This window comes from Phragmites australis, chromosome 7, assembly GCF_958298935.1.
Source record: "Phragmites australis chromosome 7, lpPhrAust1.1, whole genome shotgun sequence".
In the NCBI taxonomy this organism is placed as follows: domain Eukaryota; kingdom Viridiplantae; phylum Streptophyta; class Magnoliopsida; order Poales; family Poaceae; genus Phragmites; species Phragmites australis.
Window position 1 is genome coordinate 31629037 of NC_084927.1, and position 142680 is coordinate 31771716.

The 142680-nt window shown below is 43.3% G+C and overlaps 9 protein-coding genes, 1 non-coding gene and 3 pseudogenes across 17 annotated transcripts; 7 read left to right on the plus strand and 6 right to left on the minus strand.

The window, feature by feature from the left end:
* The first annotated feature begins 12115 nt into the window (after nt 1–12115).
* Nucleotides 12116–16500, plus strand: LOC133924759 (protein ROLLING AND ERECT LEAF 2-like). Its single transcript, XM_062370449.1, has 4 exons — nt 12116–13620; nt 13713–13876; nt 14812–15035; nt 15399–16500. Exons 1-4 carry the CDS (start codon nt 12480–12482, stop codon nt 16147–16149), a joined length of 2280 nt encoding a protein of 759 aa, XP_062226433.1. The 5' UTR covers nt 12116–12479; the 3' UTR covers nt 16150–16500.
* Nucleotides 16501–23302: 6802 nt separating this feature from the next.
* Nucleotides 23303–28131, minus strand: LOC133924760 (protein LAZ1-like). 2 transcript variants are annotated; one of them, XM_062370450.1, is made up of 9 exons: nt 27976–28131; nt 27220–27581; nt 27052–27108; nt 26862–26970; nt 26003–26187; nt 25832–25920; nt 24504–24765; nt 24152–24400; nt 23303–23937 (listed from the first exon to the last, which is right to left on the minus strand). In XM_062370450.1, exons 2-9 carry the CDS (start codon nt 27376–27378, stop codon nt 23614–23616), a joined length of 1434 nt encoding a protein of 477 aa, XP_062226434.1. In that variant the 5' UTR covers nt 27379–27581; nt 27976–28131; the 3' UTR covers nt 23303–23613. The 2 variants fall into 2 exon arrangements, with proteins under 2 accessions (XP_062226434.1, XP_062226435.1); XM_062370451.1 differs by lacking the exon at nt 23303–23937 and having other exon boundaries at nt 24191–24405.
* On the plus strand, nt 27934–29251 carry LOC133925584 (F-box protein At1g10110-like; annotated as a pseudogene).
* Nucleotides 29252–33006: 3755 nt separating this feature from the next.
* On the plus strand, nt 33007–35155 carry LOC133924761 (probable F-box protein At4g22165). 3 transcript variants are annotated; one of them, XM_062370455.1, is made up of 2 exons: nt 33007–33124; nt 33838–35155. In XM_062370455.1, exon 2 carries the CDS (start codon nt 34002–34004, stop codon nt 35040–35042), a length of 1041 nt encoding a protein of 346 aa, XP_062226439.1. In that variant the 5' UTR covers nt 33007–33124; nt 33838–34001; the 3' UTR covers nt 35043–35155. The 3 variants fall into 3 exon arrangements, with proteins under 3 accessions (XP_062226439.1, XP_062226437.1, XP_062226438.1); XM_062370453.1 differs by having other exon boundaries at nt 33015–33281; XM_062370454.1 differs by lacking the exon at nt 33007–33124 and adding an exon at nt 33290–33418.
* Nucleotides 35156–39406: 4251 nt separating this feature from the next.
* On the minus strand, nt 39407–43840 carry LOC133924762 (eIF-2-alpha kinase GCN2-like). The gene is made up of 11 exons (XM_062370456.1): nt 43104–43840; nt 42271–42389; nt 42134–42190; nt 41968–42037; nt 41760–41895; nt 41623–41677; nt 41403–41551; nt 40911–41202; nt 40638–40829; nt 40458–40554; nt 39407–40026 (listed from the first exon to the last, which is right to left on the minus strand). Exons 1-11 carry the CDS (start codon nt 43567–43569, stop codon nt 39833–39835), a joined length of 1827 nt encoding a protein of 608 aa, XP_062226440.1. The 5' UTR covers nt 43570–43840; the 3' UTR covers nt 39407–39832.
* A 900-nt stretch (nt 43841–44740) lies between these two features.
* On the minus strand, nt 44741–48341 carry LOC133924763 (cyclin-B2-1-like). The gene is given in 11 exon segments (XM_062370457.1): nt 44741–45202; nt 45294–45472; nt 45585–45683; nt 46030–46251; nt 46355–46444; nt 47197–47328; nt 47426–47585; nt 47668–47724; nt 47811–47901; nt 47990–48075; nt 48161–48341. Coding segments are annotated over 10 exon segments (1266 nt in total). The 5' UTR covers nt 48060–48075; nt 48161–48341; the 3' UTR covers nt 44741–45036.
* Nucleotides 48342–50720: 2379 nt separating this feature from the next.
* On the minus strand, nt 50721–57045 carry LOC133924764 (protein RKD5-like). 5 transcript variants are annotated; one of them, XM_062370462.1, is made up of 8 exons: nt 55878–57045; nt 55231–55420; nt 54818–55119; nt 54594–54677; nt 53485–53770; nt 53152–53339; nt 51299–51522; nt 50721–51179 (listed from the first exon to the last, which is right to left on the minus strand). In XM_062370462.1, the coding sequence occupies exons 4-8, from the start codon at nt 54625–54627 to the stop codon at nt 50958–50960; spliced, it is 954 nt and encodes a 317-aa protein (XP_062226446.1). In that variant the 5' UTR covers nt 54628–54677; nt 54818–55119; nt 55231–55420; nt 55878–57045; the 3' UTR covers nt 50721–50957. The 5 variants fall into 5 exon arrangements, with proteins under 5 accessions (XP_062226446.1, XP_062226444.1, XP_062226443.1 ...); XM_062370460.1 differs by having other exon boundaries at nt 54594–54730; nt 54818–55096; nt 55878–57044; XM_062370459.1 differs by having other exon boundaries at nt 54594–54730; nt 55878–57044.
* Nucleotides 57046–57303: 258 nt separating this feature from the next.
* Nucleotides 57304–63293, plus strand: LOC133924766 (uncharacterized; annotated as a pseudogene).
* A 507-nt stretch (nt 63294–63800) lies between these two features.
* LOC133924768 (HMG1/2-like protein) lies at nt 63801–66158 on the plus strand. Its single transcript, XM_062370464.1, has 7 exons — nt 63801–63961; nt 64083–64163; nt 64267–64324; nt 64423–64467; nt 64663–64731; nt 65665–65775; nt 65866–66158. Exons 1-7 carry the CDS (start codon nt 63933–63935, stop codon nt 65881–65883), a joined length of 411 nt encoding a protein of 136 aa, XP_062226448.1. The 5' UTR covers nt 63801–63932; the 3' UTR covers nt 65884–66158.
* A 164-nt stretch (nt 66159–66322) lies between these two features.
* LOC133924767 (uncharacterized) lies at nt 66323–80144 on the minus strand (annotated as a pseudogene).
* TRNAT-CGU (transfer RNA threonine (anticodon CGU)) lies at nt 77474–77545 on the plus strand. The gene has a single exon. It is a non-coding gene; the product is annotated as a tRNA-Thr (tRNA).
* A 3859-nt stretch (nt 80145–84003) lies between the features above and the next one.
* Nucleotides 84004–85789, minus strand: LOC133924769 (amino acid transporter AVT3C-like). The gene has a single exon (XM_062370465.1). It carries the CDS (start codon nt 85659–85661, stop codon nt 84390–84392), a length of 1272 nt encoding a protein of 423 aa, XP_062226449.1. The 5' UTR covers nt 85662–85789; the 3' UTR covers nt 84004–84389.
* Nucleotides 85790–90948: 5159 nt separating this feature from the next.
* Nucleotides 90949–98517, plus strand: LOC133924770 (protein CHROMATIN REMODELING 19-like). The gene is made up of 12 exons (XM_062370466.1): nt 90949–92369; nt 92451–92568; nt 93177–93217; nt 93546–93796; nt 93895–94075; nt 94908–95093; nt 95171–95344; nt 95419–95577; nt 95873–95950; nt 96150–96286; nt 96361–96579; nt 97958–98517. Exons 1-12 carry the CDS (start codon nt 91155–91157, stop codon nt 98118–98120), a joined length of 2922 nt encoding a protein of 973 aa, XP_062226450.1. The 5' UTR covers nt 90949–91154; the 3' UTR covers nt 98121–98517.
* The last annotated feature ends 44163 nt before the right edge of the window (nt 98518–142680 follow it).

The window sequence follows — 142680 nt, forward strand, 5'->3', positions numbered from 1 at the left end:
CGCTGAAGCCCAATCCGGTGGAGACGCCATCTCCCTAGGCATATCGGCCTGTCGGTGTACCCGCAGCGCAGGTCATGGACTCGTGGAGAGGCACCGAGAGGCAGGTCGATCCTTACGAGATAAGAGTGGTCGAAGATTTTTTTGAAGATTTTTTTTAAGTACAAGCACGCACATCATCACGTCCAAACAATGGCGGAGTTTAATGGAGACCAAGGGGCCTTGCCCCCCTTTGTCATTAAAAACTACTTAGTAAATATGTATTTGTCGAGTAATAAATTAGTTTTTTACATAAGTTGGTTGATGAATCTTTCGAACCGACCTCCTCTTAAATTTTGTTGAAGCTCCGCCACTGTGTCCAAACACCTATGTCCTAATACACTTATAAACAAAATTCTTTAATACGCTGAAGGGTATCTAATGCTCCATGGCTTCAGCAACTCATCTCATTTCTCCACGATCCCAATATTTATCCTGATTCTGCTCTGGACCAGCACCAGTATCATGGTTTTACAGTTCTGCACTTCTGCCTCTTGATGACCGTGAAGGCTAAATGTACACCATGGATTTCGTTTCAGAGAATCTCTGAAAGTCTGGTCAGCCAGCAACCACACCACGCAAGCATGAATGATGGCCGATCAGCACACAGATGAGACGAAACGGCATGTCTCGAATACAGCAAATCTGGGCGGAAAATTGTCAAGTTAGCCACACCTGACGTTTTTAACCAATGAGACCAGAGAAAATTATTAAGTGTATAAATCTGATCTTCCAGGATCTATTCAACGTCTGCTCGTTGATGCGCTTCTTTTACGGGTACGACAGCCGTGCGTACATTTTCAGTACAAGGTTGTAGAGCTTTTCTGTTCCAGCTTTCCAGGTTCTATCGTGTTCTTCTACCCAATGTATCGTAGAACAGGATGGATTGTGTTAGATCTCCTTTAAGCGAGCCTATTTGCAGCAGCACGTAGTGCTGGACTGTGATCGTTTACCAGTGTGTTGGACTGTTGGTTGCCAGTGTCATGTAGTGCTGTCATTTTCGCTTGTTGTGGGGCTATTGTGAGAGCATCAGGTCTGTCAGGATTGCTTGAAGACGAAGCTGATGATGCATCTACTCTTCGTAAAATAACTTATCTATGTTTCTTCCTTTGCGGTATGCATATACGTACAACAAAATGATTTCTTCCGTCAGCAGCGAAAGAAAAAAAATTCTACAAATAAAATATAACGAGAGTCAACTCATAAGAGTAACGCAAGCTTATAAAAGAAGTTGAGAGGAAATAAATAACAAGATATGTTTCTATAAACTGAATTCTCTTTTCACCGCGTGCCCACGGTCTATATTTCTAGAGACTTACAGAGAGTAAGTGTTCATATATACCTTTATAGGGGGTAAAGATATAAATTGTCATTAGATAATCGCAACCTAGGGCTAGTCTGATAATACACGACTTAGGCCTAGGTAAATCTGAATCTATCCTGATGACATCATCTGGGTGTGGCACAACAGTAGTAGCAAGTGGCCTTAGTGGAGTGACCGCAGCTGGTCGTCTATTACGGTGTCACTCTACTCAGGGTGTCAGGTCGGTCGCTGAATAGACCGGTATTAAATAAAGGCCACCTCATGGCAGACAGAGGGTGGCTGGCAGGTCCCCTCTGGTTGATCTTTCTGAAGGACCGATGACTCTCTCCTAAGACTTCGAGGGTTAGTGGCCTCCAGGGATTTCCTGGCTTCGGAGCTGAGGCTCCAAGACAACTCCAGAGTTTGAGGACTTCGAAGGGGTCCTGAGCCTAGGGGCCCATGGACACAAGCTGGTGGAGCTAGGGGCATCGGGGGTCTTTGATGGTGACCCCCCAATAGCAGCCCCTCGTGAGGGCGAGCAGCGGAGTGGCTAGCCTCACGGTCTTTGGAGCAGGACCTCCAGTGATCCTTAGCTCTGGCAGGGGGGCCCTGATCCTCCAAGTTGATACGGATCACGTAAGTGTTGATCCAACATTGGGGGCTGAATGCCTGTGTCGCCTACGAGAGAGAGCATTGAATGCAGTCGGCGGTTAGTGGTAATGTTATGTCTTGCCAGGAGGTAGTGGGACACGTGGTGCCGTGGCATTAGAGGGTCATGGAGACTGGCTCAGTTTCCCCATGATCATGGGGAACAGACAGGGCAGGGCGTGCGCAAGAGCCCCTAAGGGAGGTAGCACGTCTCGCCCTGGGTCTATAAAACAGGAGTCTCAAACGAGCAACGTCTTTATCCAGCACAATTGTTCTTTTTCACCCTCGTTCTTGCACCCGCGCATGCCAATCCCAGCACTCCCAGCCTCCATCGTCGGTGAGTCCATCTTCGTCGTATTCCTAAGGACGCCATGAGTCGCCTGGGCGCCTGCGGCAGAGTGGGTTCCCCGACTGGGGGGGGGGGGCAGAACCAGGGAGCCCTGACGCCACATTAGTGGCCTCAAGCGCCCCCATCAGGCGGAGACAGCGTCTGCCGCAGCTGATGAACCAACAGCGAGCGGAGCCACCGATGCGCTCAGGGCGACATGATCCATGGTGGCCGTGAATCCTCCATCGCTGCCCGGATCAACACGGGGCGTGGAGCTTCGTCGTGCCAACAAGAAGTACACTTTGTAGACACTGTCTCCGCCTGATGGGGATGCGCTCAGGGCGACATGATCCATGGTGGCCGTGAATCCTCTATTGCTGCCCGGATCAACGCGGGGCATGGAGCTTCGTCGTGCCAACAAGAAGTACACTTTGTAGACACGTGCGCTGGGGGAGTCGACCATCACCGAGGCCAAGCTCGACTGAATGGTCAAGGAGGGAAAAATCCCCTCCAGATTTGTTACTCGCATCCCGAGGGGCGAGGCGACCCTGACACCATAGGGCCATGAGACTGTGGTCTTTAAGGCCTTATTTAATGTGGGTCTTAGATTTTCGATCGTGCCTCTCATTGAAGGGGTGCTCCACTATTTTTATGTGGAGCTCCTCCAACTCTCCGCTAATGCCATCGCCCATCTGGCCATCTTTGAATGGGCCATGCGGGCGGAGGGTTGTGAGGGGCGAGCGAAGCTCTTCGCCACTATCCATGAAGCCAGCTGCCAGCCGAAAACTCGGATGAAGGATATGGAGACAAAGGTACTTAGTTTTGGCAGCGTGAACTTCCAGCTTTGATAGGAGTACTAGGATGCATTCCCGGCAAAGGTCATCAATGACCGGTGTATATCGAGTGGTCGAAGGGGTGGTTCTACTATGATATAGGTGTCGGGTACCCCCTCCACTCCACCAACCGGGACATCCTGTATGCCCGGACCCTAGTGGTGGACACCAATGAGGCACAACTTGTTTCGTGGGTGGCGCTCCTCCGGAGGATGAGCATGCGTTATCTCACGGAGGAGTTCACAATGCTATGCATCCGGCCCCTTCGGGCATACTGGGACCACGCCTTTGAGCAAGGTGAGGAGGGTGAGCCAAATGAGTACTCCGGGTCCACCGTCAGTTTGGGTGAGTCTTCTTCGTTGTCTAGAATAAAAACAACAAATGTGAAATACCTTTTTGTTTCAGGGAGTTGCCTTACACTGGACCAAGCAGCTGAGATCATGGAGAAGTTTCTGGGCAAGCCATCTAACGCGGAAGGGGACCAATGGCTAGAGTTGGTTGGAAGTTGGGAGCAGCACAACTGCATCTGCTCCTGCCTGGGTTTCAAGGCTCTGGCATGGCCGGATCCAACAGAGCCTCGGGTTCCCCGGAAGCGAGGGTCCGGGGCGCCTGGAGCCACATACAACGCAATTCACACGCCCCCGCTCTAGACTCAAGCCCCATCTACCCCCACAACCACGTACGCCAGCTCTACGGTCGAGTCTTCGGAGGTAGAGTCAGATGGGAGGAAGTGTCGAAGGCTCGCCAAAAGCATCGAGGATGCAGGAGATGGGGCTAGAGACAAGACCCGGTCCGATAGAGGCTATCGAGGGAAGGGTCCTGTCCCTCCGGACCTGACCAAGCACGACCAATGCGGAGGGGGTCATGAGGCCTCCCTTGACATCTACGTGGCATGGGAGATTGCTGGCCCCTCCGACGACGAGGATGTCAGAAGCCCTTTTGTCGCTGCGCTAGCTAACAAGGGTGAGGCATCGTTTTTCCACCCTTTACTCTGTCGTGCTTATGCCTAGGGATCCTGAATTTGGTGTGCTTCTGGTTTGCAGGGGTCATTGGAGCGAACCTATCCTTAACCTCCGACCCAGAGGTTTTGGCTCCCCCTAAGAGCCTGGCGGCTCCTTCGGAGGTAGCTTGGGGGATGGGGGCTATATTGGAGGTTAGGGGATTGCCATCTCGGGAGGTCCCTTAGGACTCGACTCTAACTCTCGTGGCTGGGGCTAGGGGAGTTGGACCCCCCCTCCCCCATGGCGGCCGCCTCAATGCCCTTGGAGCAGGGCCTAAGTTTCAAGGCCTTGACTCCGGACAGCCTCGCACTTCGCTCGGAGGCGTTGAGCGCCTTTTCCTTCACGTCTCTTTCCTTAGAAGTGGGGATATCGAGCAATCTTTGGCTCGAGAGCCTTCAGAGGATATGGTGGTGTGTCCAGAGGTGGCAGCCTAGCAGGTATACAGTTATCCGGAGCTTCTTGGTCCGGTGTGTGTCTGCTAGTTTATCTTTTCTCCTTTGTCCCTTGCAGCAATTGCTCCTAGCGAAGGTGATAGGTTGCTCGCAGCGCTAAGCCCTCTCGGCAGCCTTGGACACCGCTCGGGAAGAAACGGCAAGGCTCCAGTGTACCCTAGAGGAGGCGTTGAAGCTAGTAGAGTCTGCGGAGGGTCATCTACAAGAAGAGACATCGTCCCAGGAACGTGCGGAGTGCCTTCTGAAGGGAGAGACGGAGCGCCGGGAGCGCACGAAGGTCTTCGCCCAGGGTGCTGCCGAAGCCTGCCCTTAGTGTACGGGTCGTGCCTGTGGGTTGACTCGTAGGGCGTGCTCGGTGATGTGGCGGTTGACTCCAAGGAGGTCTTTGCGGGGACCATGCGAAGACATCAAAGTTGGCCCTCAAGACTACCGTGAGCTGGGCTTCCTGCTCCAGAGTGAGGTCCGTCTTGATTTGAAAGGTCCGGTTGGGGTTCCCCATACCTAACGGGATGTGCTTGATGTCCCCATCCGGCTGTGGCTTTGGAGGGCCATGATGCTCAAGGTGTGCCGGAGGGGGGGGTCTTCGAGGGGTCCTTCAGCCACGTTATGCATGTGGCGGCTATTAAGCGTGGTAGGGTGCCCATACTCAATGCGCCTAACCAGATTTTAACCACCGTGGACAGAGATCAGCCCATGGGGTCTAGGCATCTTCATGTAGAGGTAATTGTGATGAGAGGCTGCCCCAAATTTGTTCAGGGTTCCTCGGCCTAGGATGACGTTGTATGTGTAGGGCACGCCCACAACGTCGAAGATGACCATCTTGGTGTGCATGGTGGAGCCTATGTCGAAGGTGACTGGAAGCTCTATCTGGTCCAGGGCATCGAGGGGGGGCCATTGAACCCCTGAAGGGGTCTCCGAGCTGGAGAGAGCCAGCTCCACGGGATGCACAGCTGGTCGAAGGCATGTGTGAAGCGAATATCTGCAGAACTTCCTCCGTCGACCAGTACCCTCCAGACTTCGACTTCAGCGACGTTGGCTGTGATGACTAGAGTGTCGATGTGAGGGAAGTTCACCACCACATAATCGTCGTAGGTGAAAGCCACGGGGGCTTTGGCCCATCCAAGGACTTGGTGGTGGATGTTTGTTGCGCCGACATGGTGGAACCCCCGCGCGTAGTCTCGTTGCTGCCTCTTCGAGGAGCTATTGGAGGCCCCTCCTCCCGTTATGGCTAGGACCACTTGCCTGGCACGACCCCCATCGTCGATCTGCTACACCATTAGCAGCTGCGGCGGAGGTGGTAGAGCTAGTTGAGGAGGGTTTTGCAGGGCCAGGTGATCCACCTGGCGAGCCGCTGCTAGCCTACGTCCTCTGGGTCGTTCGCTGTCGGTCCGCTCTCCTGCTGCGCGTGCCACCTGCCTCTCGAGATATTTCTCTTGGAATGTTACAAGGGTACGACAATCTTCGGTATTGTGGGCACGTCCAGCCCCGGGCAGAGTGCACTAGTATCCTTCTTCCAGTCATAAACCCAGGGCGTGCTGCCGCTCGGGGAAGGACCCGGAGCGTCCTCGACCATGCCCCCTAGAATGGGGCAGGTTCAGAGCCCCTCGTGCATTGTCGATGTTGTGAATGCCACGCCACTGCCATTGCCAGGGTCGGCGCATTCCAAAGCCCTTGGCATCTTCGGGGGCCCTTTTTGCCGATGCAGGTGGTGGGGCATGTGAGGACATCGCTTGCGAGGATGGCTTCTTGGGATCAATGCAAGGGGCCGTGGTAACATACATGACCTCCCGACAGAGCCGTTCTTCCTCTTCATGTGCGTAATCCTCGAACTTGCACATGAGGGCGCTCACCGGGCGTACCAAGCGTCGATGCAGTCGATCGAAGAGGGGCCCAAAGGCCAGACCCTCGGTAGCCACATCGATGACTGATGACTCCGAGATGCCACTTATCTGGGCCTCGGTTTGAGAAAATCTCCGGAAGTACTCCCGGAGGGTTTCACCCGGTTGCTGCTTGATGGAGAATAGGCTACCAGAAGTTACTGGCTCGATGAAGGTGCACTAGAAGTGTTTGCATTATGCGTCTTGGAGTTGGGTCCAAGCGTAAATGGTCTCGGGCTCCAGCGCCCAGAACCACCGGAGGGATACCTCCTCCAAAGCGAGAGGGATGCACTTGGCCATGGTGGTATATCTGCCTCCGCTGGCCTCGATGGCGAGGGCGTATGCACGAATGAACTCGTACGGGTTTGAATCAACCTTAAATTTAGGCAGCTTTGGGGTCTGGAACACGTCCGAGAAGGGCACGGTCTGTAGGTTCACATGAAGGGGAGAGTTGAGGTCTACGAGCGAAGCCTCTCGCTGACAGGCCGAGACTCTGCTACCTGATTGATTGTGGGCGGTGCTCGGGAACTATGAGCCGCAACGCTGAAGCCCTCGTTGGTCACCAAAGCCTGAGTCAGCATAGCGTTGGTCATCACGGAAGCAGCAATGACCATATCCGCAGGTTGTTGTGCGGCCCGCAAGGGCACCTACAGTCCTCCAGCTAAGCACGTTGGGCCACCAAACGTGACTGTTGCCCAGCCTTGGTGGCGTGCACAACAGCGGTCTTAGTTGAAGCCTCTAGGCACACAACAGGGTCCTCGCTGCGCTACTGCTGAAGGGCCTTCGGGACCGCGGGACCCCTGGCGTCAGCCACAGCCAGGGTCAGGGTCGGATTGGCGGTGGCCATGGGGCCCTCGTTACCCCCAGCTGTGAGGCTAGCGTCGGCGTAGCACACACTTAGTCGTGGTTGCCGTGTGGATTTTCACACAGGCGTGACCGCGGAGCCAGTCGCTTGGGCCGACACCTTGGTGGTTTTCTTCTTTGGTAGCATCCTACCTCTCATAGCGCTTCTATACGAATTCTCTCCCCATAAATGGCGTTAGTTGTTGACGAAAGAAAATGTCTTCTACGAACAAAGTATGACGAGAGCCAACTCACATGAGTGGCTCAAGCTTGGAGGAGAAGTGAAGAGGAAAGGAATACCAAGATGTGTTTCTACGAATTGAACTCTCTTTTCATCGTGTGCCAATGGTCTGTATTTATAGTGTCTTACAGAGAATAAGTATTCATACACACCCCTATAGAGGGTAAAGATATAATTGTCAACAGACAACCAGGACCTAGGACTAGCTAGGTAATACATAGCTCAGGCCCAAAAAAATCTGAATTTACCTTGATGACATCATTTGGGTGTGGCACAATAGTGGTAGCAAGTGGCCCTAGTGGAGTGGTTCCAACTGGTCGTCTATTGCGACGCTACTTTGCCTAGGGTATCAGATCGGTCGCCGAATAAACTGATATTAAATACATATCACCTCATGTCAGCCAGAGGATGGCCAACAAGTTCCCATCTAATTGATCTTTCTAAAGAATCAATAGTTCCCCAAAGGTCCCGAATGTCAGTGACCTCCAAAGATCTGCATGCTTCTGAGTCTGGGGACTCCGAATGGGTCATAAACCAAGGGATCCACGAACATAGGCTATTGAAGGTAAGGATGCCAGGGTACTTGATGGTGACCCCAACAACTTTTGACCATGGCAATGACATACTCACTTCATGCATACAACAAAGCAGAAACGTTCATCTCTAGCACCCTTTTTGCACAATCCGAAAAGAAATACCTAAAAATGGAGGGGGGGGGGGGGGGAGAGCATGGCCAAAAGAACTAATGCGAGGAAATCTGCAGTGAAACTGTGAATGGTATTATAGGATTCAAGAGAGATAATGAGCAAGGCAAAGGCAAAGCGTCGAGCATCTGGCCTGCACGAACAGAGAGGCTTTAATTCCGAGCAGATTTCAGCAACTATTGCTGCTACTCACATGCTCTGATCACTTATTGAGATTGACGTGAACATAAAGTTGTCTTGGGTCCTCAAAGATCATGAAAGCTAGGACCATCAGGGATATGAAATGGAGTATTATGATTTTGCTGGGCATAACAGGAGACATGCATTCTTCCCTGCATGAAAATATTGGTTCAGCAATGATATCGTAGCGAGCAAACGCCATTGTTTCTGTGCCTGCTCTATTTTCAGTTATCGTACACCAAGTACAAGCATGGTTTTGATTTGTGCTGTGTTGACGATCCGTACGTAGCAGGGATTAACACATACTGTATTCCATTTGCCATGCACTAACAGCAAGCAATGCTATTTTTATCGACAATTGACTTTGTTTCAGCGAGGAAGTTACACATTTTGTTCACCAGTCGGCCAATCCGGAGGCGCTCGTGCATCAAACAAGACTTGCTGCAAGGAGGAGAAAACGCAGAGCGTGGTGATTAGTGAAACGATTTGTTTAGTCCCTGCAGTTATTACAGCGTAATTAATAAAGCAGGTCAAACACCAGTAGGAGTGTTTCACGGCGGAGTAGTTTTGCGTACCATGTGGATTTACTACGAGTAAGAAACTTGCTGCGATAGGGGCCATTTGGATTGACAGTTTGCATAGGCCCCATGTGTTTTCGAATTGGTGATCTGAGAGAATTAGCTGCATAATCACGCTGCCATCATGGTAGGGTCTCTTCGACCACATGGTGGAAAACTCACCCTCGATAGAGTAATCATAGCTTGATGTGAATTAGATACTATTAGCTCAGAACCTCATGAGGCCTCTGATTTTGCGAGTGGGCGCGATAATCGAAACGTCACCGCGCAGCTTCAGTTTCAGATCGAACTCGTCAGCATTTTCCAGAACATGGTGAAGTAGGTGCTAACATTTAGGTCAGGGGGCCATTAGGCGATGATGGCTTCAGTAGAAGATACTGTCAAGCAGACAGCCGTGGTTTCTTAAATCCTTAAAAAAATGCAGCACATTGCCGCATCTCGAAGCCTATTCACAATTGAGTACTCGGTTAGGACTTGGGAACGTGATTTTATAATGATGCCTCCCCTCATCAAGAGAAAAATGGCACCATTCAGCACGTACTCACTATAGTACTGCACTGTATCCTCTTGCCACCACGTCAACTGCTCAACTCGCATGACGATATGACATCAGGGCCAAGAACTTCTGACCAACACTCTTGGTCTTAGAAGCAAAAAGCTCAAATAAATAATATATTTTTTATTGTAGTTTTTGACAAAAAAATAATTTTTATTATTATAAAAATCATAGAAGTCGAAAGTAATCTTTTATTAACTTCTACCGGCAACATATTTCTAAAGAAGTTACAACTTATAAAAATCCAAACAAACAATAACCTTTTACAGTCAAAACAAACAGGGTCTTTTACCGTCATACTACTGAATTCTGAGTTTCTGACATTGTTAGTGTCTTCCCACGAGATTCAAAAGGGCTCACAACAATGGACAAAACAAAATTGATCCTACGAGAACACGTCGCCTTTTTGCCTTAGCTTGAGCTCACAAGGCTTTTCTGTCCCAATTGTGAACAATGGATGAAAGACATGCAACCTTTCTGTCACTCCTACTCCACAACTGTAGCCATGCTGAGCTGCATAACATGCTGGATTCTTCAGATGGCCCGCAAGTGAGCAGAATACACATTGATCAGCTCCTTATCTGGTGGTTAACCATACCATTCAGTAGCTACCCAGCTGCTGGTTAAGTGAACTATGTGCTCTTCCTTTTTTCCCCATTCCGGACTGTTGGCGAAAAAATGGAATTTCTGAGCTGAATCTTGCAAAAGCCAGTGCTAATGGAGGAGGGTCAGGGAACAGCCCTGAACGGGTAACTGGAGTGATGTGTGGTCGAATAGTGGCAAGTCGAGCTTCAGCTCCAGCTGAATCCTACTGTGGCAAAAGTGCAGAGACCTGAAATGAACAGTAGAAGGTACGTGGAATTGATGATTGAACCAGAGGGCCAGAAAAAAAAGTCATGGGATGCCTATCCTGTACCCTCTCTAGAGCGCAGTGGTTGCATGGGTTAAAGGCGTGGCAGATATCACTGGCCCCTCTCTCTGAGACATGCCCAGAGATGAAGGATACAACTCGGACGCCCTCGAGTAAATTCCCTTTTCAGAGCGTGATCTCCTCGCAGAGTTACATTGAGGTCCTGTCGCAGTGGTTCTCTGACTCTCTGTGCTCGCCCAGTTTTTTCTCTGTTCTCTGAAACAGTGCGACATGCATGAGATACTGTATGAAAGAAGAGAAACAAAAGGGTCGTGAGAAAACAAGGGGTGCAAGAGAGTCTGTAGTCTGTACCTGCGTCTGATTATTTCTCGAGAATCTGATCTGTTGAGACTTAGAGACCAAAGTTGCATTGCGTCTCCTTGAATCACTTGCTTCTTTATCGAGGTGTAAACTTCGGTGCCGTTCTTGGCAAAGTAGGGTTTCCTCAGAATTTCTCCGTTTCGAATTTTACCATGCATCGAGGTCAAATTTAGTCACGCAGAATAATGTTGCGCTCCACTTACATTTCACGACAGAAACACTGACATGAAGTAAAAGGTAGCTGCCGTGTTACCTAAGGAAGCCCTTTGTACAGTACTAGTAGTACTACAGTACATAGCGATTACTAGTAGCGTGGCAAGCACAGTAGTAGCACGCTGATCATTGACAGCCACATAGGTCTTCCCCCGTGCGTCTGCAGCTCTACTGTCTAGTACTTGTCTAGGAGAAGTAGCAGCAAATGCTTGATGCAAGACATGCAACTAATCATGCAATTACTACTGCGAAAGGCTAACAATTCGGCGACATGACCCGTGTGCCCTTACTTACTTCCCGGCCCAAATTCAATGCCCCTTTGGGAAGGTAACACGCGGAGAGAATTCAGAGCGATTCAACCAGCATCAATTCAATTTTTTTAACCATGCATCAATTCATTTCCCAGTACCATATCAATTCATTTCCCAGTACCAAGACGCAAACAAAACAGCGGACAGTCTTTACTTCCATCCAGCCTCTTTTCTCTCTGTTTCTCGCAGTCGCAGAGCACGGACCAGCAGACAGGCGAGCAGCAGGATGTGCATAGCATGGTACAGCGGCGGTGCAGTGTCTGTGCACCCCAACCAGTAGGCACGCCGCACGCACCAGCCACCCCAGCACCTGGTTGATCCAGCGTTTCAGGCAGGCAGGCCGAGCAGGACAAGCGTCACTGCGCCGCTCGGTTCTGGTCCGCACCAAGAAACGCACCCCAGGTCACTCTCTCTCTCTCTCTCTCGCTTCTGATCCGGAATTCTACGAGATTCAGTGTTACAGAAAAATTTTCTTTTATATATATCATATATATTTTTATTCCTTTCGATTGCACATGATAAATATTAGATTAAAAAAATATAGATCAGAGTCTCGAAAAATCTCAGTAAAATTTACTCCCGAGTATCCAACCATTCCCCATCACCCGCTCCGGTCCCCTCCTCGCCTCATGCAGCCGGCCTGTCTGTCCGGTCCAATAGGGATCGGAACCTCACATTCCCAGCCCTGGTCGTTGGATTTTTCCTGCCGTTGATCCGCCACTTCCCTTCCACGGATGGCACACCCGTGCTACGCAACAAAAAACCGTGCGCGCTGCCACGATAAATCCCGCCAAAGAAAAGCAGAAGCAAATAAAATAGAAGATCCCGACCTCCCCAGTGCCCCCGCCGCCGTCGTCTCTCAACTCAGACTCTGAGGTCTCTCCCTCCCTCCCTCCTCCCAACCCCAACCTTCTCCTCGGCTCCTCCTCATCCCCCTTCCTCACCCACGTTTACCTCTCCGTCCGCGCGCGTGACCGCATCATTGCGCCATCAGTCCCCGCGCCGGACGACCAGACGCCACCGAACGCCATAATGGGAGGCGGGTAAAGAGTACACTGCCTGCTCCACTTCACTTGAGAGCTGCGCGCCACTGTGCGTACCTGTTCCGTTTGCACCAGCACGCCGTGCGCGCGCGCGGGGGGCGATGGGGTGCAAGGGGTCCAAGCTCGACGACCAGGAGGCCGTCGCGCTGTGCCGAGGCCGCGCCGACCTGCTCGCCGCCGCGGTGCGGCACCGCTACGCGCTCGCCGACGCGCACGCGGCGCTCGCAGAGTCCATCGAGTCAGTGGCCGGTCTCCTGGACCACCTCCTCCGCCTGGCTGATTCGCCGGGGCTTACGCTGCCCACCGCGCGCAAGGGCGGCGCGACTGCGAACTGGCTGCCGCGGTCCTTCGACCCGTCGCAGCCGCCTTCGCACGGCCGTTCCTCGCATCTCCAGTACGGCTCGTCCTCCGGATCCGAGTCGGCTTCGCCTGCCGACTCGCCTCCCCGCCGCGTCCCCGAGCAGCCGTCGCACCCGCACTACACGTACGGGTATGGGTACGCGCCCCAGCCCGCGTACGCGTACCCGGCGCCGGGGGGCTCGCTGCAGTTCTACTACGCGCGCAGCCGCCCGCCCCCGGCGTCAGTCGCCGTCGCGCAGCGTGCACCGGGGCCGCCAGAGCGTGTGTATTTCGGCTCGTTCGATGCGGCGGGTGGTTACATGCAGTATCACGCCTACGGCGCCCAGCAGGCCCCGGCCGCACCGCAGCTGACGACGGCCCCGCCTTCGCCGCCGAAGGCGAGCTCGTGGGACTTCCTGAACGTGTTCGAGAACTATGACTCGTACGATAACTACTACTACGACTCCGCGGCGGCTGCAGCCGCGGCGTACACGCCGAGCCGGAGCTCGCGGGAGGTGCGCGAGGAGGAGGGAATCCCGGAGCTGGAGGAGGACGAGGAAGACGGTGTGGTCGTGAAGGAGGTGTCCGGTGAGTACTCAGCACCTGGGAGCGGCGGCGCACGCAGCCGGCGCAGCTCGGTCGGTGGTGTGAGTAGCATCGACGAGCCGGGGAATGTTGTCGCCCACAAGGACGTAATGGGGGAATCACGACGAAGGCCACCAGCAGACCGAAATGTGACCGTGCCCGCGCCAGTACCTCCAACGCAGAGGGTCTTCGGCAATGCGGATGTTGCCGGCGGAATCAAGGCACAGCTTGTCCGCGCGGCGGAGGCGGCAAGGCAGCTCGCGCCCTTGCTCGAAGTCGGGAGGCCCAGCTACCAAGGACGCAGCTCGGTCTACCACTGTGAGCTACATCTTGTTTAATTCTTGTCCAATTTAATTAACTCGGTTTATCCGTAATGCATTATGTCACTGGCTGTTTAATTCTTCGAACAGCTTCATCAAGGATGATGTCGTCTATCACCGTGTCTCATTTGGGGTGCAAAGACGTGGACCTGCTGGACGTCGGATTAGTAGAGAAGGTGGTGGACTCATGGAGCCTATCCTTGGTGCTTGAGAAGCTCTATTTCTGGGAGAGGAAGCTGTATGGTGAGGTCAAGGTATGCCCGTCTTTGTTCGATAAAGAATTCACCTTGTATGAGTTTGTAGAAATGGCTTCTCTTTGGAGCTATGATATTGGTGATTCATAGAAATGGTCAATGGAATTTAAACAATAATCTTGTATGTTATGCTGCAATTATGTCGCTCAAACAGCATAATTTATAAGGGCTGAAGTGAAACAAATTGGCATGTTCATATGGGGCTAAGTGGCACAAAACGCTTTATATGGAGTTTTCTGAAACCATGACACCTTTTTTTGTGGAAAACTGCAATTCATTCTTAAGTTTAAGGTTAATCTTATTGTTAGTCGTAATGTGCATCTAAACAGTGCCCTTCTACCTGAACCAAAAACAGCTACAAGTAATTAATTGATCCGATCCTCTTCTTAATTTCGTACTGCTAAGAAAGACAACAGGCTGCTAAGTCTCAAATTTGCAACTTTGGTGTGTTTCTATTTAAAGTGCCAATTGATTGGTTCTGTTACCGGAGTAGTTAGCAACTTTTTTGTGTGTGTGTAGTTTAGGTTGTCTAGGCATGATAACCAAGGGTCCAGTAGAAAGTGACTTTCGCCTAACAGCCAGACTTGGAAGAACCTGTCTCACTAACGTTTTAAAATATTCTTCTGATCTGTAGTAGTAGAGTTTTATTAGTCCAGCTAGTAGAACATGGGAGGACTGGCTGTGAATATGTTACAGATTCCATTTGCTTTCAGTCATGTGTGTCACAGTAAGTACAGCCATCTTTTTTATTTTAGGACTGCAACCCTCTTCGTTGGATTGGATATGCCGAATTATTGGAACTATTTGTTATCATTCCTTTGGATAATGTTATATATGCTTCTATTTAGTTAAGTAGATTATGTCCATGCATATTTTCACCCTTGGTATCCTGTTAACACAGTATTTTTCTCTCGTCTGTTGTATTTCTCGTGCAGGCCGAGGAGAAAATGCGCTTACTTATTGCCAAGAAATCTAAGCGACTGAAATTATTGGATCAAAGGGGTGCGGAAGCTCAAAAGATTGATGCAACTCGGAATTTGCTGAGGAAGCTTTCAACAAAGATAAGAATTACCCTGCGTGTTATTGCCAAGATTTCGAGAAAGATAAACAAAGTAAGGGATGAGGAATTATGGCCACAACTTAATGCCTTGATCCAAGGGTAGGAGGATTCTTCTTTAACTCGATGATAGCTGCTTAATATTTTTATCAGGCGTATTAGTTTGTTGTTAAATAGATGTTAGCGTAGTGCAGCCATATGAAATGTAATTTGTGACATAATGCATTGTGAGCTGAAGAATGCATACACATAAACTAAATGGATTGGAGGGAAAACCAGAAAGCATAAATATGTAGGATTGTCAGAGAGTTTTTGTATACTTGATTGCATGTTATATATTTAATCATGTGTATAAGTGATCTAGAGTAAAATTGAAAGATTGATTTGCTATTTCTTCCTCCCTTAGATTCCTTCACCTTTTTCATTGCTGGGCTCTTCATGAACAAATTGACAACTTCTTTCCAGGTTTGTGTTAATGTGGCAAGATAAACTGGATTCCTACCATATTCAGTGTCAAGTGATGTCAGAACTCAAGAACCTGACTTCAGTTGAGTTAGGTGCAAGTGGCCGAGATTTGGTAATGGATCTTGAACTAGAGCTGATTAAGTGGATAATCAGTTTTTCCTCTTGGGTGAATTCACAAAGGAACTTTGTAAAGGCACTGGATGGATGGCTAGCACTCTGTCTTAACTATGAGCCTGAGGAGGCGGGTAATGGAGTTCCTTCCTACTCACCCGGAAGAATAGGTGCTCCATTGGTTTTTGTTGTCTGCAACAAATGGTCTCAAGTTATGGATAGGATTTCTGAGAAGGATGTGGTTAATGCCATGCAAGCTCTTGTCTCTAGTGTGCGGCATCTGTGGGAGCAGCAGCATCTTGAACAAAGCGAACAAATCATTGCCATTCGAGAAAGGGAAAAATGGATCAAGACATTGGATAGGAAGACGCAGGAGCTTAATAAGGAAGCGGATGAATTGAACAGGAAGCTGGCGCTAGTACCAAGCCGGCAGAGTCTGCATGTACCAAGGACTGTACAGTTGTATGAGGCCCATTGTGTTGAGGCAAGTAACTTGAACATAAATTTGACCCTGGTTCTTCAAGCTTTAGAGAACTTTGCTGCCAATTCGCTGCAAGCTTTCCAGGAGATATTAAGTTGTGCTGAAAGGGCAAGGTTGCCAAGAGATAATGTGAGAGCGAGAAAACCATCGCATGAATAGAAGTTGAAACTGCAAACCCATCTAGTAAGATTTCATCATATCCTTGCTAGGCGGAAACCGAAGAACATTCCAACAGAAGGACCATTTTGCTCGTGTTGTTCAGGTGTATGGTCTACCTTGGTTCAGGGAAGTGTATATATCCCTTTGTTGAACAGAACCAAGGATACCAAATGCTGAAGGTTGAGCACCAATCTGTGGTACAGGCTCAGCACCAATCCAAGGTAGAGCTGTTACCCTAATGCTGGTACATACAAGGGTCCTCCCCAAAACAAACCAGTTCAATTTTGGTGATGGGTGTCTGTAAAATGACTGAAAAAAGTATGAAATCGTACATATTTTATGGTGTCTTCGTGATCATCTTACTTAGCTTAACGGTTGTAGGCTGGATGCCATCAGTTTCTCAATTGAATAGAGTTACTAGTTATTTCCTGCACATTATATTTTACTAATACAATGCTGAAACAACATATTAACAGCGAAAAGAACCGTAGAGTTGAAAAAGCTGACCTGAACGTGATTAGGATTTTCATTTTAATGAACCGGTGCTGGTCCTAATCGATTAAATGATCATTCATGAGATGGGGCTGTTAATTGAAGACGGTGTATTAGTATAACCCGGTCTTTGAAGGCAATGGCTTCCCCCTCCCATCCACTCAGGCTCGTCCACCCAACGCCGGCGTCTCCCCACGTTTCTGACGGTGAAGCTTCCCTCTCTCCAGTGATCTCCCTTCTCTCTCCGTTCGCTCGTCCGTTCTGCCCCAGCGCCACCTCGACTGGTAGGTCCAAGGTGCAGCGTTGGCTCTAGGACACCCCTTTGTCCGCGTCCTTGGTTGGGTGTTCGTCTTCGTCGCCGGTTGGGCTGGTTGCCGTGGTCAGGTCCCCGACGGGCGAATCAAAAGGCAAGTCCATCCTTCAGGATCTTTTGACTGGCGCTCCCCCTGCTCATGTCCCTTCTAGCTTCATGGCGGCAGTGCGAAGGGCCCTGCCTCCCCTTCAAAGCCACTCTACTCTATGTCTGCAGGTGACGACGTCTGCCTTGCCTCAAGGTGGCATTGGAGGTTGGACCCTGGTCACTGCCCGTTTTCGGCCTCAGGTAGTCAAGGGTGACGTCGACCCCCTCTGTCCCGCGCAATCGAAGCTTGCTGACCGCCCTCGGTGGCCGCTGCCTCAATTGTCTCTCTTGGAAGCATCGTCGTGTCGATTGTCGTCTTCCACCAAGATGCTTCCGTTGACAGGGTTTCCGCCACCATGCAAAAGACTGCAAACGTCCGAGGGGCTCTTCGTCCAGTTCCGAAGGCTGTGGCCATCGACGCCAAATCCGTCGGCTCTTGTTCGCAGACTCCACTCTGGTGGGTTCAGCGGCCGGAAGTGCTACCCCGCCACTCTCCACCGAGGCTACCCTACATGCCTCTCAGGTTGGCTCCACCCCCTAGGCTCTGTGGTGCTTGGCTCTACTCCGCCTGGCTCTCCCCCGGCACCAGAGGTTCTCGCTTCGCCCCAAACCTCCGCCCAAGAGGTTGCCATTCGTCACCCCGCTTCGCCAACTGCTAGATGCGTCGTGCCCTAGTCTGACTCCTTCTTAGTGGAGGAAGGTCACCTCCGTTGGGCGCTGGTTGCCTATGCGGATCGTGCTCATTCAGATTTCCAGGCTTCGCTGCTGTCGAACCTCATCTTCGATGTCCTTGAAGTGTTGACAGAGGATGTCAACGTCAAGGGCTTCTTCCCTGAATGTATTTTGGTCGTCTGTCGCTCATGTTCCGCGCGCGACACCATTCTTGCCTCCAGCGGCAAACGGCTAGTGACCGATGTCCTCTGGTTTTTTTCGACCCTGGACGAGGCTGGCGCACGCGATTGGCGGTGCTTTGCCCTTCTGTGCCATCATCTTCCTACGCGGTGTCCCACCTCACGCCTGGTCCATCTCTATGGTTCAGCACCACCTGGGCTCTCACTACTGGGTCAAAAGGCTTGAGGACGAGTCCGTTCCGACGGACCAGCTGGACCTTGCGGACCTTCGTGTTGTTATTTGGTGCGATCATCCTGAGAGCTTCCCTGACAAGGTGGTCATGGAGCCTGCCCGCACCATCCACTACAAGGACGCCGTCATGAAGCAACTCTTTGGCAGCATTCCGCCTTTCATCATGGAGGTGCGGACTTTGCGGTTTGACATTTCCATCTGGCTTACCTCCCTGGCTGAATTTCAGCTAGCATCTTCCTCCAGCAACGACGACGTTGCTTCCTCCGATGATGGTGCCGGGGGGTTCGATGGCATGGGTCGCGATGGGCTTCCCTGGGGGATGCGGTTGTCCTTTTTGCCATTGCAGGACACGGCCGCCGGGTCTGCGCCATCGCCTCAGACTTCCTTCCACAGTGGTCGAACCTGCTTCACGGCACTCGGTTCTACTCCATCGCCGGCCCTAGGTGTCCATGGTGTTCGTTGGGCAGATGGCGTTCTCCCCCCGTCCTCGGCTTCCGTGAGCATCCAATTCGAATCTTTCCACATTGTGCAAACCGAGGCTTCGCAGGCGTGCTCTGGTAGGTCACTATCGACTTTCGGCGCTCCGCTAATAGGGGTGCATGACCCTATCGTTGTCTATATCCCCTCTCAGGACGTCCACCAGAGGCTCTTCAACTCCATGACGGTGGAGATCAGTGCCCGTGACTTCAACATTGAGCACGCCCATGCCGTGACTGTTGGGTCACAAAGGATCTCCCTTGTGTATTCTAGGCATCGCGCCAAAGTCGTAGATTGCCCTGTGGGCCTATTGGCCACCGCTTCCTACCTCACTGACCTGGGCTTGGAACCTGCCTCGCAGGTCGCTTTGGGCCCTCTCACTCCTTCAGCGGACTGTGAAGGTAGGCGCCTTGCACGCCCCTCCCGCTACTCATCAGTTATGCGGCTGGGCCATTGGTCTCACAACCGACCCTGTTTCAGATAAAAAACAGTATCACCGTGTCGTGCCTGCCTGCTGCCAGCATCTCTCCTGTATGCGATAAGGTTGCTTCGATCAGCCTGGCTGCCCCGGTGGCCTGCTCGCATGGCTCGGCGGTGGGTCCCTCGCCTCTTTCCGGTAGCTCTGCACACCATGTTGCTACTGATACGATGGCTCCTCACGCATTGTTCCTTAATGCGGTGGAGGACAACCTAAAGGCTTTCTCTGACTTCATTCAGGTGAAGGGTTAGACGTCGCTCGCTTCATCTTCGGCTCCTGTTGTGCGCGCCACTTTCGCACTACATGCTCTGCTGCCCAAGCACAGTCGACGGATTGTGAATCAGGTGCTGTCGCAGGTCAAGCTGACAAAGCGTGCTAAGGTTCTACTCATGCATCGCCTGGGCATCCTTTCTAAATATGCTCTGGTTACTACGGAGGCAACAAAGGCCTACAAAGAACTCTTCAATGAGGAGCTGCGTGGCAATCACCTGGTGGCAATCAAAGAGCTTTTCCTATCCCTTGACAAGAACTCGTCCATTGTTGGTTCGCCAGATCTTTGACTGCCATGGCTTCTGTGGCTGGCTGTTGAGGAGCGGTTGTTGTGATTGCTTAGATGGACCAAACGACTATTCTTTCATGGAATGTGCAGGTCCGCAACTCCGTAGCCCATCGTGACATTGTCCGCCTCCTCGTTGAGGACACCGGGGCCACAATTTTGTGTTTCCAGGAGACCCCACTTGACGTCATAACATCTAGCATTGTTCTCTCGATGCTGGGTTCCAACTTTAGTGATTTTGCTTACTTGTCGGCTTGTCAAAATTGGGGTGGCATGTTGATTGCTTGTCACTCGGATGTGGCTTCCATGGCCGATGTGTAGATTGGTTGCTTCTCCATCACAGCCAAGTTTTCCCCTTCTTCCGGTGGAAACTCTTGGTGGTTGACATCTGTGTATGGTCCCCAGGACGATAGTGAAAAGGCATTTTTCTTGGAGGAGTTGCAGGCTACTAGGGATGCTTGCCTCGACCCTTGGCTCATTGTTAGTGATTTCAATTTGATCTTGGACGCGGTGGACAAGAACAACACGTGCATCAATCAGCACAACATGATGCATTTCCGCCACGTTGTTGACGACCTGGAATTACGCGACATGTACCTGCATGGTCGAGCCTACACCTGGAGTAACGAGCGTGCCAATCCGATGCTCATCAAGTTCAACCATACCTTGGTCACACTGGATTGGGAGGAACTCTTCCCTTTCTGCTTCCTCTAGGGGCTGTCGTCGAACATCTCGAACCACTACCCCCTCCTACTCTAATGTAATGCACCCATCAAGTCCAAGCTACGGTTCCATTTTGAAATCTTTTGGCCTAAGTTCAATGACTTCATCGGTGCTGTTGAACGTGGCTGGTGCTGCCTGAACTCCGTTCGCGACCAGTTTCGGCATCTCGATTGTCTCCTCCGTAACATGGCGTCCTGCAAAGCTAGGCGGCCAAGAAAATTGGGAACGTAAAGCTGCAACATCTTCTGGCCAAGGAGGTGATTATGAGGCTAGACTATGCGCAAGATCGCAAGCTATTATCCACTGATGAGTTTGAGCTATGCAAACAACTAAAGTGTCTCCGCCTCGGTTTGTCTTCCCTGGAGCGTTCCATCACCCAACAAAGATCAAGGATCACTCAACTGATACCCATTTCTTCCATCTGCATGCATGTTACCGAAAGCGAAAGAACCATATAGACCACTCGGTCTACTGCCATGAAGAGAAAGCGCATGTTCTCTAGTACTACTTTGAACAACTGTTAGGTGGAGGTCTAGTCAGAACATCTACGATCAACCTGGCCTCGCCAGGGATCGCACCGCGGAACCTTTCCTACCTCGAGGCACCTTTTAACGAAGAGGAGGTGTGGGGTGTCATCCGTGATTTGCCACTGGATAAGGCACCTGGGCCTGACGGTTTCACCACCACATTCTACCAAACGGCTTGGCCGGTGATCAAGGGTTATGTGATTAGAGTTTTTCATGCTTTCTTCGTGCAAGACGGGCGACACTTGCACTGCTTGAATGGATCTCTGATGTCCCTGCTACCCATAATTTGATCTCGAAGATACTGGCCAATCAGCTAGCGTGGTGCCTTGGCGAGATCATCCTATTCAACCAAAGCGCGTTTCTTAAGGGACGTTAGATCCAAGACAATTTATTTTTGTTCATCAATCTGTGAAGCTTATCAGGAAGTGAAGAATCTCAAAGCTACTGCTCAAACGGGATATTTTAAAGGCTTTTGATACGGTTGCATGGCCGTTTGTGTTGGAGGTGCTACAAGTATGGGGTTTTGGACAGTGCTGGATTAATTGGATCACCATCCTATCCATTTATTGCTGCTAAGCTACCAGCGAACAAACTCCCTCTAGAGCATTCAATAACCATCTCAAACCCATCTAGTGTTTGATCTTTGCAAGATTTGAGAGTTAGGGTTGGAGAGTGAGATTTGGAGCAAGAGAGCAACAAGAAAATCTTTGAGCATTTTGAGTTCTTATCAAGCTGCGATTTGCGTTCTTTTCTCTTGAAATTTTGTGCTTCTAGACGGCAAGAAGTCACCCGTAGAGCACCCAATCATTGTGTAGTATCACGGGAAGTTTGTATTGCCTGCGAATTGAGTAAGAACCTTGCCTCGATCTTTGTGGTCGCTTGGGTGAGGATAGGATTGAAAAAGACCTGGCTCTTTGTGAGCCCCTCAACGGCGACGTAGGTACTTCTTTGTGAGGTGGTCGAACTTCGGGAACAAATTTTGTCTCCATTTAATTTCTTGCAATTCACTCGTTCAAATTGTTATTTAGGGATTTGCCTCAATATTGTTGCTTGCGAGTCTTTAAGTGCAGGTTATTGTTGAAAGGAGCTTATACATCTTATAGAGATAATGGTAACTCGTAGACTACATTAGACTTACTTAAATTTACTTTGATTTTGAGTTCCTGTATAGTCCGGATAATCTGGGTGAACTCGGATACTCCGGAAACCGGAGTATCCAGATTGAATCGGAGTCTTCGGACATTATCTGATCCGCTGCAGAGTTTTAAATTTCAGAAACAACTATTTACCCCTCACCCCCCTCTAGTCGGCATCAAGGACTTTCAATAACCCCAATCTTCGGATGCCAGGAGGCTCTGCAAGGTGTTCAGGCCATCTTCCAATGTCAGATCGCTCCTTTTCCAATCAAGTACCTTGGTCTTCCACTGTCCGCCAAGAAACTCCCGAAAGCTCAGCTTCGCCCACTCGTGGAGAGCATCACCGCCAAGTTACCATCCTGGAAGGGACCTCTGCTACAGAAGAGTGGCCGCCTAATCCTTGTGAAATTTGTACTGTCATCAATACCGATCTACACTCTTATGGCTGATAACCTACCTGCTTGGGTGATTAAGGAAATTGATGCAATCCATCGTAAATTCCTTTGGTCGGGGATCGACGCATCAGTGCGGGGAAAATGTGCCATTGCGTGGGGTGCAGTCTGCAGACCATTCAAGTTTGGTAGTCTAGGGATCCTTGATTTCAGGCTCGCTGGCTTCGCCTAGCACATATGCTGGCTTTGGCTCCAGAAAACCAATCGGGATCGAGCTTGGTCTGCACTTCAGCTGCAGGTTGAACCAGAGGTTCAGGCTTTATTTGACGCCTCCATTTTTGTGCTTCTTGGCAACGGCGAGCATGCTCTCTTTTGGTCGGACGCTTAGCTTGACGGGTGCTCAATCAAGTCGATGGTGCCTACTCTTTGGGCGACGATTGGTCGTCATGACATTCGCACTCGAACGGTGGCTCATGCATTACATGGCCAGCGGTGGTTACGCGACATCCATGGGTCACTAACCGTGCAAGCTCTTTTCTGGTTGGCAGGGTTTTTCACCCTCACTTTTCCCAAAGACACAGAGGTGATTTCCACAGGGTGCGATTTGTCCACAAAAAAAAAATCCCTTCCAGCTTTTACCTCCACAGGGGATTATACCCCTAACACCCAAACAAGCCCTTAGTATTTCACTTATATAGGTGCATGATGCCAACAGATATACTAGAATACTAATAGCACATTATTTCTCAGGAGAATGAAAAACACAGTATCAGCATCCTTTACTGTTAGTCTGATATCCATGAGAATATACAACTCGGCACTTATACAGTCATGCAGTGTATCAGTTACGAACTATAATATGTCACGACACTACACAAGTCTGTCAAAATGGACACACGAAGAGGAGATTCCAATTTAAGGAAAGAGTTCCTTCTCAAATTTTGTAACTGTCAAGTCCTTGTACCAAATATCAACGCGACTTGGCAAAAGTATAAAAGAAAAAAATAACAAGCTATGCACAGAGAGTCAGAGACTGCCTATCAGGGGCTTCAGCTATCTACGCAGCACAACCAGAACTTGCGTAGGCTAAAAAAAATGGCCAATATTGCAGGAACCGTTGCCGGCAAGTTTTCCGACAAAAGGTCACTGGTTTTTCACGTGGTATCATTAGAAATTTACCAGTCCTGAAAAGTAGAATCACTAGTTCTTTACCGCCCAGCGGCGACCCCTAATCTCGTATCCATCAGATGCCTGATCACCACCACCCCAGCTGTCCACAGCAGCAGCAGCAGCTGAGCTTACAACTCTGCGATGTTTTTTGCCCTTCGTGACACCACTGTCACTTGCGCTCCCACTTAACAATGGATCATCAATCCCACGAACTGGTCTCTCTGGTGTTGCTGCACTCACCCAGTTGTCATCCTGGCTTTTCTTATGCTTATCATTCTTTTTCATCAATTTATCAAAGCGCTTCTCCACTGGCCTTACTGCTTGGTTAACAGTGAACTTGAAATCCTTGATCACCTATAGTGAAGGGTGGAGACAAACAATACAAAGCATGAAAATTATACTGACAAACACATGCTAACCCATGCAGTACATAGAAAACAGAACATACGTCAGTCAAGGTAAGATTTGTTCCACTAGTTCAAAAAAATTAAAGCCCAACCTAACGTATAAAGAGAGAAATTTTATCGGTAATGCTCAGGAAGAAAGAAGATTTGTTCCTACTACTCACATATTCTCCGCTGCCGACAACAAAGTCCCGAACACTCTCTTTTATGCTTGTTGCGCTTCTCTCATCTGGTTCCAACTGTGGAAGCTTCATTTTGGTAGGCCGGTTGCTTTCCTTAATTTCATAAGGGTCCACAGGGTCAGAAGATACATAATCCCCAAGTACAGAAATGTTTCCAGGTGACTGATTAGCTAAGTGTTCATAGGGCTTGGCTGGGAACACATAGAGGTGAGCAACTGAAGCAATGCCCATCTGTCCTGGAGAAAGGCATGACTATCAGATATCCACGACAGCTAGCCACAGAAAAATAAGGAAATACTAAAACTAAGATGGCTCAGCCTAGAAGGATAAATACCTCTATGCAAATAATGAAATCTTGGATACTAGATTTTAACTCCAAGCTCTGGGCTAAAGGACTTCTAAGCAGGCCCAGCGCATACATTATTGCAATCACCACACCTTGCCACCAAGTCAAGAATACTATAGATTTGAAAGATAGAAACTTAGCCAGAGGCTTTATATGTGCCAATTCGTCCTTGGTAGCAGTGTACCATGCTACTAGGCAGTACAGGGCCCAATATTGACTAAAGTTCAGGACTGCAGCAAAGTAAGGGTACCTGCATCACCAAGTGATGTATCAGAATTTTAGTAAGACAAATGGAGCAAAATATGAACACAGGAGAAGCAACTAATTGAAGCTATCTCAGTTTGGGTTTATTCCTGATGGAAAAAGTGGAAAGTAAGATCTGGAAAAAAATTCCAAGAAATGGAAGGGGAAAATGTATCATGAAGATGACGCTACTATCGGTGTAAAAAATAAGGAGGTCCTCTGTCAGGAAGGCCCACACCAATCAATGCCAACTGGCGGTAGATATCTTTAAGACCAAAGCCCACCACACGACCAGGCGGGACTCACACAACCAGTCCCCTTGTCGAAGAAGGAAACCCCACGACCAGCGAGGGAGGTACTCACCTAACCAGTCTAAATCGCATTTAATGTCATCTACTCAAGTATTTTCCTTCCCCAAGCACCTCCCCTCGGCGTGCAAAGTCGTGGCCGGCGCAGAAGTACAGTGCCTTGTCCCATAGCATTAAATGCTGCGGAAGGCCTTGCAGGCAAGTGGGATGGTCTCATAGGCGCGTGTGCGGCGCGCTGCGATGGGACAGGACAGGCCGGACGACCAGGGTGAGGCCGGCATGAAGGCGTTCAACAGATGGGACGAGCCCTCCGTGCCATCGGAGCAAGTGGGGCACGCACGCCCTCCGTAATGATGGCCTATGGATGGAAAGTTTTAGTCAGGAATGAGTCTACTGTGTGGGCCCACTTGTAAGATCTCCTTCCCCTGGTATATAAAGGGGGAGGACCGGGCTTGTAAGGGACACAAAACTCATTTTGTAGCTAGTTTATCCCAAATCATAAGAAATACACAGGACGTAAGACTATTATCCTACGGGAGGCCTGAGCCTGGATAACCTATTGTGTTCTTGTGCTATGCATACCCACTAGGAACGTCGATCACGCGCCCATCGTCCAGTACACCCGGAAGCATTGTTAGGGATTAATTCTCGACAGCGACAATTCCATTCTACCAATATAGCTACTGCATAAACAAAACTCAATGTATGGAAGATGTATTTTTCAAATGTGAGGATAAACAAGTAGAAAAGAAAGGAATATCTTACCCACATCGTAAATTGAATTCTCCATCACAATACACACCAAAAGGTTCTAGAAGAAGAGATAAGCTAGCTGTGAGGGTCTTTATGATCACCTGCAGGTGCAAAGCACTTAACTAAGTTTTATTTTCGACTTTTCAGATTCAACGGTTTTGCGAGATGGGCTAGTGGCAATACATATTGGAAGATTCCAAATTTGATAATCTGGTAAAACCGTGTCCCAACTCTCCAGGGTTTCAATAGAAAATTTACGGGAAAATGATGGTGTATGATTCCCTTTTCAGAGGCATGATGCAAAAGGGGTTGCCCAGAACCTGAGCCACCTTCCCTCTTCAAAAAAGCTATTGTTTTATCTTCCCCACCTACATTTGATCAGCCATAGTAAGGAAACATAAATGAAGAGAAAGAAATACGGAAGCTGCAATATACATTGCCAAAATGTATCAGGAAAACACCACGTAGAACTACCAAGTGAAATGTTATGAATAGACTGAGTGCCATTGTACAAGTCTACAAGATATCTACCAAGCTGTCAACAAATATGGTTTTACTCTGAGACAGTGGCTCCATCGTGTTAATGCTACTTAAGCCTTATGAGGAACTGGTAACCTAAGCATATGGTGTAATATACAAGACAATACGATTACATCTTCTACATCATTTGTTTTTGGAAGTACTACATATTAATTCGAGTGAGGAAAACACACACTGGTTCTGTGACGCACAATGGCAGAGTCACGGAGGTAGATACAAGAATGAAGTCATATGTAATTCAGTCGAAAAGGTTGCATTGTTCAAGAGCATGTTTCATCCTTGCACTCTGAACTCTGAAAGAAATTTCCATATGTAAATATAGGCATATAGCAATAACTTAGACCGTATCACTTTATTTTGGAGAAGAATAAACCCTTAACCAACTCTACACTAAATGTCGGTCTACAGGTAAAGAAAAGTGCTGCATATAAGAAATAGGGGTCGTCACAATGTCACTAAGACATGTGTTCTCAAGAAAGCAATATCACTAGGCATAACTTACCTAAACATGCAGTAATATATCTTCCAAAGCAGTACATAGCAAATGCTTCATAACCATCGCGCATGATGCCACAGAAAACACTTGTATTTGGATTTATCAAAGAAACATACTATTCCAAAAGGAGAACAAGAAAATTAGACATATTGCTGGAATAATTCAGCACATACATGAAATGTTTTAGAGGCCTTACCGACTCAATTGCATAGCAAGGGACCATCAGGATAACACCCAGTACAAATTTTTGTTCCTGTAAAAGTAGAACAGAATCCAATATAGTAAATGTTATGCTAGCCAAAATACTGATAAACAGAGATATGTTTAAAACTGATGACAGGATGCAAAAGTGAAAATTAGAAACCTCCGCGTTGTTGTATGCCGAGAGATGCTCAAATATCAGGTACATGGAGAGGGAAAGCGAAAGCAGCACGAAGAATCCAGCAACCAATGTAGCCCATGTGGGCGCGGAGTATTGCGCTTGCGCCATCACGGGCATGAGGAGCCCAAAATTGACCCTCATTGCAGTCAGACACTTCTTCGAACCCGTACGTTCTCACAATCCCTAAGCACCATCCAACATCACCTTCCTTGAACTAGCAGGGATCTCCAGATGCACAAGGTGCACATAGCAGCCACAGAACCCAATAGTACCGACTGAATGCGGACACTCCAATGCAAATCAATCAGATCAAACCTCCAAGATCCACACGCCGAGTCTATTATCTGCAATGAACTAAAAGGTGTAAAGTCCCGAACCTGTGAAATTAATACACACGGCTTGATCAATTATCCATAAAGCAGCAAAATTTCGAACATTAACAGTCTAGTCAGTCCTATAGAGTTCGTACCAACTGCAGACGCGTATACCTACAGACGAGACCACCTACGCCACCAACCTTACCAGACCCGACAAAAAACGTAGGCCAACGAGAAGGGCGAAACCGACGCCGTGATTGCAACCAACTCGATCCAGATTGCTCAATCTCCTACTACTAGAAGACAGAAGGAGGTGGAGGGGAGGCCTCTACAAGGAGCTCGAGGAGGGCCAGCCGAACTCGATTCGAGGGAACATCGCATGGTCATGGATTTGCAGGGAGCGGAGGAGAGTGGAGGAAACCTGAGCCGGCAAGTCGCTCGCGCCGGCGCCCGAACGGGGCGCGGCGGCTGCCGCGTGCCTATTTCCCGGTCGGATCGAGGCGAGGGGCGCTCCGCGTGATTTCCCACGGGACGGACGGGGAGGGAGGCGGAGAGGGGGGCGGCATGGGCAAGTCGCGACTCGCGAGTCGCGCCGGCGTCGCGGTGTCTCCCTCTCTCTTCTCTGTCCAGTGGGCCGGCGCCTTCGAAAGGCGCTGACGTGGCGCGAATTGGCTCGCGCTGGCGTGGCGTGGGTTGGCGTAGCTGGGGGCCTGGGAAGTGCGGGCCGGGCTGGTGCTAGACAGGCCGTGAGCCACATTGATTCCGTCATGGGCAGCCTGTCCGAATAAGATTCAGTTTCAAGTTGGTTTTCCGATTTCCAAATTGAGTTCAAATGTTCGATCCTCTTACGGCTGGACTCGTTGCCGTCCCGGCCGTAGCTGCGCAGTTATGTTGCATTGTTTGTGTACCTTTTTTTTTGCATAAATGTTTTCTCGCCAAGAACACGATCTGCGAGTTCATCGATATTTACCATGGCTGGACATTGTGCGGCTCCAAACTGGTCAGACCTCCCAACCGATCTCCTCCTCTGCGTCCTGCAACTCCTCGAGCTTTCGCATCAGTCTGCACTGCGTGGCGCTCCGCCGCGGCGGATGCCGGCGTCCCACGTTCCAGCGCGCCGTGGCTCATGTCTTGGGCCGACCTCCTCGAGGAGAGGGAGGCGTTCGCGGGGCAGAAGCAGCTCAGCCATGACCTGCAACTTCTACCACCTCCTCAACGTCGACAAGGCTTATGGTGTCAGTTCTCCACACGGCTGCTTTGTTGCATGCTGTGGAGCATCTCACGGTTGGCTAGTTGTGGTGAATGAGCTCTCCAATCTTGTGCTTACAATCCCTTCACCTTGGCCATGACCCCTCTCCCGCCGATCACCGATTTCGCGTGCGTGAAGGCGGTCTACGGCAAAGGAGGGAACTTGGAATATTACTTTTTTGAAAGAGATAGAGTCCATGGAACAAATTCTCTCGGAACATGGTTCTACCGGAAGGCGGTGTTATCTTGCAGTCCATCCAAAGGTGGTGACAACGTCGTGATGATAATCCATCGTGATATATAGCGATTGGCTTTCTTTTTATAAGGCAGGACACAACAAGTGGCAAGTGGCTTCAACTTTGCCCGTAAGCGGGAGGGATAGATATGCCGACTGCGCATACAATGACGGGAGGTTCTGCGCAGTGACATCCCATGGATTTTGTTTTTAACCCTTTTTAATTTAACATTTTATTATTATTTCCAAGAAGTAACCCTTCTGGTCACGTCAGGCCGCATAGCGTTACAAAAACATACTGTCACGTCATATGCAATGGCATGACAAGATGTGTCACACTAGAGTGCACCAGAGAGGTCTGTAAGTGGGGATCTTATGTGGCAATCTTGTCATGCTGCTTTAAGTAGCGTCATCGTATAGCTGTGTGATAATAAAATTATAACTTTTTCATTCGAAGTCCGATGAAGATAATTTTTATATAAAAATTATAGATCTTATGAGATCTACAACTTTGTAGTTGTGAGTTTTTTTCATTTAAAGTCCTTGAGGTCCAAATAATTAGTATAAGCTTCAGACAACAATTGGACACCCGTGAGTGGTGGTGTGACAAAAGAATTGTTTATGGTCCTTCTACAAAATATCAAGAGTGAACCGTCCATTGTAAATCAAAAAATGACATCACACCCTCATGATACTCCATGCTGTTTTTCGTAAATTTTGGAATTTTTTGGAAGTGCTATTGACTACTTGAAAAACATGTATCTTTCAAGGTACAAGTTTCTTTCAAGGTACAAGTTTCCTTGAATGCGTGGCATATGATGTAATCACCTCCTTTTATCGTTTGTTACTCATAGTCCTTATCACTGTTGGCCATTAATTATAAATGTTTTTTAAAAACATTTTACATAGCAAGAAAATTATAATACGCTCGATCAATTTCAAGTAGCCACGATTTTATAACTTTAAGACAATATATTGGACACACATAACTCCTCCAAATCGGTCTCGATATACTTCCTTCATCATGTTTCGTCCATAGGAGTTTTGTAGCAAGTTCACTATGCGTAAAAAGTAGATAATAATTAGTATTAATACATATATATAGAATTGGCTACTGCCATCATCGCGGCATCCGCAATGCTTTCGGAGCACCATGTGAACGTTCCATTTAGCATTAATAGATAGCTAAAAACCTGAGATATTTCATCATATATGTGCTCTCCGTCTCCTCCTCTCCATGTCCCTTCTAGTCGTGCCCCTCCTCGGTCTCTGGCATGACAGATCCTGAACCTCCCAGGTGCTTCTCCTTCCCTAGCTCCTCAACATCCTCGCCTATTCCAGCCTCGGCAACTCCGAAAGTGCTATGTTAAATTAAATGTGAGCTAATTAATAGTGATATTTAGTTAAACATAGGGTTTTTAAGAAAATAATGGTTGGCATGGTTTTGCAGGTGTCTCATATAATAAAATGCTCTCCACGGAGAACCAGACATTTCCATAATATCTCCTTATCCCCCTTAGACAATGTACATGTGAAATGCAGATGAAAAGTAGACATGTAAAGCATACACCTGTAATCATTCATGTAAAGCAAGCATCGTACTTATTCATGTAATTAAACTCTATTGGTGCAAATAAAGATAGAAAATTATGTTCTATGTGTATGTGTGTATGAAGTGCCATGAGATGTATGCATGAGATGCAATAGACGGTGGGTCCCACTATATGCTGCAACAAACTCCAGACCACGGCGTAGCGCGAAAAATAGTTTTTTCTTATAGCATAGGCAATCGCCAGCATTGTGGCACATCCAACACATTCACAACACCGCATGGACGTCCCACTATACGATATAAACATTCTAAAAACCTAGGGTATTACATAGTCTAGTCTGAAGGATACCCCTTCAATTGTAAAAATTGTATGCTTTATACTCCATCCGGTCTAAAATATAAGTCCATTTAGACTTGGACATAAGAAGTAAGATGGAGGGGTTGTTATCTCAAGGTCATTGTTAGGCTCTTCTTGTTGTCTCTTAGAGGCTAAAAAGAATTGTCTCTTGTGGGAGTGCCTGATAAGTGTTTTGTGTTGCTGAAACATGCACATAAGGAGAAATAGGCGAGGATACAAAGACCCGATTGCCCATCAATTATTATTGCAGTTAAGGTTGATGACAAGTTTACTATATTGATTAGGGTGTATTTAAGTAGGGGCAGACATGGAAGGATGAAGTAAAATATGTGCATTGGAGTTGCAATGGGCTTATATTTGGTGTATTTGTGAGACGACTATATGGATTTATATTTTGGATCGGAGGGAGAAATACTTTACATTGAAAGAATATATAAATAAATACATAATTGTTTGGACTATCATGATAATATTAATAGTTCGTACTGACATATAGTGAAAATTTTATGGCATTCTGGTGTAAAGTGCCGTCATAGTAATTTATAAAAGAAAAGTGTGGATATTTAAACTTGACTATGTACTAATCCAGTTTTATTACTGATACAAATGTTTAAAAATTATTCACAATTAAAGACCAACAATAGTAAGGACTACAAGTAACAAATAATAAAGGATGGTGATTACATCATGTGCCATGCACTCATAGGAAACTGTGCAGGTACCATAAAAAAGCAAGATTTTGAAATGATTTGACTACTTCTCTATGTTTTCTAGTAGTCAATAGCACATCCAAAAAATTTCTAAAATTTATGAAAAATTGCATGGAGTGCCATGACAATATGGTGCAATTTTTCTGATTTTACAATGGACAGTTCACTCTCCATAATTTGTAGAAGGACCATAAGCAACTCCCTTGTCACACCACTACACACGGGTGTCCAATTATTGTCTGGAACTTATATTAATTATTTGGTATCTCAAAGCTCTGGCTTATTTTTAAGATCATTGTCAACCTGGCCCCCTATGTCTAAATCTTGGCTCCGCCCCTGCCTAAACAGTATTGTTTACACTTCATTCAAATGATCAGATCACTCTTATCGACATGTCCAGAAACGAACACCCTGATGTATCGACGCGCCAAACACTCCATTATACTAAGCTATCAAATCGTCTTTATGCCATTCTACCACAATAAAAGTGTTTTTGGTTGAAAGACAAAATGGGATGGGATAAATCTATTTTTGTTTTTAGCATAGCGTAGTTCTTTTTTTTATTTGGTTGGTTGAATGAGATGAATCTTCTTTTTATGGCTGGAAGGATAAGGACGGATAGGGACAAGAATCGTCAACTAATTATTTTTAAAAAATTTAAATAATAATTATTAATAATACACTAATCAATATGCACTAACGCATATTAATGTTACTCTTACCATAATCATTACTAATTAACAATATAAATTGTTAATTAATCTTAATCATACTCTAATTAGCTCATTAATTATCACTAATTAGCACATTAACCCTTACAAATTCTAATCTTATATAAGTAATATAAACATATTAATATCACTAATTATTTTACTAATGAGCGTGATTAGTAAAGGTAGATGATGCCGTACTACCGATTTAAAAAGATAGCTTCATCCAACATATTAAAAAAATATTCTTACGAGAAATGATCCTATCCCTACTACTTTTAAACTAAACACTAAAAAAATAGAAATCACCTCCTTCCATCTCACCTCGTTCCTTAAACCAAACACATCTAAGCATATCTGCCCTGGGACACGCCAATGGCGCGCCTTCTTCTACTATTCAGCATGCGATTCGGCCCACGTGGGATGTCCCGGTGATCAGGCTGCCCGGGTATGCCAAACATGGTTTCCGAACCCACCAAGCGAAGTATAGCAAGCAGCCCCTGCTTGTTCGCTCTATAGCATGGGGGCGTTCGGCGAAACGAGCATAGAGCGCCGACAAGCCCGAGCCTTCTCCCCTCCCACTTCGGCCCAACTAGAAAAAGGCCCACAGAGCCCAAGTATATCTTCTCCGGCCGAGCTCAGGCTTCAGCCCGTGGTGGCTGAGAGCGCAACCACGGTAACGGCTCTAGCGGGCGCCGCCAATACGAGCAAAGATCCTTTCTCTCCGCATCTCTGTCCACCATCTTCATCCGATTAGGTTTGTCAGATCTCACCCAAGTTCTCCCTCTTCCTCCGTCTTTTCCCTTTCTTTTCTTTATCGAATAAAATGAGCAGTATGGGAGGAAACCCCACAGCTTCTCCTCCTGGATCCGATTCCTTCCTCGATGATGAGTTCCCCAAGGTTGCCGCCATGGGTAAGCCTGCTCAATTTTGCTTTCAAATTACAGAAAGATACAGCGATTATATTGGATTTGTCATTCCTCGGCGAGATGAGCGTTTATCGCCTTTTTTTTTCGCGGTAAAGATGCAATTTTTTGGCATAATCTCACAGGTAATTTCTCAAAGATGCGATTTTTAGGCGTTCTCTGTACTAGAAATTAGGCATTTTAATTGACGCTTACTTCATTCATATCATCAGTTGCTTGACGCAGATCGATTTGTGAAACTTTAAGATATTATATGCCTGTTTTTGCTTTTGAATTTAAGATGCGATGCTTTTCAAAGTTGTGTTCGGTTAGAGCACAGTATTTAACTCTGGCAAAGCCACTACGTCCTCCTGCATTGATTTCTTCGTGGGCAAGGTGCATGTCCGAGTTGGATTCGATATAGTACCAATTAGTTTCCCAATTTCAGGTAGCCCAGAAGGGACTTCTTGTCCGAATTAGAGATGGATTTGTTCGCTCTTTATAAACAAGCATGCTCACATGTATTGTGCCGTAAGAATATAACACGCGATATTTGCTATGGCAGGACCTTGTACAAGCCCCAGCTGGTCCGACCTCCCGATTGATGTCCTCCTTAGCATCCTGCAACGCCTTGAGCTTCCCCAAGCACTTGCCTTTGCATCAGTCTGCACGACGTGGCGGTCCGCCGCCACGGCCAACGGCATCCCACGTTCCAGCACGCCATTGCTCATGTCTTGGGCGGACCTTGTGGAGGAAAGGAAGGAGGCGCACGGTGGACGCACCTCACCCGTGACCTGCAACTTCTACCACCTCCTCGATGTCGACAAGGCTTACAGCGTCAGTTTTCCACAGGGTTGCTTTGTTGCATGCTGCGGAGCCTCTCACGGATGGCTGGTTTTGGTGAACGAACTGTCCAATCTCGTGCTCTACAACCCCTTCACCACGGCTATGATCCCTCTCCCGCCGATAACCGATTTCGCGTGTGTGAAGGCTGTCTACGGCAGCGGAGGTAAATTGGATCATTACCTTTTTGAAAGAGATAGAGTCCATGGAACAAATTCTCTAGGAACATGGTTCTACCAGAAGGCGGTGTTGTCTTGCTGTCCATCCAAAGGTGGTGACTATGTCGTGATGATCATCCATCGTGATAGCGATTGGCTTTCTTTTGTTAAGGCAGGGCAGAACAAGTGGCAAGTGGCTTCAACTTTGCCCGTAAGCGGGAGGGACAGATACGCTGACTGCACATACCATGATGGGAGGTTCTTCGCTGTGACATTCCATGGCATGGTGGAGAAATGGGATCTTGATGAACTGAATGGACCAACAAGAGAGATTGTTGTTGCTGCAAGGCGCCCTGGACGTATCCTTACTAGACATCTGGTGTCGACGGCGTGGGGTGATCTCTTGCATGTTGGTGCAATTTTTGCCCCTGAATACCCGGATGGTGTGAAATTCCAAATTCGCAAAGTTGATTCGGTTGGATGCAAGAAGGTTTTACAGACGGATTTGATGGATCATGCTATGTTCCTTGGACTGAATCACTCGGCATGTTTACCAACCAAGAGTTTCCCCGGGCTACAACCTCACTGTATCTATTTCTCTGCTCCCTGGATGACGGAGACATTTGATTGGCTTTGTCGAGTAAGCCATGGTTGGGGAGGCGTAAGGACGTATGACCTGAAAAGTAGAAAGTTCGAGCGTGCATTTCCCTTTTGTGATCAGAAAGGATTGATCAGCCCTTGCGAGGTCTGGATCACGCCGAATTTGTGACAATCGGGTTCTTAGAAGCTTGTCAGTATGAATTGCAATGTACTCGCCGTATGGATCACGCAGAAGATCCTTTTTAACCTGTACTTATTTGTCATAATCAAATAGTATTCTTATGGCTCGGAGTATCGACTGAGGCTTTAAGAGGCCAGTTTGAGAATTAAACCCTTCCGTTTGCACACATTTCTAGAACTTATGCACAACATTCTTATTTGAGAAATCAAGTAGATAAGTGCATTAGTTTGCATATGATGAGTTATTAATAAACTTAGAGTTAAGTTGAGCTTGGGTTGCATGAGCTTGTATATGTGTGATTTTATTTATGGCTAATCAAAGTTGGAGAAAAGAATGGATTTGGTATGTTTGTCTTTGAGTCTAGGTAAAATTTAAACACCGGATTCGGCGCTATGTAGATTGCACACATCGGAGTAATTTTGCTCAGAAGCAAAAATTAGAGACTCTACCAGATGGTCCGGTGTGCTACTAATGGCAACGTCGAAGCATTTTTTAGGAACTGTGTTTTTTGTTGCCAGGCTAAAGATAGAGCAACGGATGGTCCGACGATAGGCACTGTGAGCGTCGGAGCGGAGCATTTCTTATAGAGAATACAAAATAGGGTTTGGTGTGTTGCGTACATCGGATGGTCTAATGATGAATGGGTCATGGTGCACGTCGGATTATTTCTTGCAGAGAGGAAATATTTTCAGCGCACATTGGAGTTACACAAATCGGATGTTCCGGTGCTCAGAGGTTGTGCATACCGGAACATCAGATGTTTACAAATTCTCTGGGTGATGCTTTGAATTGAGGATTTTGGTGTTTGGACTAACCTGATATGGTTTGGAGAAATATGTTTGCTTATCTGATGATGCGCGAGTGATGGATGCAACTTAGCGGTCGACAGCGGGATGATTGGGGCCAAGCGAGGTGTTTGGTGCTAGACGATCAAAGAGGTCAGGCGGAGTTAATGGTGATCCTAACTGTACATGTGGAGTTCAAGCACAACATGAGAAGATGGATGAAGAGTTGACAAAGTTAAGCGAAAGAGATGCTGGTGCAAGTGACAAGACGGTCCGATGGATCGAGAACGGGAGAGACTTGCCGACGGTCAAGATCACAAGACGGAAGACACGCGTCGATATTGGAACGCTTGCTTAAGGTGTAAGCAAGTGATGGTGAGTCACGTTTTGAGAAGCGTACAAGGGTTTTGCTGTTTGGTCTTAAAACCGTGGGAGGACCAGAGGTCCACGTGGTATCATCGCGAAGCTTGCATCGAGGCGAAGTTAAGGTACGAAGGCACAACGGCCGTTCGATGGACGAAGGAGAAAACAGACCAAAATACCTCAATGGTAGGTAGAAGTGCATTACTGATGAGAGGTATTTTGAGAAGAAGAAAACTTAAGAGCTAAGATACCTCTCTAAGTTTATAAATAGAGGGGTAGAGCTGTGAGAAAGTAAGAAAGTCTCGAGCCAATTATTTGAGAGGCTACTGGTAGGTTTTAAGTAGAAGAAGAGCATAGCTTAGTCTTTGTAATAGGTGAAAGCTTTTTATGGGCAAAATATTCTTGTAATATGTCAAAAGAGGGCGTTCCTCTGGATGAAATGAAGTTTATATTTTCGCATATCTTGTGTTCAGCTTCTTCTAGTCTCTCTCTATTGATTCTCTTGCTTTGGTTGCAAGTCTGCCTCTTTTCCTTGAGATTTTCGTTTTTGTTGGAAAGCTGCAATTCATCACTTTGTTGGAGTAAATTCTCCTTGTTACTAAAGACATAAAATTCACATACAAATATATACAAGAGGGTTTTGAATTTCTTTATCTCCAAATCATCAATTCCTCACCCAATAACTATCTTTCTTTGATTTAAGTGCTTCCCTTTCAAGTTGCAAACTTTGTATGGCGAGTACTTGTCGATCTATGTTACATGAAACCTAGGGTTTATATACATATATGAGAGCTATATTTTCACTGGAAATCTTTATTATCTCTTATTTCTTTTGTTGTGTTTGTTTCTACTCTAGATTTTGAGTTGCGTTGGATGAAAGAATAAGAGAAAACTATAAAAAAAAATTATTAAAGCAACTATTCACCATCCTATAGTAACCATTCTCAGTTACACAATTCTCAAAGCGCACAAAAGCTGCATCTCTCTGGAATCCCCTTTCAGATCAATAAAAAAAGCAAATTAAAACACATAATCTGCTGACAGAAGCACGAACACCAAACTGAAATTCTATCACCTTATACTAAATAAACGCGCCAATGACGTGCAGGATTAATTAAACCAGTAAAGCCATCGTCTAAACTCTAAACAGGGGCTAGCTGGGTGTCATGAAGAGTGTAGCGCTGTCACCCCGTGCTCAAGTGATCAATTCAGCTCTAATTGGTCGCCGTCGGGCTCTTACTCACTTTCCAGCGTTTACAGAGCCTTTTTCTTCGACCAGACGGCGATCCTGGGAGCTAAGCAACTTTGGAGAATCAAGCCCCGGACAAGGGTCGATTTTTTACGTAGCTGGTGCTCCATGGTCGTTGTTGAACTTCCAACCGGTTGCGCCGGCATGGCTTGCACGATAATGATGGGTGTGCCACGAACCGGAAACCCCGAATGGTAGCTGCTAATTGGTTGTGTTCACAGTAGAGAAACGTGGTTCCAGGTTTTTGTCGAGTAGGGCTGCCGAGGACGGCACTAACTGATTGCTCATCTTTCGCAGAATGGTGGCTGGCAAGCCTGAAGGCGGTCGTCAAAGACTTGCGCCAAGGCTGATACGGTGGCGGTTCTCGCTGCCTTGAGACCGACTGTGGAAGGAGCGGAACAACCGTGTGTTCAGTTTCCACGGCACTCAGCCGGTGGCACTGGCCCAGGAAATCATCGACGAGGGAGCTATTGGGCGGTCGCTTTTGTGTTTTTTAGCTTGTTCTACGTTTGTTTCTCCTTCTTGTCTTTCTTTGTTCACCGATTCTTTGTGCTCGGTGTTGTCTGTTGGTTGCTTGTACTCTACCATCCTTCTTCTTAATGAAAGGAGCACGTTCTAAAAAAATAACCAGAGCACACGGCGTGTTAGGGACTGGATGTCCCATTTCTTTACCCTAACTCGTCCAACCACTATATAAGCAAGTAGTCAGTATAAGATATTGTACGGCACGAGCCCTTGCCGAAGTGCGATTGACAGATACCACGCTCCAAAAGGGCATCCCAAGTACCAGCTTGACAACGTGTCTATTGGCTCAGAGGCCCGAATATATTTTCCAACTACATCTGGAGAATTTTGCTAGCTTCACATCACATGTGTATCAATACTATATATTAAAGCTCCGAGAATTGGAGTGATTCTAAGGGCTAAGGCACTTAGTACTGTCCATGGCACTGTAGCTATTGTTCATGTGATCCTCTGTGTGTATACATGTATATATACGGATACGAATACATATATGAATACATATATGTATATATGTACATATACACGTATGTTTGTATATACGTATCCATATATTTACATGTATAATATAATTTTTAGAAATTTCAGAAAAATAGCAAAAGATATAATAGTTATATTGATAAATCAGTTGAAATAATCTAAAATGCACAGAAAAATATCTAAAACTCAAAAAAAAATGAAACAAATTTTGTTAGGTTCGTATTACTGTCATCTACATTTTAAAATTATGTGCATGCATAAAAATAATATTTTTTCCCCATAATTAAATGAATGTGTTAAATATTAATAAATTCATAAATAAATATTGAGATGCCCAAAATTCATGAATATAATTTTTTTAGACTTTTTTTTGTCATGTTTTGTGCCCAAAAAAAATGGGCGTGACGCAGGCGCGCCAAATCCGCCTAGTTTATCTTTGACCAAGCTGCAGAAATAGCCTTCCTGGATCTGTTGGTAATTTGGAATCTGCATGTCGGTTAACAAAGCAGGAATATGTCTTCACAATGAAACTGCAGCTAACCACGCTTAACGTGTCTATTCAACGATTTGATTTTGGAGCAGGTATATATAGCAAGTAATGACTGCAACAACTTGATTTAATTAGTTTGGAGCAACAGACTTCAAATATGCTCATGGACCTGATCGTACAGTATGATGTAAAAAAGAACTAGACCGTATATATACCACTAGATCTTTCCCCTACCTTGGGGTAATACAATTTTCCAGCTGAACAAGGTTTAGATCATTGAAATCACATAGAATCTTAATTGGGATGCAAGAAAAGTTACTACCATATAAGCAAAACATGGAAAGTGTGTTAGTAGATTTTCTGTACTACTTTCGTATCTAAGTAATATGAAATATCATGGAAAAAGTTTTGCTGTCATTTACAGGATTCATATGATCAGTAGCCTACTGTCATAAACCAAAAGGGCAGCATGCCTTTTTCCAGAAGAAAGATAGTAATGATCATAGATGGTTCTTAATTTCCATCCATAGACCCTTAAAACCAAGTGAAGTTGACCAACTTCGGACAATCAACAAGCAAATGTACAGAACAATACCTTTGATATAGAGAAATACCAAGCGTTATTGTGCTAGCTGGTAGAAATCCTAGACCGCCTCCTTCAAGTTACAAGAATGCAAGACAAAATTTTGTTCGGTTTTACAGGTTGGACAAGAAACTAGGAACCAAAGAGAGTTCAGACATAGAAAGACAAAGCAAGAGTGCTACCACAGCTCATAACCTAGATCAAGGACTGAAGACCTGATAGAGTGAGAGACTACCATATAACTATCACAAAGCAGCCAACATAAGCAGCATCAGAATCCTTGAGACCCCCTCTCCTAATCATGCTTCATGTTCGTCTGTCCTGATCATTGGTAGCATTATCACCATCTTCAGCAGATGACGTGATCCCAGGATCAAGTAGAAGAGGAATAGTGCCAGGAATCGTTCCTCGAGTGGGAATAGTATGAGGCACAACATGAGCAGCAGCTTGCATCAGATCAGCCCCTTGTATCATGTTTTCCTTGTCCTCCTCTTGTAGCTCTGCCCAGGATCAGGAGATGATATGATTTTATCAAAACATGCATTGTCTCTTCTTTCCATAACGCCCAGCATATTGCAGCCAACCCACAACACGAAATTGTTCACTTTTGGGTAAAAGGATCTTAACCCATGTGAAATACTTTTTGGGTAAGAGGATCTTAACCCAGCAATCACATATCATATTATCTTTGTTTGAAAGAATACCATGTTCAATAAACCACAAGAATTTTTTTGTTTTGAGCGGGATCCTAGTTTTCCAGATATTACTAAACATGATGTCTCATAAGAGCTTTATCTCTTATGAAAAACTTCCAGATTTAGCAAAGCTCTAGATAATCTGGTCTTCACTATCAGGAAAGATCAAATTATTCACCCTAACAACAGTGCTCTTCCATTGCTGTCTAAAAGAAAGTGGAAAGAGCAGGGCTCACCTGCTGTCAGCGTGGTGCTGCCAGCTGACATGGCGTCGCGACATTGCCCAGGATGTACCAAAATGTTCCCCCTTTTAAGTGTATTGCTAATGTATCCCTTAAAGAAATAGAACAAACTGAAATTAGTTGCTCAATATTGAAGAGAGAATGCTAAAAAAAATTGGTTAAGCAAGTAGTTACCAATACATCATTTGCCGATGGGCGTTCTGATGGGCAAAAGGCAGTAAGTTTCTTCAAAAGTTCAGTATCACCCACCCAATCTGTTGGGTATATACTCTTTTTCAGGTTCCTCAAAGCAGAAAATCTCTCGTGACCACTTTTAAAAGGATGAAATATGTCTACAAATATCACACCAATGCTATAGATATCAACCTAGAATAAGGACGGCAATGAGTTATATGTGAGAAAACATTGGTATAGTTGCAACAGATTATCAGTAAGGCAAAGGCATACCTTTTCAGTAATATGTCCATCTTCAAGTTCGGGTGCTGCATACAGATCAGTTCCACAGTTTGGAGTCCCTACTTGACCAGCGATATAATTCTTTGCCCAACACGCATGACCGAAGTCCCCAATCTTAACTGCCCCAGATGGACCAATAAAAATGTTTCCCGGCTTCAGGTCCCGATGGATAACGCCCTTTAGGTGAATACGTTTAACAGCTTCGACGATTTTCTCAAAAAGTTCCCATGACTGTTCCACAGTTATTTGACGTTCTCCACGAAACAAAATATCCCAAACAGTACTGCACATTAATTTTAAACTTACGATGTCATTCGTTTGATTAAAAAGCATGCATTCTATATCACTATTAATATTTTCAAGAATCTATGGTAGGTAAATCAAAAAGCACAGACGGAATGCTCAACAGATTTTCAGAACTCCAAGAAGCTAACAAATGAGATTTGCATATCAAAATACATGTATCTAAATATGTGGGGGTACCTTGTACAGTACTCCATTTGAATGAAAAGAAGGTCCTTCAATTCATCATCCTTATCCTCATCCTCATCATCATCTGTGCCAATTAATTCATCATTCAAACTCCCTTTGTCCTTTAGATACATCTTGAAATATCCAGCTGAAACCCAAGCCTGGCATAATTTACAGATTAGATCCAGATATGTTTTATCAATGAAGAGAGATTGAGTAGCAGAAAAGTTACCTGGTAAAAAGCTGGAACATGTGGGTCTCTAAAAGAGGACAAGATCGCAACCTCCCTGTTAACATATCGTATGAAAATTGATTACTAAGTTCTGGAAAAAAAAATTAAGCCAATCGATTTTAGGTAGGTTCACAAACCTGGGCTCCTTGTTATCCATCACTGCTGCAGGCTCATATTTTTCTGTTAATTTGATTACTTTTATAGCACATTGAGCATTGTTTCCATAAGCGTCCTGATAAAAGAAGCGTTGCACGCCGCAAGTGGCCCCATCACCTGTCATAAGTTACACTAATAAAAAATGCAGTTGGTTTTAGCTTAACAATCTATTCAGATTAAGATCAGTACCAATAGGCTGTCCATCTCCAAAATCACAAATTCTTGGGTTCATTTCCGAAAATACATAGTCGTCTAGATCCTGTGAATAAACTCACAAACAAGAAGACAAAAGAACAATCAGTAAAAGACAAGCATCCGAATATTAGCATGAAATCAATTATTTGAATTGTTGTACCAATTGGCCCTCAAAGTCAAGTTGACTACTCAAGCTTCTAGAGAAATTGAAGGAAGGCTGCAACAAAGAATTAATAATTAGAAGTGAAAAGAAAAGGGAAAACCAGGGATTGAAAAGACCAATTGCCCAATTATTACCACAACAGTAGATCCAATTTCATTGGCATCCTTCAATATCATTGACAGAAACTCCTTCGTTTCATATTGCCTTAACCACGACAGGTTGTATGCTCTTGTCAATGTCCAAAGACCATCATCTGAAAAGCAAAGAGAATATAATGTAACATTGTAACTATTGTGCAGATATGTTTCTAAACTACTACAGACCCATTTCCCCAATTTATTTCAGTCATGTTGTAGTATAACCTTTTTTGCACTTCAATATTTCACATCAACATATAAATTAATCTAGTATCACCAGCAGTACCATTACCTTCTAAAAGCTATACACCTGAGCTGACTGTATATAAAGCACCATTTCACTATTTTTTTGGCTTGAACTCCCATGTACATCAAGGAAATTTGTACTGATCTGGAATGATTGTATTCGTTAGGAGGATCACAGATGGTACAGACTGAAAAAAATCTGATATTAAGGTATTATTTATCACTAAAGAAGTTTGTGGAAGCAAAGAGATCAGATATATTTATTCTAACATACTAGCACATCACTAGGGTCGAAGGAGAGCACGTGCCATGCAATCGGGTCTATTGTGGCATGCGATTTGAGGGATAAATACAATGTCCAATTGTCCATGCCCTTCAATTTCAACATTATCGCAAACCACTCGAACGTGGTAACTACTTAGGGGTTTATAAGCCTTTCGTAGGGTTTTTTGGGTGCCTTGGCATACCCTGCGGTCCGCCCATGATCTAACTATTATGCAGACTAAATTCCCAATTTATTGAAACCAGGCATCGCAAGGAACAATCATCCCAAACTACTTACTCTACTTACTGATCTTACTTACCGAAGAGTATAAACACCGCATGCGAATCCCCTGGCCATATTCGGACTTGAACAGTGTAGAGATCCTCCTCCACCTCCTCCTCCTCTTCTTCCTCCTCATCTTCCCCTTTCTCCACCTCCTCACTGGACGTCCTTGACTTCCCTTCCAGCACCTCTTCCATCTCGGCCACCGGCTGTCCCTCCAAGGAGGAGAGACGTGCGAGATCCTTGATCTCTCCTCCTTGGAAGAGCGCCACGTACATGCCCATCCCCAGCTGAGAATGGTCCACACCTCCGTCGTCCATGAAGGTGACGTCGGCGTCGGCATCGCCTCGGGGAGGCGGAGGAGGCATGGGGCCATGAAGCTTAAGAGTTCCCATGGTCTTGATGCCCTTGTGGCCGAGATGGTAGAACCGGAGCCCGACGGCCACCGCAGCAGCGGCTCCATCCACCTGCGCCGGCGCCTCCTCAACTCCCACCGCCGCCATGGCTGCATATACGGAAGGGACGCGGCGGAGGGCGGGTTGCGGAGTCGAGGGGCGGCGATCGGGCCGGGGAAGCGAACCGGGAGGCGGCGATCCGGGCTGGAGCGGAATGGGAGCCGGCGACGCGGAGGCGGAGGCGGTGGCCGTGGCGAGGTGGGGAATCCGGGCGGAGGAGGAGAAGCCCTAGCTTGGGAGGATTCCGAACCGGGGAGGTTCCTGGCGGAGAGACGAGAGCGCGGGAGGTGGCGGCGGCGGAGGGATTTGGATTTTGAAGAGAGACTAGTCTTCTGGCTTTCCACTCGGCTCGTGTACGTGAGTCAGACTAGTTTTGGCGGCGCCGGCCGTTAAAGATCAGCCACATTGGATTGGAGCACCAATTAGCCACGCCCAGCGCCCAACTCACTGCCTGATCAGTTCTGAATTCTGATCAACTCTTTTCTATCTATGAGATCTGATTTCAGAGAAAAATCTTTTCTCACGTATGTTATGTGTTTTTTTTTTCTCTTAGTTGTTTGTATTTAGTCGTTACATCAGAAAAAAATAACATAGATCAAAATTTCATAAATTTTTTTTTGATAAAGAATCTCGTACAATTTTCTTCCGTCGGCACGGTATCTGTCATTTGGCATCGACCAACGTGACTACAACCCTCGGTCACAGGAAGACCGTCGTAAGTTCTATCCAAAAATCACATTTATTCATCAAATTCATGCACAGACAGCTCGGATTAAGACAGGAAAAATGCATAATACTCAGCAGCACCAGCAGATCGCGTGGCCGGAACCCAACCCTGCGCGGCTGCAGTCAGTTGCAGCACATCCGCCATCGGTCAGGGGATTCGCTCCGCAGGGCGAAGAGAAATCAGAAAACAATCAAACATGGTGCTCAAAATTATTGATCCATTTGATTCAGAACAGTTTACAAGGTTCCAGCGACACTCCTCAAAAGGCCAATCCGTTATTAACCGCAGTGTAAGGCCATCTCCAGTAGAGGAGGTATTTTTGCAGATTCGGGCGCTACAGTGATTGCGGGTACTGTAGCACCCGTAATACTGTAGCAACACTGCACACAGAGACTGGCAGTGGGCTCGGAGGAAGAAAACAATGTCTGGTACTGTAGCAACACTGTAGCAGTACTGTTCACAGAGGATGCCATCGGGTCCAGAGAGAAAAAGAGGAGTAGAAGGTAGAAAATAGGGTAGCTGCTGGAGATGAAAAAATAAGGGATGCTATAATAATGATAGAGGATGCTGTAATAATGTTTTAGAGGATGAAAATTTAAGGTAGCTGCTGGAGATAACCTAACTGACTGCCCGGGTCACCATCGTCCACAAACATAAATAAACAGACTAACTTTACTTGATCACAAACAAAGCTGTAACGAAATCTGCTGCACTTTTGTGCAACATCAACCAGAGTTTTCTGCATCTTGTTTCCAGAGTAGGTCAAACTTTATCCTCGGGAATAGACTCTACTTGATTGCAGCTGAAGGTGTCCCTCCTGACTCCAGCAGGAACATCGCAGGCTCAACTTTGGCTGCGCACCCAAACTTGGAAGTGCTGTACTTCTTGTGGACGCCTGTAAGCCTCCCAGCTCCGGCCTTCTGGTGGAAGTCTACCATCATCTTGGAGCACTCACTGAGAAGGAGAACAACAGCAAAAGGAACACAATAAGTTAAGATACAGATGCTTGTAAACCCAGTCAGGAGGTAACTGAACACGCACTTACAGGAGTTGGTCACCGGTGTATCTGCTATGTAACTCACAAATCTTTGTCCATTGCTGGCAACGATTAATTGCACATTGCGCAGTATAAACTGCAGCGGCAGCCAGAAGCGAAGGGCGATACTTTAGCATTTGGTATTCAACGAGGCAGAGCTCCAACATGAAAAAGGAAACTAGCTCTAGCTGTGAAATAGACATGTGGGGCATTGTGTCAATCATAAAATCAACATATCATTAGTGGAGGTTTCGTTATTCAAGTCGTGAAAACATTGATCAGAAGGTTGTGATACTTCACCTGTTTATCAGAATCTGCTGCCTTCAGAAATCTCCTCATGAAGACATAAGGTGTTGGAACAGACATGTTGAACTGTAAAGTGTTCAAAATCAACTTTTCCTGCTCAATCAGAAGATTCAACTCTTAGTACGAAAAGAACCAGTAGCCAGTAGGTCAGGGACACTATAATATAAATGACGGTGTGCAACGATATAGCAAAGAGGAAGAAATCATTCAAAAGATTACAATTAGTCAATTTTGTCATGGTGCACTCATGGTGCAACTAAAAAAGATAGAATTGCATTTTTGCAGTAAGAAAAATGTGGATGGTGTTAGTAAATTTAATTTATTTGCTAAGGTAGTATATATGGATCTTAGTCCATGATCAAATTACATTTAGATATGCAGGACTAAAAGAACTGAGCATGAATTCAGTGGAAGTGCACATTGTATTCAAACGGATTACCATTTCTAGAATCTGCCCTTTTGTGTACGCCCGGTCAGAAATGAGCACTAGATCCTCAACGACAGGAACTGAAACCTCCTCATATTTACAAGCAAGAAGCATAGCTGTTACTCCAACCAACTGCAGCTTCTTCCTTGGAATTACTTGCTTCTCCAAGAATCTATCTATTATGTTTACCGTAAGAAAGAGTGTTTCGTCCATGAGCTCAAACTTGTAATGCACCTGGCAGGGGACCAATAAAAATATTAAAGTCCCATGCAGTTTCAAATCAGCACATCACTACAAGTTGTAAGGTCCAGGTACTGTATACGGCACGCTTTTGTACCTCAGTGAGCCAGTCAATCAGAATTGCTCTCATCTTTGCATTTATGTCTTATTGAATGGACATGTAATCATGCCTCACACAACTTTTTGCCTGCATATAGCATCACGTTGGTAATACTGAAAAGATAATAGAAGCTGTCAAGCATATTTTTCCAGGTTTTGAATGTTTGAAGGATTTTGTAGGCAGCAATTTTCGTTTAGGAGATCACAATTTATTTCGAGGATATGAAGAACCAATTTTTAGTAGTACAAGGACAACACGTTTGATCTGAAGCACAATGATGGGAATACCATGACAAAAGTGCTTTCTTAAACATGGGAGACAGATAGTTGAAATGTAGTGTTTTAGCTTTGCAGTTGTATTAGTTACGAGCACGGATGAAGCAATTTCAGTTGTATAAGCGTAATGCATTAATGATTGTAAGAAAGGAACGAAAGCCTCTAAATTAGAATAATATACAAACAGCATACATTCCATTGTGTTGCACGGGGCAGTTAACATACTTTAAGTTCTCATGGCTGTGAAGTGGACAAATGTGTGATATCAGAATCATTCAAATCAAACATGTCGACATTTTGTATTCAAATTAGTTTCTTGAATTGCATAAGAGATGCCAGTCCATGTTAAGGCATTTCCACATTAAATGCGTACTGCAGTTAAGATTACAGGATCTCGGTCTAGTTTGTTCAATTTTGCGAGGACCTTGTTCATTAGAACATCCAAGCACATTGTAGCTAAAACATCTGATCATTCTTATACCATGCAAATTCAGCATTCGGATTGAGATTGTCTACCAAAAATAAACAAGATAAACATGGTCTGACACTAAGAGACGAGATCACCTCGTTTTCTCTGTAGAACCTGTAAAGCTCTTCCACATACTCGGTTGCCGCAAGCGGGTTGTCCGAGTCAGCACTGTCAATGTCCATGATGGAATCATCATCATCCACATTGTCCTTGTGTTCTGAGTCATCCTACGGTATCAAATATAACAGTAAGTTGGAACCATCATAAACATGCCCAAAATACATCCCTTTCGAGAAACAGTGTTAATCACCATAGAGCAAATACCATATCAATGTCGGCGACCAACTTGAACTGTTCCAGGTCGATGTCGACGGTGCCATCATCGATTAGTTCCTTCTTGTGATCAACTTCAATTGCTGCAGCATCAGTCGCGGTCGCCTGATGTTCAGGTTGTTCTTTGCTCGCCAAGGAGGCGGCGAATTTCCTGAACTAGCAGAGCAATACCAGATCAAATCAAAGCCTCCAAGAAAAGTCAGAACGCAAGAACAGCTAGCACGCGTCCTAACCTCGTCATGGGCCGGTGGCCCGCCAACGCCGGCTTCTGCTCATCCCTCCTGCTCTTCCTGAAGAGAAGAAAGGGAGACGAGGATTAAACAAGATTTCGAGCCAAGAACCATAAAAAAGACACGATCTTGGGCGAGGATATTACTGTAGAATGGGCTTCTTGGCGATGGCGCAGGGGTACGGGGCAGCTCCGACGAGGTTCTTGATTTCCCTGAGCGCCCGCCGGTTCCCCATCTCTGCACCGACCCAACGCAAATCACGAGATCAGAACGAGGGAACGCGGCGCCGCAAACATCAAGGCACATCGGGGAACAGTTCACCCACCCCGGACGCTAGGAACGGGCTTTCCCACCACCGGCCTCCGGTTCTCGTCCGCCGCCGCCCTCCCCTCCATCGCCCCCGACGCCGACCTGCACACGCCGGCGATTCGCGTCAGGATTCGATTCAAGAAGCGCCCCCGATCCCCGTGGGGGAAGCGCGATTCATCAGACGCACCCGCAGGAGGAAGAAACGGATCGGCCGGCTTCCTGGCTCCCCTCTACGATCCAGGCGAGGAAGCGGCTATGGACGCAGGACCATACCGTCCATACGGGTCTCCAATCCCTCTCTATCTCTCTCCTCTCTGGCTGCCTTGGGGTTCGAAGGAGGAGAGAGATAGAGAGAGATAGAGAGAAAGAGACAGGGAAAAATTTAGGAGCTGATTTTGTTTTGTTTCTGTTCGTTCTTGGGGGAGAAACTGGGAGAGAGTGTCAGTGTGTCACACTCACACGTACGAGGAAGGAGAGGAGGGCCGGAGGGGGTTTGTCTGGGGCTAGATGCGAGAGGGAAGGGGGGGAATTTGAAAGGGGGGAAGCGACCGTTACGACCACGGGGAGCATGTGCTTTCAAACGGTTCCGTGCCGCCCGACCCGGGGCAGGCTCGGACGTTCGGCTGGGTGAGACTCAGGGGTCGTGACGCTCCGGTATACCACACGCTGACCTATGGGCCCGAGTTACGTGGTGCGACGCGTGGACAAGTGGGTGTTGGCAGGACCCGCTTGTCAGTCAGAACCGATGCCCACACACGCGTAAAAATCCCCACCGGGTCGAGACGCTCCCCTACGCTGACATATGCGAGTTTGGAGGCCCGGCGAGATGCGATCGGACGGACGGGATCGCGTGGGTCCCGGAAGAAGCTGCGAGACGGGAGATATAGGAACTGTTTGGACCAGTAGAATTTATAAAAACCTGATTTACAGCTTATGTATTTTTAAAAGCTAGCTAAGTAAAAAGCTAAGTACCGTTTGTATCTCTAGATTATAAGTTGATTTATTGTTGATTTTAGATGTTAATGATTTATAATATCCTTATTTTTATTGTTGACATGCAAACGCATACGAGGTGAAGGGGTGAATGACAGAACGATCTTTTTAACATGTATTAGCTAAAATAAGATGACTCTCCTCAGCTTATAAGATTATAGAAAAAATGTGTGATTGAGTTATTATAAGTTGAAATCGGATTTTGAAATTGGGTCCGTCTTTTTTCGGTTTTTGAGATTCCGAAATCAGATTTTCAGTATTTGAGCTGCCGAATACAGTGCTAGATTTGTAAATACGTCGATCTATTATCTTTTTTGACAAATACGCTGATATATATTATCTATTTTTATTTTGTCCGTGTCTTACAGCAGCTACTAATACATTGCGATAGGATCATAAAATATTAGATGAAGCGATTTCTATGCGTTCAATGGATTGTATACACGTTAGACCATCTCCAATCATATTCTCTTCATTTCGTTTCCTTTCCGATTCTCATTCACTTTATTTTCTCTCATCTCCAACAGCTTCCATTCGAGGGGAATCACGAAGTGAAAGGAGAAAGAATCTCATTCTGAATGGAATGACTTTGAAAATTCCGTCGTGAAAGGAAACCGTTGAAACGATGAAGATAACGAAAAATAACCCCTAAAGAGAAGTTGTTAGGGCTAATCTTAGACCTGCTACATGTTTCTGTCAAAAATTTAGTTGCACAGCAACCAAACAACTCAACCAGTCGGGCCTCTTCACTTACGTTAACAATTATCCGGTGCAGCTGATTATTGGCGTCGAGCTTCCTGTATCTGCTAATGAAAAAATAATTAGTAATTATACGACAACATTGATCAAATAATTCGTGATGCTATTTTTGCTACATGTAAAGTTCTGGAATACCAGCCACATACTACTGCAATTTTCTCTTGTAGTTAGTTCTGCATGCTTAGTTCTGATCGCACCTAGCTTAAGTGTTTAGGGAACAGTGACAGAAGCTTTGCAATAGGTTCAGGCTTTTGCTTAACTTTCTCTCTTTTTCATAGCCCACTCGCATTAGAACTGAGATGATGGTCCTGATTCCCGAATGATACATCTGAGCTTTAAGTAAAGTTAGATACTCTCTTTGATCGTAAATATAGGTCGTTTTAGCCTCTTCAGTTATTTCTAAATATAAGTCATTCTCGAACTTTTATATTTTTTTTTCTCTTTTGTTTCTTTCTTACCCTTGTTTAATAAATATTACCACCCTCACAAATGAATGAGTTATCTTTTCTAATACAGAATAAATAAAAGACAATAAGATCATTTAATCTATTTTTTTAATCCTTGTGAACAAGTATATGTTTGTCCGTCCAAAAGTGTAAATTAACTTTCGAGCTGCATGTTTCTGACACATGTCGTGTAACGGCGTTGTGTCGCCACGTGAATTTGCAAACAATTTGTCTGCAGCATGGTATCAATGAAGCGATGCCTGCCCAATTTTCGTGGCTTCAGGCCTTCAGATATGGGCGATATTTTGCATGAATGCACTTAATTTGTAAGATTATTTCACAAATCTGATTAAGAATGCCTGAAAGGTACATACACCACATATGTTTTTCTTGTGTAAAATTACTAAAAGGATCACCTCAATTTATAGCTTCTGCTTACACCGGCATCCAACCAAAGTTATGTTCAAAGCAATGAAAAATAGGGCTTCCTTGTCATGTCCACACTCAACAGTAATCATCTTCAGTTAGTGCAGTTTGCCACAGCAGAAATGCCATCAACAGTATCATCATCAGAACACAAAAAAGTTATATAACGAGGAGCTAGCATAGTCTGAAAAAATGGTGGAGAACATGGATCAGCTATCATCTGTTTACACCAGATTTGAGTTACACCGGATAGCACTGACCAGTTTTGACACGCCACTATCCGATCTGTCCAAGCAGTTTTCTACTTGCTACACTGGACTTGGAAGCTCAATGTATAGTCTAAAAAGGAAATGAGAGAAGCTAATCGCTGGATGCATTTTTCGCTCTGTATCTCCTCTTAAAAACATCTTCCCTGAACTGCTTGGTTTCAGCCATCAGGTCCAAGGCCGGCTTCTGCTGTATCGTCTCCTTCTCAGTCTCCAGCATCCTCTTCCGCTTTGTAAGGGCCTTTATTGCAGCAACCTGCTTCTCCTTTTCCTTCTGCTTCTCCACATCATCTCTTGTCTTGTCTTCAAGCACATACTGTGAAGTCACAGCATATGCGTTGTGTTGGCGTCAACAAGTTAGAACTCCATCAAACTGCTAGAGTCATTCCCCGGCAAATTCACAAGCGCGGAGAAATAGAGTTCTATCAGATTTACCTCAAGATCGTGAATGAGGGAGTCAAGCGACTTGATTTTCCGGTGAGGCCAGCGAGGTATCCCATATTGTCGGCATTTCTTCTTTAGTATGCTGACCCCGATCTTCAGAGTCTTTGAAGCTTCTCTTATTGGAAGATGGAAGTACTGAGCTATGTCAACTAATGTAATGCTGGCTATATACTTCCGGCTGGCTCTCGGATGCTTCTGGACTAGTGGTGGAAGCTCTGCATTCATCATTTAGAGAAAATTAAGCATTCAGGTAGCAGAAAAAAGACATGCCATATGAAAGAGCCGAAACACAATGGCACTTTAAACTTCAAAAGTTAGTACACCTCTTGAGATTATGAATTTGTTCTTATAATTTTAGTTGCTAGCGGAGGAAGTAGAAGTTATGGAAAACAAACAGGTAACTGTAAGAGAAAGAAAAACATACACAGAGAGTAGTGACATGAACAGAAGCAATAAACCATTCCCTAGTTCCTTTTCCAATTACTCTTATTCAGATGTCATGAGTCCACTAATAGTACATGAGACCAACAAAAGCAAGTCCCGCAACTAACTAATCTCACCAACAGAAAAAAAAAATCACTCTACTGAATGCAAAGCTTAGCCTCATGTTAACCTTCTGTTCTGTTACAACAAGGATATCTCAAAAGTAAATTGAAAATAAGATACAGTGGTATGGTATTCTAATACATACATAGATACTGAGACCTCTTTGAACTCTTTGTTTCTCTAAATGAAGAAAAAGCTCCAAACAAGATGTGGTTGTGTCCATACTGAACCATTTAACTATCTATTTGGACTAACTTCGTTCATTAATAGAGTAGGGATGGTCACATCGACATGTATATTAACAAAAGGAATATAATGAGTTGAAAAAACAGAGACCATATGAAAAGATCTACATTGTATGCAATGGATTTACTGCACATCACACTGACCTCTTTGCTGATTTAATCTTTCCTTAATTAACTGTAGTGTTGATGGTCTATCAGCATAATAGGAACCAATTATAAATTCTTTGTCATGATATTTCAACCAGGCTTTACAAGTCGTATTTTAGTGCTAGGAGGATAATGATGCTTTACTCAAAACAATATTCTATTACCAACTTTCCTCTACCAGTCTAACTCCTTGTTACTAGATAAAATTTCTTCCGATTTCCCTACCCACACCTAAGCCCCTGGCCCAACACCCACTTCACATGTTAAATCCCTACGAAGGCCCTGCTAACTTGCCAAATCCACCCCCCCCTCCCCCCCAAAAAAATCCGAGGGCAGGAACGCTGCCATTTATTGAGGAAGGAGATCAGTTATACAGTACAAGAACCTGTCCATTAGAGAACCGAGAGGGACACGACAACTAAGCGACAAAAATATTTCCATTAAAAAAAAGTCTGTTCAAAACTAAGCGAAAAAAGAAAACGCATCAGGTTGTAAAAAAAAATCCCTTGATAAATCCGGCTGTTTGGCGCAGCCTGAACTGTTCGACCAATGTCCAAGTCATCCTGCTATTTGGCAACAAAACCGAGAAGGACACGACAACTAAGTGACAAAAATATTTCTGTTAAAAAAATTCCGTTCAAAACTAAGCAACAAAAGAAAAGGCGCCTGGTCGTTAGAATATCCCTTTACAAATACTTATGTTTGGTGCAGCCCGAACTGTTCGACCAATGTTCAAGTCATCTTATTCCAATACTGGGGAAATTCAAAGTAGAAAGAAATGTGGCTCCAAGTAAGGGGAAAGGCATGTGTCAGCTGATTAGTGGCACAGAAAAAAATGAAAGCACTGCCACAAACTGCAGTTACTAGTAGATTTCCAAATTAAGGAATAGATGCAATCGCCTTTACCAGATTGAGAATCCTCATCAGAATCAGACTCCGATGCATGATCAGCATCATCAGAAGTTTTCTCCTGCTCACCGTAATGGATGATTTTTCTCCTCGTTTGAAGCTTTGGGACCTTTTCCACAGTTTGAAACCGAAACACCTTCTCCAGGTCGTTATACAAGTTAGGCAGACACTTCAGTTGCGGATTCCTGAAAGGACAAATTCGAAGCTTTCACGATCAATCAAAACAGAAACAGTTTGGACACCGAAAAACCAAAACTTTTTGGCCATCAAAGCATCGTGCGCCGGCAACTCAGTATATATTTCGTGCTTATGTGATCTGATCATTCATACCCGAATGGGGAGAGCACGGGCGGCGGCGGGGAAGACGGCGCGACGGCGGCGACGGAATCGAACGCCACAATGCAGCGCCAGGCGCCCACCGTCTGCCCCTCGCGGAACACCGGCCGGCCACGACACTCCGCAAGCAGTATCCGCGGCGCGGCAGCAGGCACGCCGACCTCGCGGCACGCGGCGGCAGAGAGGACGAACCCTCGCTCCACCCACCTCTCCCACCGGACCCACCCCACCCCGGTTTTCCTCCCGACCACCTTGTATCCGTGCACGCTCCTCACGGCGCCTGCATGGACAAAGAAGAGAAAAACCACGAGTCAGTCACGCGTCGTGCGCCGGGAGGAAATCGATCAAGAAAGCGTCGAGGAGGCGGGGCGCGACCGTGTTCAACCGTGCTGGCGAAGACGGCGAGCGCGGTGAGGGTGGAGACAGCGGCGTCCATGGAAGGAGGATTTCCCTGGGGGGGGGGGGGGGGGCGCACGGATATTGGCTGGCGAATTGAGGAATCGCCAATTGCTACTGCTGTGAAAATGGAAGGAAGTGGAGGACTCCGGCACTGCGGCGAGCATTGGCTGGCAGCAAATGGAGAAGGCAGGGAGGGACAAAGAGGAAGGTGGGCTTGGCGTGGAGTAGTAATGGTACTGCACTAGTTGGCATTTGGAAGCTTGCAATCTATGCTGCAAATTCTGCAAGTGTCCGATATCTCTTCAAAAATGTGCAGCAATAATGGCATGAAAAATTTGGGCTCTTCCCGAGAGAGAGAGAGAAAATTCAAAGGGTATGTATCTGTATCCTGTACTACTAGTAGTCCATTTTGTTCCTTTTGTGGCTTTGAGGTCACACTGCCGAGCAAACGTCAGCAGGACAGAACAAAACCAGAACCAGAAATGTGCAACACTCACGCTGCGCTCTGGAGCTTTTCCGGGTTTTGTCGCCGTGTTCTCACTTGCTGGGATGGCACGGCAGAACAAACCCAGAACCAGAAGTCACAAAACTGGAGTCATTTTATGTACAGATAAAGAGAGAGCCACCTCGTAATTCAGGGAGAAGAGGCACTAAAGAGTCGTGTTCTTTTCCTATATCGACTGGAGTACTAGTAGTACACTTACTTTGTTCTGGAGTTCTGGTCGACTCCACTTGCATGCCTTCACTCCCAGTCAAGCCCCCCTCAACGGCCTCCTGTTTTCATGTGCCTACTTGGACGAATGCCCGCTCAGTCTCAAGCGAAAATCTGGGGGCTTATCACCTGTACAAGCACAACGATGTGCTCATATCAGTGGATGGGTCAGACAGGCAGGAGAGAACCCAGGGAGAGCTCCCAAATGGCACTCACCAGCAGCGTGGCATCCACAAGCTGGGTGGCCAAATAGCGTGAGCAGCGAGAGAGAGGCGGACAACAGCGTGAAAAAGGAGGAGCCTGGACTGGCTGGAGTTGGTTGGTTTTGGCTTGTCCTCTTGCTTCACAGCTTCTGCATGCCTTTGGTTGCGAGCGATGAGCAGCAGCAAAACTTGCAGCCAGCCAGCTCGGCAGTCTTGCGGCAGTGACGCCGCCACACCCATAGCAAGTGCTCGGCTTTGCACGTCTACAAGCTTCGACAGTGCAGCAAGTGATCTGCACAAGCAATACTACAGCATCTGTAGCGGAACATAGCAAGCGCAAAATTATTGAGTTGTTCTTATTCTTGGCACGGCACCCCACAAGTACCATCACTTCAAATCTGTGCGAATTCAAGCATCCACACATACCTTGAGTTACTCAAAACTGGAGAAAGAACAGAACTGAAAACTTCACACTTGAACAGCAAGTGAGGTTTCTGCTGAACCGATCAGTACACCTGAAGCCGAATTTCAAGGACTAGGGAGTCTGAATTCTGACAGACAAGTAAGGATGGGCGCGTCATGCATTTTACACTGTGCCGTGATAGCCTTTGATAATCTTGGAGAATACATCACGTCCATGTATGCAAGATTAAGAATTGTGTTAACATTGGACTATTTCACTAGCTTCCAAAGAACTTCATATTTCTGACGAATGTTGCATGGGAGAGTAAACTATTTAAGCATGTTAACAAAAGCACTGAACAATGGAAAGCATTGTTGTAGATGCCCTGTTTTAGCTATAATTTGCAATTAATGTCAAAGATTTCTGACAACATATATTGATCCATATGCGACAACCACCACCAACAATGAATAATCCAACATACAACCAAAATCTTAAGTGCAAAATAGGACATTTTTATGAAGGATAGGCACAATGAACAAAATCGTGATACTTATAGTAAAAGTGATCATCATGTGAACTAGCGTAAAGTCAGTTGAGGTAAGTACAGCAGACAACAATGTGGAGGCTGATATAGATTCAGAAAGATGTTTGTACGAGGGGAACTTACCAAAGGTAGCTTTGTTTTCCTTGATAATTTTCAGAGCTGTTTATGTGTGTTGTGATGAGCCAACAATCCATGCCTATTTTGTATCATGTATGTGGCAATTGGCAATTCATTTCACTGGAGACCCTGAAAACATAGAAATTAGTTAACATTAAGAAAGGCAAATTTAGCCTGAGAGAGAGAGAAGCACATTTGCATATTTGCTTATGCACTTCCAGGCTTTTGTGTCTTGTATCATTTACAAATTGCTTGTGTTCCATGGCTCTTGCATAGAGGAGGAATCTGACCAAGCACAACGAAATTGGAGGCTTTCTTCAACTTATTCAGTGCCCTAAATCGTGTGACAACCAGCCTCAACTCTCACCGTCCTGACATCATTGTCTCAGGTTCACCCAGCACCCCAGGGTTCGAACATAACACCCAACTTAATGAAACATGGGTCATCTTTCCCTCCATGTTGTCATTCTTTTACCGTTGTCTCAGGTTCCCAAAGGCCAATGCTGATGGCGCTGTCCTTTCTAACTTGTAACTATAACTTTGCTGTGTGACTCGGTTGCCATTTGCCCATTTGTCCAGTCTATCCACGATTGACGCAGAAATCGCAGAGTACATCTATGTATACAACCCTTGTGTTCACCCCACGACCAGTGCCCTGAAGCTGCGCGCTTTGGGGCACAACACCCGCCCTGGGTCATTCTGTCGAACACCTTGCGCGCGCGCGCGCGCCCGGCCGGCTCCAGACCGACCTTGGGCACCCAGCTCGCCGTCTTGACGCAGAGCGGCAGGCCGTTGCTGCGCTGTCCAGGATCATATCGTCAGCCTCTGAGGAATCACCAGCCCACAGGCCGCGGCGTACACTACTCCTTCAGTCCTTCCTCCGGCCAGAAGGAAAGGCCTCCCTTCCCGACCGAGCCACAACCGGTGCTGCGCCACCCAACCTTCCTCAACTCCACCGGTGCTAGGGGACTCCGAGGGGACGGCCGGAGTGGTGCTCGAGACCGACAAAGCCGCTAGCACCGACGGAGGCTTCGCCCCTGCACTGCATGCTCTTCATCTCGTGTGGCCATGGAGATGGCGGACGTCGGGGTAGGCAGTCACGGGCGGACACGATATGGCACGTTCATTTGGTAGTGAGCGGTTAGGTTTCGCTGTACGAGGAGTATTGATTGCAGGGACCTTCCGAGAAATATTCGTAGGGTATTTAGTTGCATATATCTTGATGCATATAATCTTCTCTCCTACTTAAAAAAATCTTAATTTATAATCGTTAGGTTTTTTGCCCTCGTGTCCGCTCGTCCGCCCGCATGCATCCTCCGTCCGCCCGCCTGCGCGCATCGTCCGTTCGATCACGCATATGCCGCTCGCACGCATCCCAACAAAATTGCATCCTTCGTCCACCAGCTGCACCCCCTTTGATCTTTTGTCCCTCCTCCCATCCTCAGCTCTGCTGCCATCCCATCCACCTGCTGCGATCCACCCTCCTCCTCCAATGTGCAACTCGCCACTGGCCCTGCGCAGGTGCGGTCTACCCGCGCGCCTCCACGTATTCCTCACCGTTGCGGGCCTTCGCGTGGCCGCCAGGGACGTTGCTGCCTTTGTTGTTTGGCGCATCAACCCCAGCCTCCTCATGTTGCCGTGCACCACGAATGAGGCCTCCCAAAAAGTGGTCGGCGGTGATATACATCAATCCATGGAAATCCCTTACATCTTCGCAAGACCCTTCCTTGCCGCTAGATTCGATTTTGCTAGGCCTCGCCAGATTTGGTGTCTCCCATGGTCGGTTCCCACGGCGACGGCGGCAAGGACACCGCGTTCATCGTCCTGACGGCGGCCTAAGGAGACGAACTCGTCGCCGCTACCACTAGCTATCAAGGATTTGAGCTATGCATTTTAGTTTTCACAAATTTGTTGCTTTGGCTTTCACGAGATCACTAAATTTGCATCTTTGCTCTTCTCAGATCAAGTTTTCATATTGTGCCATGTTCATCTAGAGAGATGAAGAGCATACCTTCCGAAAGGGAACATAGCTTGTGAGCAAGTAGATGAATCAAGGTATGTAACGCTGATTGGACAACATGCCAAAAAATTGGGCCGCTGAGCCAACAGATTGGGAGCACCTTGTTGGTATGTGCCTGCATGTTTTAGCTCATCAGAGCAAGTAATTTCTTATTGAGTAGTTTAGATAGTACGAGACCATGTGTGGTAGTGGTTCAAAAATGGTTCAGTCATGTGTATTAGTGGACCACTGTACAATAAACATTTTGTATTACATTGATTTTTAAAATGGGCATGCAATTTTCATATTATAAAGTTGGGATAGAGCTCTAGGCACTTGGAGATTTTTTTTTTCTTCTATGTTTAGACTCTAGAAGTTATCGTTTGGTATTAAGATTACAAGTTAAAGTTAACACAATAGTTATGAATCAAGCTCTTTGTTCAGAAAAATATAAGTGTATGGAAAGATGTCCTCGCATATATTTTGCAGCAAGAAGTGTTCATTGTACATATATGTATTTTGGCAAAGCTCTTGACATCTCTGGTTATGTTGTTCTTGCCATCAGACTCCAAAATTAAGTACATTTGCATTGAATTGGAGGTGAATAGCATAACATATTTTACTTAGTAATATTACATGCTATCATGAATCCGTAGCTTTTGCAAGTTCCCAGGTACATTGTAGTGCTGATCCTGATTACACTGGAGTACTTGATTTCAAAATGCAGGATGTACTTGGAATGGCATGATTTCTGTGAGACTTGAGTGTGATTTTCCCACGTCTTAGTTTCACTTATAGTGTTGTATAAGTTTACAATTTTAGTTATTTATAAATTGAAATATCCGTGTTCAAAGTGTCAGACATAATCAAACTAAGATGAATAAATGGTCTAATTAATCGTGCATCCAGTATGCTGGTTCTACCAGTGATGGCTAGGTGGACCTAATCTGGACAGCGTCAACAGTAACACAATCAGTTCATGAGGTAAGATTTTTCTCCTGTTTATGCATGATTTAGATTTTTTGGCATACTTATCTTATACATTCCGTAATGCATGGATGCCCATTGGAAGTGATCAGTGATCACTCTTGATGAGATGCATATATTGTCTAGAGATAACAGATAGATGTTGTTTCATATATATAGAAGATAATTCCAGTGAGATATTGCATAACATGTGCATCATTAGATTCTTCTTTTTGCTTACCAATTGCCCTGATTAACTTATGACTACCAATTTATCATGATTCTAGGTGGGCTGATTATTCTCTAGAGGCAAATTAGATGTTTATCCATGATAATATATGTCGTTTCAATTGCCTCGGCATATGCAGGATTTAAGAAGAGCATGTAAGAGTAGAACCATCTATTACTTTTTGAGATATTTGCATATTAATTCTTTGAAAAATGTTTTTTTGTAAATTTACAAGTTAGTACTACGTAGCATGTTTATGATTAGATACTTGGATGATGACTTTAGTACATCATATGACTACTAAAATATGTGTCGATTTGAAGATTTCACTACATATTCAATAAATTTCACATCCATTGAATTATTGTAAAATATTTTGATATTTATGCTAATTTCATGGGTTAACCAAGAAACTTACTTTCACACCTGTAGATGGACACCGGCAATTGCACTTTGTTGGCTAGGTATTTAAATTTTATTCTTTTTTGTTATCATGATTGTTGCTTACATTGCTGTTACATGGTGCGGAGGTGTGTTCCAGGCTTGCAACAGTCATATAACCATGTGATTTATGCATCGAGCTAAATTAAATTTCTAAAACAAAAAAATTGAGAGCGGGGCAAAGATATGTGAGATAAAGGAGGATAATTAGCAATAGTCTGTTTGTTTATTGAATCCCTAAATTGCAGAAACAATATATTGTTGCATTACTGATAACCAAGACATAACATAATGCAGTTGAATTTATCTTGGACCATAGTCACCAGCAATTTTCAAATACTGGCCGTAGTCCCAAAGTGCACACCCTGACTTAAAGGTTTGTTGAAAACCAAACTCATAGCATGGTTATATGCAACTTTATATGTCTCCCTTATCACTTCTTTTGTGCATCTTCGGACATTTCTGTGGCTGGTCAGGTGAAAAACAAAACCTAAAAGTTGGAAGTATCTTGCTTTTCTTTGGAGGATTGTTTTCTTCTTCTGTGATTAGTCTAATTTCTCTACCATTAGTCGGTGTCTAAAGAGCTATTAGACCAGCATTATAATTGATCTGATATCTCAATTGTAGAACTGTTAACTGACCTGATAATATGAGGCTCATCTGTTCTGAATTAAGACTTTTGCGAGACAAACTCTCTTTAGACATGTATATGTACCATAAGAAAACTTATGTCTCACTTTAGGGATGCATATGTTTCATGCTTCCCCTGTAAGGAGGGAGTGGGATCCTCTGCAGTGAAGGAATCATTGCAGAGGATCTATAGTGATATGCAGTAGCGACATATCTCGTCCATTCCAGATCAATCGATAAAATAATGCTACGATAAAAACATTACGTGCAGTTCATCAAAACGTTGTAGCAACAGTAATTGGTTATTAATTAATGCAGTTTACTGTAACACTAGACTCGTTTTACTATGCAAACAATGATCCTCTGCACTAATCCATTGTTAATGCAGGGGATCCCAGTCCTGCAAGGAGAGCCCTGCCATTTATTAAAGTTTGCAATTGTCCTACTATTATGCAAATGAATTGCGAACTGATAGTGAGTACGTTTTTCTTGTTTTGGAATGCCTTGATATGTTAGCCGTATAATTTTGCCTCATAAGACAACTCGGTGGTGTTTCTAAAAGTTAACTGAATACTATTCATCTTCAACCTTCATGTATCTGTGCCTTCTTCAGGAATGATGTGAAGCTAGTAAGCAAAGAGTCGCCCTGAAAGTGCACTTAGCACCCACAAAAAGTCTTTCAAGGGTTAACCCCCCAATAAATCTTTTAAGGGCTAACCCCTCAATAAATCTTCCAAGGGCTCTTCCACCGACAGTTAACCTTCCTCATTCTTTCTTGTAATGATGTATTTGTGCATAATATTTTGTGACTGCTAATTGTAAGAGCATCAAAGATAAGAGTTTCTAATTGAAGGGCATTGAAGATAGAGTTTCTAACTGTAACGACATTGAAGATAGAGTTTCTAATTGAAGAAACATTATGCGATTGCTAATTGCTAATTGTAAGAGTTTTGTCGCGGAGAGATATCAAAATCACCGATGTTGATTCGATCCAATGATTGAGAATAGCCTAGCATCTCGTAGTGCTGCTCGTCACAGGATGATAGAGTTTCTAATTGAAGAAACACTATGTGATTGCTAATTGCTAATTGTAAGTGTTTTGTCACGGAGAGAGATCAAAATCAGCGATGTTGAGTCGATCCAATGATTGAGAACAACCTAGCATCTCGTAGTGCTACTTGTCATAGGATGATATGGTAGAGTTACCATCGATTAAATTTGTTTGCATTTACTATCTTAGTTTGACCCGACACATGTAAATATATAATCTCATCCTAACCGGGGAGTGAAGGAATGATTCAAGTTTCACTCCGCGGTTTGGCTCAATGGATGCAAGCTCTGCATCCGTTTATGCAGCAGAGATTTCAAAGGAAGCAGATCAGTACAATGGTTTTAACCTTATATTGGCTGATGTGAACTCAGGAGCCATGGTTTACATCTCTAATAGACCTGGAAGTGATCCTGTGATTCAAACAGTTGCTCCCGGGCTTCATGTGCTTTCAAATGCTGCAATTGACTCCCCGTGGCCAAAGGTAAGAAATTCAATGATTCTCCTAGGACGTAGGACTAAGAATGTGATTATTTTTTAAAGTTGTAGACGTTTGAGATTCAGATACTCCACACAAGTTAATGCCGCAAAACTTGTCTGGGTATGGTAGTAATCGCAACAGCCACTGTCCTACTTGATCCCCCATCGGTCTATTATGCAAAATGCCCATTAATTTTGCAGTTTGCAGTGAAATGCAAAATGCCACTTATGTTGCAATTTGCCATGGCATACTAGCTGGGGCTATTTTGTCATTCTATTGTTTCGTTCCCAATTTACTATGCTGATTGTTAGTTTTTTTTTTAATCTATGAATGCTGATTGTTAGGTTTTTTCTATGCTATTCTCTGATGTTACAACCCCATGATTTATCTGCTTTATTTTCATTTGAATAATATATCAGAAACTACTATTCTATAATGGAACTTGTACAATTATAATTTCTTTGCTGTTGACATTTTCTTATGCCAAGTTTGTCATACTCTGTGCTACCTGAAATATCTATTGCAGCCGAATGACTGATCTATATATGTTATCTTTGCTTCCTCTGAAGCTAATTGAGTGAATAATTTGGTCAATTTAGTTGCATAGGTTTATTTATTGAGTTGATTTAGTAGTTTTGGAGTGCATAAATAATATGTAACACTATAGTCCACATGCTAGTTTCATCATGTGATAACCTGGTTTTGTGCATTTCATATGTGCTGCTAAAAGAAGAGATGGGCTAATACAAATAATTCACAAGTTCATTCAAAACCACACCCTTGGTTGTGCTCCCTACAATTCATGTACAGATACCCTTTTCTCTTTGTTGTTTTAAGCAATTTCAGCATAAATTTCTTTCAGTAATCTAAAATGAAACAATGCTTGGACAAGTTTTACTTGTGGAATTCATTTCTTACCTGCAGACACTGCGCTTAGAACAGAGTTTTAAAGGATATCTTGCAACACATGATAACGCAGAAGGCCCTTTGGCACAGATGGTTGAATAGTTGATGATGGATACTGTCAAGGCCAATAGATATATGGTGCCTGATACTGGTGTCGACCCTGAGTGGGAATATAAGCTAAGCTCTATGTTCAGTGACACGGCAAAAGAACAGGTAAAAACTATAAGATTCAGTATTTCAGTATTTCAGTAGCTATTTGTTTGTTGTTCATAGTTCTATTTTGTAAAGGAGACTATAGCCATCTTTCTGCTCGGTTTCAGGCGCGGTATGGAACGCGAAGCATGGCTGCACTAGCAACGAAATTGGACGGTGAGGTAACCTTCTACGAGAGGTGCTTGGAGAGCAACTTGTAGAAGGAGAATCTCGTACAGTTCCAGATAGAGAAGGTGCAATAGGACTTGAGAGGAACTTCAGAATAACCGCAAAGACTGATTGATGACTTCCTTTTTCTCTCCTTTATATTTAAAGACTACAGCAAAGTTGGGTAAATCTTATAAATTCCTAAAACGTGACACATATATGTTGCAGAGTTGTAGACCTAACAAGAGCAGGATATTGATAGCCCTTTTTTGTGCAGATGCATAACAATGTTAATCCGAATGTAAGATGAGTAACTGATTTATCCATGCGCTATGACCCTCTTCCTTTGTAATTCTGAATTACGTTGGTTCTTTGTATCCAAAAAATCATCGAAATTACAGTATGTCACTGGCCTGTTTTCGTATTACACAATGTCTTTTTGCATGTTGGTACATGTATTATCACCACCAGTGAAAGTGCCTCCATATCGATGCAAGCTTCTAATTTTTTCAGATGTGCAAGCTTATTTTCTTGGAAATGGACATTGGTGCAAACTTTTGAAAAAACAAGCCTCCATTCCATCTTCTAGACGTCTAGACTCTAGCTTCGCAGTCACAGGCATCTTTTTTCCAACAACGGAAAAACCTCATTTCCGTTACTCTTGATAACGGAATAGTTCGAGTCTTGCATCCAGAGAAGAGACTACGAGACAGTCGCAGACATCCTGAACGGCACGACGTAACTGGGCCTACAGAGCGAGCGGGCCGTGAAACTGGGCCAGCGAGCGGCCTTGCCACCACTTTCCCGGCCCCGAGCCCACTATCCCCACGCAGCTTCGCAACCACCCACGCGGCCACCACCCCTCCCTCTTCTCTCCTCTCCTCTCCTCTCGTCCTCCCCCTCGCACGCACCGCATTTGCCCAACCAAACCAAACCCTTCCCTGCCCTTCCCCTCCCCACCGGCGCCCTAACCCTCAGCAAGCCCCTCGCCACCAGCCGCCATGAAGGCCAAGGCCGGCGCCGACACCGAGTAAGTTCTCCTCCCCTCCTACCCTTTCTCGTCTCGTGTGCGATTCATACGTTGCTTAGAGCGGGCGGTGACTTGTTGCTCTCCCTTGCCGGCGTGTTGTTTTGTTGGTGGGTGGCTGCAGGTTCAAGGCCACGGGCAAGCGCAAGAAGGCCGGCGCCGTCGGCAAGCCCAAGCGCGGGCTCACCCCCTTCTTCGCGTTTCTGTAAGCCATACCCTCCGCTCCTCCTCGCATCCCAGATCTACGCGCATCCTCTTTCAGAATTTTTAGGGTTTCTTGTTTAATATTTTGTGGGCGGTGGTGGTAGGGCTGAGTTCAGGCCGCAGTACATGGAGAAGCACCCTGAGGCCAAGGGCGTCGCGGCCGTGAGTAGCTTCTCCTCTCCCAATTCCTCTAGCTCGTTTCTAGGGTTTCATTTTGATGGCTCACATGTGCTTGTGATGGTTGGTGGTTTTGCTTTCAGGTGACCAAGGCCGCGGGGGAGAAGTGGCGCGCAATGTCCGACGAGGTATATTCATGCTTGCAGTGTCTACATAGTCTCTCATATCAGTTAGTACTAGCCTGTCGGTGCATGGAATCCACTTCCAATCAAATACATTAATGCGCAATACTGGCTGTTTAGTATTAGTTACTGCTACTATCTGTTCAGTAAAAGGAAAGGCAAATACCTTTTCCGTATCTGATTAATGTTTGCCTTGTTTAGGAGAAGGCGCAGTATGGCGGGAGCAAGAAGCAGGATGACAAAGCAAGCAAGCCTGCAAACAAGAATAAGGTATATTACTAGTTTTTTTTGCTAATAAAAGGGCATCCATTATCTAGCTTCCTAGCGGCCACCCTCCTGCACCGTCAGATCCCCCATGACGGAATCTGTGCAGTTGGATGACGCAAGGACCCACACACGTGCTGTCTGCTACTTGCCACCCTGTCCAATATAATCTGTTACGAGTCGCGGAGTCACTTTCCCCTTATTGTTTGTACCCTCACTCCCAACCTCTTAAATCCCCGTTGTTGGAGGTTTGTGGCCAAGACTGCTCGATTGAGTGCCGCTGCCCTTTGATTTGGCTCCAATAGCGTGGGAATCCAGCGCTGACCGCTCAACCCTAGCTTCGCCCCTTCCCACGGTTGAGATGACGAATGGAATACATCATGCTACTCCCTGCCACTGCTAGAGATGCCATCACCACGGAATGGTCAGAGCCCGCCTGATTGAGACCCGTGAGCATCAAATTTGGTTGGTTAGTTACAATTGTCTTGTTAAAGCCCAATTTTGCAGTTTGAAGTTCCAAAACTTGATTTGATTTTTTTTTTGGTTGAAGGCTCAAATTTCCCAATTTGAAGTTCTCCAAAATTCATTTCTAAAGTCCTCAAACCTAGTTGAAAGTCATCTCTGAATCATGTTGGAGTGGCTACTTGAAAGTCCAATCTAGCTGGAAGCTCTCTTTCAAATTAAATTGAAAGTTGGCTAGTTGAAAATCTGACTCCTGTTCGAACACTGTAAAAAATATTTGAGAAGATAAGGAAAAGACATGGAGGAAGATTGGTGCTTGAATGGGAAGGCAGTGTTTTTGCTAGTTGAGTAATTTGCAGACATCCATAGAATAGCATTACATGTACTACTACTACCTTTGAATCTCTGTGAAATTGATAGTGGTGTCTGCAGTTTATGTTTCAATTTTGGTGATAATGTGCTGTGTTATTCTATCAGGAGAGCACTAGCTCCAAGAAGGCCAAAACTGACGGCAAGGAGGAGGGAGAAGGTTCTGACAAGTCCAAGTCTGAGGTCGAGGATGATGATGATGATAAGGATGGCAATGATGTATGTAAAATTTATGCATCATTATGTCTATCACAGTGCGGATGAAATTTGCATATTGTTGCTAACATCTGCTTAATTTGTTCATTGCAGGACGAAGATGAGGAGTAAATAGTAGGTTAATGAACAGCAACTATGCAAATGGTGCTTGCTTCTTTTCGACTTTGCTTGCTATGTTGCTGCCCTATTTATGTTATATGCTGTAAGGAAAATCTGTAGATGAAGGTACCCTAGGACTATGGCATGCTGGAGTGTCTGTTTAACTATTAGCAAGGAAAGAGCTGGATACTGTTGACCTCTTTTTTTTGCAAGCCTCGTCAGCATGTGCAAACAGTTGTTTTGCTTGTTTTATCGACTAATTCAGTGAGTACCCTGCAGTTGGCTAACTGTTAATGGCATCTGCTGTCCTTTAACGTGACCGTCTATGCTTGCGTTGGTGTATTGAATGTGTGGTATTTGTTTGTGCTCATGCAACTCCTCTTTTTTTTTTTAATCAGGGACGATGCACTTTTTTTCTATGATTAGATCTTGTGGTGCTTTCCACGATCAGTCTGGTGATACATTCAGACTATTTATTCTCGAGATGTTTCACTGCATACTGTGATTGTCTCCCGCTATTAACTGATTCATCTTATGGTGCATCCGTCATGTGTATTCATTTTAAGGTGCTTCAATTCAGCTGCTTTTAAATTGTGTAGTCTTTAGACGTTCAGCACTGAATCAGAGCGAAGGGTACTAGGTGCCGTTGAAATAAACTAAGCCGATATGCATGGTCGCGTTACTCTTGAGAGCTACATGAAGATTTTTGTATTATCTTCATTAGATACAAATATAAGTGCTATACAATCAAAATTGCCGCGGTGAAAATAACTTGCAATGTAAAGTTCCTGCTATGACCCTCGATCCATTATTTACAACAACTGTTTGGATGTAAAGCTACGTGTATGTAGTGGAAGGGAATTTGACTACGGCAGTAAACAGCACGATCGTCCATAGTTGGGATGCAAAAATATTGAAGAACTTTACAACATTGGTATATGTACTGACATTTCTACGATGTACCCTTCTCGTTCTTTGTAGTCCGAGAGTAGCTCTTTTGCCATTGCCGAGAATGACTGAGCACCATTTGCCATATCTACAGCCCGAAGGTTAATGCGCTGCAGAAAGAACATTGGTACATGTTAACCGTCTGCCAATTGCGTGTATTGTAAATTTATGCACGATTTTTCCTCTTGGGGCTTTTTGTTGACAGAAATATGGAACTGGGAATGAATTAGTATCAATAACAAGGAGTTCAAACTGAGACAGCTCCTGTTCAGAACGTCATGGTAACAGGAACGGCAACAGTAAACAGTAGTATTACTAGTGTATCTCTTATTAAGCACCTTGTGAAGCCTATTTTCCGAAGTGTGCAATGCAGTTCGGCCTTATATTACAAGAAAACTACAGCCGGGAGAGGGGGGGGGGGGGTTAAGGAAGTGTAAGCATTTTAACCTCCAACTTTTTCATGTTCTCCTGCAGCTTGCTCCCGATCATTTTTGGAACGCTGGTTGAGTCCTGTTCATATAAACATGAAAAAATATTGGCAAATGGTAATCAAAGGTGGCTGCTAATTATATTATGCATTATTCTATGCATGGGTCATATGATTTACTGCCTATGCTCATCAATTGCCACTAAATAAGTTGATGTTTTGGTAATAAAATTTAGCTCATCAGTATGAGTTCTATGATTAATCAGTTAAGTCAAAAACTTGTAATGGTATTGTCTTGCAATTCATAATGTTGATGATTTACTTGTGCTTTTAACTCACATCATTTGTTGCATATCCATACTTCATCTTTATCTGGTCAACTTGGCTCATTGCTGTTTCATCTTCAGGTTTTTTATTTCCCGAATTCACCTTTTCTTCTGTCCTGGGCTTCAACTTTCCTGAATATCCATAAATGACATTAACACATTTTCATATAGTTGAATCAGAATCCAATTTAACGAAGTCACAGTGGATTAGAAATTTATGACCACCTTATTATTATACTTTACTAACCTCTGAGGGTTTGGAATCCCTTGCTGATTTTCTCTTTGCTTAGACCTGGGAAATGTGGTCCTTTCTGCTTCTGTGTGTTGTCGTCAATGTCGATATCATCTTTACAGAGAAACATATAACCATAAGTATACCTAGACTGTTGCACAAGTAAAAGCAAAACGATAGCATATACCTATGTCCAGCTCGATATTTTCATCATCTTTTAGTGAACTGTTCCTTTTCTCAGATGGAGTGAAGTTGGCTGATGAAAATATTGAAGTCGGCTCTTCAGAAGTCGTTGCAATACGCAGTTCATTGCCACTTACATCACTATGTTTTGCCTTGCTTCCTTTAGTATCTTTCATAATCATTCCAAACAGGCCCTGTTGAGTTCCAAACTTCCATTGTCAGAAAACATACATAGATGGCTTCCAGTTATTCTGTGATCAGTTAATTACCTTTTTCTTTTCTTTAGGCGACTTCACTACATAGGAAGAGTCTTCCCTGGGTGAGTTGTCTTTTCTGTATACTGTGTTAATGCTGTCTATGTACCTGTATACAAACCATAGTACTCAGATAATTATGAGCAATCTGAAAGAATAACTAAGAGGAGTTGCATCTAGGTTCAGCTCTAGAATTTAAAAATGAAATCATTGAGGCATGCATTGGCAACTAGAGCAGGAGCTTTATCATGAACCCATGGGTCTCTGTTGCAAAAAATTGCTAAACTCTAATGTCAGAACTTTCGGGACAGCACATGAACTTCTCTACATGGTCATCCTTTTCAAAATTACATACTAACCATGAGACACATTGCTAACATACCTGTAGATGTCATTCTGACGGAGTGTAGAGAAAAAATAGGCCTCTTCTCCACTAACCTGTACAATTGAATAGATTGTTTTTAAATATATATATATTATTTATAGATGAAATCAGATAATGTCTTTCAAAAAATGAAGAGTTTGAGAAAAGGATGGTGCAGTACATACCAAGATGATTTCTCCATCAGATGAAGATGTTATGGAACTAGTTGAATTCAAGTTTCTTGAGTATACAAAACCTCGTAATGAGGCCTCCTTCAACAAGGATAAATGTGGCAGGGATCTGCAGTTTCACAAGAGAAACATATGCACATTGATGTCATTTTGATAGCCTCAAACGTATTGAAGTTTCAACTCAACCGTTGCCTTACCTTAGTTCAATTTTCCCATTGGAGAAGACTAGTACAAGTCCAATTTCGGAAGAACTATGGATAAGAGACGCGAAACAACAAGTACTGTTTAATTTCTTCTTATTGATTATCTTCTTTGTTCCCTGAATGGAGGATAACACCATAATGAACAAAAGCAACTCACATGAAAGTAAAAAAAAAAATGATAGATAATTACAAATACAAATACCTGAATTGCCTGGCTCAAGGAAAATAAGTGGATTGCATTTTCAGTGCAAAGCAACAACAATGATTTATTTGATACTGTATCTTGGTTATCTGAAACCGATGCGTCATCTGGCGATAACTCTGTCACACACAATCACATTACAGGTCTTTTTAGAATGACATAATAGTATGATAGTACTATAATTAATTTCGGTAATGAAATAAATTGATAAGTGCGCAAGGCCATTTAGCTCACCCAATATCTGCAGCAGACGGGCTTTAGATGGTTTTTTTGTCTGAACTGGGTTGGTGTTCAAAAGTTTTCCAGTTTCTTCTTCGAGAATAAAAATAGATGAATCTTCCATGGCTATTATCAAAATGTCATTGTCATATCCATTACGGCTATAGGTTTCAAATTGTAAAGAGGCAATGCCACCAGATAGCCGGTACTCGAACTGTTTTTGATATAAGATAGTAGCATCGTCTATGTTGATAACTGATACCTGAATATGAATTTGGGGACATTATAGCACTTTGTTTGCTTTTACCACAGGGACAAGATATTGAGCTTAACAAATCTGAGCCACATATAAAGGATTTAAAACTCATGATATGTATACCTGAAATATATCATTCTTTTTAGCTCTACGTATTGATATCCATGTCATTTATCGATGTATGCCACGAAAAAAATCTCGACCACAGGGAGAAGACGTCCATCTGGCTTTGTCTTAAGAGAGAGGAGCATCAAACCCTTTAGGGAGGTACTCACACGATCTGCGGGCACACGGGTTGAGCACGAGTGGGCGGTCTCTCAACTGGAGGCTCTACCAACCGAGGTATCGCTCGGTTCTCATATGCCATGAAAGATAAGAATTTTTTGTAGCAGTCATGAGACTCTACTGTTACTCTTTTAAATATAATTTGTTAATCTTGTTTATAACCATTTAATTTTGCTACCTTTCAGTGAGCTACCATAGCAACCACTACTGGTATTTGGTAGTTTTGATTCTTGTAGACAAACCAGTTATGCTGTCTTTGGAAACTGTGACACAAACATGTTGGTGAGACAACGGAGGTCACTTTATCTATGTATATAAAAAGTTAAAAACAAGGATTCAAGGTACCATAATCTTTATATAAGAAAAATACTAGAAAAAAATAAAATCATAGAAATTATCTTATTAATCGAGAGAAAACAAGTTTCATTCATTAATGTTGGAGTATGTAGCGAACACAACTGTACTTTCAAATCTAGCGGTGCAATCTCGCAGCTATTCAACTAGTTGACTAAATAGTGGCTAGGGATTAACAGACACGGAAAAAAATGTATAATATTTTGTATGAACCACAGATTACTTACAATTCCTTTTTCGGTTCCAGCAGCAAAATGCTTCGATTTAGAGATAAAAGACGTTGTGGTTACAGCTCCTTTGAGCTTTATACTTTTGACATTGTAGTTATCCCCTTGCTTTGCTGTTGAGTTAATGTGATCGTGTAAAGATATGGCATATAAAAACTTGAAAAATCATAGATTTAAAAATGTCATGAAGAAAGATACTCCATCCATATGATAAGATCAAGAACTGCCAAAAATCCATTACAGAGTCTTCCTTTCCTTTTGAGGAAAAAAAGTGCAGGACAGCCCCCACATTATCTCTTCCATACTAATATCAATAAGTTCAAAAGGATAATTGGTACAATACTCTTTATTTTTAAACGGGAGGCATGAGATATTGTCACCCTACAAATAAAGTTGATAATTACAATCATGTAGAACTCTACCAGCACAAGCCAAAAAGTCATGCTATGAAGGAAAAAAACACCCTGATATTAGGCTCGAAAACCTGCCCCTCAGAAAAGACAATAACATAATGCCCACGATCCATTAGTTTCCAATTTCTACAAATTCAATTGAACAAGTACATATCTACTGGTAAAGGTCAGCATTTCACAATGACAGAATAGACATTGTATTGCAAACTCTTTCACACAAGCAGCACATAACTACATAGTATCATCAGCTTCACAGAATGAAGGGTTCTCTCAATTTAGTTTTTTCATCTTGGATTAACTCTCTTGTATAGCGCTCTTCCATCCCTCATTCCTTCCTCTGGCATCCTTTTAGTTTTCAGTTAGCTTGTTCAGCTCTCCTTTTCTGCTTTTTTTTTTTTTTTGCTCTCTTTATTCATTTATAATAGAAAAGTCTACAGTAGGGGCTTAGCACCAACTTGGTTTTAGCAAGAGTGTGAGTAAATCAATACCGTGTAAAAAGGAGAATATGCTATCACTGGAGTCCTTTTTGAATGTGATTACTCGGACCTAGAAGTAAGAGGAAAGAAGTTTCACTGCATTGCAAGTGTATCAAACACGGAAGCTAGAAGCCACCTTGTGGCCATGGAATAGCTTACCATTCCACTCCTATCTCCAGATATAAGAATACCATTTCTATGCTTTATGTGATGATTTCTTTAGTGGCTTACTAGACCTGTGTGTCATCAATAGCTCATTCATTATTTTGGTCCCAAAGAACAGTAATCCAACTGGAGTCAATGACTTTAGGCCAATTTCTTTACTGAACTGTGTTTTGAAAATTCTCACAAAGCTCTTGGCAAACATATTGCAAGGCATCATCACAGATATAATCCATGACAATCAATATGGTTTCATCAAAACAAGAACCATACAAGATTGTTTAGCTTGGGCCTTTGAGTACATATACCAGTGCCAGCATTCTAAAAAAGAAATTGTGGTTTTAAAGCTAGACTTTGAAAAGGCTTTTGACACTATTGAGCACAACACTATTCTGAATATGCTAAAGCATCTGGGTTTTGATGACTTATGGATCAGTTGGATTGGAAAAATTCTTGGCTCTGGCACTTCAGCTATATTGCTCAATAATGTTCCTGGTAATTTTTTCCATTGCAAAAGAGGAGTGAGACAAGGAGATCCTTTATCTCCCTTATTATTCGTGTTAGCTGTTGAGCTACTTCAGTACATAATCAATAAAGCAAGAACATTGGGAATTCTTAGCTTGCCAATCCCAATCTTACACTGAGGATTTCCTAATAATTCAATATGCTGATGACACAATCCTTTTCATGAAAGCATCTCGAAAGGAACTTTTTTGCCTTAAAGGGATTCTTGAAACATTTTTTCAATCGACTGGGTTAAAGGTAAACTTCAACAAATCCTGTATGGTGCCTATAAATGTGTCAGCAAAGAAAGTTGAGCAGCTTGCAGGGGTTTTTGGATGTCAAATTGGGCAAATGCCCTTCACTTATCTGGGACTCCCTTTAGGAACAACAAAGCCGAGAATTGAACACTATGCTTCATTTATGTGCAAAACAGAGAGAAGGCTGACATCAACTTCTTGTATGCTGACTCAAGCTGGTAGATTGCAACTTGTAAACTCAGTTTTATCCTCTCTACCAACCTATATGATGTGCACCCTACAAATTCCTGCCGCGGTCATGGAATACATTGATAGAGCCAGAAAACACTGCCTTTGAAGGGGATCAGACATTAATGCAAAAAATAAACCTCTAGTGGCATGGAAAAGGGTGAGTAAACCTAAAGACAAGGGAGGACTAGGGGTGATCAATCTCAGAAACCAGAACAAAGCACTGCTTCTTAAGCATTTGGATAAATTCTATAATCAAAAACAAGTTCCTTGGGTAAGGTTGATATGGACTACATACTACTCTAATGGGAAAATTCCCCATGCAATTCCTGAAAAAGGCTCATTTTGGTGGAAAGATGTCATGAGATTGTGTGATATTTTCAGAGACATTGCCACCTGCTCTGTTGGAGATGGCAAAACAATTCTTTTTTGGACGGACCACTGGAATGGTCACTTGCTTCAGGATAAATTCCCAAGGTTGTTCTCATTTGCCAAAGACAAATCAATTTCAGTGGCAAAGTTCTTGGCCAATCCATCAATAGGGTAACAATTTCACATCCCTTTAACCATGCAAGCCCATGAAGAATATTTGTAATTGCAGGACATTCTTCAAGGAATACAGACTCAATCAGAAAGAGATAATAAAGATAAATGACAATATATTTTGGGTTCTTCTATATATTCATCAAAACGTTGTTACAATCTGCCTTACAAGTACATAAGCCCAACTCAGCCATTCCTATGGATATGGCAATCCAAATGCTGTAACAAACTCAGAGTGTTTATTTGGCTATTACTAATGAACAGATTGAACACAAGAAACCTACTCAGAAGAAAAAATTTCAAAATTGAGGGAAACAACTACTCCTGTGTCCTCTGCAGACGTCAGCTGGAGGAAACAACTTTCCACTTGTTTTTTGAATGCAACTTCAGTTAATCTTGCTGGGAATCAATTGGTCTGAAATGGACTCGCACTCTGCCATTCTTCAGTATGATACAAAATGTCAGACAAAGTTTCAACAAGCCTTTATTTATGGAAATCTTCATAATAGCTGCTTGGGGAATCTGGAAGCAAAGAAATAATATGATCTTTGATCAAAAGCAGCCTTCTCTTAACTCTTGGAAAAAAACCTTTGCTGATGAAGTTCTACTTCAGGCTAATAGAATCAAGGAAGATTTAAGAACTGAGCTTCTAGAATGGACAATCTCAGTTTGCCCTAGTTAAATCTCTTCTGTTAGTGACCTACTGGCCTCTCTTTTCCCCTGCCTCGGAGTTTCCACCCTCTTTTAAGTTTTGTATAGTCTTACTTATTTTTATCTTTTAATATACTTCTCAGTAGGGGCCTCCCTGCTGAGTTTACCCCTTTCAAAAAAAAAGATATAAGAATACTGGAGGATATATCGAATTGTAAGGATGTGATAGGGTTGCCACTTGATGTATTATCTTCATTCTGCATAATTATCAAGGAGTAGTTACTAGAATGAAGAGGTCAATTAGTTCGTATGCAAATGCATAACTATGAAAAGCTCAGCAAAATAACTGTGATTTGAAGCTACCTGCTGCTTTATTGTAAAAATCTGCAGCAAAAGAGGACATGATGCATCCCAAAAGTTTATGGTCCCATCAAGATGTCCAGTTATATAGAGGTTCCGGGTCTTATGAATGTTTGTAAGACTTGTTGAGGTCTGACCTTTATCCTTCAGTGAAAACAACCATGGATGTTTGGCGGCTAATGAAAAATAATCCTGCCCGTTATTGAAAGATGAAGCTGTCTGATCAAAGAGTTCAAAGTTTGTTTGCAAGAAATAATTACAAATATACACATGCCTCATCCAACGAAGCTAGGGCTGCAGGGCTACTTGTATAAAACTTGGCAACACTGATGCCCGAATCACCATAAGGTAGCTTCACAGATGAATGATTTGGAAGTGTTGGTGATGATCTAGACTGCGAGTGAAGGAGGTAGCGCTCAATTTCTGAATCATCATATAAACAGATCTGACCAGATTTCAACAAGAGAACAAGAGCACTTTGTCTGTGCTTATTTGGGTCACTAAGCCCTGTAACAAGTTCGATTACTTGGCAAGATTCAGTGAGAGGCAACACCATCTTTACAATCCGTGATTCACTCTCTTCATTCAGAATTAGAACCTGTTCATAAAACACCAAACGTCAGGTTGAACAAAGATGCAGTACTTACTGAATAGAAACAGTTGAGATCATGGAAAAAAATTCGGATTTTTTTCAAAAATTCGAAGGGCACCGGTAAGACCGATAAAACCGAAAATTTACCGAAAATCAGAAATTTTCGGTCCAATTTCGGTCAAAAATTTGACCAAAATTTGAATAATTTCAGTCAAATTTGAATAATTTCGGCCGATAAACCAAATATTGGGGGTGACTGATAGAACCGAAAATCGACCAAAATGTTTTTCCATAGTTGAGATACATTATCCGTGTAAGCCATCACAATATTTTACAGGGAGCCCCAACCATGTACAGAAGGTGGCAACTTTCATATGTTTCTGGAAAATAACAAAAATTTCTTTGTCTCCCGTTTCCAAAAAAAATCCTGGTCTGTCTATCTTAGCAATTACTTTTCCATACATTTCTGTTTGAAGACTAGCCTGTTTTAAAACCAGTAGACCATCCGGTCCAAATTGGTCTGTATTGGTTCCTAAAGCCCTGAATTGTTATATTAAGAAGCAAACCTTACAAGTTATAAGGCACACTATCAATTTAAAATGTAACTCCGTAAAATAAACAAAATTAGTATCTTTTTTGACCATTGATAATTCTTTTACCGATATTTCTCATTAAAAAAAAATCATCACTTGACCATGATGCAACTTCTAATTACTCAAATGTAATTGACTTCTTCAGAAGTCGGGGCCTAATAAAAAGCCCTGTTTTCCAAAAAAATACTCAAATGTAATATAAGAAAACAATGCACAGGGAGGAAAATAACATGGCAATTGAAATTTATGGCAGTGAACAAGCTAGAAACTACTATGTGAACAATAGTTCAGTGTTTCTTTTGCTAAAAGATATTCAGTGTTTCCACCTGCAATAGCTGCCCATAATCGTTGAACCCATTGATATACAAACAACCAGCCTTTCCATCGCTAGCGACCCATCGCAAAGATACTATTGGCAACCTGTCTAGCTTGTATCCTAGGTTTAGCCTCTGAAGAGGTAGATTCTGACTGCCCATAGATGAGGACTTTTCTGCTGTTGAAACCTCAGGAATGGCCCAAATGTATAAATCACCACTGTCATATCCTATGGCAATTTTGCTTCCCTTGGCACAAACCCAGCATGCGGATGTTACAGTTTTAGCCTCCTGGTGTGATTGGTGTTGCATAGGTTTACCAGATATGGACACCGCTTTGCTTGCTTTAATATCCCACAAAGTCATAACTCCATCTCTGAAGATGATGAGCACCCTGAGAAGAAGAGTGGACCTTAATGAGACTTTTCTATGTCTACAAATAGTGCCTTGTGAGACCAACAGTGATACATATGCTTCGCAGTAGGGGATTCTCCTACTGGAGTTCTTAGAAAAACAGTGATACAGATGCAATTTATAATACTAAATTAGGAGATATAGCAGACTATTAGTAAGAGACCAACCTATTATATTCAGCCAAAGGCTGTGGCGATACAAATACGGCTTCTATCTCATTACCAACATTGGCTGCAGAACCTTCAGCCAAAAGAGAGAGAGAGAGAGAGAGAGTCTAAATTTGATGTTCCACTTCAATTTATGGATGCTTTTATTGGAATAATTAGAACCTTCAGCAAAAAAAAAAAGAGTGTAAATTTGATGTTCCGCTTCAATTTATGGCCGCTTTTATTGGAATAATTATAATTCTCTATTGTAAAGTTGGTTTCTGAAAATTGAAAACCAATATCTGGAGAGTACCCACATACTGAAAAAAAAAAACTTGAGACACGGATTGACAAAGTTGGGAATGCACCACATTAAATCTATATCTCTAGTGTAGCAACAGCATAGTAGCATACCATAAGATTCAGTAAAAGGAATCCAGTATGGCATGTCTACTAGGCATATCTGAGCCAAGTCAACCTTCAACACGGACACACATCCAGAACTTTCTCCTACGTATCTGCCAAGCACAAAATTCTCATTAGAGAACTAAACCCTTCCAGATTCATATACTCAGTAATCATTACTCACATATAGAAGCTCTTCTGTAGCACAAAGATCGCAGTGACTTCCTTCTCAAACGGGTGCAAGTAACACGGCTTCTTTGTGTCAATGTCCCAAACCTTCACACACGATGCCTTCCCGATTAACAAACACATGGAAATGAGAGTGTCAAATATACTCCGTGTACCAAAAAAAAAAAAACTTGCCTCGATCTGGTTCTGGGCGTTGACATTGAGGAGAACCCCTTGGCTCTCGGCAAACTGAAACGGAACAGCGGGGTGAGTCGCAACCAAATCTTGCAGTGCGGCATTCGGCACACAAATTAAGCAATGGAATTGGAGACGGTACCCGCATGAACCTGGAGGGGAGTGGGGCGGGGGACAGGAGCAGCGCCTGCGTGTTGTCCCAGCCAAACAGCTTGATCTGGCCATTCCTGCAAGAGCAAGCGCGAGCAGCAGAGCGTGTCAGTGACGGTGGAAGAGTCGGAAGAGCTCGAAGGAACTGGAAGCCGGAGGGAGCGAGGAGGTAGCTGCGTTGTTACCTGGTAGCGACGGCGAGGACATGGAGGACGGGGTCGTAGGCGAGGAGGGCGGCGTCGGCGGGGACGCCGTAGTGGAAGGCCAGCCGCGGGCTCACGTCCTCCGCACGCAGGCTACTGATGCTGCCGATGTGTTGCTGCGTTTAACAAAGTACATTTCAGAGAAGTTGCAACAGTTGCTTCCGTAGCATAGTGGTAGTGCGTTCGCTTCGTAAGCGAAAGGTCGCGAGTTCGATCCTCGCCGGGAGCTTAACTGTCCTCGTACTTTTGGAGTACCTCTTCTATTATATTATTTTTTTAGTGTTAAAAAAGTCACTACATTTACAATAAAGTCACGAAAATTATCACGTTAATAAAAAATAGTAATCTAGTCTACTTATTGTTATAAATCTATAACAGTTTATATTAAACCAAACAAATCTATATCAAATATGCTTAATAAATAATTAAATTCAGAATTAAAATTATGAAAATATAGCGGCTTGATTTTCCTACAGTTTGGAAAATAAAAAATCTAAATAAAAAATCTAAATAAAATAAAATAAACAATAGGTGAAATTAGAGTTAGAATAGAAAAAAGAATGATCCTATCAAATATAGTCTTAGAAAAAATTATTATAAAAATTAAATGCATAAATAAAGAGTTCCTGTATAATACAAATAATCAAAAATTGAAAAGAGGCTGGCACACGCTAATTGAGTTCATGTAATACAAATAATCAAAGGGTATTGCGACAAAAAAAATTACAAAGAGCCACACTATTAGCGTGCTAGTTGTGTACTAAACGATCTTCCATCCGTGTGCTATAGTTGGCACGAGAATGCATCAGACTGCAATGGTGAAGAGTCAGCAAGAACTTCAATGTAATGATTACCAAAGGGATAAATGAATGAAAAAAAAAACCGATTACGTGGCACGAACGGCGCCGACCCGCCCTGGTCTCCTGACCAGCAACTCCACTCCACCTGAGAACGGGCTCGTAGCCCGGTGGAAGCTTGCTCCGGTGGAGCGCTCCCCACCCGAGTTCGATCCCTGGGATCGGACTCGGGTGTCTCACCGAGATTTATTCCCAAAAATAAATTTGCAGGTATTCTCAGGCGTCTATGGACTACAAGGGGAGGCGACGCGCCCGTCGCTAGCGGAGCTGGAATCTTCGTGAATCTCTGTTAGACGTGGGTTGGTATAGGTTCTAGTTCTAGCGTGCGTTCTAGGGGTGTGTTGGTGTGTGTAGTGTGCGTTATGTTCGGACGTTCGTTCAGATACTACAACTTGTCCCCTAGATCTGAGGAATCAAAAAAAAAAAAACTCCACTCCACCTGCCTTGCACTAGTCTCCATGTCACTGTCATTACATAACTGCTCTCTTTCTCGTTAATTACTTCACTACTCCCTTTATTTTACAATATTTGTTTATAATTTCGAAAATATCTATCTTAAATTATTTATTCATTATGGTAACTAATGATGCTTTATGGTTCATTTTTCTGTTATACTCTTGAGTGTATATATGTATTTACTCTAATATTAGTGAGTTACTTACTCTCATTATTGCATTGATTAGGGGTAATATGGTCATCTTTATGTATTTTTTCACTCGATTTCTGTATGTAATGATGACCATAAATAAACATTGCGAAAGAGAGGTAAACGGATCCAGCCATGCATGCATGATGTAAACAGCTGGTACATATCGGTAGAGGCCAAGCCAAAGCAAACAGTGGCTAAGCCAAATTGAGCAGGTGAATGCACAGGCACAAGGCTAGAATTTTTTTAATAAAACAGCGAAAATTAACAGTATTATTTTAGAATTATATATGTGCACACTTCCATCAGTTTTCTTGCAGCTTCGCCCGCTCTGGAAGCAAAGATGGCCAAATGCAACTCGATGCAAAGCCAGCGTGCGATACGTTGAACCCAGCATTGGAATAAGCGAATCTCGTTGATCTCGGAGAACCGGCCAGATATTTTTTATCTAAACCCTCGGTATTATACTAATCCATGTACTCTATATCTGACCGCGTCAATGCAAATTCTTATCCATCTCGATCGCCTTTAACAAAAGATCATGCTTGTACTCAACGTTTTGTTCATGCAGCTCAGCTTTTTAGCTTCACTTTCACCACATGTAAGAATCATTTCTGCTGGGAATCACCCATTAATATACTAGCAATTGACATTAATGAGATAACATGGTCTACGCGTGCCGCCTTAATTTCCTTTGCGTTCTCTGACATTTTCGAATATGTTTGAAATTTGAACAGGGTTTCGAACGAAAGCTTATCTATGGCTTCTACGAAGCAACCTTCTTTTCTTGTTCCCAGTGGGGAAATGCTTAAAGAAGAATGACCGAAGGTGACAATTTAAAGAATCGATTTTTATGCCTAAAAATTTCGAGAATTATGTGTGAGCAAATTTAATCAGAATGGCCACTCTAGAATTCCTTTCGAACCCCAAATTTCACCTGCATGTTCTGCAGAGTTGTCATCTACACACTCCACAGCACCACACTACATCAACCAAGAACAGAACCTGAAAGGGGAAGGCGAAGTGGAAACCGAGAGGGCACAGATTGGGGGGAGAATAGGGGCCGTAGTCACCGTACCTTCTTGGAAGCCTTCTCGACGAGCTTCTTGACGAACATGGCCGGCCGATCCGCGGAGTAGACGAAGACGAAGGCAAACGCAGCAAAGCACCCCAACCAAACCGATCGAAACAGGCCAAGATCGGTGACTTCAGTACTAGAAGAAGCAGGCAGCAGTTACCAACTTCTTGTTAAGGACGAGATCGAGGAGGAGACCGGGAAACGAAACCGACGAAGGCAAGGCAAAGCGGGGGGAAGAGAGATGGCGTGGCGTCTCTCAAAGGAAAACTGTTAGAGGTAAAAGAAAATAAAGGGAATAGAAACAGAAAAAGAAATCAGGAAGTGAACGAAATAAAAGGAATATGGTTGGTGCCGAAGGGCGGGCTCGATGCTTGGGTGACGCACCTGGGTTCCGATTTATTTTGAATTTTTTCAGCTTCTTCAGCGTGGTGCTACAGAAGGGACTACGATGTGCTCGTCGTCTACGAGATTCTTAATAGATTCTGATGATCTCCAGATGAACGCTTTCTTTAAGTTATATGTAGTTGTAGAATTAGTATGTACGTGCATATAGCTCACATCCGGTGTTCAGTGTGGGAACCAGCGACACAGCGCAATCAGATACGGGTACTTGGCGTCACCTCTGACGCTACCAGTTGACAGAGAAATTAGTGAATATCACAAAACTACCCTCTTTTAATTTAATTATTATAAATTATATCTTTCTTCTTATTTTATAAAATCACATTTATTTTACGTTATTTATCATAAAATTACACTTTTTTTATTTAGCTATCACAAAATTATACATTTCACCTATTATTTTGCAAAATCACACTTACTTTATATCACTTTATCATAAAACTATACTTCTTTTAGTTTAACTATGATAAAACTACACTTCGATTACTGTGAACAGATCTAACAAGATGGATCAACGTGTCATCCTTACATATTTCTGCCCTCACGGTTTGCTAATGTGGCCAACATCTAAATGGTGTCACACCAACCTCCACCAACGCTAATTTTTCGCTCCTAAAAATTTAACTCGTGTCAGATCGGTAGCTTCTAAGAGAAAGAGCTCAAAAGACATGTAGGATCTGCTAATTTAGCAAGCAATTGTGGCATGCCGTAGTCGATCACATCAGTAAACAGTGAGTGCCGAATGCAATATATTGACCATATTAACCAATCATCAGACTCTATCATGGTATCACGAGTTTAGGTTCTAATACTAAGCTACAAATTCTAACCACCACCAGCTTCCACACTACGTGTCTCGGGGAGATCGATATACATGATCTCTCTAGTTTTATCGTCTGTGACACTCCAGCTATGACTACAAAGATATTAGAGCAGATGATATAGGATACATAAAAATTCGGTTATTATCTTAAAGTTACCTAATGTCTAAACCATATATAATCTATATATTTCACCCAAAAACCCAATACAATACATCAACTGAACCAATCCTCGTACTCCATCGGGGAGGTCCGCCCAGCCGGAGCTCGTGCAGTGTTCTGCCATCGTGATATGCGGCTGCGCGTGTACCGTATCGTGACGGATAATAATTCTCTGTTCGAACTTCTGATAGATTAGCTTTGCATGCTGAAGACAGACGCGATTCCATGGAAGAATATGGACCAACGGATAACCGACAACATGGTTGAGATCAAAGATGGATAAAACCCATCGAGAGGACACGCAGCTTCAGAGCAAAAAGTGCTAGCCATACATCCTCGTCATGGGACGAGGCAATGAGCTCCATGAGAGAAACATGAGCCAATGAGCTCATGGGAGAAACATGAGTACGGGTATACTATTTAGCAGAACTTTTAGAGTAGTTTTCTGATTGGAATTAGAGAAACTTTGCTAAATAATAGTTTTTAGTTTTTAGTTTTTTTAGTTTTTAGCTCCTTGAGTGAAATCTGTGAGAGTGATTTTTTAAATGATTAAAAGTTAGGAAGCTGAAAAAAATAACTTCTCCTGATTCACTTTTCGCACAGAATCATCTCCTCCATATATTTTATTTTAAGATTCACTTTCAATCATAAAATCACTTCCTTCCTTCTGAGAATCATATACTTAAAAAAAATTAGATCAGAAAATGCTCTATTAAACATACCCTAGACTAGCTTATGGAACTCGTTCCATTGGATGGACATTGAATTGCATCCCATGATACTTCCAACATGTCACTCTCGTCTTGCCAGGGCAAAGATGCTAAACCAAATTCGATTAATAAATATTTAAATTTGGAATTAAAATTTATAAAAAATTAGCAGTTTAATTTTTATACGGTTTATAAAGCAAAATATATAAATAAAGAGTCAAAAAATAAAATTAATAATAATTAACATTAGGTTATAATAGAAAAATAAGGATCCATATCAAATATAATCTTATAGGAAAATAAATTTATTATAAAAATCAAATACCTAAATAAAGAGATCATTTAAAATATACTCTCCGGTTTTAAACATTCGACGCTTGATTAACTTCTAGTCAAACTTTTAAAATTTTAAATGTCAATAGATTCCAAAATATAGTTATAATATCAAATAAAAATATAATATTATAAAAGTATTTTTTTAAGACAAATCTACACGTATGATTTTTATATTTTCAAACTAAATATTTTGAAGGCTATTAACAGTCAATTTTAAAAGTTTGATTGGATTTGGTAAAAGCGTCAAGTATTTAAAATCAGAAGGAGTAATTAATCAATAGCTAAAATTTATAATGAAAAATGATGAAAAATTCTTAGTAAGATAATAGATTAAGAAACACCGTATAGCTCAAGGTTATCACATCAAGCAGACATCTGACAAGGCACAACACACAGGTAAATCAAACATATTCTAGTTTTAGTTGAGCTGTCTATACATAACGTATGATTTTAACAATTGATCAAAACGTATACGAATCAAACTAATACGTATATTCGATTCAAGTATAAATTTGGAGTATATTCGATTCAAGTATAAGTTTGGAGTGGGGATGGCAACTAGACTTGTAGGTTAAGGTCTCCGCAGGTTTTGCACCTAGCAGTACAGGTTTGGGTGCGAAATCCCGCCCACGGGTCTGACGGGTCGATTATCCGACACTGTAACGGGTCGGGTTCGAATTTCTTCTTGACCCTGTGGGTGACCCGTGGGCATCCGACCCATCTCCCTCTCTTCTTTCTCTCACCCGGTCTCCCTCACTCTCTCGTCTCTCTTCTCTTCTCTCCTCTCTAAGCTCTCTCTCTCTCCCTCCCTCTCTCTCTACCAAAGGCGACGACGGGCGGCTCAGTCCGCCTCCCCGACCTCCCCGCGCGGCCTCACCTCCACGGCCTCTTAGCTCTGCCGCCGCCCCTCCCTGGCCTCCTCGCCACCTCACCTCTCCACCGCGGCATCGGCGCCCCTCCCCGACCTCCCTTCCGCCGCCCCGTCACCCTGTCTCCCCACCGTCACCCTCCTCCCTAGCCTCCCCGCCCGGCCCCGCCTCCTCGACCTCTCCGCCACAGCCCCTCCTCCCTGTCGTCGCACTCCTCCCCGGCCTCCCCGCCGCTGGCCCTCCTCAGCCGCGCCCGGCGCCGCCCCTCCGTGTCAAGCCTCTGACCCCTCCACGCCACCCCTCTGCGCCCGCGCCATGCCTTCGCCCCCTCCGCGCTGCCCTTCAACGCGTGCGCCCAGCCTTTGCCCCTCGACACCTTCACGTGCTCTGTGTTGATAAGACCCGATGAGGACCCGTCAGGTTTCAGGTTCCCATCAGGTTCGGATGCGGGGGCACGTTTTAACCCGATTAGCACTTCGGGTGTGGATCGGGTTTTGTGGTTCGGGTCAAGTATGGTTTTGCTTCACCCGACCTGATTCATTGCCATCCCTAGTTTGGAGCATAAATGGTTTTCTTTTCTGCTAACATAATCTTTATTTCTTCTTCTAATTTTGTATGTTTTATAACTAAATGACACTAACCTAATTAAAAAACTAAATAGACTAATTTGTAATAAAAATTATCATGATAAAATATTGTAACGAAACTAGTCATGCAATTAGCGTAAACCAACTTGCTAGTTTTCATTAAGCAGAATCTAGATTGTTTTATCACTCTCAATTGTCAACCTCATGAATCGTTCGATATTACAACCAAATAAACCGAAACCTTTCACAAACTCAGGATCAATATTACACCACTGGCAAGAACTTGTTACAGGGCGAGGGTCTTAGCAGAACATGACACAACAGAGGCCCTGAACATACTACAAACTCGAACAAATGAATCTTACATAACATAGGTACTCTTGTATTGTACATGCATCGAACCGTAAAAGATCAAGAATCATACAGGAATCTATATATGAACAACTGGAATCTATATATGAACAAAAGCATATAGATTTCAGCAAGCCCCCAATTATCGTGTATGCCATTTGTCCCATATTTCTTTTAAGCAATGCAAGTATGCCCAAATCAACATGCACTCCCAATGCAGTAGCAAGACATGATCCATATGAGACTGTCGATGCTTACACGTTGAAAGAACTGAAGATTTGGGCGAGTGAAGTCCATGTCCCGGACGCCGCAAGCGCCATCCCAATGACGATGACGGCCACGTCGCCGACGAGGCCGACCCACCCGATCTCGGCGCCGAACACCTTGAGGTGGAACGCGGCGGGAAGCACGAACCCGAGCATGACGCAGACGCTGCTCCCGACGAGTGATAGGAAATCGGCGAAGTTGGGCACGAGCATCGCCATGAGCCCGACGACCACGACGAGTATCCAACGCAGCCACCAGGCGTAGCACTTGCCGCAGAGCAGGCGCTCGGCGACCTCGTAGACCGGGTTCATCATCACCGGCATGGTGAAGAAGAGGTTGATGCAGAGGCCGAGCTGCACGGCGACCGAGAGCCACCCGATGCCGAGGTTGGTTGTGATGATGTCCCGCGTGGCCGCACCGAACGCGAGGTAGCCCATGGCGCCGAACAGCCCGAACATGACGGCGATGAACGCCATGGACAGCGCGAGCGTGCCGCCGAACCTGCGCTTGTCCGCGGCCTCCGCCTCCAGCGGCAGCACCATGCCGATTCCCTCGAAGGCGTAGACGGCGACGCCGAGCCCGTAGAGGAGCTCGGTCAGCCCGGCGAAGGCGAACACGGGGGGCTTGTTGGCGAGCCAGATGGACGCCTCCTGGCCAAGGACGACGCCCATGGCACCGAGGTCGACGACGTCCGCGAAGATGCTGAGCGGCGCGAGGAGCGTGAGCGTCTTGATGGAGTTGAGTCCGAGCTGGAACGGCAGCATGGCCCAGATGAAGAGCGCATTGGCCGTGAGGAGCGGGGAGGCCGGGGATGAAGCCCCGATGGGGTAGAGGTGCGCCATGGTGTTGGAGATGAAGATGAGGTACCCGACGCAGAAGCTGGCCTGGCTGAGCACGAGCATGGCGTCGACGGCGTGGCGCCCGGCCGCACCGTAGACGGCGTGGCCCAGGTCCCCGAAAGAGGCGATCTTGGGGTGCTCGTTGGCGAGGCGGCGGCGGGCGGCGACGAGGAGCATCATGCAGTGGAAGGTGAGCGCGGCGACGGCGAGGAGGAGCAGCGTGCCCGCCGCCCAGCCGGTGCGGGAGAAGGTGTAGGGGAGGCCCAGCACGCCCGAGCCGACCACCGCGATGAAGACGTTGGCGAACGTCTTGGGCTGCGACGAGAGGTGCGCGCCCGCGCCCCCGCCACCGTGCTGCGGCAGCAGCGGCTTCGCGTCGAGCTGCGAGGACGAGGAGCTCGCCTCCTTGTCGAATCCCATGGTGGAGGATTTGCCCGTCGGATTAGACCAATCAAGCACGGATGAGCTCGAGCATTTGGGAGTGTGGCGTGGCGAGGTGGTACCCGTGAAATGGGGATTTGGGGGCGCCCCCACGTTTTGTAGACGCGCAGCGCCGGAGGCAAGTAGCCGAGGACCCGAGGTGGGTGTGGTGGGATCGGAGGACGGAGACACCGTCGACTTTTCTTTGGGCAACATCGTGGACATGGTTCACCAGGAGGGGTGGCGAGTTATTTTATTATTTTTAAATTAATATTTTTAAAATAGCATGTGGAATAGTAAATTTATATGAACTAGTATTTTTATCGGCTAAAATATATATCATAACTTACAACTTAGCCATGTCAATATATATGATGTAAATAAAGTGGTCACGCTAACGTCTCTTTTAGAAGACTTGTCGTGTGGTTTATTTTATCACGCTAAAGTATATGATATGATGCATAATTTTATCATATCATATATATTAATGCGATCACATCGTGAATCACACTATGTATTTTTTTTTGGTAAAAATAGTTAGTTTCTGAAAATTTAATGTTAAACGTGCTCTATTTAAAACATTACCGTGTAGAAAGGACTACAATAAAAAATTCCATGCGTGTACGGGTGTTGGCACGGCCGGGAACGGTCCCTCCGCACTCTGTGGGGCGCCGTGAGGGCCCTGCTTCCCGGCGTGGCCGCACCACGTGGTGTTTCGGGTGGAATGGCACGGAGCACACTGCTATCATGCTATGACACTGGAGTACTGTGCTGCTTCAGTGCTTTTCGAGTTTTGTGGCTTCCCCACGCCTACTGGGTTGTGGCCAACTTCTTCAGCTTGTTCGGGCGCTGCAATGGAAGCGGGCGCGTGTAGCCAAACATGGCACAACACAAGTAAGCAAGCCTTGCGCCCTTGACGCCTTGTCAGATAACCCTCTAATGTTTCTCGGCCGAATAATCCAGATACGGTCCTTGCCCAGCATGATACGGCAGCGAGAGGAAAGAACCCAAACTTTTTTTCCCCTTCTGCGAAAGGAACGCGAGTACATAAAAAAAGCGTGCCAACTGCTATGAGCCAAGCTAACCGGACAGGGACAGTGACGTCGATGTAGGGATGGGCCGCCGATGCATGCACTTGTTACATGCAGTTAACCTGCCATTTAGGTAGTTTCCCGCCAACAAGTTGCCATCGTTGACGCTGCCGTCTGCCCTTCTCACGTTGCCTTAGCGGGATGCATATTAACATATTATACTAGGTGATAAGTACTTTTGAGATTCTTAGTATACGATGAGTTTCTTCGTTTGTTTTGAGAGGAAAAAGACTCGCGATCATATACAACATATGTGAAAAAGAATTTTGTAGTTCGCACTTCGCGCCTATAACAAGATGGAAAATTTCGTGTAAATGCTTTATATCGCACTCTAATTCATTATAACGCGGCAGATAGAATAGATAGATATGAAAATTGAAGGACCCATTAAAAATCAAAGTTTTTCTTTAGTACGTGCACAAAAGAGTTTTTTCAACAAAGGACAACCTTTTTAAAAATATGATAAGATAGTTAAAAATGTTACTTTTGTCGTAGAAAGAGACCATTAAGTATATCTTTTTTTATTATCGTTTTGCCAGATCAGTGTGGTTCATAGTCTAAGTGGTCTTCAATATTTATCCATCATGTAGAATAACTAATATGTTTGGTAATTAGCTTCGTGATCTAAGTAAACAATAGAAAGCCGATCTAACGACGGTGGCTATCGTCTTTTGTTGGTCTATCTAACTATGCACAAATGATATCATCTTTAAAAAAAATAGTGTTAATCTCATTTGTATATCTTTTCTTATACATGGTGGCTTCGTATTTGATCTATTATGCAGCATCAGGAGTGACGACTTTCGGTGGTTATAACATATGCGCACTTAGAGCGAGCGATCATATAGCTCTTTATCCGGTCTGGATGGCTATCTAGATTTCGCATAGCAGATTGATATGCTAGATCCATTTCGTAGTGTCTCACCTTTAATAGCCGTTTGATTTGTTTTTTTTAACTATGTACATTTAAGTTATGTAAAGATCAGTAACACTTTTATTGATGGTTATATTATCTTAATATAACGATAAAAACTAATAAAATTCTTATTATAAAAAAATAGGACGGAGGTCTGTGCCGCGTTGATTTTTTGAGGGCAGCTATTCTGCCGTCTGCCTGTGCCGCCGCGGTGAAACGCCAGCGCTAGTCGGCAGCAGGCTCTCCAGCCTCACAGCTAACAGGCCGCCGAACCAGGCGCACGGCTTGCTGCTTCCTTGGTGGCTTGGTGTCCGGGACCGGGACCGGGACCGCGTCCCTTCTCGTGGTGGGTGCAGATGGAGGCAGGACGGGGTGGGCACCGTGGCAGCAACAAGGCGCGGCATGCCCCTTCTCTGTGCCCCGGCAACGCTCACGCTCGGATGGCGGACGCACGCCCCGTCGGCTAGCTCGTCTCCTGCCTGACACGTGCGAGAGAATCGCAGCGCCGCTGCGTGAGACGGTGAGCGGAGGAGCGTCCAGCTATCAGGAAACGACATATGCATCGAGGCCTGCGGTGCGCTGCCCTACAGCCTCCTTGGCTTGGCCGTTCGGTACTCAGGATTGCAGTTTGTCTGTGACAAGTGCCAGCCCAGTATGCAGTAGTACAACACCACTAGCTGCTCTGTAGGAGGCCGTGCCTTTCACAGAGTAATCAAAAGGTCCGGTCCCCGGGGAAACAGACCACTGAAATTTCATCTTAATCCATCTTGAGTAGATATTTTAAAATTTTATTTTTTTAATATTATTATAGTATCTTTTAATATTATTACAGTATTTTTTATTTTTTTAAATCTTCAACAGCTACTTTATTTTCTATTTTCTATTTTTTATTACTCTCCTCCTTTATTCGAACCCATAATCATACTCTTATGAACAGTATTGAGAGTCTCTATCCGATTGCAAATTTGGCGTCTCCAGCATCCAACCGGTTTCCCTGTAGCAACCGTTTATACGGTTTGCTGTTTCTGTTGAAGTTGTTTCTAGCGACAGCAAGCGGCAAATCGGCCAAAAACAGTGATGCGGTGTGTCGATGGCTCCTCAGTTAGAGTTGGCCTTAGGTGGTATTTGGTTGGATCAGCAGCATGTTTATTTCAGTCTGTGTTTTGTTTTTTCTGTTAAAAGTTCAGAAGTTAGAAATAGTCTGAGAAAATAGGTTTGCTGAAAAGTAGTTTTTGAGAAGTTAGGAGTCTGTTTCTGAGTAAATGAAATAGAAACTAAGAAGTTAGCGGTAGAGTACCTTTTCTAAGCAGTAATGGGTTGAGAAGTTAAAAAATTATTATAAAATATAACAGCTAAAATAAAAAGTAGCTTTTCAGAAAAATAGAAGTACAGTTTTTCAAAGAAAACATAAGCAAAATTGCAAACAAACACGCTCTAAGTGAACACAAACGTAAAGGGTAAGTGAAAACAGTACTGACGTAAACGGTTTGAGCTTAATATTTCATTTGCTTGGTTGGCCTATGTAACGGACACACTGAGCATGAGCTAACAACACATCAATATAATGCAATCAAAATCTTGAAAGAAAGAAAAAAAAACACTCGATAGTTTCCAGATTTGGAGCAAAGGCGCAAGCTTTCTCGAATCAAAAGCAAGAAATTACATTGAGTCTCTTATGGATGACGAGTATTTTTACTTTCGTGAATACATAGGAGAGCTGATCATCCTTATATTAAGAAAAATCAGTGAAACAAATGTTATACAACGACCACAAAATGGTCTAGTTTAAGTAGAATTGAATAGAAAATTATATAGAAAAGAAATTTGGAAATCAAAGTAGTAGTGTGAGCTAAAGAACCGAGCCGATGTTTCGTAGGCGCTGAGTGAGAATATAAATGTTCTTACGTGCAAGCTCTAAAGGGAAGGAAAAATTGACTTGTCCCTAGATGAACCGTCTCACCCCTACTGACGCTAAGGATGATGAAGACACGCACCTGAGCTTGGCTCCTCATCCCGAAACGGGTTGATGCTGCCCCGTTTGGCGAGGGAGCGCGTGAAGCTGACATTGGAGGGGTTGATGCCGAGGACTCCAAGTTGTCGAGCGCGAGGGTCTTTGCGCCGTTGGGTGTGAGCGTCTCAGCTCTTCCGAGCGTATAGGTGGAGGCCACCGTCATTGGACGGAGGGGAGGGTGGCGAGGTGGCCGCCATCGCACAAAGAAGTTGAGGGGAATCATGAGCGGGTGGAAACGACGAGACGAGCGAGAGGTAATGAATTCTGATTACGCCTGGTTTCCAGCGGAATGCAAATTTTATGGCTCCATGACAAAACAATTGCCTTAGATCAAAACAGACAAGAGCGTAGGCGCATCCAACACACAACTGGCCGCACGAAATCTCCAGACTCCACATCTAGTGATTCGAGGGTGGGGAAGGATTGACCGACCTGGAGGGTGCGAGTGGTGAACTCGACGCTGATGGTGGACTTGGACTCGAGGTAGAACTCGTTGCGGGTGAATCGGGTTGGACTTGCTGATGCCGGAGTCGCCGATGAGCACGATTTTGAAGAGGTAGTTGCACATGGTACTGCAGTACTCGATCTGGTCCATTCACTTTCAATCCGATAGCTCACCTTCACCCTACTGTGAAGTAGGAGCATCATGTTATGAGACGGAGAGGAGGAAACCGAAATGAAATGGAGACGTGAGCATAAACAGCGTGACAGGAAGGGGAGTACGAAGTGGCAGCGGTGATTGTGCTCAGGTTTTCTTCTAGAATGGTTTTTTCCTTCAATTTTTTTATTACGTGAAGTGAAGAACGAGAGATAAGAAGGCGCATAGACTAACTCCTACTTTATATAGTAGAGGTTTAACATCTGTTTAGTACAGTTTCAACTTCAAGATCCATATTAAATTTGAAGTTTGTATAATAAAATAAAATAATTTAAACTTTCATTTTTAATTCAAAATGAAAACATATGACTCAATTAAATATCTTTAATTCACTCATGGCTTCAAATTTAAAATTTTTTAAAGTTAAATTTAACTAATTCTAAAAAAATCTTAGATATAAAGTGTGTACCAAACAAAACTTAGCTCAAACATTTGCCTAGATCACACGTTCAGAGTCATCCCTCCCGATCCAGCACGGCTAGATACACACCCAACCCAAACGCGTCGACCGACAGGTGGTCCCCACGTAATCTCTGGTTCAGATAAAAAACTTATGGAAAAAAATGGAATCTGCCCCTCAAAAGGGGAAAATTATTTTTTGCAAAGGGGGAAATTACAGAGCACCCCTTCTCCTGAAACAATTAGCGGTCTATTCGGCTTCCGCGCGGCCCAGTTCTCCCACTCCTCAGGGCTCAGGCCGCCAAAATTGCCTCCTCCCCAACTCCCTCGTGCTCCCGACCGCCGCCTCCACGCCTCCCGCCGGCCTTCCTCGCCTCCTCCAAAACCCTAGACCCCAGCCGGCGTCCGCATCGCCCCGATGCGGCGAGCCTTCGAGGAGATCTCCGACGACGAGTGGTCGCACCACACCTTCAAGCCCTCGCGTGTCCTCAAGCGCCCCCACCGCAGTGCCCAGCTGCCCTCGCAGCCTCCGCCGCCGATCGATTCATTCCGCTACGACCCTAAGGCTTCCTCCCCCGCCGGCACCAGCGCTGCAACCGTCGTCCTCTCCGACGACGACGACGACTTCGACCTAGGCGAGGACGAGCGGCCGCGCCACACCGCGAAGAGCCAACGCGTCCTCAAGCGCCCGCAGCACAGGCCCCCTTCGCGGGCCGCTCCGTCGATTGACTCCTTTCGCCACAATCCTAAACCCTCCAAGGCCACGGCCAGCGTCGGGCTCTCCGACAGCGAGGACGACGACCTCGACCTCGCAGACAATGACTTCGACCTAGACGAGGACGAGCGGTCGCGCCGCACCGCGAAGAGCCAACGCGTCCTCAAGCTCCCGCAGCACAGGCCCCCTTCGCGTCCCCCTCCGTCCATCGATTCCTTTCGCCATGATTATAAATCCTCCAAGGCCTCCGCCACCGTGGGCCTCTCTGACAGCGAGGACGAGGACTTCGACCTCATAGACGATGATTTCGACATCCCCGCTTCGAGGACGTCACGCGCACAGCACATGCCCCCTTCGCGGGCCCCTCCGTCAAATGACTCAGTTCGCCACAATCCTAAATCCTCCAAGGCCTCGGCCACCGTGGGGCTCGCCGACAGCGAGGACGATGACTTCGACATCCCCAATTCGAGGACATCACGCCCGCGTAGCACCACTGGTCGCCGGTTGGCCACTGCCGCCATTGACATCTCCGAGGAAGACGAAGACTTAGACCTCGCAGATGATGACTTTGACTACCAGGACCCTAGATCTTCGCTGCCACGCCGCACAACTGGACGCCGCTTTGTGATTGGGAGCGATGATGACAGTGATGGGCCTGTGACTGCAGGGGTGGTGGACGGGGAGGAGGATGATGGGATAGATTGGTCGGAGTTGGAGAACGAGGATGGCGAAGATGAGGACTACAATGGGGAGAAAAGTGTCGGTATGGAGGAGCGAGAAAGGGACGTGGTGGGGATGGCGTTACGCAAGTGCTCACGCATCTCGGCAGATCTGCGACAGGAGCTTTATGGTTCATCAGCGCGGAATTGTGAAAGCTATGCTGAGATAGACGCTTCCACTTGCCGGATTGTTACTCAGGTAACTTGTCTGGTACATGTAGTTTAAGGGTTTTGGATAACCAATGTTTTGATCCAATGGGATTTGTGAATGCCGGAACAGGAAGATGTGGATGCTGCATGCACAAGCAAGGAGTCAGGATTCGAGCCGGTGTTGAAGCCGTATCAGCTCGTGGGAGTCAATTTCCTCCTTCTGTTGCATCGGAAAAGCATTGGCGGAGGTGAAGTTTTTGTGCATTGAGCTGCTGAACTTGAGCATGCTCGCAACATTTTCTGTCAATGGAGTATCCTGTGATTCTTGTCAGTGAGCATCCTGTTATTTCTACAGCCGTTGCCTTCTGAAATAAGCAGTTCCACATTTGTTAGTTTTTTTTTTCCATTGATTTAGATTGTGTGAGTAGCGATCCACATACATCAGATGAACATCATTTTGATTGAAAACACTTTGCTAGTCCCTTTTGGTTCTTTTAGCATGTTACAGCCACAGGTGGTACTAGGGTGCATCACGGCATATGTAGTTGCTGTAACTGGTGACCAACTTGAAAACTTTTTTGCCAAATGCCCGTGTGTTTAGGTACTAACTATCATGGATCTCCGTTGAGCACAGGAAATACTTCCCAAATTTTGGGCCTTGTTTTTCTGCAACAATTTGTTTTGCGTTACCTATTGATTTTGGGGGAAAGTGACATGCCAATCTTTATTATGTGCTGCATATCGGATTACTATATGCTCATATCCATACCGATGATTTTCTTGCCATGTTTCACATTTCCTCCATGCCAAAACATACTAGATTAGTGATGTTAATGTCTCTTTTTTCTCCATACAGCAATTCTGGCTGATGAAATGGGTCTTGGGAAGACAGTACAGGTAAGCAACCATGGTAGTAGCGTAACAGGACCTCCTGAATTAGCAGAATCTAGACAGTTGTATTATGTCAACTACACCCTGCAGTATATTATGGGGTTAATTATGCTAGTTCATATTTGAAGTTTTCGACTGATAATGTGTTGAAATATAGCACTGGGTGATTTATCTGTCTAAACATTTTGCTCACTACACAGTTACCATAAAATGCTATCTGATTAATGTGATACATGCTAGTCTCCTAGAAGTTAAAATGCACCATTTATAGGATGCCACTTACTTGAGTACCAATTCATCACTTAATGTTTGAAATTTGCTCTCGTTCTTACAGGCTGTCACTTATCTTACTCTGTTGCAACATCTATATAACGACCCAGGGCCACATCTGATAGTTTGCCCAGCTTCCGTGTTGGAAAATTGGGAAAGAGAACTCAGGAAGTGGTGTCCTTCATTTTCGATCATCATGTTTCATGGTGCTGGAAGGACTGTCTACTCAAAGGAGTTAAGCTCCTTAGGCAAAGCCGGTTGTCCAGCTCCATTTAATGTCCTTCTTGTTGGCTACTCACTTTTTGAAAGACGGAGGTTTGTAGTAACTCCTTTTGTATGGCACAACCACACAACAGAATACCATACTCAGAACATCGAAAATCATGCTTGTTTTTTCAAATCCATTAATGTAGTGCTCAACAAAAGGATGATCGCAAGGCCCTCAAAAGATGGCCATGGAGTTGTGTTTTGATGGATGAAGCACATGTTCTGAAAGATAAGGGTAGCTTCAGATGGAAAAACCTGATGGCTGTTGCACAGCATGCTCGTCAGAGGCTAATGCTGACGGGAACTCCACTCCAAAATGATTTGCATGTAAGTCTTTCTGACAAGTGTGCGCTTTATGGTAGTCCTTCTACATACATCCCAGCCCTTTAGCAAATACATATATAAGTAGAAAAACATCACTTATATGACAGAAATTGATGGACAGAACTTTCTAAAAGCATGAAAATATATTGGTTATGTGACAGTTCAAAATAGTTCGCACACTGGAAAGATTCACAAAGACATGAAGCACACACCACCAGCGATTCAACTATGGATTTTTAACTAGCACTGCTTTTGGAGGAGTATAGCAGCACCTTTTAAGCTATTGTCAATATCATATACTAACAAAATAGTGCTTGAAAGCAGTATTCCCACCGACACCAAATGTTTGTTGTTTTAGACTTATGGACTTTTATCTAAATATTTTGGCGTTTCTTTCTATTACACTCAATTAACAAATGCTCATATTGTCATCAATACATGAGATTTATCTCGCAACTCCTCTCTCTCCCTAACATACCTAAGAGAGGAACCATTAAAGTGCGGGAGTAAATTAAGGGCACAATGATAATTTTCTCCTCCTTAATCTGTGTGCTCAAAGCTATAACAACTTGTATTTTGTATCGGGGGTAGCAATATAATGTCTGTACTTGTATTTGAACGCAATGCGCTGTGCTTCATTTTTTTTGACACTGACAATTGCTGCTTACTAATAAGACATATTTTGTACCAGTTTTTTTTAATTATCTGAGATCTTTTCACCACCAGTTCTTTTTAATAAGCACTCTTAATGCTTAAAATTCCATTTCATATTAAATTATCATATACCAGAAACTTCCTTACACAGAGGTGCTCTTGGATTTAATATGATCTGCAGGAGCTATGGTCATTACTGGAGTTCATGATGCCTGATATATTTGCTACTGGAGATGTTGATCTGAAGAAGCTATTGAATGCAGAAGACCATGAGCTAATTTCACGTATAAAGTCCATTTTAGGGCCATTTATTCTTAGACGTTTGAAGTCAGATGTTATGCAGCAGCTTGTTCCGAAAATACAACATGTGCGTGGGTTTATTCTTAGTCATCAGCAATTGGTTGTGCTTCTTGGTGTTTCAACCTAAATTCTTCTTATTTGCAGGTTAAGTTTATTCTCATGGGCTCAGAACAGTCTAAAGCTTATAATAATGCCATAGATGAATACCGTGCTGCTTGTCAGGCTCGTAGTGCAAGGTCTTCAGTCAACATTTCCAATAATGTTGTTGGATTGATTCCAAAGCGTCAAATTTCGAACTATTTCACGCAATTTCGCAAGGTGAGCACATCTTATGATGCAAAATTTCTGGAATATGTTTATGGCTTAGTAAATGTTCTTTTATTGCTCCACAGATTGCGAATCATCCTTTGCTTATAAGGCGTATTTACAGCGACAAAGATGTCGATCGAATTGCAAGGTTGCTCTACCCTAAAGGTGCATTTGGTTTTGAATGTTCCTTGGAGAGAGCAATCCAAGAGCTAAAGAACTACAATGATTTTTCTATCCACCAAGTATTGTTCTTTCTTGACTTCTACCTCTATTGGCCTTGCGGTCTGAATTCAATATAGTGGGTCTTACTCTTTGCATTGTCTGGTCACAACCATTTTCCTGTTCGGTATTAATTTATTTCTATGCGCCGAATAGTTCGATATAATACCAACTGAATGTATGAATGTGCTGTTGCTTGTTAATGGTTGCATTGGGCAAAAATGGTTTTGATGTTGGGAAACATCACTCGTGTCCAAAACCTAGCTTTGTTTTTAATTCTATATAGAATGGTGCATTTATTTATTTATTCACTTCCAGCTATTAATATCATATGGTGATGCGGGCACAAAGGGTTCCCTAACAGATGACCATGTTCTTGGGTCAGCAAAATGTCAGGTATATTTCTTTTCCGAATCTGTTTTGCTATGTACTTGCTGCTTTATTTAACAAAAAAGGGGAAATGGGAACAAAGAAACACATTATGGTAGAAGCTGTTAATATAGATTTTCGCAACAGAATTTTCAACAGAGCCATGCATGTTTGACAGTTGACATAACTAGTTGTGTTTATATAGTAATATCTACTTTCGGTTCAGGCCTTAGCGGAGCTTTTACCTTATCTAGCAAATGATGGTCACAGAGTACTCATATTCAGTCAGTGGACCACAATGCTTGATATCCTTGAATGGACACTGGAAGTAATAGGAGTTACATATAGGCGTCTTGATGGGGGGTAAGTTCTTTCATTAGAGATTCTTGAATTGAATTGTAGTTTGTTTACTAACTATTTTGTGCCTTTTGTTTCAGCACCCCTGTAATAGAAAGACAGACTATAGTGGACACTTTCAACAATGATCATTCTATATTTGCATGTTTGCTTTCTACAAGAGCTGGAGGCCAGGGGCTGAACCTAATAGGAGCTGACACAGTCATAATACATGACATGGATTTTAACCCTCAGATGGATCGGCAAGCTGAGGATCGCTGCCATCGCATTGGACAGCAGAAACCTGTCACTATCTATAGGTGCTACCTCCAGTTGATTTGGACTCCACTATCTGTACTGTTATTATTTTCCGCCAAAAAGTTATTTTTTTCTTATTTTAGGAGCCTGCTGAAGGTTATGAAAAGTACTTTATTTGTTTATTAGTTTTTAAAAAAATCTTCTTCTGATTTTTTTCATTATGGTCCATATATGAGCATAGTTGTTACGGCGACGTGGCGAGGCGCGATGACCCACCTTCACACCTTTACAATGCTTATGGTGCGTGGCGTGGCGACGTCATACATACATTGGTGTGGCGAATACACACATCATAGTATATGATAGATATGCAATAATATATATTATATAAGTAAAATAATAGAAAAGAAAGGAGAAACAAAGAAAATGAGAAGGCAATAGCTAGTTAAATGGGCTGTTAGCCTATCTAGCCCACTAAGTTGGCCCATAAAACAGCTTAATCATCAAACCCCCTACTGTCTATAACCCTAGCCCATCCAGCCCAGTGCCCACCAAACCGCCGGATCATGCAATCTTGAACTCTGGACCGTTCGATCACCTACACACCCTGTAGTAGCGCCGCCTCCTTCTCGCATCGCACTCGTTCTTTTTGCCCGCCTCCTCCCCCGCATCGAGTAGCTCCTCGCATCGCCGCCTCCTCCCCCGCACGTGCGCCCCCGCAGCAGCGCCGCTACCTCCTCTCCCCCACGCCACTGCATTGTCTCCCTCCCTCTTCCTTGCTGCACTTCTTCCCGCCACCGTCGCTTCCTCCCCTCCCGATTCTGTCGTGAGCGGCTGGATCAGCAGCGAGGGTGGATGGGAGACGACGAGGTGGAGGTGATCCGGACTGGAGGCGACGGCGCAGATCGCAGGGGCGATGGTGAACGGTGTAGGCGTGGCGAGAGCCAGAAAACTGCCGCGATGATATGGTGTCGCTATACCGACGCCATGACAATCTAGAATTATTTTAAAAAATATTTTGTGTTTTCCCTTTCTGGTATTACTTTTGAAGTATGTGCCTAAGCAACACTTCATATACAGACACATGTAATGAAAGATAACTAAATCGCTTAATTGGTTTTGCTGCATTTAATGAACTGTCAGGTACTCTTTCATACAGATTAGCATGCTATCTTTTGTTGAATACCATATGCACACTCACGCCCCACTTTTGCTTTTGAGTTTAGTCAAGCTCATTTGTCCCAAATAATTATCACCTGTACTGTGTACCATTTACTTATTTTCATTGGATTTTTTTACATAAGAATGGCTTTTATATTCCAAAGTGATCTCTCTGACAAAGTATTATGAAAGATGATACAGTGCTACATGAATGCATAAATATCAAGCTCCCAAGAAACTGTTGCCAAAGATACTGAGCATGTGCTATTTTTCATCCAGGCTAGTGACAAAGGATTCAGTTGATGAAAACATCTACGAGATTGCAAGGCGAAAGCTAGTATTAGACGCCGCAATTCTTCAATCTGGATCAGAGTTTGACAATAACAGTGATGTACCAGAGATGACAATGGGAGAGATTTTGGCTTCTCTTCTCCGGGTGTGAAGTTCTTATCATGGAGTGTCTTGACGGTATTCAATTCCATCTGTGGGATATCCTTAGATATTGGTTATTGGCCTTCATTTAAAGCTGGCCACTCTGGCTAATTTCTTGGGGTCCTAAAATTTGCATCCGTGATGCCTTTTTGCCATGGACCTCCATTTGTCAGCATCTGCCTTATCCATATTTGGTTCTATGAATGACCTTCTACAAACCGCTTATAGTCAATGTGCTTCAGGCTCTGACATAGTGTTTAAGCTTACTCTAGGTTGTGATGGAGACTGATTTCCTTTTCTCCTGTAGGAAGGACTGAAATCTGAAAAAGTCATACATTAGTACCAAAGGAAGTTACAACATATTTTAAATGAAATGTAGAATAGTTGCAAGTTGCAACTATATAGCAGTGATTTGCTTCACTCTGTCATTCTTCTTTGCTTTAGTTTTATCTGCATGAGTGCATACCTACACTTCCATTTTCTGTATAGTTACTGACTCCATTTTTACTGAATTTTACCACATGTTCATGTATCACACGCACTACCCTAACAGTCTGTTTGCTTTGAGATTGGTGCCTGCTTTGTGAGGGAACTAAAAGGAAAAAATTATGAGTAAAATTTCTTGCTAGCACGAATCTTAAATTCTTAAATTCTAAAAGTACATGCATGCATGTATATGTGGAGTTGCTTTTCTCCACAGCGTGCAGCCGTGCAGCACCTTAGTTGCAGTTGTCCATTTATACTGAGATTTCAGGTCCTTTGGTCATCATAGACCATAGTTGATAAAAAATCAGTTGTGCCCTGAAATTTTTTAAGTACTACATTTTTTAACAGGAAAACAGTAGGGGAATTCCCTACGGTTGTGTATTAATCAACAATGGAACAAGAATGTACAAGAGGGAAAAGAATATACAAAAGCAAAAACTATTGTACAGAGTTAAGTCATGAAGAAAGATTAGCTTGGTTAGCTTCTGTCATCCTGTAGCCTTGCGGGAGGGCGTTATTTTTGGAAGCAGTCTTCCACAAGTTGATATGAGGCTGTTGTCCTTCAAAGATTTTCGCATTTCTTTGCTTCATATGTTTTTAGTATGTTATGTGCTGAAGTTCTTTTGTGCTTTATGCTTGGATAACCTGCTTGTGAAGTTCTGTTAAAGTTCATGCCTTCTTTCTTGCTGAGGCACAGTGATAATTAGTTTAGCATTTTATGATCAAGGGGAAGATGGCTTTATTTTACTTTGAAGGCACTCCTTGTCTATTGAGATCAGAGCACTTTAATAATGATGATGTATGTTGATGTACTTTTCAATTTGTGTCTTATATCATATGGCTTTCGTTTTCTTTTCTTCCCCTGTTAACACTTAACGATATATAGATAAGCGATTTAATCGACGTGTACTATCTTTTCTGACCTTTTAAGTGAAGAAATAGCCTGGTTGCTGTGATGATATCAGTTTGTCTGGTATAGGAGTATCATGCTTGCTGTATACTTCCCAAGTGTTATTGTACAATGCCATCAGTTCTGTTATTTCCAATACTTCCATGCCCAAATGCATTCTTTCTTTTGTTAAGATAATTTATTCCTGCGATACCCTGATCCTGACAATTGCACTACATGAGTTTTGCTATTGCTTTAGTTGTTGACATTTCCTGATCTATACAACTGCACAGAAGACTGCAATTCCCCACGTGAGCTATTTTCAGGCTGGAAATAGAAGGTTATGAAAAGTTTGGGCTAAATGTGTGCTCCATTGCCTTTGTTTTAGTATACTACAGGACCTTGATGTTTAATGCCTTGGGTATGTTTGGAAGGGGGGATATATATACCCCCTATGCAAACAACCTAGTACTACCCTTGAACTCAATTGACTATGCCAATTATTATATTAAGTGCCATTATGCATTTGATAACTGTTGCTTGTCGTGAGGAATTGCGAGTGATCTTCATTGGGAACTGTGACGTGACAATACTTATAACAGAAAAATACCCATCAGTTTTTGCACTATAATATTAACAAGGACCGAGCTCAGATTTGTTTTCTTACTATCCGAGGTAGGTGCATGTAATATGTGGGTGTGGATCACCCTTTTGTTGTAGGGAGTGGAGGAAATGCTTTCATGTGAGCGGAATGTCCTAGTATAGAGCACTAGTGAAATGACCTGGACTGGCCAGTTTCATTCATGTATGATGATTTTGCCACTTGGTGCTCTGTATATACAGTAGAATCCGATGAGCTAAACTATTGAAATGTTTGCATCATCTATCGTAAGCCCGATTAGTTCATAGCATAAAAAGGATAGTTCTATTCAGGGAGGCCATTCTGGCCAATTACTGCTGCTAACCCGGCGTTGCGTACCTGGCTCTGGCTGCACGGCGTTCTGATTTCTGCCATCACGATAAGGCCTGGTCACGCTCTGCCCGAAGATGCTTTTCGCTGCATCTATTGCCGGAACACGATGGGAATTGCTTGATTGTCCTCTCAGTAGGGATTATAATTGGCTGTCGATTGCTGTCAGGTAAAGTTCGGTTCTTGGGCTCAGTGCCGTTTTGTTTCCCTGGCTGTTAAGCTCTGAATCTCTGATCCCTCTCGTCCGGATCTTGGAATTGTTCCGGTCTCTCTCTTGGTACTTCAGCGAGGTTGTGCATAAGCGACACGGGGAAACGGCCATGCGCTAGTGTATGGGTGTGGTCAGAATCATCGAATGGCATGGAGGCACGCGCGCGTTGACACAAGTCAATAGTCAACACGACTCCTTTTCTTTGAGAAAATAGAAAGGACATGATACGTTCTATTGTCGTAACGACGCGATCACCTCGAAGGACATTCTTGTCCAGTGTTTCTGCTGCTGCTTGCTTGAAATTGCTAGCTTCGTACATTCTGTTTTGCGAAGTGCTCAAGTTTTGCCTTTTTTCTGCAGAAGAAGGAACTTATTTAATCAGTTTATACAGATGATAATCTTTTGATAAAGAGTGTTGTGAACTACAGTGATCTGCAAGAACTGTCTTCGGCAGTTGTTCCCGCCAGTTGAGAACAGGTGTCTCGGAGAGACACCTATGCATCTTGTATAAATATGAATAAGATCAATGAGAATGTGTGGTTGTTGTGAGCATTCGATTGTCTACTGTCTATTACAATCATACTGCAATACTTTCCTTGCAACTGCTGACAGTGGTGTGTTACTGTGAATGCATCCCCCAGCGAAGATCCCATCGTTTGTCGGCTTGCCTGCACCTAGAATACTTTGACTACTGTGCACGTGAAGAGGCCAATTATACTGTCGGATCGTATTTTTTCCATGATAAAAAACATACTTTTTTAACCTCTGTGCCTACAAAAGTGGCTAATAAACATTTAACCTGTCGAGCTGCTCGACGAGAAGAGGATGAAACGTACGGGTTATGTGGACATGTCGCGGCCATGTAAGCGATGCAAACAATAACATGCACTGCATGTCTCTTTTTGGACCATCTTGCACGTATCACCCATACGCACGTACACCCTTTAACTTGTAAGCACTACGTAAGAAATCATTAAAGAGACATGTTATTAGTAACGATCGATCAGAACTTATCACTAATACATTATTAATGACGAGTCCAGCGACGATATATCATTAAAGATATTAGTGATGATTCGTTACTAAAGATATTAGTGACAGGTCTCCTTAAAGCCCGTCACTAATGATATAGTCATTAACGACGGATAGAAACATCACACATCACTAAAACAGTCTCATCATTAGTGACAGGTTGTGAGAAGACTCATCACTAATATGATGAGGATACTGGTCACTAAGTAATGGCTCACTACTCACTCTCGCGCGCCCTAAACCACTTCACTCTACTCACTCTCGTCCTAGCTATGGACACTTCGATGCCATCACCATCTCCAGTCACTCCACAGTCTCCGTTGCCACCATCGATTCTGCTTACCCCTCCCACACCGCCTTCATCCGACGACGAGGTAGAGGCAGCGCTGAAGTTGTCGGACGATGGGGCGTTGTCCGCTAGCTTCGACGAATCGGAGGCCTCCGATCTTGACTGGGAACACTTCCTCGACGAGCCAACTTTGAAGAGGCGGCGCTAGCGGCGGTGGCGGTGGAGGAGGATGAGGAGCTAGAGGAGGATGACAATGATAGGTGGAACACGTGGGAAGACTTCGACAACGATGACGATGACATGGGCCCTGAAGATGACTTCTAGACATCGATGACATAGGCGCGGTCGGTTACGACGACGGTAGGACTTTAGTTAGGGTAGGACGTTCTTTTGGGATGTTCTTTTGCGATGTCGCGGTGAGAAGTATTTTGCTCGCGTGTGACGAGAAGTATTTTGTTGTATAGTTAGGGTTAAGTAGTCTAGTTTAATTTGATAAGGATTCTAGTTTGTTAAATACGATCTGTTGAATGGGATCGAAGTTCAGTTATGTTAAAGTACTCTTGCATGCCTCTGTTCTGAAAGTCGATCTCTTCTAAAACTTCCAATTGTCCTGGCGAGATTAGTAGTGATAGTTCACCTCAATACCCGTCACTAATGATGTTGCCTCCTCATTAGTAATGGGTGAGAACTACAACCTGTCACTAATGTGTTGTTACTGGTCGAGATAACCTCCCGACCAGTGTCATTATTGACAGGTTCCTTATCACCCGTCACTAATGTGAAAGTAATTAGTGACGGGTGTTTTATCACCCGTCACTAATAAGTGATGTTTAATATTATTTTCTACACCGAGCAGCACGACCAAATAGTGTCTGTTCGCCAGCTCAGCAAAGGAGCGATTTTTTTGGCGATGCTGTTGAGGACCAATCAAATATTGGTGATTTAAAGTTTGGATTGTCCCTTGGCCTTTGAAGTTTTGCCTCCCCCTCTCCTCCTCCTCATGCTTATGTATGCACGATGGATTGTAGGGTTTGAGTTGGAATCAATAATTTTGCTCCCTCTCGCAAATCTTGATATGTATATGGCGCAATTATGTTAATTGTATTCGTAAAATTGAATTAGTTTACGTGCGTAACCTACGTCTTCCGTTCGGGAGTGTTTAATTATAAATATGACTTGGAAACTCATCATATTTACAAGAAGATGCTCCTGAATTGTCTACGAACTTTGAACAATTCGAGGATATGTGGCCTGAGTAGTAGGTTTTTGTGCTCTTATATGGTTCTAGTGAGAACTTCTGATGAGGATATGGCTCCTTTGGATACACATAAGGTGAACTTGTTCCTTATTATTTATATTTTTTTCATAAAGAATATGATATTACTAAGTTTTTATGTTGTTTTATTGCTTAGCAACATAAGAGAAGTACCACAACCTTACCTGAACATCATCACTTGAATGCCAAGTCTACTCGAACTCAAAATTGAGCCCTAGTCGAACTCCAAATTCTACTTAGAGTCCCAAAACATCATGTCAATAAAATGGGTATAACTCCTGCATACGAAGTCCGATTGAGTCAATCTTGGACTTGCTAGAAAGCTTATAACGAGCCCTTTCCAATGGATCTTGTCTCAACCAAATAGTCCTTATATCTTAGTTAGAGTCGATGAAATAAGGTATTACATCATTATTTTGGGCCTTATCGGGTCTTATAATCGTGTTGGGATTGAAGTCCAGGTTGTGTACGTCTTTATCCACGGCTACACAACCCTAGGTCTACCTCCTCATATCCCCCTATATATATACAGTAGCCATCTTAGTTTAAGCTCAGGTTTTACTTAGATTATTCTGTTGTAAACCGTTTCATCGCTTGTTAGATTTGTGGAATCCCAACTCGAGTGCTTCATTGGTAATTAACAATATTCAGATTGCATCTACCTGTTCTTTCTTGTGTTCTTGATTCGCTTGCAAGAAAAGTCTTCTTAGCGATGTCAACCACATCTTGGCATGATTGATAACCACAGAGTAGTGGCGTAGTGGTTGCGAGAGTTCTCGATCTGTTCTGGTCAGAGCCTTTGGACCATCAACGTCTAAGCTCCACCAAATCAACTTATCATATTAACTTTCAGAAGATCGGATATGTCCCCATCAATTTCGTGGTATCTCCCTGTTGTTCTCCAGATGCACACTCTCTTGACTCGTTGTTGAGACGTGTATTTGGAGAACATCGGGGATGTGCTGCCGAAATTTTCTCTAGAACCGTATAAGAGCATAGAAATCTACTTGGACCACATATTCTCGAATTAGATTAGGATCTATCTTTGCCTATATAGAAATTAGCTAGTATCCTTCACCATAGATAACATGCATGTATCATATTTTGATGTTAATTATTGGCTTGAATCTCACTAGAACACACGTGTATACTTAATTTAGTTAAATTGAGTTATAAATTTTATACTTATTCTAGCTACTCCGTCGTTTCTATTAACAATGAATACTTTTTCAATTTGTAGATGGTGGACCAAAGTTGGATGTACCTTGGTTGTCGTACTTGTAACAATTACTTGAGCATGGTGTCGTACTTGTAACTATTAAGGCGTGGACTCAAAGAAAGATATCACATTTGAAACAAACATGGCGTGGAAGGCCTTAACCAAGGAAAAATGGATCAGGTCTTCCCAGATGGCGTATAGATCAAGGACTCCCGCCAGCCGGTGATATGGATGATTATCTTAGGGACGCAGACATATTATAATTCAATGATGACTACGTGAATTTGGTGGAGAATGTGGACCAAATGATGCGCGATGCTGAGGGACACGACGAGTATAGTGATGGTGAGTTTGCCAAATTCCAGAAACTGGTGCGAGACTTGAAAACACCATTTTATCCTGGCTATAAGGAGAAATACTTGTTGTTTGTGGTGCTTACGCTTTTACAATTAAAGACAACGCATCATTGGTCTAATAGGAGTTTCAAAGCATTGTTGCATCTGCTAAGGAACATGCTACCAAAGGGGAACAAGGTGCCTATGACGCGAAGAAGATAATTTATCCTTTGGGATTAGAAATAAAAATAATACATGCAAGTAAAGAGGATTATATCATGTTTCATGCAGACATGGATCAATGTCATATTTGTGAAACCCATCGATACAAGCGTAGAAATATCGGTGACGATGTGAAGGAAGGCAGCAAGAGAAAATGGTCTCGTAGGAAGGTGGTGTGGTATTTCCATATAATTCTCTATTTGAAGCGTTTGTTCACGAATGAAAGGAGTACCAATTGCTACGGTGGTACAAGGAGGGTCGTAAGAACGACACAATGATACGACACCCCGCAGATTCAGCTCAGTTGTGAACCTTTGATTCCATATTTGATTGGTTCACTGAAGAATTAAGAAAGATTAGGTTTGCTATGATTACATATGTCATGAATATATTCAGTAACATGAGTACTTTACATAGCACCTGCATGTTGTAATGTCTATCTACAACCTTCCACTTTAGCTTTGTAAAAAGAAAAAATACATCATGTTGTTGACCTTAATTCCTGGTCCGAGGTAACCTAGTAACGACATCGATGTGTACCTCAAGCCTTTGGTACATGATCTTAAAGCACTCTAGTTTGAAGGCGTTGAGGTTTAGGATCAATACAAGCGATAATACTTCACCCTACATCAAGGCTCATTATGAAAGCAAGAAGAAGGTGAGGCAAAAAGATCCTCAAGATGAACCTCAAGAGGAGGAAATGCAAGCTCAAGAGCCCCAAGGCCATGTTTGATGTGTAGTACACAAGCAAAGCGCATCTAAAGTGCTAAGGATTAGTGAGTCTGCACAGCCGGCTCAAACTGCTAATGTTGCAAGAGGGGACCCTTTGTCGCAACGAAGAGTTGAACATAGTAAAGCTCCCATTTCTTCCTCTTGTACTGAAATATAAGAATCTTAAAGTGAGGAAGAAGAGGAGGAGGGGGAGGAAATTGGACCTCTAAGGCTAGAGATTCCCTGTTGGAATGAGTATGGAAGACATGCTATCAATTACAAGGGGAGGAGTGGAGAAGTCAAAAAGGAAAGAGAAAAGGATCCTCACTTATATCAATAGTTATCCGGTGATCGTCATTTTTGGAACTTTTTCCAGCAAGACTTTTACTCTTTGATCATCATTCCAAGAAAAGACCTAGTTTTACAAATGCAATGGATTGACTGGAAATACATGGAAGAAAAACATGATCCAATATTTGATGAGGTGATTGCAGCTTGTGAGGCAAAAGGAGTTAAGGAGATCATGAGTTTCAAATATGATTGGTGTGTGGAGATAATTACCCAATTCTATACGAACATCTACTTTGAGAAGGATAAGGCAAGGACCATTCATTGGATGACCTAGAACACATGGTATTGTGTGACCTATCATTAGTTTGCTCGGGCTTGGTCCAAAAGATCTCTAGAAGGAAAGCATACACTCTGATGAGCAGCTAACATCATCCAAGATGGAGTTCATGTATGTGACCGAGGGTGAGGTCAACCTCAGACACACAAAGGGGCTACTACCATTCTTCCATTACCTTAACAGGATATTTTGGGTCACTTTAGCTCCCAAGGGAGGGGATGCATCAAGTATCTTGACTACGTCCCGGAACTTGTTGGCACGAATGGATAGCAATGCCAACTCCTTCGGTGTCTTTGACTTCATTTGGGAGGAGATCAAACTTACATCAATCAACCCTGCAAGAAATTATGCTTACGCCCCTATGTGATGTACCTAATTGAGAAGTTGACAAAGAAGTTTATGAAGGAAGCCAAGCATGAGCCTCTGAGAATCAGAATTCTAGGGTGGCACCTAGAAGGGGTGCTTCGAGCTCTCAGCCTCCAGCTACATCATCTTTTGCTCCCTAGTCCTCTTCATCGTCTTCACCCATTCGCTCTTTTTTGAGGGCAATATTCAATGTTTGTAAAAGCAACTCCGTGAAGATACATAAACAGTCTCAGAAAATCAACAAGAATACCTGGCGGCTCAAGGTGATTCACCGTCACCTGCACATCAAGCCTCCATGTTCTTCGGATGGCTTGGAAATTGAGGAGAGTGAGATGGAGGTGTTTAAGGACCCGTTTGCTCTCTACGAGGCTGCCCAGGCTGCTGCTACTTCCTCTCCTCGTCGTCCTCATCGCGGAGTTCATGACGAGTATGAGGAGTCCGAGGAGGAGGAGACTGATACTGACGACAATGAGAGCAAGTGATCATCTTTATTTGCTTCTTTCTCTTTTCGGTGCTTGTTGCAAAAGGGAGAGAAGAAATCTTAATTAATGTATGTTGTTTTATCTTTTTTTTGGGATGTTGGACATGGGAACTTTATTTTGTAATGTCTATGGTGGTACTTTGCTATGTTTATATTTTGTTCTTTATGCTCTAATTTTTGTGAAATGACATGACATATGCATCACGGATTTACTTATACACTCACATGTGTTGTTGGACCTCACGGATGCTAAGATACATGGGGAGTTCTCACATTTTTTTTAAAATATGTCCATTTGATCTTAAAATTAAATTTATCTAATGCACATATTTAAGGGGGAGCTCACAATATATCTTAGGACTCAAAATCTTTATTTATACATTTATTTGTAAGCTTTAATCGGGTTGTCATGAATAGATTGAAAGTGCATCTAGACCCCCGTGTGGGTTTTAGATGATTAATGACAAACGATTAAGGGACTAATAAGTTAATAAGTTGACTAATAAGTAGTAGTCCCATCAGAAGAAAATAAAGGAACGATTTGGCGTCCCTCAAAAAGAAGAAAGAAGCGACATACAATTATCCCTAAGTTTTTAAGTTTAAGTTTGAATTTGAATTTGAGTTTAGAGATGTCGTACTATCAAGATGGATGCGCTGATGAATTTACATGACATATCTCAATGCTCATAGAATATCTAGGACAATTTGAGAAGACACATATCCCTCACGTCCACCAAAAATCTAGAATTTAACTTGCGTACTCAAAAGTTCTGGTTTTGGACCGGAAGTTCCAAGTTAGTCAGTAGTTTCGGGTTCAACCCAGAAGGAAGCTCTCGGTTTTGGTTTTCTCATGAAGCCGGAAGTTCTAGTTTTGGACAGGAAGTTTCGAGTTCGATTAACTTTTGAATAGAAGAATAATTGTAACAATAACTTTTCGACCTAAGTCAAAAGTTCTGACTTAGGACCCGGAAGTTCTTGGTTAGGCCAGAATGCTCTGTATCAGCTAGTTTTTGGGGGTTGGGTATATATATACCCCCTCACCCCTTTTGAGGGGGATAGTGCTTTTGCACGAAAGAGACAACCTTTAGAGCCAAAAAGCACTCACTCTCACATTCCTTTAGCTTGAGATTTGCAAATATTTGTGGGTTAGGTTGTGAAAGCAAGAGATTAAGTGAGTATAATTCCCATCTTGAGCACTTGAGTTCGTGAGCAAGTCGATTCATCGTCGGATTTGTTACTCTTGGAGCTTGAAGCTCCTAGATGGCTAGGCGTTGCTTGTGAGCACCCAAATTTTTTGTGTGCCGCAAGAAAGTTTATAAAGGCCGCGATTTTGCCTCCAAAAGGGAAGAAATCATATAGTGACAAACAAACTCGATCTTTGTGATTGCTTAGTGAGGCAAAGGGTTGAGAGAGACTCAGTTCTTTGGAGCCTCTTAACGGAGACATAGGAACCTCATTGAAGAGGTCCGAACTTCGGTAAACAAATTGTTGTCTCTTTCACTTGGTTTTCTTTATTGAGCACTTGTTCCTTTTTGTTCACTTCATCTTATACGATCAATCTCTACATTAGTGAAGCAATAGTTGAAATAGATCGGTTGCGTAGGTTGGCAGCTTCCTTATGAACTCGTGGATATGCATTACAAGTATTAGAATTGAGTGGGGGTGGTTAAAGTTAAGTTTTTTCTCTCTGCCACCAGACTATCTGAGTTGAACCCGAAACATCCGGTTAAGATCAGAACTTCCGGTATCAGGTCAGAGCTTCCAATTTTACTAATTCCACTGCAAGTTTAAAATTTCAGATAAATGCCTATTCACTCCCTCTAGATGACATCAAGAGTCTTTCAGGGCCCATCTGTCATAGTCTCATAGATCTATATGGGTAAAGGCTGTCACGGGTATAAATATACCTTACTCATATCTGTATACCTATTGAGTAGTATTTTTTGCCTACGAACATATCCACATGTACCAGGGGCGGAGACAGGGGCGCAGGGGCCTGGTCCTAAAAAACATATATACCTCATTAATTAACCTACTAATCACATGTTTTAAGACTCTATTATTTAATCTAGGCATTCTAGCTAATCTCTAAATTTTGTATGAAACTATGTTTTAAGATTAGATTAATCAGGTGGGTTAATTGAGTAGGGATAGCGTTAATTATATTCTCCCTCACAACTATCCTAATTCTTTAGAAATGTATGGAAATATTCTTTAGTTATATGATGAATCGAAGATGTCATAAAAAATCTAATTCCTTTTTTTAAAAAAATTTAGTATGCTTTTATAGTCTTTAGTTGTTGATTTGTTTAACCATGATGAAGAAGCTAAGGATGATCGATAGCTTTTATAAGCTAGTTGTTTCAAGTTTTGGTTATATTGAAAATCCTAATACGATCATTGATAAAACTATTGTACCAGTTAATGTACAAACTCCTCATTAGAATATTTGTATACTGTCACAAGATGGACAAGAAAAAATTATAACTACATGGGCAAACTCCATCATGTCACACTTTTTATCTGATAATAGTTATCAATATTGGTGAGTTGGCCTCCACTCTATTTAATTTCTGCCTCCTCTATAGGTACAAAATATTACTCATATCTAGTCTATTAAAATATTTAGCTACGAATAAACGAGTAATAAGGTAAATTTACCATCTCTAGCCTCATGTACTCGCCGCAGGAATCTCTCCAGTCTCCACTGTGGTCTGCGTGGAGTCGAGGCGAGGGCAGGGGGCGTAGCTTTTAGAGGCACCCGTGAACCGGCCCCTTCTATGTCTTCTCTTTCGTCTCGGCATTTTTATCTCGCGCTCCTCCTAGGCGACATCATACGTATGAAGGCCTTGCTGAAAGATGTCATATATGCATGTCATGCACCTGTCGTGTCCATATCGACCCACACCCCATCTCGTTTCCTAGTTGTACACGTATAGTGCACGTGATTATGTGGGTTTCAGTGTCGACTCATTACGCATGTTCAAAAGGAATATACGTTAGTTTCTCCATCTTTGCTTATCCTATGCACATCCGTTTATTTGCCATCCATCTAAGTAACGTAAACGTAATTTGAGTCGTTTTAGTCATCTACAGAAAACACAGACCATAGACGTAGAAACTGTATTTAAACTTATCAAATAAAAATATTATCAGTAGATTTATGTATCTGTAGTAATTCTAAACTATTACACCTTCAATAATCATGCTAACACATATTTTGAGATCAATGTAGTGGACAGAGGTGTACAATGGAAACCGTGTTAAAGTCCTAATTAAGCAACAAGTAAAAAGTTTAGATAGATTACTAGAAAATATGCAATAACCATCGCAATAGTCAATCTTTGACGTCTACCCCAATGGGTGATACAAGCACATGTATTAGGTGTTATATATGATTTTTTACGGATATGACAGTAAATTAAGTAGGAGAGAAGAAAGTTATATCTTATATAAGATACGGCTATGCCATGAAATTCAACAGTCTGTGTCAACTATTATGGACACAATACATATAACAATTAATTGTTTTGTGAGCCATTAAAGAAACAACAATATGCTACTGTGCATTAGGGGGGTGGGGGGTTATTTCAATACATCAATTTAACCTCTTCTTATGGCGTGTCAGTCCTGGATATAACAATATGATGTTATGTATTGGGACTACCACTACAACAAAAATAATTTTTCGAAACACTCAGGGTATTCTTCTATATATATGTGGCTTGTAGACAAACTGTCTGAGCAGGCCTATGAGGTTTTGAACCGTTTGTGGAAACAAATTTTTATAGACGGCTACTTACGACAATCGCCTCTGAAAATGAGATGATTACCACAGACGGTTTCTTATATAAACCGTCTATGTAAAATGTCATTTTCATATGCGGTTTCTAATATGAACTGTCTTTAGAAATATGATGAGTACCACATATTGTTTCTTATGTGAATCACTTACGTAAAAGGTTATTTTTAGAGGTGGTTCCTTGTGTGAATCGTCTCTAGTAATGTATGATAACTTATCTTAAAAAAATCAACTATTTCATTCCAAGTTGGATGAGAATAAATTGTATATCAAAATTGTAGCCCTCGACAAGATCTATAACTTTGTAGTTGAAAACCTTTTCATTTGAGTTGGTTTAGATGTCCAACTAATCATTTAAAATTTCGCACAAAAGAAATCAAAAGGATTGGATATGCTATTAGTATCACTAGTACTTCTTGGTGGGATGTTACGCACATATTATGCGAGCTGAGAGGTTTGAATGCTACGAACTGCACCGAGGGTATTTTTTGTCTATCTTTTTCCTCGTTTATCGGACGGCCATGACTTAGCTCCATCTTGACCCAAGCTTCACGATGATGCCATGTGCACTCCTACTTCATATGATTTTAAGGTCAAACCACAGAACTATCTTGCACGCTTCTCAAAGCGTGACTCATCATCAGTTGCTTACACTTTAAGCAAGCCTCACGATATCGACACGTGTACTCTATTTTAAAATCTTTACTGTCATCAAGTCTCTCCCACTCTCGATCCCTCGGGCTTGTCACTTGCACCGGTATCACTTTCGTTTGACTTTGTTAACACGTCATCTTTTTTCACCTTTCCATGCTTTGCCTGCTCTGCACGTGCACAACTAGGATCACCCTTAACTCTGCCTGGCCTCATTGATCGTCCGGCACCAAGCACGCCGCTTAGCTCCGATCACCCTGTCGTCAACCATTAAGTTGCATCCATCACCTGCACATGACAAGATAAGAAAAATATGTATCTTCAACTCCATTATAGATTAGTCAAAATTAAAATTCTTAGCCGAAATGCTCATCTCAGAAAAATCCTGAACACTGGATGTTCCGGTTTGAATAGTCCCTGATCACTGGACCATTTGATATGTGCAATATTTCCTCCACTGAAGTTCTCCTGGAAAACCTTCTGGTGAAGCCTCCGGTGTGTACAAAGTCCATCACCGGATTATCCAGTTAGTACAACTACACCATACACCTCATTTTACAATCTCTCTGGAATAAATGGTCTGGTGAAGCATCCAGTGTGAACATCTTCAAACACCGAACCATTCGGTGTGCGGTACATCTCCAGACACTCCAATTTGCACAACTCATGAAAAATAGTCTGGTGTGCATCTTGCTTGAATACCAGACCATCCGGGGTGAACACATCAATTTTTGCCTCTGAACTAAAATGCTCTGACGTGAACTTATCTGAACACTGAACCATCTATTGTGGTCAACTTTCCACACACTGGATCATCTAGTGAGTACATTTATCCTGAACTCAGAGATAAAAACGCCAACTCTATTTTTTTCTACAATTTTGATTAATCATGATCATAATTAAAATACATAGACATACTAATATGATCCCACAAATCATCAAATTAATCAAATCAACAACCTTATCAATCAATATTCACATACAAATCAAGATATATTTTAACTTATTTTCTTAAAAGGGACCCATTAACTTTACAATGAACCTTCTTGGGTTGAGCCTCATCAACATGAATTGTTCTGTCCATATAGGAATGCTTGGTTTGATGCAGATTTGACCGGTTGGATATGAAGCTCAAGATCACATGTAGATTCTCTGTCTGGTCTGATTGCTCCTAGCTGGGGTAGATATATACACCACTATATATGCACGTCTGTACGTTCCGTCGTATGTTCCGTTTTCTGTACGTGCTGCCCTATCCCTGGTACTGTACTTGGATCGATCGACTGTTAATACGTTCATGTACGACTGCAACTAATAATGTACTGCAACATGAAGTGAGAAAAAATGGAAAGAAAATGGCGCAGTGTGCACAACTGAACGTCGCTGTTACTGGGTTGTCGATCTTCACCTTTCTTCTCCTCCTGTGCCACTCTTCTTTCCCATTCTTTTCTGCAGATAGATCTTGTCAAGGCAGAAAGTTGCAATCGCGAATCAATGCAGCCTTGGACTATACCCTCGCTGGAAGATACAGGACAAGTCTTTGCATCCTAGTTGTCGGATGTTATTTTAATTTCTTGCTCAGTCTACGGTGGCAACTAGGATGACAATTCAATCAGGCAGGCATGGTGGCTAGCAATTCGATCGAACGTATTGAACCAGATCACCATGCATGGTCCTAAAGTTGTACACGCGTACTCGATTCATGCATCTCTCCATGCATGCATGTATTCGGATTTCGGAGTGAGTTTTTATCGCTTTGGCACAGGCAGGCATGGCGGCTAGCAATTCGATCGAACGTATTGAACCAGATCACCATGGTCCGGAAGTTGTATACGCGTACTCGTCTACTCGATTCATCTCTCCATGCATGCATGTATTCGGATTTCGGAGTGAGTTTTTATCGCTTTGGCACAGGAGCAGCCCGCCGGCCGGCGCCACGGGCGAACGTACGCACGCAGATCGAGGCGGGCTCAACTGAGCCCCGATGCACGGCCGACAAAGACGCGACGGGGAGCCAAACCAAACGTATTACCTGTGCAAAAGTACAAACGCGTCTCTCGACCACCTCCCATCTAGCTGTGCGCGCGTGAAGGACGCTTTGCGCGTCCCTTGCGCGTTTGAGGTTCCCGCTTGCTGCTTGCACCACATGCAGCCATGTCGATCACTGGGGCCGGACTGCCATCCCGTAAGCTAACAGTTTGACGGGTCCCACGTCGCATCATCACAGTACAACACAGCCAGCATTGTGGAGACAAGCAAATTTTATAGAAATCTGTTTATAAAAGATTCTCTCATTTACGATGACATGAGTTTATTTTCCCTCCTTTTTCTTCAGTATAATCATTAGGTACGAGATGTGTGACGTGGATAGAGTCTTATAAAGATTTTTTTGATAGAATTCTATAAAATTTGATTTCCTGTGGAGAAGGCATCTACCAGGGTGGCCGCTGTGGGGTTGTATGGGGCTATGGTCCCGAGGATAGATGACAACGGTGTGCCACCGGTTTTATAACGACCAGTGTTAGCATCCCATGCATCATGTATAACTGCCCAAAACATTATTGTTACTTGCTTACAAGATGGGATCTATTGGTTATTTCATTCATCTCTTAATTTGCTCACCCTGATGGTTAATGCTACTAAATTACCAGTTAGCTATTTGACTTTGTATTTCGTACTGGATCATGTTAATTTCGATATTAAGTTAGAAGTATAGGTGGGAGTTGCAAGTTACAACACTGTAAAACATAAGTCCTGCAGTACCAATTCATACTGGATCATGTTAATTTCATAAGAAGTCTGAGAGCATCAGTAGCTCGATGGCTAGATTGTTTTTGGACGATACAGGATTTTTGGAACACAACACAACTTATGAACGAAAGCCAATTAGCTTTCATATGTGCACACAGTTGGACCGTTAACTAGGGGAGAAAGTTCTTCTTTCTCGATTGATCGCATCTTGAAATGCTTTGCTGCCTACCATACACGTGCCCTAGCAAGAATGTGACTTTTTTGTGACTATTTTCATGGTATCACGCGTCTACCCTGCAGGCGAGGGAAGTGGGAAACATACCTGTATGATTGGGACAGCCGAAGGCACAAACAACTCAATGATGCTCATAGCTTGGACCCTTGGACTTTTGCTGGACACTTGCCGGATGCCAATTCATTTGTTCCTTCTTAGCACTCCTGGTTCTTAAATAAGCGTCGTTTGGTATAGGTTGATGCGGTCTGTAAAACACAAATTTTTTTTTTAACCATTGGCTTATATGTTTGTAAAACCTAAATTTACATTATTATGAAAAAAAATTCTTGAAAGAAACCACAGGTATTATTTTCATGTGGCTGATCTAAGTTTTCCTGGAGATACTATTAGTAGAAATAATAATTAATTTTGTATGAGAGGAGAGTGTGCTACATAGGATTATAAGAATACCTCAGTTTAGATAATGTACCACACTTGTAGGTGACGATAAGGGGTATAAAAAAGCAGCTGATCGGTGAGATTTCAAAAGCTTTGGATTTTTTTCACTAGTATAGCAGCAGCCCATATACCTAGCTAGCACCTTTCTATTGTCGATCCTATTTACCAAATGCATCATATATAAATATAAATATAAATATATATATATATATATATATATATATATATATATATATATATATAGAGAGAGAGAGAGAGAGAGAGAGAGAGATACACGGTAAGTCCATTCTACGTCTAGATGTAGAACAGACTTGCATTGCACCACTACGGCCGATCGTGCCAGCTAAGTCTTCCGTGAGTTAACAAATCAAGAGTCAATCTGTTGAGCCACGTACACATCAAACTCCACCCATCGAAGCATGCAATGGAGATTCTTTTTGTTGATTTGAATCGTTTATATGTAGTATCTCTAGAACAAAAAATCCGATTTGCCATCGTTTGAAGCATATTGTTGAAAAAACATATGCTTAACAAAATAAGATCCATAAAGACTATATTTTGATGAAATTTTATAATCGTTATACAATTATAATATTGTACTGCTTTATAGTAACTGACTTATCTTATGAATCGTAACTATACTATATTTGGGATCGTAACCCAGTTACAATTCCAAAAGAAGTATAGTTGTGATCCTAAAAATAATATAGTTATGACTATATATATTTGTAGTAGTTGATATATCTTGTGGATCGTAACTATACTGCTTTTGGGGTCGTAACTGAGGATGGACACAGAGTTGAACAAGCTATGATCATATAACAAAAATCAGATTATTACGACTACAGAAGGTACCAAGTTACGGATATATATATATATTTATAGTAACTAACCTATTTTGTAAATTACAACTATATTATTTTTAGAATCGTAACTGGGTGACGTAACATCAAACTACAATATATCTAGACACGTAATAGTTATACATTGTATATATAGTGTTAGTACTTTATTCTCACATACGCACATGACATAAGCGTAGAACTTGCAAATGCAAATCCTATCCGTGTATATTCAACTCGTTTCTTCGGTTGATCTTCTTCCCCGCGTGGTTCTTCCGATGTCTCCAACTCATGATGCATCATACTTCACGCGCAAATCGAAACAGCATCTCTGCAGCTAATGTTACAGTGTATATATTAGGTGTGTGCACAGCACACGCGTGTACGTGTCCCAGTTGGTTTGCTAGGTCGATCGGTACGCTTGCATATAGTGGACTGCATCTATACGTGCCAGGGAGTGGCTCCAAGCGGGTGTGGACAAGTAAGTAAGGCCTCGATGGAGCTGCAGCTTGCGGCGGCCTGGCATGGCACCGGCGCGCTGCAGCAATAAAACGCCAGGCTTATGCTTTTGAGCTGCGCTTTGGTTTCGGAATGAGCGCCGAGCACATGACGGCACAAAGCCGGGTGCCAGACCTGCAAAGGCATGCAGAAGCAGAAGCAGAAGCAGCCAGCCTTTGGATAGATGTCTCCGGCCATCTCCTTCCCCTTGATCCTTCCGTCCGGCTCCTTTGTGTGCCTTGTCCACACCGATACAAGCCATGGTGCTGCAGCCGATTGCAGCGAGCGCAGCCTTTCTCCCTCTCTCGAGGTGCGCTCCATGCATGATGGGCACTCTTGGAAACAGACATGGATTCGGAGAGAGAAAGGGGTAGATGCACTGATGGAAGGACCACCCAGTCACGGGATGGGAAACGAGAGGACGAGCCGGCGAGGCAAGCTTTTTCAGTCTTTCTTACGTTCTGTAAACTCTGCGTAGTATGAGGCGTCCTCTTTATCTGCCAAGATTGAGCAAGTCACAACACCTCAGAGACGGCAGAACAACTGCTGTGAAGAATCGGATTGCGTGCATACACTATCATGGGCATCCATATGTGAAAGCTGAGCTGACCAAATCATGTGAGTGCTCACAAAGTCACATGGCAACAGGGTGAAGTGTTGGAACAGCTGCTTCCGTTAATCAGGAGGCAGGAGGGGGTGGTACAGGGGAGAACAACTTGTCACTGTAGATATTATCTTGCCTTATCGTTGTAGCTCACATGATCATCATGTACAGAGGTCCCAAATTTCAGAGAGGGGATCACTGCCTTGCATGGATGCCGTGAGCCGTCTGATGTAATCATCAGGATCTACAGAGATAGACGAAACGCTGTCACGTGATCACTGGAGAAAAAAAAAAGATTGCCTCTCGGCATGTCAATCTGGTGTTTGATCTTGCAGTGAATGGTACAGATAAGTAGACTACACATGCAACGGAGATCGACCAGAAGAATCGTAGACTTCGGATCCAACGCGCCGGATAAATCCGAATCCTCAGTCCTGAGCCGTTTCACAGCGACAATGCCGTCCAAATCTGAACCCCTGGCGGCCGGTGCCCCACGGCACGGCGGCCCATCAGGTATTTGCGCAGATCGCCCCTCCGAGTCTCTGACGAGACCGAACATTCACGGCGCCCCAGCCCACCCCGGCGTGGTGGTGCCGTGGTGGCTGGGGGCGCTCACAAGCGCCAAGTCTAGCAGCACTAGTGCGTGCGTACCCTCCTTGCGCACTGTTCAGCGATCATCAGGTGCCGTGCGGCTCCCCAACAGTGCCCCCCGTTTGGACCCCCGCCAAACGGCAACGCTCACGTCGCAGGGTTTACGAATTCGTTCGACCAAAAAATATGTTGATCAGCGAATTCTTTGAAACTCACTAATATCGATACGAATTTAGTGAACTTCTATATAAATCGGATGAATTTTACCAAAATTTCCATTTTTTTGAATTTTAAATTTAAATCGGATCGAAATACGGTTGCATTCTGAATACGATGCAGACCGAATTCGTCGGAAACCGTAAATTTCAAACGATTTTCGACGAATTTGTGAACCTGCTTGCGTGCAGGGGAGACGCGCGCAGAGCTGCGTTTTACGATGGTAAACACGGGACGGGACGGGCCCCGCGCGCTGGAAGTAGTCGCAAGGGAAGGGCACAATCACTTGCGCCGCAGCGCGCGGGGCCCGCGGTGGGGGCGGACGGCCAGCCGTGCGCGTGGGGCGTGGGGCGCGACGCGACGCCTCTGCCTGCCTGACCGACCGAGCTAGCAGTACGGCAACACATGGTCCATACGGCGATGCATGAGGCGCGGCGCGGGGCGGCAGGTTGGAGCTATACTAGGCTGACCGACCGAGCTAGCAGTAGCGTGCACACATGTGACTTGCCGTGCCAGCATGTCGCCTGCTTGATCTGCTTTTGGGTTGGGTTCGGATCCATGGGCCGCCTTGTCCCGCTCGTGTTAAATGTACTGTGGGCAGGGATCCGGTCGGGGTCCTGATCGAGATTGTATCCTTCTTGGTGCATGCATGTGATGACTGTACTGATACTGTGCATGTTGCCCTGAGATTTGCAATTAGCCCTGTAGGCTGTATGTCTCCTTTCCTTTTCCTTTTTTATTTTTTTGAACAGGACGTTGCCATCATGTTACTTATTAATTTCATATATAAACCAATCAGTGCTTGATTGGGTTTGTACGCCATCGAACAATGAACCGAATTCCATACTTTCCATATGAAGAATGAACCGAATTGTTTTTCAACTATTGAATAACATATACGCTGCCATGCCTCGTAGACATCTCTATCGGTTCCAGTTCATTTCGAGAGCGACCATGCATATATATGTTCACCATAAGCTCCATTTATGACTTGAGTTAAGTTGGTTAACACATGACGATTTCTATGAGAAAGTGGTGGAGGCGTGGCAAAATGAAAAGAAATAGCTTAATTTGATGGAAAGATGCAGACCAAGATTAGAAGAGCTATGCCAGTATTTAATGGGTTGGGTATGTACATGAAAAGTATAAAAAAGGAGAAACTTGAACTTACTACGAAAATTGATGAACTACATCAGAAGGCTGAAAATGGTATTTTACCACAGCATCGGCTAGATTTATTGTGATGCCTTAGGGAGAGAGATTGAATCATATGTTGAGGGAGGAGGAGATTCAATGGTTACAGCGTTCTAAAGCTACTAAGATTTTGTAGGATGATTGTAACACTAAATATTTCCAACTCATTGCAAATAGTAAACATAGGAAAACTAGGATTTTAAATCTAGAACACAGGCATAGTGTCATTAGAGATGAAGGGAATCTTAAAGCTCATATAACCACATATTACAAGGGTATTTTTTGCCCTATGGAGAATAATCACTTTTCCATGATGAAAACTTGACATGAGAAAATATCTCAGGTAACTAATGTGCAAAATGTGATGCTTACAATTGTTTACTGAAAAGGAGGTTAAATGAGGTAGTATTTCAAATGAAACACAACAAGGCATCGAGTCTGGATGGTTTTCTGACAGAGTTCTATCAAATATTCTATAAAATCATAAAGGCTTATTTGATGGCTTTATTCTATGACTTCCATAGTGGAGTGCTTCCTTTATTTAGTCTCAATTTTGACATCCTTACTTTACTACCCAAAAGTAATGAGGCAAAACAGATACAACAATACAGACCTATATGTCTCTTGAATGTAAGCTTAAATTTTTTTAACCAATTTGGCAACTAAAAGAATAGGGGAAGTAGCACAAAAAGTGATCAGACCGACCCAAATGACTTTCATGCCGAGAAGATATATTATGGAAGGAGTAGCTATCCTTCATGAACAATCCATGAAATGCATTAAAAAAATCAAATAGAGTAGTCATCAAATTAGATTTGAGCAAGCATATGACAAATTAAAGTGGCCCTTTCTACAACAAACTTTACGTTTGAAAGGCTTTTCTCCTATCTGATGCTCATGAATTGGTCAGTTTGTAAGAGGGGGAACGTTTGTGTAAAAGTTAATGATGACATTGGAAGCTACTTCCAAAACAAAAAGAGGATAAGATAGGGGATCCTCGTTCACCCATTTTATTTAAATTAGTAGTAGACATGCTTGCCATTTTCATTTCAAGAGAAAAAGAAGATGGTCAAAATGAGGGTGTGATCCCTCATCTTGTAGATGAAGGTCTTTCTATCCCCTGTTTGCACATAGCATAATTATTTTTATGAAACATGATCTAGAGCAAGCAAAAAATATGAACCTCATGCCAAAAGATCAATTTTCGTAAAAGTGAGTTGTTCTATTAGAGAAAAGCCAAAATTATGCGGTTCAATATTCTGAACTGTTTGGCTGCCAAATGGTGGCTTACCCCTTTAGATATCTCAAAACACATATGCATCATTGAAAGATAACAAATAAAGACAGGAAGGCAGTGGACGAACGCTTAAAAAACTCAATAGATGGAAAGGTTTGTCAGTAGGTGATAGACTTGTACTCATCAACTCAGTGTTAAGTAGTTTGGCTATATATATGTTATCTTTTTTTTTAGTTCCTAGAGGAATTCTCAAAAAATTATATTACTATAGATATAAATTTTTTTTTAACAGAGAGATGAGCACTAAAAAAATATCGACTTGCTAAATGGAGAATCTTATGTAGGCCCAAAGATAAAGGTGGATTGAATATCCAAGACATTAATGTCCAAAACAAATGTTTATTAAGCAAATGATAGTTCAAGTTGATAAACGAAGGTGGGGTTTGGCAGTAACTACTCAAAAACAAATATATGAAGAACAAAATCATTGTTGAAGTAAATGAAAACGAGTTGATTCATACTTTTGGGTGGGCCTTATGACATGAAAGACCAGCTCCTCCATCTAATGACATTTTATTTGAACAATAGAATTCATATTAGGTTTTGGAAAGATAAATGGCTTGATACATCTACTTTGGCATAACAATACCATATTTGTTTTTCATAGTGCGAAAAAGCAAGCAACCGTTGTGGAGGTGCTCCAATCCGCTCCCTTGAATGTGTCCTTTCGAACGGCTCTTGTAGGCAATAATGAAATGAATTGGTCAGTTGAGTAGTGTTTGATCAACATGATTGTTTTAAATGGTGTCTCCATAAGTGTAGACAATATATACAGACTTAATTAATCATTAATCCAAACAAACCGCTTCTCAAATAAAACAGCTTCATTTGGAAATTAAAACTCCCCTAAAGATAAAGATTTTCTTATGGTATTTACAACGAAGAGTAATACTAACAAAAGATGACTTAGTAAAACGTAGATGATAGGTACTACACAATGTTGTTTTTAATAACAATGAAACAATGTTGTTTTTAATATCAATGAAAGTATCAATTATTTATTTTTTATTGCTAATTTTTTAAGTTTATCTGGAGGGCGGTACACGTTGTTTTTGGTCTAGAACCACCTAAAATTGTTGCACAGGTGTTTGGAACTGGCTCATAAATTCTAACTCAAAATTGAGGTCCTAGATTTTGGTTGAGACTAGTGCTCTTTATTAGGTTATATGGTTGAGTAAAAATAATATTATTTTTAACAAGGCAAAAGCTCACTTTTACGTTTAAGTTATCTTCAAAGGAACTAACTGGATTCACTTTTGGTCTTTACTACAAATGTAGGAAGTGTCAAAGGAGAGGATGAGGTGGGCATGCCGTATCTTAGAGACGACAATCGTGGAAATTTTTGTTAAACATGACTAGATGTTTACTACAAAGATTTGTCCTTGAGTTTGTTTCTTTCTTTTTTAAGACTCTTAAGCGTGTGTTATTTCTTGGCTTTTTCTTATGAGCCTTAAGCTCAAACTTTATAATAATGATTGGTTCGTTGCAGGTAGAAATAAAGATATTTCTCTTTTTAAAAATAAACTAACTATCAAAGATTTATCGTGCCATACGCCTGCAGGTTGCAAGAGGAAGAAAACATTGAGCCTTTGGTACTTCTCTGTAGTATGTCTTTCTTAACTAAAAAAACCCAACCACGCAACGAACAGGATCCCTCGACTTCACCGGAGGTGACTTCACTCTGCTGGGAGTAGATAGTAAATAGATAGGTAGGTATGATATAGTGCTACAATATTCTATAAACAGTAAAATCAACATATTATTCTCATACCTAGCATCAAGCAACCAGTGAACTATAAATTATTGTATCATCTCTTATAAAATATTGTTTCTCTTTGACTTTTATCGAAGTGAAATAAGAGGACTTAAATCCCCAGGCAACCACTTCATTCCGTGGATTGGATTGGCAGCACCGCGCTGGTCCGGCGACGAGAATTAACAAGCTAATCATCCTCTCATGCATCCGTGGACCCTTTCCTAGGTGCCATTCCAACGATGGGACGTGGATCGGAACCGACGAGTCGACGACGACGCTGCTCTAAAATTCGATCAGGTCGTTTTCATAGACTAGCAAAAAAAAAAAAAAAAAAATTCCCCAGCAAGGAGAAAGTGTCTTGTATGACAACACATATAGACGAATTAATTACTACCCATCTTGCTTAATTAAGTGCGCGAGGAGTACGGATTAGGAGCAACAGAGGTCAATGTCTTTACTGCAGCTATATAGCTAGTATATCATGCACTATAAAAAACAATGAAGATTTTTTAATCTATCACTAATAAAATATCTAGAGACGTTGCTAAAATAGATGTGTTTGTAATATGATTGGCCATGTGTTTGTAATATGATTGGCCATCTCAGCGTGCTATAAGTCACGAATAGTTTTTGATAGAACCTGTTTGTGATAAGATACGGACGAATATTAAGAAAAATCATATGTAATATGTCGTAAGATATTGATGGATATTAAGAAAAACTATCTGTGATGTATCATAAGACACAAATGTATATGTGTCTGTAGGAAAAATATTTTATGAATTTTCAAATGGCATCAAATGAAAAAAAAAATTATATAAAAATTATAGCGCTCGGCGAGATCTGCAATTTTGTAGTTTATAACCTTTTTATTTAAAGTTATTTAGATGTCCAAATAGTTATCTAAAATTTTGAAAAATAAGAATAAAAAAGATAAAATATCATATTGCTATTAGCAATGATGCACATGTGAGATGATAAGGAAGCTATACGCGAGACCAGAGGTTATAGGTTTGATGCTCATAAACCACACGCGTGTATTTCACTAGTGTTTAAAGATTTTTTTATTGTTCCTAAATCCAAAATCATATTTTTCTAAAATAGTATCATAGAAGGAATTAAAAAATATATCTATGATATGTCATAAAACATAGACAGACATTAAAAAAAGTCGTATGTGACACGTCATACACACATATGGTTTTTCAGCAAAGTACGTTTATGTATAGCTATATTACCGATGAAGTTTTTTCTATCTGTAATAAGTTCGATATCACAAATAATTTTTTAAAGATGAAAGCTAAACATACCTATAATAAAATTTAACATCCGTCTATAATATTTATTCTGAGATAGTGCTGTCATGCGGTAGATACACAATGGACGCTTTAGAAACGGGTCTCACCGGGCCTCTCCGTTGCCTCCACGACAAGTCCGTTTTGACATGAATTTAACTGACATTCGATCGAATGGTTTGTATGTATATGTACATGAAGTAGATTGCGAGAGCAAGAAATTAACTGGATGTCAAGATCGATCGATCGATAGATATGCACAGGGGTCGATATCTCTCTCTGTAGCTTGGCGACCAAAGAGAAACTGCGAATTCGTTTGACTAGAAAACGTGAAGTCTACGGTAAACATGTTTGACTAGAAAAATGAGACACTAAACGTGAAGAACTTGTGTGTGTCAACACGGAGACTGGCCTGACTGTCCAAATATCCCATGTCACATATAGTGACAGAGCGTATGACACGTAAGTAGCCATATAAAATACGAGCACATCCCTTTTACCGTAGATATATAACTTTAATTTCACTCTTTCAGTGTTTGAAGTTCTCTGCAGAAAAACTAGTTCTGAGTTCTGAATAGCATGCTCCTACCAACGTGTTTAGATTATTATTCACTTTTGCCAATATAGAGACACTGATTTATACCAAACAGATCTAGAGGGAAGGCTCCGCTGCAATATCGACTACTGTTACCGCATCTACAAATATAACAACAAGGAATTCTGAAGAATTCTACTTTTTCAGGCCTACTGTACCTTAACAGTGCCAATCCAGGCATCCAGCCATATGAGGCGACGTGCTGAAAGAAACGCATCAAACCTTACTTCGCATCAGTACTATGCTAGATATCAGTGCTTCATGAAAGAAACAAAGGAAGGAATCGTTATAATTGTCGCGCGTGGCCGCCATGAGCTGATCAAGGGTGACGTAAGTCCATTGTTGAGTGAATCTAATTAGTTTCAGTAAGAAATTAGAGTCCTAAACACAAAATAGATTTAATTTCTCTAGTTAGATCATGTTGAGTCTAACCTGTATATATATAAGCAGGGCAAAAGGATTGTTTTTTAACCAAGAAAGAGAAAACGAAAAACATAAATAAAGAAAGAGGAGGTGCCAACCTCTGTCCAAAGTATGATTATATCGAGTTCTAGCGTACAATGAGTTTTGTACGAGTTATAATGTATACGTGAGATCAGCGAGAGTTCGCTAGCTTTCCATATCTTGACGTTTTTGTTGTATTAGCAAGTGTAGCTCAAGTCCACACATCACTTAACACCAGAAGTCCATGGTAAATATCTCCAAATCGATGACCAACGCCAACCGTACTTACACTGATACCACAAGTCGAGCGTAGGTCGATTGGTACGACTCCCGTCGAGGAGCCAACCCGCCCGGGCTTGAACCTGGGCGTGTGCATGCTGGGGCGTTACCCCTTCGTGGCTTGCCCCTTCGTGGCACGCCCCAGGCTGCCACGGTGGCACCGGTGGATCCCCTATGTGGTCCCACTAAGCTGAAAAAAACACTAGTCGTGCCCCTATAATTACCATGTGCTCCAAGCAGGTTAACTCTAACCAACAACACACTCTCAAAAGCCACCATCTCAAGATGATGTGCTAAAATGACAATGTGTCCCATCGAACCTTACTCATTTGCCAATTTGAACAATTTTTCACTGCCACATGGTATTTTTTTTTCTTTCTTTTTGGCACTAGTGACATGGATTATCACGGGAAATTACCACTCTACCCCTCAGCCAAGCTCTCATCCGCCGATGCATTGCTCGATGAGCTCCCGCGCCTCGTTTCCTTATTCCTGGCTTAACGTCCAGGACCCCAATGCCAAGTGCGGGCCAACGGGGCCCAGCTACCACCAAGGCCACCACATGTTCCCGACCACCATGCCGCACCGAACGATGATGACGCCGCTGTCGGCATAGGGGTACTGCGGCTCGGATGAGCAGTCGTAGAGTGACCACATACTCCCCGCAGTGTCATTAGAGCTATTGTATGAGCTCCGCTTCCTCAACGCCCGCCGACGTGTCGACGCCGCCAAGAACGCCATTGACAACTAGCTCGACCCCAAGGGTGCACGGGAGCTAGCACGCTCATTGAAGGACTTCCCATGCCGCCGTGGGGATGACGGGTGGGAGGCATGGATCGCGGAGCTCAAATGCATGCTGCAGGTGGTCACAATCGAGGCCAAGAAGAAGGCCACCGTGAAGGCGAAGGAGGAGACTGAGGATGACTCCAGTGCATGCTCGCCATGCCAGTGGTGCGGCTCCAATACGGCAAGGTCAGCAAGGCATCCACTATGCTACTGCTGAGGCCGCGAATGAGACGGTAGTGATCGAGCTTGCCGATAGGCGGGCGCTGCCGTTGCAGAGCACAAAAGAGGAGAAGGTGGTATCACTGTGGTGGCCGTAGTGCCAGCAGCACTCCTCTTGCAATAGCGGTTAGCACAGATGCCATGGCCAGCACGACAGCTGGCAGTGTAACGCTCAACCCCTCCTCCATCGGCAGCGGTGGTGGTAGGGGTGAAGGGATCAGTGACGTCCTAAGAGGGGATGGATTAGAACACTTAGAACTATTTTGGCTCTAAAAACTACATAAGATAAACCTATATTAATTTCTATCTAAATATGCTCTAGATTTATCTAGTGTGTCTACTCTACCGATCAAAGAACTTACAACCTATCTAAAAAGGTAAATTACAAGAACGTAAATGCATAAACATAAATAAGGTAGAGAGCAAACTCAGCGCAAAGGATTTTTCCTATGGTATCGATGGCATGAATACCACCCCTAGTCTATGTTAGAGCTCCACAAAGGATATACTCCTGGTCGGCAACCGGTCAAGACTCTTGAGCCACCAAGTCACAAAGACAAGACCGCCACCCGGATGAGCCATCAAGCCACCAAGGCAAGGTCTCACCACTAACCTCTCTTCTGGTTCCATACCGTCGTGATCACTTGGGAGCTTGAGCCACCAAGATAAGGATCTCTGTGTTCCCGCATAATCGCCTTACTGCCGCTCCGTACTAAGTCAGAGGATCAATAAGCTTACTGACGAGTCACCAAGACTTCAAGGTACCAGTGTACCATTTGGTACGATATTAGATCACTCCTTGTTCCACTCTCTAGACAGCAATCACATAGTAACACTCTCTCTAGTCCTACAAGTACTAATCACTCTCTAATGGCGTGTTTAATCACCTTGAATGATTACTTTGAGCACTTTGGTGGTTTGGATGTCTTCTCAGATGTACATAAACTTCTTAGAACTCCAGCAACTTTAAATGGCTGAGTGGGTGGGTATTTATAGCCTCAAACTCATACACTAGCCGTTAACCCAATGACCCTGAAAAGCTGTTAACACCGGATGATCCGGTGAGAATAATAGTACTAACACCGAATCATCCGATGAGTACACTCTCACAAACTAACCGTTGGAACCCCACTCAAGCCTCTGTGAACACCAGACACACTGGTGTGTACTTTATCTTCATCATCGGACTATCCGGTGAGTTATCCTGAGCCATTCAAGCCTTTCCTTCTTATCTGTGTAAATTTCTCCGGTGTATGCATCCGATGCACATCATTTCATCACTGGACTATACGGTGAGGTCTCTTCAGTCAACTGAGCCAATGCAACCCTCTCTTGAAATAATACTCTGGTGTTACACAGCATTCATCACCGAAACATTGTTGAGTTGAACTTGATTCTGCGTTTTTGCACTGTTCATTGTTCGATGTATTGTCCGGTGTTCATTCTATTCTCACCGGATCATCCAATGGGTTGAACCTTCATCCTTTGGTGGCTGCATCCTTCTTTGGTAATAATGATCCGATGCATTCATCCTACTGATTACCAGACTATCCGATGAGACATACTCCCTCTAGTTGCAAATGTATGTCGTTTTAACCTCATAAACTATTCTCTAAATATAATTCATTCTTGAACTTCTATGTATTTTTTTCTCTTTTGTTCCCGTCTTGCCCTTGTTTAATAAATGCTACCACTCTCACAAATGAATGAGTTATCTTTTCTAATGCAGAATAAATGAAGGGCAACAAGGTCATTTGATCTACTTTCTTAATCTTTATGCATAAGTCTAAAACGACATACATTTGCAATCGGAGGGATTATTCTTCAGCACAACACCTCCTCTGGAAGAATTGCTCCAGTGAGCACTCTGCTCAAACACCAGATCTTCAGGTGAGGTCTTCAGGCATCTCTCCCATTTGACAAATATACTCTGGTGAGTTCAAACACCTAGAGCACCAGACCATCTGGTAAGGCAAATCTTCCCGGGATTTCTTCAATTCAGTTCAACATTATCTTGGCTGCGGTGGCTTCTTCATATATTGCATACATGAGACCTACTAATATATATCCTTGATAAACATGTTAGTCTCATTAACTATGTTGTCATTAATCACCAAAATCATAATCATGGCCTAATGAGGTCATTTTCACTACAAGCTTCCCGTTTTTGATGATTGATGACAACATAACAAAAGTAAGTGGCAAATAATAAATGATACCTAATGTAAAGATTATTAGTGAGCATAAAGTCTTACCACATTGCTTGGATGTATGTTCTTACCACTTAGTCCTCCTTTATTGTTACTCTCCCTTTCTCTATTGCCACTATCTCCCTTGAACGACCTATGCAAGAGCTTCTCTTTTGTCAATATAGGCGTTTAGTATCTTTTCTTCTTCCCCTTTGTCAACTTTGGTATTCCTAGATGTTTTTCTTGTTGCTATAATATCCTCGCATTGTTAATCTTGCTTTGGTCATCAAACTTCTCCATCTTTATCAACAATTTCTTAAAAAGGACTATAAACACATATTGAACTCAAAGGAAAAAAAATATTAGAGTACATGAGAGAGAGCTTCACAAATCATGATCCAATAAAAGGATACATTTATATGGATATCACTACAAATGAATGATATCAAATGTGGACTATGAAAGCACATGGATCATAATTTATGAAACTCATATAATATAGTCTAAACTCTCCTAAATGTGTGCATACATATGATAAGAAAGAAATATATGCACACCTAGACAATATACCAAGATAAGAAGTCTAAGCAATAGCATGTATGGAGGTAGTTTGAATAAATAAAAGATTAGTCTCAAAATGACAACCTATAAGATATGCTCCCCATAAATGTGTGCATACAAGTATTGAATACTTGTGAGATATATATGCACTTGTTATTGATAACAATGAGGATTTATCCTATAGATTGGATTATGGCACATAAATAATACAAAATTGTAAAAACTAGTACCAAGAAATGAGCCTACAACTAATAAACTATGCAGGTTTCTCATGAGTTAGAGATAAACACAAGCAATCTACCATATAAAAACCTACACTAGGCATTGTAATAAATTGAAATAAGCATATGCAATCTTAGACGAGGCAAATAAACTAGAAGCAAAAAACAAAATGCATGAACATAAGTCTAGCTACCATTTACCTCTTTTACCTTCGCATGGAGATTTGGGTATGTGATGATCATGATTTTCATCAAAGCGCCAAAATTTGTATACTTGACTTCTCTACTTGAACCTTCACTTTATCTTGTGAGCCAAGTCTCCAAATCCTCATAGCCGCTTCAGGCTTCAAATCTTCTTTGGAACCCAAATTGATTGGGATCCCTTCATGTTGGCGATGACTTTCTTGGACACACAAATGTGTTGGTTCCACCTCTAATCCTTTCTCCCAACCATGTGTGCAACCACCTTGTCATTGTCATTCTTCTTAATCTTGTAGTCATTGCTCTTGGTCTTGATATTGTAGTTGGACTTGGTGTAGAGGTTGAAGGTCTTGTTGGAGAGGTTCACCATCTTCTTTTTCTTTTTGGTCTCCTTCTTAACTTGTTTGCATTAGAAGTACTTGTGGCCTTCTTGATGGTATTTAAAGCATATCACGGTGGATCCCCCCACCCCCGCAAGTTTCTTCACCATTAAAGCACACGTTCCTTTCCCTTTAATCTTGTCAAGTCCTTTTTAAGCTTTTCAACTTTTTGCTTAAGCTCATCATTTTCTTGTGCAATGAGGCTGTTATATGATTCTACAATAACATTCTCAATACAAATCTTACTGCAAAGGGGGTGAGACTGATATATCAATTAAATCATTGTAAGAAATATAAACATCTACCTTATGATTGTAATTAAATAGAGAGGTAGATTGCTTCAAAGGGACCTTCGTTTGAGATTCAATGCACTCAAATTTAGTTTTAAGCTCATCATGCTTTTTATTCAGTAAATTAAATTTGCACAATAATTGTTCATAATTAGTAACAAAGGTAGCATTAATGTCATTAAATGCATAGAATTTCTTAAGCTCTTTAGATTATTTTTAAGGGCTCTTTATTACTCATTGATCAAATGAATGAGTTCATAATAATAAGGAGAATTCTCATCAGATTCATCATCACTTACGTCGCTATACATACCTTTGGCCATAATGCACTTATGAGATGACTTACGCGATGACCACTTGTGTGATGACGACCTTGGGGAAGAGCTTTTCTTGGAGGGGAGGATGGTGAAGCTTTCATCACTTGAGCTTCACTCTTCATCATCGCTCACCTATTTCCCAATACTAGCAAGTGTCTTGGCTCTTCCCCTTATCTCTCTCTTTTTGATCTTGGTCTTCTTTTCCTTCTTGATGTGATCAATTATGTTGACCAAGTCTTTAATGGAGATAGGATGATCAACATTGGTATTGATCCTCTTCATGTTCTTCTCTAACTTCGAGAAGAGTTTGGCCATCTTAGGATCAATGTCTTCATCACTTGATGTTCTTTGATCATCTTTTTCGTAGCTCTTTTCATCTTGATCACCATCATCTTTGCTTGAGCTTGACTCTTAATCTTGCGTCTTTATTCTTGCCTTCATGTGTTGGTATTGAGCATGCTTGCTTGTAGGAGCAAGGTTCTTGGTATCAGATGAGTAAGAAACTTCCACCCCCATATTCATTGTTATTTTCTTGATGTAATTTTTGTCATAGATGATGGAGACTATCAACTTATACTTTGAAAGAAGAGCTTGAAATATTTTTCTCACCACTTGATCATCTTCAATTAGCCTCAAACCTAACCCATTGATCTTATTAACAAGAATATTCAAATATGAGTACATGTCATTAGCACTTTCATGAGGGTAGTTGCTTGATGCCATTGAGCTTAGTAAGAAGCATATGATATTTCTCATTGTGCATATCCTTTGTGCCTTCATGTATTTCAATGAGACTAGTCTAAATATCATGTGCATTTGTGGCAGAATAAACATGATTAAATACATCAACACATATAGATAGTAAAAGGATACTCTTGACCAATCCATCTAATTTCATTGGTAATGCGAGGTCTCATCCCTTCCTCGGTAACTCTCCAAACATTCAATCCTCAGGTTTGTAAATAATAAGTCATTAGAATTTTCTACTAGAGAAATTTGTGCCATAAAAAAGTAGAGCACTATAGGAATCCTTCTCGACCCTGAACGTTACTACTCACTTAGACGGTGAAGCCTAACCGATCACAATGAAACTAAGGCTCAAATACCAATTGAATTAGCGAAACCTTATGAAAGGTGTAAAGCTCCAATATAAATTGTAGTGCTAGATGTGAGCACTAGATCTGATACCAATTGAAGGGATCAGTGACGTCCTAAGTGAGGAGTGAATTAGGACACTTAAAACTATTTTGTCTCCAAAAACTACACAAGATAAACCTATATCAATTTCTATCTAAATATGTTCTAGGTTTATCTACTGTGTCTACTCTACCGATCAAAGTACTTGCAACCTATCTAAGAAGGTAAATTGCAAGAATGTAAATACGGAAATGTAAATAAGGTAGAGAGAGCAAACTCGGCACAAATCTGTGGTATCGAAGGCATGAATGCCACCTCTAGTCCATGTTGGAGCTCCACAAAGGATATGCTCCTGGTCGGCACTTGGTTAAGGCTCTTGAGCCATCAAGTCATGAAGATAAGGCCTCCACCCGGATGAGTCACCAAGGCATAATCTCACCACTAGCCTCTCTGACGGTTCCTTACCGTCATGATCACTTCGGAGCTTGAGCCACTAAGGCAAGGGTCTCCACGTCCCTGTACAATTACCCTGCTGTCGCTCCACACTAGGTCGGAGGGTCAACAAACTTGCCAGCGAGTCACCAAGACTCTAAGGTGCCAACGTACCACTTGGTACAAGGTTGGATCACTCCTTGATCCACTCTTTAGGCAACAATCACCTAGCAACACTCTCTTCACACCTACAAGCACTAATCACTCTCTAATAGTGTACTAATCATATTGAATGATCACTTTGAGTACTTTTGTGGCTTGGATGTCTTCTCAGATGTACATGAACTTCTCAAACTCTAGCACATTCAAATGACTGAGTGGGTGGGTATTTATAGCCTCAAACTCGTGCACTAACCGTTAACCCAATGGCTCAAAAACCTATTAACACTAGATGATCCGGTGAGAACAGTAGTACTAACACCGGATCATCCGGTGAGTACACTCTCACAAACTAGCCGTTGAAACCCCATTGAACCCTCTGTGAACACCGAACACACTGGTGTATACTTCATCTGCATCACCGGACTATCCGGTGAGTTATCCTGAGCCATCTGAGCCTTTTCTTCTACTCTGTGTAAATTTTTCTGGTGTATGCATCTAGTGCACATCACTTCATACTGTACTATACGGTGAGTTGTCTTCAATCAAGCGAGCCAATACAACTATCTCTGAAAATAATGCTCCGGTGTTACACAACCTTCATCATCGGATCATCCATTGGGTTGAACTTCGTTCTACTTTTTTACACTGTTTATTGTCTGGTGTATTATTCGGTGTTCATTCCATTCTTACCGGACCATCCAATGGGTTGAACCTTCAACCTTCAGCGGCTGCGTCCTTCTCTGGTAATAATGCTCTGGTGTATTTACCCTCATAATCACCGGACTATCCGGTGAGGTATATTCTTCAGCACAATACCTTCTCTGTAAGCTCCGATGAGCACTCTGCCCAAACACCGGACCTTGTGGTGAGGTCTTTAGGCCTCTCTCTCATTTAACAAATATACTCCAGTGAGTTCAAACACCCAGAGCACCGAACCATCCGGTGAGGAAAATCTTACTGGGACTTCTCCAATTCAGTTTAACTTTATCCCGTCTACAGTGGCTTCTTCATGTATTGTATCAATAAGACATACTAACATATATTCTTGACAGACATGTTAGTCCTATTGACTATGTTGTCATTAATCACCAAAACCACAATCATAGCCTAATGGGGCTATTTCGCTATAGGGGGATCGCATCGTTGTTGACGATGATGCCACCCTCGGTGAGACCAGACCCTACATCGGTGTCTCGATCGAGACCGATATCGCTGTCGTCGAGTTCGACACGCTCGCATACGAGTAGTTTGGGGACATCAATGGGAACCACGTGGGTCTGGATCTTGGATCCATGGTCTGTGGTCGTGGTGGCGTACCTCGGCGAGGCGAGCGTCGAGCTCACCAGTGGGAGCCACGTGGCCCCCGTTGTGCTCCCCTCTGACCCTAGCACTAGTTAAGCCGTGGCCTCATCCGCGGCGCCAGCATTGAGACTGTAGTCCTCGCCGCCTTCCTCGCCAAGGCCGGCACGTACTCCCATCTGCACCCCAGGCCGCCTCTCCCTGCTCATGGTTGAAGCTCGTTGTGCACGACGGTGTAGAGGTTGGAGATGAGGAAGTCTATGGCGTCGGGGGCCATTGCAGCCTGCCGAAATTGACACCACAGGTGGCCACAGCGGCAGCGGCCAACGGTCAAAGGGGAGCATGGTGGTAGCGTCACCAGTGTAGCAGAAGCAGGCAAGGGACAGCACGGGCCATCGGGTCTGATCGCATTGAGGCGCAGCATGAGCATGAGGGGCGAAAACATCTTTTTCCCTTAGTTTCCATGTCAGCAAGGGCAAAAACAAAAGAAAATTGCCACATGTCAGGGGAAAATGCCTCAAAGCGGCAAATGAGCCAGGTTTTGTGGGCCCAGGGGGCGTTTTAACACGTCATTTGGAGAGGATGACTTTTGAGAATGTGCCATCGGTTAGAGTGACAAAACATTAATTAACCGGCTCCAAACGCTGTGGGTATTTTTCATGTTTTACTGCTAGAATTAAAGCCGATATATATACAGTGTATGAGGGAATGGGCTAGTCTCACGTCTTGCCACCAAGAAGAAAGCGACCAAACAGGGAGAATCTCTGGGGATGGTAGGCCCCCATGTCAGCGCAGTGAACCCATATTCCTCTGCGGCCACTGCCTTGCTAGTTGCTATCCTACATACAAAATGCCAATCACGTCGTGCACACACACATGGCAGATGTACGCACAGCATTATAATTACTGTGCGATATACCAGAGATGCCGGCAAAGACAGCCTAACCCCTCTCTCCCCACAAATCGAAACAAAACCATCGTATCATGTTGGAATTTATGTCCTTGGAGCAGACCCTGTTTCGCTTAAACTAATGGTAACAGGACTAGGAAGGTGTGTGATTTGATGTGCATGATTTGGTGTGTGCAGTAGAGCGCCCCGGCCCTTAAACCGGATTCCCCAAGCAGCGAATGTTTTCTTTGGTTAAGCTAGAGCCGCGTGAGCTATGAGACTCTTGTCGGCAAACAACCGCATGATGCCAGTCGCCCCATGCACGGAATTCCCTCAATGCGTGAGAATAATTTCTCCATAATTTATTCTGCGTCTAGCCCTAGATAGGTCGTCTCGTTGCCGGGGTAGTGGCATAAGCTTGAGCATTTCTGGATTTGGTTCCCTGGAGAAGGAGATACAGAGGTGTGGTTTTATATTGTTCAGGACAGCAGGACCCAGGTTAAATAGGTTTTCGTGACGGCCACAGTTTGACTTGTTTGACTAGGTTAATGCCTCCTACTGGCGCCAGATGATTAAACCGGCCGGTGCATATCATCGGTGTAGTGTCTAGGGCGGCTTACCAAATTCATTCTGTGATTTGACGTGTTGTTTGGCAAACCTAGCTAATTTTATAACCTAGCAAACGTGCAAAAATAATGGGAAAACAGAAATATGGAAATTGGGAGTTCATTTTTTTTTTGCGAATAATTGGGAGTTCATATGGGCTCAAATTAATTTACTTTTTCACTAATTCGCGGACATATGCAAACACATTCGGATTCCTCTGATACGTTATCTCAACCGTGCATATGTTTTTTAATACACAAGCATGTGTGAGTTCGATTTCAATCCCATATGAGATTCTCCTGCTCCCTTTCCTTCTCTTAATTGCCACCGCGCATCTTGTGGATCTCGAAGTTGAACTGTTTAGCTGAATTTGGAGATACTTGATATGGAACTTTGGGTTTTCCAAGCAGAAAAAGTAGATAGGATTCCTTGATTTGTACTCTAAAATATCGAAAGCCCCAATTATACGTTTCGATTAGGAGTTGAAAGTTTGATTTGCTTGAATTAAACGTTGGTTTTTTTTTTATGGCTGACGGCAGTGCAACAATGGCGGGGCATGATAGAGTTACTAGCGGATGCCCAATGAGTGCTGCTCCCTTATTCTTTAGAGCGTGTACATCCATTAATTGCTGCTAGGGAGAAGCCAATGGAAAGATAAATCACTATAACAAATTCGACATATTGTGACAAAGCTAAAACATCATGAAAAGCTATAATTTTGTCATAAATGGAAGCCTCCGAGAGGGACGTGATGACAAGTGCGACATAAGTTTCCGCCGGTCCGTTAACAATTGATGGTGTATCCTGCACCAGCCTGCTTGGGGGCACTCACTGGTCACTGTTAGGCTGCTTTGGAGGTAATCGAGCAATTAGACTCGAGTCCCTTACCAACTCAAGGCGATAAGGCTTCGGTAGTCATCCAAGTAAGTTTTTTACTCGACAAATATCGCCAAGAGTTTTCTTTAGCCTAACCATATACTGCTATTTTGTAGGCCACTTGTGGTTGTGCAGTGTCTCTGAAAATAATATATAAGAAGTGTGCTGAACTTGAGGCTGATGCGTCACTCGCTTCCACTAACAAAATCAAGTATGATTTATGTGTGCTTAGAAAGTTCAACATATATAAAGACACCATATATGAAGTAACAAAAGCAATATTTTTAACTTACAACCGTTTAACTTTTACATTAAAGATTTCACCTAAACAAACTATTAGCTAAACGACAACAACAAAACGACGGCAATGGAACAGAAGCATTGGCGACCAAGCAACTCCACATGCACTGACCGGAAAACATGCTCCTAGTACACTAGGTCGTCGTCTTGAAAAGTCTTCAAAATCTTTCACTGAGCAACATATGTATTGTGTGAGATAGTAAGGGTGATCACATGGAGTACTCAGCAAGTGTGAGAAAGATAATAATATCTAGGCTTATAACAAAAATAGGCTAACACATGGTATATTTGCGTAAATACGAGTAAAGAAAACAGTAATGTAATTCAAAAGCATTAAGCAGTTATTAAGTGAATATAACCCAACAACTAGATATTACCCAAGGCTAACCACCTTATAAATCATAACCATCCAACCATCACCCATATCACCAACCTATATCCAAACCATTATTATGACCAACTAATCATGTGAGGATACAAGTCTCTTATAACCGTGGGCACGACTGTTATAATAGTTTTACACTCTGTAGAGGTTGTCCAACTTTAGCCACGAGTCGTGATACACATGTTGTCATGTTTGCAAGACACTTAACTCACGCCAGTGGTGTGCCACCAAGAGAATCAGTATGAAGCATGTCCCATCAATTAGGTCCTGGTACTCCAACGAATGCCAGTCAGATGTCTAATCGATATGCTAAGCCTTACCAATATCGACCGCGTGTTTGGTACAGTATTTCTTGGGTTGTCGCTCCACGAACCGGTCCTTATATGTGACACTTGAGCAAAGACTATCCAAAATGGAAATAACCAACAAAACCTAACACATTTTCTTGTAACGTATCCACAAGACCACCACATGAACCACCATTATTAAACCAACTTCTTGCCCAAGTCCTAGGGTTCTATGTTACTAAAACAAGTTCATCATCACCATTGCATATGCCCACTAAACATGTATATGACACTTCCCCAATATCCTAAAAGCATGGCTAAGCAATTCTACCCAAGTGACTCATATCAACTAACACTTAGGCTTCAAGGAATGTAAAGGAAGAACTAGATAAACCATAACATATGTGACTATCCATCAAATTGACAGACATTACATGTAATTTTGTAAAACAAAATATTTAAAATATAGATTCAAGATGATCAAGGACACTTGCCTTCTCCTTGCAACTGCTCAGTGTACTCTAGCTCCTGGTCTTGACGTTCCTCAAACTGATCTGGGACGTTATCGTCTAATCGCACAATTATCGACAAAGCACACAAATAAAACACACTAATAATAGTACACAAAAAAAATAACAACAAGAAAAAACTAGAAAGATAGAGCTCTGAAAAATGAATCTAACGGCGCAATAATTGCTTAAAATGGAGCTACGACGAAAAAGTTATGAGGCTTTTACTAAATAGGGGCTTTTCTGCAAAACTACATTAATTATTAGGATTGTCGAAATTATTTTTATACTGGAAATCCTATTTAACTATGCAAGCGCTGAATGGGCTGACATGTCATCTTTACTGCTGATGTGGCAATGAGGTGGCTGACACATGGCATGCTGACGAAGCAAAGCTACTAACTGGGATTAAAGGCGACACGTGGCTACTTCTTACTGGCCGGTAACAGGGTATCTGCTTGATCTAATCGTGGCCACACGATCTTAAACGGACGGCTAAGGGAGGTTGGGTGGTTGGAGGGGATCAGGACAACGATGACTAAGCGGGACACGGCGGCGCACATGCCAAAGATTCGCTGGAACCTCATCGCCGGCTTCGGAATATGACGGCGAACGACGGAACATGGTAAGGGGAACACGGCGAGTCCGATTGCGGCCTTACTTAGGGCGGCGCGGCTCGGGAAGGAGGTCGACGACAATGGAGGCGGTGAGGGAGATTGGGATCTCGATGGAGAGGCAGCTTCGGTGGCCAAGAGGCGAAGGTGAGGGCGGCACAAGATTCAGGGAGGGCCGATGGGTTTTTTGGATAGCTTGGGTGCGGCTGAGCGGCACTGGAACAGCGCGGCGGTGAGTGCGGCCAAAGGTGACGGCAATGGCAACAACGGCTCGCGATCACAACAACTTGGCTCAGGATTCGGCGAGTTTGCTTGATGGAAAAGACCGAGGGGTGGCGGGGGATATATATAGGCGAGTGGAGAGGTCTCGAGGACGCTCGGGACTCCTGGGCTCACTTGGCGGCAGCGCACGGTGAAAACAGCAAGGGAGTGGGCACCTTCGGTGCAAGTTGAGGCAGCGGCAGCTGGGCTGGGGAGTGGGTCGGCTTGGGCGTGGCCCAGGCGGGAAGGGAAAGGGAGGAGAGGAGGGAAGGCTGAGCCGGCTGGTGGGTTGGGTCGGAGAGAGAGGGTAGGGAGGGAGAGAGGGTTGGGCCGGGTTAGGTTTAGGTTTTGGGTTTTTTCCTTCTATATTTATAATCATTTTCTATTCTACTTCTATTTTCCTTTTCTATTGCTATTCTAAAGCAAAACAATTCTGAATAAAAGCCAACAAAAACCCAAATAAACCCTACATACCTATTTCCAGCATTAATGCATTCAAACAAAATATATCCTAAGTCAAAATTGGATTTAATTTTAGAGAATAGGTTTTATCCTATTCTATTTGTTTAAACCCTAATTAATTCTAGAATTTTTTTAAGAAATTGATAAATTTGAATCAAGGTGTTACATCTTCGAGGAGGACACCACCCACTTGATAGTGGCGGCGCCAAAGAGGGACCTCTTGGATAATTCTTTTTGTGAACATTAGCACGTGAAAATTTTCTCAACATTTCTTTGTTTTGAATTTGACCCACAAAATTTGCGACAAAACTTATCCCCTCAATTTTAAAGGGAAATGAGGGATGCTTTCGCTGAATGGAAACTATACATCATGGGATGAGATGTTATTCTTTCCTTTTCTGTGTTGTATGAAATTGTGCGCTGGTCGGGCTCTTAGCGCACCTGATAATTAGTGCCCCGAAGATAGGCATTCGACCTTGTGATAGGTATAATGGTCCCGCATGCTGGGGCAAATTAGCATACGGTCACGAATTAAAGAACAAGCCTTCTTGGTAAAAATACATAGCTAAATTATCTTTTACTACAAATTGATGCATACACATATCACTACGTATGCACATCACACTCACATATGTATTAGTGTGTTTTTATCACACGCATATAAATGATATTATTGAGAATACTCGTATGTGCATAAATCTTGGGGCACAACCATGGTGAGTGGAGTCTAGGATGGTGATTGAAAAATACGCCGGTTTTAAGCTATTGATCAATTGCAAAACTGAGAAAGATTAATCTATAAGAGGAGAACCCAACCGAGTAGTGCAGTATATATATAATATATTGACATGTGTCACGTGTGCTCAGCACGTGCGCACCTTCTCATCCATGCTAGCTACCGGTACAATGCCACATCAGTGACACGTCGAAACTGCCAACGCCTAGCGCCTTGAGAGCAAAGCTGATTTCATTTTTCCTTTTGCATTTTCGGTTGTTGGAATATTTGCACATGCACATACCCATGTGTCAGTAAGCTAAGATGTCTACGTGCAAGACGCTTATCTAGACGTCGTCGCTACCGGCGAAATTTTTTCAAAGCGGGTTGAAATACGTGACGACACACTATAGCTAAGACCCGAGAGATGCACAGCAACGACAAGCGCTAAGCTTACGTCTGCTTTATCGGACCTTTTCCCAGCAGCAGTCTCATAGCGCATGCCTTGCGAACGTTAGGCCACGATGGCTATGCATGCTTTTTTGGACATTTTCGACCAGTTTCTCCATGTTCAATGCTCACTAGCTACTAGAAACTGCTGCCTATAAATTGATTGTTCTAGCTCTTACTACGGTCATGGTTTTCTACGGTCAAATTCACCAGTGTTTCCTAACGTACATGCATGAGAGATGGGAAGTTAAACTTGAGCTGAAGGAGGGGAAAACGTGATAGGGTGAAAAGTTAGCATCCAAAATGGTTTCGTTGTTTAGTTTGCCCTGTTGCTATTAGCAGTAGCCGCTTTAGATCGAATGTGTTCAATTTGGTCGATCATATGAAAAGTAAACAGAAAGAAAAGGTATCTAACGACATTCTTGGAATTATACATGTACTGCAGTCGAACGCGTTGGCCATGAATCACATATAAATAAAGCTAGCAATAGTACTGCTAGTTGTTCAGTTAATTTGGCTGAAATAAGATTACATAAGGATAGTTCTTTTGTGCTGAGTGCTGACCATGCATAAGATAGAACTGAAGACACCAAATTTACTTAGGAGATGGAATAGACTGATGATCCTACCTAGTATCTACTATATTCGTGTTATGCTGGATGATCGATCGGTATCCGAATACATACGGTTCTCATATCTTCTGGTTGACTGTACTACCATAGAATTATTGAAAGCAGATGGTATATTACATACGGTTTTTTATTAGTCATCACAAACTAAATATCCTCATATGGTTATTAAGACAGATGTATCTGTAACAAGTCAGACGTCTAAGGTGTTAATGAACACTCTGTTTTTATAAATTCGTCTAATCTATCATACAGACACATATGGTTTTTTAAAAAATATGTCTATGATATGATCACATATAGCTTCTTGTAAGATCTATCTGTATCTAGTCGATAAACATAGATAAATTTTATAACCATCTGTCTATATTTAAAGACGCACGAACGTTTTCAAATTTGATCGCATGTCTCCCCTGGCTCTTTTGACTTCCAACACACACTAACTACTTATCTCCCAAGGCTCTTATGGCTTCACACACACCAAACCGCTCATCTCCAAAGGCTTTTTTTGCCTTCACATTTAAGTCAGAGAAGCTAGATCTCCCTGGGGGCCGAATCCCATTCACTGCACCAAGATGACTATCATGTGGTTTCTTTCACTGCACCGATGTTTTTATTGCTTTGATTTGTGTAACTAATGGCACGATGTTATTTTCATCGTAGATATGCAATAGCGCAATTCACAGCAAGCATGAAGTGGCAGGATGGAGTTGTCCCTATAGAGGTTTCGACGGCGTGGATGCTTGGCGTCGACTTCGGCCTAGTGGAGTTCATCTTCTTTGCTGCTATGAAGGCCCCCTCGATCGCCGTTAACCGTGTTCTCCATTCGGTTCTACCTGATGGAAAATTTTCCATTATTGTTCATTAGAATGAAGACATTTTCATCAACTGAAAGACCATTATTAACCCATGGTTGGCGGTTTAGCAGCAACGCAGTCTAGTTTTGCCTGATGCATGAGATCATCAAGATGCAATCATATCTAGATGACTGCAAGATGCTAATTGAGGATGATTCTTGGATTGACATTGTGCTAAAATATGGGAGGCTAAGATGAAGTTTATCATATCATCTTTTTGAAAGACGGCATCGATCGATCCAAGTTTGTCGATCACTTTTCGTCTTTTTGGAAAACAATGCCGTCATGATGTCAATTATTTCATCTATTTGGAATATGACGTCGATCGACCAATAATGATGTATAGCTAGCTAAGTTTATGTGTTCTAAATAATGTGTGATATTCTTAGCCTTTGTGATATGTAAATATCCGTGTTTTATTTTCTAAAAAATCTATGATCAATGTTCTAAACAATGTGTCAATGTGTTTAATTTGTGAATCGTAAAGTATGTATCTGTGTGACTCTTTTATAGGGCAGAAAGGGATACATATATGGTTTTTTTATAAATATCCGTCTATGATCATTAACACAGACATGTTTAACCAAAGATCATTTGTGATTCTTTGTAGTCATAGACGAGTTTAAACAAACACCGTCTATGACTCTTACTACGCACAAACGGTTATCTAGAAATTTCGTCTGTGTGTTAGTGTATTACAGACGGTTCTGAAACTATCTATTATAAGGTCGATATCACAGACACTTTTACAGAGATGGAATATATAACCGTTCGTGATTGGGTTTAAAATCCGTATGTAATAACTTATTCTGAGGTAATGCGAGGCAATGGTGAATCATATTTGCCCATATCACTACTACAGAACTGGCCATATATGTCAGTCCATCATTATCGATATCTAATGGGCCGACAGTGATAGGGCATCACTGCCAGTTCAAAAGCCGTACGACATCACTTATAAACTGACAGTGATGAAGTGCATCACTACCGGTTGAAGGTTTGAGCTGGTAGTGATGCTTAACTGTCAGGTGAGGGTACCGATCGATAGTGATAGTTTGTCAAGTATCACTGTCGGTTCGTGTTATAAACTGGCAGTGATAATAGGTATCACTACCGGCTCGTGTGATAAGTCATCAGTGATAATAGATGATATCATACCTTAAAAAATCATATTTTTTCATACAAAGTCTAATGGGAAAAAGCTTTACATGAAAATTGTAGTCCTAGATGAGATATATAACTTTATAGTTGAAAACTTTTTAATTCAAGGTTATTTTAATATCAAAATAATCTTAACAAAGTTTCAGCCATGGTCGATGATAGCTAATCTTAAAAAATCATAACTTTTTGATACGAAGTCAGATGAAGACAAACTTTATATGTAAATTATAGCTCTTGACGAGATCTACAACTTTATAGTTGATCATTTTTTATTTTAAACCATATAGAAACACAAATAAATATCTAAAACTAATATAGAGTGAGCCACATGCTTAACCACAAACTTTGGGCTTCGATCTAGTGTAAAACTAGTAGAAATCTTTGAAAAAGCCATACACAAGGTCACAAAGTTGAGAACTGCAAATTCAAATATTTTTATTGAGAGTTTGGTAGCTCGAATTGATAAAACGTCTGCACAGCACTGACTTTCAGATATAGCACTATGTCTTCAAAAATTATTAGGCAAATTGGAGAAGGTCAGTTTTCGCCCAAAAATTTTAGAGGTCATGTCGAGTATCTTTCGAGCCTTTTTTGAGGGTCAAGAAAGGTACATGTCTAAAGATGTATATTTTTTCCGGATGCGCCTCTTCATTAGCTTCGAAAGTAGAGCTCAAACGTCAAAATCGAACTCCGTATGCGAAAGTTATGGCTATTTTATTAAACACTGTACTGATTTGACATAATTTTTTTCATACGGAGTTGGATGAAGATA

Coding starts and splice junctions, on each gene's coding strand:
- LOC133924770 (XM_062370466.1), top strand. CDS start 91,155: ATGCGGCGAGCCTTCGAGGAGATCTCCGACGACGAGTGGTCGCACCAC. Junction 93,218..93,545: donor GTCTTGGGAAGACAGTACAG/GTAAGCAACCAT, acceptor TCGTTCTTACAG/GCTGTCACTTATCTTACTCT. Junction 95,951..96,149: donor TTGGGTCAGCAAAATGTCAG/GTATATTTCTTT, acceptor CTTTCGGTTCAG/GCCTTAGCGGAGCTTTTACC.
- LOC133924760 (XM_062370450.1), bottom strand. CDS start 27,378: ATGAGGGTCAATTTTGGGCTCCTCATGCCCGTGATGGCGCAAGCGCAA. Junction 26,971..27,051: donor CTTGCTATGCAATTGAGTCG/GTAAGGCCTCTA, acceptor CTTTTGGAATAG/TATGTTTCTTTGATAAATCC. Junction 25,921..26,002: donor AATTTGGAATCTTCCAATAT/GTATTGCCACTA, acceptor TTGCACCTGCAG/GTGATCATAAAGACCCTCAC.
- LOC133924761 (XM_062370453.1), top strand. CDS start 33,194: ATGAGCAGTATGGGAGGAAACCCCACAGCTTCTCCTCCTGGATCCGAT. Junction 33,282..33,837: donor CCCCAAGGTTGCCGCCATGG/GTAAGCCTGCTC, acceptor TTGCTATGGCAG/GACCTTGTACAAGCCCCAGC.
- LOC133924768 (XM_062370464.1), top strand. CDS start 63,933: ATGAAGGCCAAGGCCGGCGCCGACACCGA. Junction 63,962..64,082: donor AAGGCCGGCGCCGACACCGA/GTAAGTTCTCCT, acceptor GGGTGGCTGCAG/GTTCAAGGCCACGGGCAAGC. Junction 64,732..65,664: donor AGCCTGCAAACAAGAATAAG/GTATATTACTAG, acceptor TTATTCTATCAG/GAGAGCACTAGCTCCAAGAA.
- LOC133924762 (XM_062370456.1), bottom strand. CDS start 43,569: ATGGCGGCGGTGGGAGTTGAGGAGGCGCCGGCGCAGGTGGATGGAGCC. Junction 42,390..43,103: donor TGCGGTGTTTATACTCTTCG/GTAAGTAAGATC, acceptor TTTGCTTTTCAG/ATGATGGTCTTTGGACATTG. Junction 41,552..41,622: donor ATGTTCCAGCTTTTTACCAG/GTAACTTTTCTG, acceptor AAATTATGCCAG/GCTTGGGTTTCAGCTGGATA.
- LOC133924764 (XM_062370458.1), bottom strand. CDS start 53,926: ATGGACGCCGCTGTCTCCACCCTCACCGCGCTCGCCGTCTTCGCCAGC. Junction 53,771..53,865: donor CGCCAGCACGGTTGAACACG/GTCGCGCCCCGC, acceptor TTGTCCATGCAG/GCGCCGTGAGGAGCGTGCAC. Junction 53,340..53,484: donor CCCGTGCTCTCCCCATTCGG/GTATGAATGATC, acceptor TTGTCCTTTCAG/GAATCCGCAACTGAAGTGTC.
- LOC133924769 (XM_062370465.1), bottom strand. CDS start 85,661: ATGGGATTCGACAAGGAGGCGAGCTCCTCGTCCTCGCAGCTCGACGCG.
- LOC133924759 (XM_062370449.1), top strand. CDS start 12,480: ATGGGGTGCAAGGGGTCCAAGCTCGACGACCAGGAGGCCGTCGCGCTG. Junction 13,621..13,712: donor ACGCAGCTCGGTCTACCACT/GTGAGCTACATC, acceptor TTCTTCGAACAG/CTTCATCAAGGATGATGTCG. Junction 13,877..14,811: donor AGCTGTATGGTGAGGTCAAG/GTATGCCCGTCT, acceptor TTTCTCGTGCAG/GCCGAGGAGAAAATGCGCTT.